Below are 121896 nucleotides of genomic sequence, written 5' to 3' on the forward strand. Positions count from 1 at the left end.
AAATAGGCTCAGACCCCTAAGGGTTAACCTATTCTTATATTTTATTCTCTTATTTAGGCTTTATTTATTCTTTTGTACAGCACTGTTTTTTTTTTTTGTACAGTTCCATGTCTTTTAATCTTGTCTTGTATTTTATTCTTTTACTTTGATTATATTTATTCTTCTGTACAGCACTTTGGTCCACTGCGGTTGCTTTGAAGTGCTTTACAAATAAAGTTGGACTGGATTGGATTGGATTACATTTAACCTAGAATAACCTGCTTAAGGTTCAGGAAATCTTTCCTGCCACATACCATAACCCTGGACAATAAACTCGCCTCTGAGGTCTCTGCTCATAAATCCATTTGGACTTAAATGTCTTTTGCACATTCCCAGTTGGAGTATTTTAACTTGTTTTGCACCTTACAGTTCAGTTTTATTTCAGCACATTAGTTATTATCCAGATTCTACCCAGATCCTTTTATACTTCTAATGTATAGTATACAGTGTGTAGTGTTTATGTTTTATTTATCTTTACTCATGTTTGCTGTAATATTAAATTGTTATTGAATGTGTGCCATGCTGCTGCTATACTGTAATTTCCCAGTTTGGGATAAATTAAGTACATCTCTCTCTCTCTCTCTCTCTCTCTCTATCTATTAAATATACATAGCATGGGTACTGCTTGCTGGGCACCGCAATTATCAATGCCATTTTTTTCCCTACATGAGTCTACAGAGGACAAAAATCAAAGTAGCCACCTGCAGAACAGGGCGGTGTTCTCCATATCTTCATCACCAAAAATTCCATGATGGGTCCACAGAAGTGATACCAATGTCAGTCAGTGACAGGTATCAGCCGTGGTCCATGCACAGATTCCCTGATTCAAATATAACAGCACTGAGATCACTCATCTTATGTGGTCCACACACGGTTATATTTGAAAAAGAGGATCTGTGCGTAGGCCACATAAGATGAGTGATCCAGATGCAGTTCAATTTGAATCAGGGGATCCACGCATATGATACCACCACAGATTTTGAGGTAGGGGTCCATGGTCATTACATGTCATTACACGTAATTCTGTGAGACCAGGTTGATGGGAATGATGACAGAGAAGTTGAGGTGTTCGTCATTTTGGCAGATGGTGGAAATGAAGTATCTGAAAATTGGGCTTTTTGTCCCAAAGTGATAGCTGTTAGGTAAGCGCAACACCGGAACAGAGAAATCGCACTGTCTTTGAATTGATTCAGGTATTTACTGCCCCTAGGGTAGGGGAGTTACATAGTGTACCTTTAAGTTTATGTAACACAAATCAGCCCACAACAAAATAATTAGTGTATGTTTGACACACAAACCCTAGGCCAGGGCCACTTAAATATATTTTCCCATGGGCCAAATTATTGCAATGCTATGGACTGTGGGCCAGACTCTGGATACTTGGATGTACAATTGACACATATTTTTATTAAGAAAATCAAAAGTAGAAAAGAAACAAATAAAAGCATTTGCACACTGTATTCCTAAATACTTTAAAAGTGTTTCAAAAATTATGCGATGGAACAATCCTGCATTTTTTAAAAATACAATTCTAAAAAAATTTTAATAATAAAAATAATACACAGCTGTATGTGCATTTTAATACTTCAAAACTGTGAAAAGGAACATTCTCACTCACTCAATAAAATTTCACTAGCATGTGTTGCTGTATTTCTGAATGATTTGCCCTTTTCTAAATTCACAAATGCTGTCAAAACATATCAATTAAAAACAGAACAACTTTGTGCACATAAATCCAGCATCCCTCTATCACTTCTACAGAGTCATCACACTGGAGTGAAACCCAGTGACATCTGTTCAGGTCCAACTCCAGCTGTCTGAGCACATGCGCAGATAGCACACACACCAAGCTGGACATCAGCAACAGCAGACAGAATCTCTGTCTTATGTTTATGGTCCCGGTCGGAATAATGATTCCAGCCCCTCTACCAATGACAGACAGCAAACCAGCACACAAGTTTGATTGACAGCTAGTTGACTGTTTTATCTCAGGAGGGGGGCAGGAGACTTTTAATTTTGATTGGTTGGAAATTTAGACATGTTCTACCAAGTGACGAATCAACTTTGTGTTGTTATACACTCCTGATCAAAATTTCATGACCAGTTGAAAAATTGCAAGAATTTACATTTTGCACTGTTGAATCTTAAGAAGGTTCTAAGTAGAGTTTCAAAATGTGAAAAGAAGAAATGGGAGTGAGACCAAAAAAATTTGAGTAAGCAATTTATTGAAAACAACAATTAAACTAAAAGAGGCTTTTCATCAGCCGATCAAAAGTGTAAGACCACACCCTTTAAAAGTCAAACTCAAACTCAGTGTTATTCTCTGTCAGGTATTCACACTGTCATGACCTCCTGATGGCAAAGGCAAAAAAGCTTTGTCTCTTTGAACGTGGTCAGATTGTTGAGCTGCATAAGCAAGGCCTCTCATAATGTACCACTAATGTCAGCTGTATTAACACTTTCAGTGCCGTGGGCCGATTAAATCGGCTTTACGAAAACAACCTGTAAAGTGCCACGGGCCGATCAGATCGGCTTAGGAGAACACGCCATATTTGTGTACAAACAAACTATACACCCCCATTTCTTTCTCACATTTCGATGACGTTCTGTCTGTGTCCCCCTTTTGAGACCAAGCAGACGGGAATTTGAGGTCACGCGACCGAATAATATTTTATATCTTTTTAATGTTTCTTATTCTCCGGTGTTTCATCAGAGGGAGCCCTCCATGCCGGGGGGGCGGCTGTGGACTCCGGGGGCTGTGGCGCCTTCTCTCACTGGGTCCGCTCCTTTCTGGTGGGTGGGGGTCCCAGTTGGCCCTCTCCCACTAGTTGGGATGCGGGGCTGTGTTGCTGGTGCCTGGTCGCCGGGGTCGGCGGCTGCATCCTGGTGCGGAAGGCTCCCTGAGACAGCGCCTCCTAAATTGATGTTTTACTTTTACTTGTACATTTTTGTTCTGGTCTACCCGTGCTCAGTCAGTCTTCTTAAGTATGTGTGAGCTTGTGGGTTTGCATGTATATGTGTGTGTGCGTGCGGGTGAGTGGGTGGGTGTGGGTGGGGGGCGGTACTGATTTTTAAACTGATATGTAAAGCACTTTGTGCTACAGTTTTTAATGTATGAAAAGTGCTATATAAATAAAGATTATTATTATTATTATAAATTATGCAAATTACGATCAATAATGAATTGGCTGTGTCCGGTGCGTTTTGGATCTAATCAGCAATCGGTCGGATGTTACCGAGCGGTTTCCTGCAGGATTCTTCAAATATTATAAAAACGACGCGAAATACTGAAAAACGGCCAAATTCTGTGGCACTTTTAAGGCTTATTAGCCCCTTAACTGTCTGGCACTTAAAGAGTTAAAGGCCTGGCAAAGCCTCTCCAAGTGGAGAACCCAGAGTTTGGTGATCTCCCCCTTGAGAACCCATGGACATCATCAAACACTAGGTTCTTCCCCTGGAGTTTGGTGATGTCCATGGGTTCCAGACTTCATTGTAAAGAATTTTTATCCACATATTAAAAATAATCCTCATATCTATAACAGTCTTTCCCAGTCACTTTTGAGCCTCTGGTACCACAGTTGAAATGGTTGTATTTCCTATGACCGTAGTGTTTTTGTTAAACCCTTTGAATTTAAGCTAAAAGTTCACATTTCAATCAGATCTTGATGACCTCGTTTTAAATCCACTGTGGTGGTGTTCAGGGAAGAAAAGGGGAGAAAATGTGTCATTCTCCAAATACTTATGGCCTTGACTATATCTTGGGATGTTTCACAAGCCAATGGCAAAGATTAATTGATGTGCTACAAACACAATGAAGATTTGGGCTTGTCATTTAGAAAGTGATGCATTGCAGTTGTTTGTGTTGTTTTTCTACCTTTTCTCTTATAATTGTGCTCCTATACAAAAAGTTCACAGGTTCAGAAGATGGTAATGGAGTCGAGATTTTCTTTTAAGGTGCTCCCGTTTCCTTCTATCATAGAGAGGTGTATGTTGTAAGAAATACTGCAGATTTTCTCATTTAGGATGAGTCATACCCACACAGATGCTAAGACCTCTGGTTGTACTCGGATTAACCTGTGAGTTTATTTTTGCACTACAGATTTGCTGTCAGCTTTGTCTCCTTATCTCTTTCTGTCTACCTCTTTTTCCTTATGGGAGTTTTGAATCTCCTGTGGGTGTAAGTTGATAGTAGCAGTTTCCCTTTACCTTTTTGCACAATGCTGAGCAATGCTACACAGGTGTGGGTCATGGATGATCCGTTGCACCTGATGGGATGCCCTTGGGTGGAACCAGTGTCTGCAGATGCTGATTTTGGCAGATTTATGATTCAAATGGTAACGGATAGTCTCAAGGAACTGAAGTGTATATTGCTACTATGCAGAGGTTTCAAAGGTATTGTCATGCCTCATTACTTTTCTGTTTACCCTCCCTTGCACATTTCTCTTTTCCCAATACCAATACTTTTGTCTTTGATTCATAAAGTCTTTCATTGTCATTTCCAAAAATGACAATTGGCAACAGATTGCCACCATTCAGTAATCCACTGCCAGAGTGACAGCAATATTTTTAATAAATCATAATGTGGAGGGAATTACATTTCTGAAAGCCTTACATTTTAATTGACTTCCATTATTCAGATGTACAAGAGTTACAGAGATGGAATTCACCCACTCTGGCACATGATAGACCCTATTCGTTTCTTTTCCAGGCTTTGTTTGAGAATGTGGTCCAGCAAAATTGAACAGCTGAGCAGTGGATTGCTAATGAGGATTTGCACTACAGAGGGAATATATTCTGGCACTGGGAGGTTTATGGCTGGAATTAATCCTATAAAAAGTTCCTCTGACTAACCCTTTTATATAGGAACTGTGGTGAGATCTGTCTGGATGGTCCCTCAGTTCTGAAAAGGGAGGGACATTATGCTCAGGCTTAGAGCATGAGTGAACAAAATCAAATAGAAAAAGGAATAAAATTATATTGTCATATGGACCATTACTCACAGACAATTTAACATAATTTAATTCATGTTGCCTGTATTCTTCTTTATCAAGGATTGCTAGTATTGTGCATATTAGAGCCAAGTGGCCTCTGTGTGTGTGTGTGTGTGTGTCTCGGGGCTCACACAAAATCTGGAAAGAGCTGACTGCTGCGGTTTGGCATATTTATGTATTTTTGGTCAAGGAACAGACTAGCGAAACAGGCAAGTTGATAGGACCAATATTTTGGGAGATATTAATAATTTTGGAATACAATAGCCTTGCAATCATGTTGCTATGCCCAGAAGGCTTTGGCGGTGACTGCTGCACAAATGCGGTACAGCATGCATGAATACACAACAGCATAAAAACTACCACATTATATATACACTGACACGCTAGTGCATATATAATGTGGGAAAACCTGTGTGCCTGGTGAGAAAAAACAACAGCTATAAGATTATCTACGTGATTCCTGAAGCAATGAAACATACGCTGTCATAGGAAACAAACAAATACACAAATAAATGTACCAAAGACTAATAAAAGAGGGCTTAGCAAAATAGGACCTCTTTAAGGTGAATTAGCCTCATTTAGTTCATCTCAGCAATCCAAATACACCGACATCTTTGGTGGAACGTCAGAACTCTTTATTCTTATTCTTTACTTTGGTGAGAATTTTAGGTAATTTATCTAGTACACTGAACAAAAATACAGATGCACCATGTAACCCTTGAACTTTTTAATAGCAATAGGTGTTGCACAATATATTAAATCGCACACAGTTTATTCTGTTGATCAATGTGGTACAGATTACTGTCTGTTAGAACATGATAGTGGTGTCTGGCACTCAGGGACATTCATATGGACACGGTGGGGCCCGGTTGAAAGAAATCACAACTCTATATCTCATGTGTCCACCATTGGATTCCTGCAGAACAACACATCGTCTTCTCATCAAGTTGACAATATTTTCAATTGTGGCCTGTGGAATGCTATTTCACTCCTCTTTGACAGCTACATGGAGCTATGGCAGTGTTTCCCAACCTTTTTGAGCCACGGCACATATTTTACATTTGAAAAATCCCAAGGCACACCAACAAACAAAAATGTCACAGAAAGTATATGTATTGAAATATAATGCAAATCTAGTCTCAATTTACTTACTCAGTGGGAAACCTGGGCCTGTTTAGTTGAACACAAAGATGATCACAAATGCTCCTCAACAGCTCTGAGTCTCTCTTTTTTTTCGGGTGGGGGGGGGCAAAGGGTGAGTCTTTTGGAACAAGAAAGCTGAGAGGGGTGCATCGGTTACCCTTCAGACGGACCCCTGGACTGAGGTCTGTTGTATAATAGTGTAGCCCACTTCTCCCGAATACTGCAGAGAGGGGCCCTGGGTTCGTAAGGAAACCAAACTGTCTAATAACAAATGAATCTCTTTAAATAATGTGTCTGTCTCTCTAAATGTAATGATTTTGATTGTCTTGTATTGCTTTGATATTGCCTGGCTAATCCAAATAATAACTGTAATAAAGTTAGAATAATAATAAGCAATCACTATACTCAGTTTTACTCAGGAAAATATGATGAATAAAATATCACAAGACTCTGTTTTACGAAATAATTAATCAATTATTTACTTCAAATAATTCAAATTATTTAAATGTAACAAAACAAGCTTTCTGGAAAAAACAAAACAAAACAATGAAATTAATTTCTTATTTACTGTCCAAAAAAACAAAACAAAAAACAAATCACAAAGCAACCTAATCCACAGTCAATTCTCAAATTAGACCCAATAACTCACTATAAATTTCAGGCAAATATCTTTCAATTTAAATTGAAATTCCCTTCAAGTCCCAAAAATATACACTTTAAGTTTACAGAAATAATACAATATAGCTTCTCTTCCACTCTAGATTTTTGGATTTCAATTACCTTCTCTGCAATAACCTAAGCTAAACACATACACCTAACTCAGTGGGTCCACGCTCACAATCACGCACACATACACACAGCCGGCAAAACCCAAAATAATCCGATGCAGGCCTGATATTGCGAGGCTTGAGAGCGAGGAAATCCACAGTTTTAATCCAAAACCGATCCAAACAGAGAACAGAAAAGCGTTACCTCGAGTGTAGTTGTACTCCACAGAGCAGTAGGTTACCCGGTTCCAGTCACTGAAGAAGCCGGATCCAACAGGCAGACGGACAGGCGGGAAGGCGGTGGAGTCTCTCCCAGGACCACGACAATGTCCGAACGAAGACGAGTCACAAACACACCAGCAGCAGCAGTCACGATGAATCCTCACGGTCCCGTGTTGAAACCACAAAGCACAGCCGATAACAGATGCTGGATTAGCTTCTCTCGGTCAAGTCCATTCGCTTAGCTAGCGAATGCTAACGCACGCTCTGAATTAGCTCAGAGGCTAGGCTAATGTACATGGTCGCAGCTACACAGAAGCTTCGAGCAGAAACATCTCTTGCTACACACCAAACAGTCGTAGTTCCAGTATCCAGGCCAAGAATGTCGAGCAGACTGTCTCTTAGTCACCGAAACTACGGACTTCAAACTTAATCGCAATAGAAACTGCACACTCACTACCATGTGTCTCTGCTGCATCTCGTTCCAATCGTCGTCTCACTGTCAAGTTTTTTCCCCACATTCACTCGCTCTCACTCTCCTTCCTGTCTGAACCTGTCAATCACACCTTAACCAATTAAGGACCAGGATTACACCTTTTCTCAATCAGCACTTCCTCTTTTAACCTGAACTTTTTCACAATAAAACGAAATATTTAACAGTGCGTCTTTGTCTCTTTTTAAGCATTTTAACTTATTTATTACCTTCAAACTCATTCATCAACCCGTTTTAATGGCAATAAAATAATCTTTTTACATTTTTAATAACAGTTTTAACCACATCTAGACATATTTTAACCACTTATTATCTATCATGGAATGTGATTTTAGCAGGGTTACAATAGTATGGGAGGCAAATCTCCCCCTCTCCAGCCTGATACCTGGGGTTCGCGGGTAACTTGTTAAACCGCGCATCACTACTGAAGGGGGCTTTAACAACAGAACACACCACATCAGGGACGATTCACTTTCACTTTTATTTTTCAAAGGGAAACAGTAGACCGTTGTTGTGGAGTGGGTCACTGGTGCGTGTAGTCGTATGTATCTATATCACACTTACAGTACCAATCAGGTGAAATTAGATGATTTTCCACGGCACACCTGATGATTTCTCACGGCACACTTATGTGCCATGGCACTCTGGTTGGGAAACACTGAGCTATGGGATATTATCTGGAACCATTCCTGCATGATTTGTGACATCTGTGGCACGGTGACATCTGAGGAAATGTGACATTTGGAAGTGTCCTTTTATTGTCCCCAGTATAAGGAGTGTCTGAATACTGTTAAGACTGTTTGAGCAGCATCTGGACATGCCACAGCTGTGTTGTGGGTGGAATCACTAGACCACTGAGCAAGTGATCACAGACATGGACACACAATTTTTTTTTTTTATGAGTCAAGAGAATTAACCATGTTTTACAATTATAAGACATCATGAGTTCATTTTGGGCTGCTCTTCTCGAGTTACACAAATACTGTACATGGTGCATTTCTATTTTTGCTCAGTATACATATAACCTTTTTAAGGGAATGGATGAACTTTGAGACTGATGACATGTCTAACATACATTATCATCCACTGGCCTGTTACAGCTGCACAGACAATAATATTTGTTGCTGCTGAACATTTTATGTCTTCACTTCGACATGGACCGAAACGTCCGAGCATGAGGCAGCAGACAAAAAGTTTGATTTTGCAGCTTTTTTTCTTATTCAGAAACATTCTTTGTGAAAATGTCACCTGTTGTAATGTCCAATCATTTCCACCTGGCTGTAAGTGCCTGTGTCTGTCTGGTCTATGTCCAGCTGGTTTAAGAGAAGCTGTGCAGAAAATCCTGTGTGCTGCTTTTACTGTCTGCTTTGCACTGAGGGAGAAAAACCAAACAGGCACCCAGGAGAACTACAGCAGGCTATTTGTTTTCAATTTATTCTCCAGGGAGTTTTTCTTCTACTGCAAGCAAGTGATTGATCCATTTCCAAAGTGCATGACCATGTTTCATAGAGATTGAGTATGGAGTCTGAAATCTTCCTTTTTATTATTTTATGTCATTCAGTAGATAATAATTATACAATCAGTCCTATACCCGATCTTCCTTGAAATGTATATTAGTATGTAAATTCATGTTTTTTTTTCCCATGCTAATCATCTTTAAGAACCAAAAATGCTTGGTTGAATTTTGTTTCTTAATGAGGGTTTTAAATTTTGTGAAAATTCTGGGTAAAAAAACAGAAACTTCTGCTAGATCATTAAAGTATTCTGAGTCAGATTATTCATCTTGATTGATCCAGGATCACCTAAAACCAATTTGTATGCATACTACATCATTATTTTCTTGTCTACAGCACATTTTGCACAACAGCATTTTTTTCCTATTATTTTGCCTGAAAAGCTGTCGATGATATGAAGCTGTTTGCATTCTGACAGTTTTTTTTTCTTCCTTTGCACATGAGTTTATGCATCAACATTTTATGGTAAGAGATGGTTGCTCTGTATTTGCCTGGTGGAAACAAATTTAAATTGCGTACAAAATCTGTTCACATTTCCATTTATTTCTAGTTTCGTCCTCTTTTAGCACCTCAGGGGAGATACTGTATGTGTTGTGAGAATACTTCAGTTATTTCAATTTTTTTTGACACAGAGTTTGAATATAATCTAAATTAGAAAAAAAAAGATGAACGTCCGCTTTCTCATTTCTCTTCGTCTCTCTGTTTTAGGGTCATTTATCATGTGTCCGGATACAATTGAAACCACGCCATCCACATCCAGGTGGATTTCCTCTGCTACAATGACACCATGGGCATCATCCTTGCTATCGTCTCAGTGACTGGGGCGGTGCTGACAGCTGCTACATTTTCTACCTTTCTTTAGTACTTTCCTGGATAATGAAAAATCACATCATGGAGAGGATTACATTGTGCTTTCAATATGGTTCTAATGTTATTGCAGCTCAGCGAGACATTACCATCAAAATTAAATTTAGGGAGTGACATGTGAAATATCTGACAGCGTGCTCTAATTTATGTGTCTCCTCACCTTCTGCTTCAGCTTCATGCTCCTGCTGTCTGTCAGGTGGAGTCATTGTATGCTATGGCTGTCAGGGCCTCGGTCATGTATGCTGAGACACGCACTGTTTAGGATCATCTTAATGCTGTTCATTTTCTGCCTGTTAAGCCACACTCTAATGTTTCTGGTGCAAGGTTATTATCGTTAATGAAAACTAACAAAATGACAAAAACTAGAATTGAAAAAACATTTTCATTAACAGAAATAAATAAAAACTATAATTAAAAGGGAAAAAAATGATAACTAAATGAAACTGTATTGTGGGCTTACAAAACTAACTAAAACGTAGAAAAATTAGGCATAAAATTCCCTTCGTTTTTGTCTTTGTCAATGTCGGATTGATATGAAATCGATTTATTTTCCTCAAGCAATTTTAGCTGCTGGCACCATATAATATTTAATGGTCCATCACTTCTTGTCACTTGTGGTTTAGAGTCGTCTTCTCGTCCCCGCTCTATCTGGAAACATGGAGACTAAAGTTGGGAGAAAGCAGCAGAGTCCTGTCTGGGATTTATTTGAATATGACGGAGAAGAAGAGAAAAGATCCGACAAAACTAAAATTAATACTAAAACTAAACTAAAAACTAAGCATTTAGAAAAAATTTAAAACTAATAAAAACTAGCAAACCTGCTCTAAAAACTAATTAAAACTAACTGAATTAGAGAAAAAAAGTCAAAACTAAATAAAACTAAACTATAATGAAAAATCCAAAACTATTATAACCTTGTTCTGGTGGACTTTATACTATTCAGTCAGTGGATGAGATGATGCATTATGTAGGTTCCATGCAGGAAAGTTTGGGCTTCTCCATGTGTACTGGTAACCAATGGGCAACAGTTATCAATGTGCTGTCTATAATTTTCAACACAGATTAAGAGAGGATCAGTTATTTTATTGTTTCTTCTCTTCAGGATTGTTTTAATTTGTTGTCATAATTCAGTTTGTGCTACTTCTGTGGCAGTTACGATATGATTTTTTCCACTAAATTTAACCTCTCTTAACCATTAAGACCCAGTGCTACATCTGTGTCAGTTCCCAAATGATTTTCTCTCTCCATGTAACATTTCTGAAGTGATTTATCAACATTTATTATAATATTATCCTCTGTATTTTGTATTTTTCAGTGCAAACCTTATATTTTCTTATATTTAATTCACAGGTCATGTCGATGTTCCTGAGTAAATTCAAAGGTTATTATATCAAAAACAGAGAAACCTGAAGAAAAAGTGACTTTTTCAGTCAAATCTGTCATTAACTGAACATAAACCCAGTGTCTCCATCCACTGTCATTGATCCAACTCCATGGGTTTTACTGGTGAATCAATGTTGTGGAAGATGAGGGTGTTTCCACGTTCACTACGGAGCCTCTGAAATGGGTCATATCTGATGACCATGAAAAAATGACAAACCACATTTTACACCAATTATGATTAGTGGATCAGCAGATATTAAACAGTTTAGATCAGCAGATGGTTTTGGTCACCGGTGGATGTTTGGGTCTTTATGGGTTAAGTGATTTATTACCATTTAAGTAACATTTCCCTCTGTGTTTTGCCTTGTTTTAGTAAAAATCATGTATTTTCCTGTATTTAATTCACTGATCATGTAGATGTTCATGAAAGTTCAGATAAAAGTTGAGGGTTATTATATCAGAAACAGAGAAAACTGATGAAAAAGTGACTTTTTCATCAAAGATTGAGCATAAACTTAGTGTCTCCATCTACTGTCAGTGATTCAACTCCATGGGTTTTACTGGTGAATCAGTGTGTTGTAGAAGTTCACTACGGAGCCTCTGAACATCCAAATGGGTCATATCTGATGACCATGAAAAGATGACAAACTGTATTTTACATCAATCATTCACATGGATTGACAGGATTAGGGAATCAGCAGGTATTAAACAGTTTAGATCAGTAGATATGTGTGGTCACTGTTGGATGTTTGGGTCTTTATGGGTTTATTTCCTCCTTTTATCTCTCCCATGGGCAGTTTTTACCACTATTGAGTTACAGCATAAATGTGTTGGGTTCGATCCTAGTTCCCAGATCCCTTTTCAGTGTGGTGGAGTTTGCATGTTTTCCCTGTGTCTTGAGTAGAAGGCTTTTTTTGTTGGCATCTTAACATCAAGTTTTGGGTCTCTGTTTTCCATTTTGCGTTCATGAATCCACCTAAGGCTTAAAAAAACATAAAGAATCCCTTGATTGCTATCGTGACTAAATAACAAAGAAAACAATGATCAACTAACTTAATTAATAATAATGTTTACTGGAACTTTTTCTTACTTATATGAAGATTCATAATGTTTCATAATGCAGGGAAATGCTTTGGTGTGCTATTCACCAAAACCCAATTATAGAATAGAATAGAATAGAATAGAATAGAATAGAATAGAATAGAATAGAATAGAATAGAATGCCTTTATTGTCATTATACATATGTACAACGAAATTGTAAGTGACAACTCTCTGGTGATGCGTAGTGCAAAAGTTTAAAGAAGAAAGGAAGTGTAAATATATATACAGTATAAAAACAGACATGTCACCAACCGAGAAAAAAAAAACAAAAAAAAAAAAAGCAAAAAAACAAACAAAAAAAAACCAAACAAACAAAAAAGACATTCAGGACACATAAAGGACAAAAAGACAGTAAAAGTGAAGAGTAAAAAAACAAACAAACAAAAAAAAACATGTAAAGGTGCATTATGTTATGTTTCATATATATATACACTGTGGCCCATACAGATGGAATACAGTATTTTCATCTCTTGTCCTGAAATGACTGTGACAATGTAATTTATTCTTGATGGATAAAGTATAATAGACTCATTATGTAATCACTGAACCTGGTCTAAGGAGACTGCAATATGTATAAATAGGAATAGAGGAATGTGTCTGAAAACAATATTATTCTAACTTTATGGGCAACAGTGTGTATACATACACACATACATACCCATATATACGCAAACACATATGTGTAAACACACATGAATCTACATCTTCAACATACTCATATGAAAGACTGACTTTATTCTATCCGAATTTACTTTCTATTTACCAGAGCTTTAATTGAGGCACAAAGAAAGAAGTATTTAAATCTATTCAACTATATGTGTAGATAAATCATCTTTTGTTTGTCATTTGCATAGTATCTTTATATTTGCATATGAAGTATGTCTGAACACAAGTGAAATAAACGTGTTGTGACACTATCAGCTCATGTGTAATTCAGTGTGGTCCTGACAGACCATCATAAACATTCACTCATCAGATTGTGGATATGTGGATGTTTGTGTTGCACACTGTGAGGAATGTTCACTTTCACACACATTATTCATTGTGAGAATCTCAGTATTGCTGTCTCATGACCGCATCCTGTCAACACATTTCTTATCTGTCCTCCGGCTTTAAACCTCCTCAAACACGAATCTAGTATCTAATCAGATTAACATACTGACTCACACCCTATCAAAAACACATCATCACTAGAGCAACTTCAATTTCAAGGGATTTTGAGAGCTTCTACTCAATTTTTTTTTTTTTTGCTCTGTATAATGTAGGAAACCACATTGGCCCCAGAAATTGGTGCTATTACTGCAGGAACCATTTCTTTTTCCTGCCATTTTCATGTTGCTCATCTCCTCTCTGACACTGGCTCTTACTACATAACAGCCAAAAAAAAGTTGGGGAAGAAAATTACTTGATGAAAATTGAGGGAAAAGTGCTGTATCAATGAAAGAGAGGTGAAAGGTTTTGCTTTAAACCCCCAAAAGTGACTTGATTTGTCTCATGTACAGCATTATAGTATATATATATATATATATATATATATATATATATATATATATATATATATATATATATATATATATACTGAACAAAAATATAAACGCACCACTTTTATTTCACTTTTATTTTTGCTCCCATTTTTCATGAGCTGAACTCAAAGATCTAAAACTTTTTCTGTGTACACACAAGGTTTATTTCTCTCAAATATTGTTCACAAATCTGTCTAAATTTGTGTTAGTGAACACTTCTTCTTTGCTGAGATAATCCATCCACCTCACAGGTGTGGCAGATCAAGATGCTGATTAGACAGCACGATTTTTGCACAGGTGTGCCTTAGGCTGGCCACAATAAAAAGCCACTCTAAAATGTGCAGTTTTATCACACAGCACAATACCACAGATGTCACAAGTTTTGAGGGAATATGAAATTGGCATGCTGACTTCAGGAATCTCCACCAGAGCTTTTGCCTTTGAATTGAATGTTCATTTCTCTACCATAAGCCATCTCCAAAGCTGTTTCAGAGAATTCATGAAGAAGACTGTGCGAGGAAAATGGTGGTCACACCAAATATTGACTGGTTTTCTGACCCCCCTGGACCACCCAATACAGTAAAAGTGCACATTTTAGAGTGGCCTTTTATTGTGGCCAGCCTAAGTCACACCTGTGCAATAATCCTGCTGTCTAATCAGCATCTTGATATGCCACACCCAGGGCTCAAAATTAACTTTTTGACCTAGGAGCACTGTGCTCCTAACCCTAAAAAGTTAGGAGCACAGGCTAAAATCTAGGCGCACCACTATTATATAAAAAATTTGGAGAACAAGCAAAACTCTTGGCCATACCAAGTAATATTCCTATATGTATTTAAGCAATGTTAACAACCTAGAATAAAGTATTTGAATAGAGTATGAAAGAAAACGCTTACATTGACACAGGTGCAAAACAATTGTCAATGTGTGGTATATACTTTAGTTGGTTCTTGGAGAAGAAAGACGAATCACACCATTATTTGCAACAACCAACTTTTTTATTTCATGGCCTAAAGGCCCTTAGTCACTGTGGTCTACACCACGCCTGAAGTCAGGTCTCCTTGACCTGGTGCCCCTTAGTCACTGTGGTCTGCACTACGACGCCTGAAGTCAGGCCTCCTTGACCTGGTGCCAGAGTGTAGGTACTTCCTGACCGCTGGCAGTGCATCGAAGTCATGCAGTGTTGGACCATCCGCAGAGATGCGCACGCGAGGGGGCGGGGACTAGATTTTCCGCTTCAGTCAGCGGGGCGTGGAGCTTGTTTATTTTCAGCTGACGAGTTACTTCTGCAGCCATTATTCTAGGCGCACGTATTAATTTTCGCTCATTTTAATATTGGCGCACCGTGCGATCGTAATCTCAAAAACAGTCGCACTACCGAAATTGGCGCATGCGACCGTAATTCAGTCGCAGTCACGAGCCCTGCACACCTGTGGGGTGGATGGATTATCTCAGCAAAGGACAAAGGAGAAGTGCTCACTAACACAGATTTAGACAAATTTATGAACAATATTTGAGAGAAATAGGCCTTGTGTGTACACAGAAAAAGTTTTAGATCTTTGAGTTCAGCTCATGAAAAATGGGAGCAAAAACAAAAGTCGTGCATTTATATTTTTGTTCAGTGTATATATACATATATATATATATATATATATATATATATATATATATATATATATATATATATATATATGCATGTATATATTCGTAACGGGCAGCAATCAAATTTTTAAATTGCGATTAATTGTGTGGATTTCTGCGATTAATCGCAATTAATCGCATAGTTGTTGGGGGGGGGGGGTATCAACAGCGTGTATTGCCTTTCAGTGATATTTCAGACTGGAAGTACTCTGGTGATAAAAATAATTGCACATGTCAGTGCTTCCAAACAACTGTGTCCTTCTCAACCCCACCATCTGAAGACATTTAAAATGAAAATGTCCATGGAACAGACCGCTACTTTTACACAAGTTTATGTCCACACCAGTGTATTTACAGTTGTGAGTGATTGACAGGAGTCTTAAGCCCACAAATAAGTACTAATACTAATAAGCCCAATAATATGTGATGTTTAGTTGTTCAAAGCAAGCAAAGGGGCCCTGAAGTGGTCAGAATAAGTTGCACTAGCGTATGTTTTGTCCTTTCGGTGTTACCGTAGTCAGTTTGGACATAAGAACGAACTAACAGACACGTTTCTTTCACTCTGTTTGTATGGCCCCAAAAACATTTGTCTGTGAGTATTTTATGTTCAGTTGTTGTAAGAATGAATAATATAAATTATCTCTGATGTGAACCTTTGTTGCTGGATAAAAAGACGTTGTAAATCTTAAATTAAGATGTAAATGTTAATCGTTAGCGTGTCTATGGATTTTCCCATTCAAGTTAGCATCGAGATAAAATGACGGCTAATACAACATTCACATTGTAAATGAGTAAAGGTTAGTTCAAAGACTGGCGTATTATACCTAAACACAACCAATGAATTTACATAAACTTAGCATGAGCCTGCGTAAAGAATTAGCAACCCAGCTCCGACTGCTAGCATAAACAAATTAGCTTAAACATGTTAATAACACATTGTAATAAACACATCCAAAATAACATCATACACATGTTTCTAATGGCACGTTTGCACATGAAATTATTTAGCAAACAACAGAATGATTGATACATACAGGTGTTGCTTCTGCAGGAGGTACACAAAGTTTGATTCAGCATTACTTGGAAAGTTCGCTCTTTTCTCCTCTCAGCCGGCACGTGCACACAGCACCGGCGTGTGGACCACCAAAATAAAAGCATGAGTTTCAAAATAAGAGTCCATATGTATAAATCAACTAAGACTTGCTTGAAAGGCAGAACAATAATAAAACGGCATTAACGTGAGATAAAAAAAAAATAATAAAAAAAATTGTTGGCGTTATTTAATGAATGCGTTAACGCAGTAATAACGCGTTAACTTGCCCAGTATATATATATATATATATATATATATATATATATATATATATATATATATATATATATATACACACACACACACATACACACACACACACACACACACATATATATATATATATATATATATATATATATATATATAATTGTGATGTTTTGATATTAATGTGCACTTATTAAAACAAAAAACAGAAAGCATCTCACAAAAATACAACAGAGGAAGTGTTCAGATGTCTCATATATTTGGACCTCATCTTTTATATGATGTTATTTAGGCTTTCATTATGTAACATTAACTGAATTGGTGGTGAAAGCTGCAAACACTAAAAAGCTATGGGAAAAAAGTTGCAACTGATTAGTTGACACTGGCTCAATGGGACTTAAAAGGATATTTTCTGTTTCTTTGGAACCTGCCTGTGGGGATAAGATCGAATCAGCGACCTCTGTGAAGCCACTTTTTAGACTCACTTCAGTGTGATGTTACCTGTTTATTCTTTTCATGCTTATATTCTGTTGTTTCATTATTTGACATTGTCTTGTGTGATGCCGTTGTTTATTGATTTTTTTTCTGTCTTTTGCTTTATTGCTTTTGCTTTGAGAAGGGATATTTATTTTTCTCTGTTCTGATTTCATTGCCTTTATTTCATAATGTGACAATTACTTCTATAGCAATTATAGTCTTGATTGTCCTTTTTATTTACTGAATTGTTATTTTTTCTTGCATCTTTAGAATTGTGTGCATTGTGTCCATAATGTGTCCATTATGGATTTTTTTTGTTTGTTTTTTCTACATCTGTAAAAGCACTTCATAAAAACATTTGTTTTTAAATCTACATCAATGAAGTTATTATGTTATATTTTTATTACAACTTTTCATCATACGTCCCAAAGTAGACATTTAACCCTCAAAGAAAATGTTTAATAATTGTTTGTCCACTAATCTTATCAATACATATAAATAATTCAGATAAAATATAGTTTTTCAGCTTTTCAGCAGCATCAAATATGACCCATTTGGATGTTCAGAGGCTTTATAGTGAACAGGGAAGCACCATCCTCTTCTGCAACATTGATTCATCAGTAAAACCCATGGAGTTTGACAAATAGCAGTGATTGTAGATGTCAGTTAACTGTATATTTTGTTGAAAAAGTCACTTTGGCTTCTATTTTTCTGATATAATAATATTTGAATTTACACTGAGATTTGATGGACATCGAGACAGTATATTAGATACAGGAAAATACATGAGTTTCCCTGAAAAACAACGAGGTAATATAATAAATAGTGATAAATCCCTATAGGGAAAAGTTAGATGCAGAAAAAAGCACATAAGGAAGTCGGCAAAATAATGGTTTTAGGTCTTTAGGGGTTAAGTGGAAGCAGCCCCTTTGAAATTACAGGTGTTACTGAATTGGTAGTTGCTGCATGAGTGCTTTCCACTTTACCTCCCTCCTGTTAAAACCTTAACATTTAACCCTTCCTATACATAACATAGTATTTTCTATTACTTCACTGACCTGTCTTTATACTGCTTTAACTCCAAACATTACCTCACACATATGGTCAGCATTAGTACCCTGTGACAGCCAAGTTTAACAAAAGCTCAATGATGACAAGATTAAGTAAATGAGCTGTATGTAAGCAGACGTCATGGCCTTATTACATATTTCCATCCCCTGTTTATCGCTTCTCTCTCATCTCAACCTATGTGCTCATGTCTCCACTTGGCCTGCATTTCTAGAAACTACATTTCTGCAAACTCTTTACTCTCGTTTACTCAACTCTATCTTTGTGTGTGTGTGTGCCTATAATATGATGAACCGCTCATGTTATTGAAGAAACTACTGAGCAGTGTTTTCTCATTCAAACAAATTAATTATTTAACAAACAGTCATCCCGAATGGAGAAGATCTATTCTGGTTTCCTTAATTAAATCAAGCAAAGAGCAATGATGTGAAGGATTACTCTCTGAAATGAGACAGAGACACGCTGTGCTCTATGAAGACGGATCAATCCTTTTTATAGTCACCAAAATTTGTAATGCAGGAGAGAAAAAAGACAAGATAAAAAAAAAGCAATGACAAAGAAGAGTTATTGTTGATAATGAAGGTAAATTGAGCAATAAGGGTGTAATAATAAAATTCTGCTGTCAGTCTGCCCCTCCCACTTGCAACCTTTTCCTCCCGTCAGTCTCTGCTCAACGTCAGACGCCCAATGTCTCTCCATCTACCAATTTGTTCCTCTGCCTCGAGAGAAACAACAGATCAATCAGCTCTAGATAATCAATGTTACCCTGAGAGCAGCTGTGGAAAGCCTGAAAAATGTCTGACGCTTTAGTTTGTTATTGTAGAGAACAGCCAGGCGCAATGTTTATATGTAAAGGCCTCTGGAGTGTGAGGATTTAATTAACCAATGGCAGCTGGGATTTCCATGGAGCATACCTCAGAGACCCGGGGCCTCATCATTCTGTCTCAGGTCATATCAGCATGGACACCGCTGCCAAAACCCATTCAAATCGAGCTGACCTTCCATTGAGAACGTCAAAGCAGTCCCCAAAATGAACATGAAACATTACATCCAAGACCTTTTGACACCATAACCATAATTGATCTTGAAACCTTGAATTAATGGTGGATAATGAAAATAATATGGTAAGTCAGATAGATGATAGTGTTACATAGTGGAATACAAAAACTACATGTTTTGTCTTGTCGGGGAGTGTTTGTTTTTATACCATGGTTGAGAAAAGAAGTTAGAAATTGCAAAAGTCATGAGTCATTTGGGAAAGTTATTTTTAAGAACTAACAAAATATATGTGATAGTATGCAAGATACATTTGTTTACTATTCAGCAAGATTAATGGCACAATGCCACCACCTGGTGGTTAAATGCTGCTGTGTTTTACAGAGGTTGTGAACTTTGTCACTTTTGTGTTTCCCCTTGGAGTAAAAGAGCATGAAATATGCACTGAAAGAAAATAACCTCTTAGAATTTATCAGTGGGTTTGGACATCAAATGTTTCCTTGTGTTCTTTTCTGGTCTGAGTAAAATGATGTAGCACTTTGGAGCAAAGATGCATCCCAGTAATCCATAACTGGAGGCCAGGATGGCAAACACCTCTGTAACTGTGGAGTATTTCCCAGGAGAGCTGATGTAGGCGGGTACAAAGGCCACCCACACAGCACAAAAAATGAGCATACTGAAGGTGATGAGCCTGGCCTCATTGAAGTTGTCAGGGAGTTTTCTCGCCAGGAAGGCCAAGAGGAGGCAGATGCAGGCCAGCAGACCAATGTAGCCCAGGACCAGAGCGAATGCAACGGCTGAACCTTCCTCACATAGGAGGATGACGATGGCGCTCTCACGTGGCATCAGCTGTCGGGGTGTGGGAGGAGCAACAACTAACCACACTGTGCAGATAATCACCTGTGTGCAAAGAAATATATACATTTTATCCATTCATACATTTATTTGCACAATAAACAAGAAAAGCAAGGATAAAAATGCAATAAATTGTGTAGGTGAAACAAGAAATATAAACAGTGAATGTGAAGTGCTTTTAGATTATATATGGATGGCAAAATGTACAATTGGTAAAACTGGTAAAATTTAGTATTCTCTAAAATATCATGGACCATATTTTTGGAATAATCTGCAACCTGACCTTCAATCAACATCTTCTTTATCATTATTTAAAAAGCATCTGAAAAGGACTCTAATTTACAAAAACATGTTATATCATTTGATTTGTATTTCTATTGTTTTTACTTTAGATTATTATTTCAGTCTTATCGTATTTATAATTCTTTTTTTTTTTTTTTTCTCCCGTGTATTGTTTATTTCTGGGTAGGCATTTACATAGGTCTGTTTTGGCTTCAATCCTCTCCTGCACAATGGTGTTGTCTTGCTGTTTATGATGTGTAAATAAATAAAATAAAATAAAAATAAAATAAATCTGACGGAGATGGTAAATGGGAACATACATTTTAACAAAGTAAAACTCAAAGCAAACTAATAAAAAGCACCTGAATTATACACAGTCCTTACATCTACTCTGAAAACCCCAAAATAAAAATGCAATATATGCTCTATTGTTTTTGTAATCAATGTTTCCCAAAGTTTAAATAAAGTTTAAATCCACACCTGAATTAGTGTACAGGAGGCGATGATTGCTTTTTGCTGTGCAGGCCCAAACCATTTCATTACTGTACTGCCTGGAAGTGTAGCTCTGAAAGCCATTAACACCACTATGGTCTTGCCCAGAATACAAGAAATGCAGAGGACGAAGGTGATGCCGAATGCAGTGTGACGCAGCATGCAGGACCACTCAGAGGGCCGACCGATGAAGGTCAGAGAACACAGGAAACACAGGGTCAAAGAGAAGAGCAGCAGGAAACTCAGATCAGAATTATTCGCTCTAACAACGGGGGTGTTCCTGTGCCAAGTAAATATGAAGACCACCACACAGGTACAGAAGGAACCAAAGAGGGAAATAGCCATGAGGGTGATGCCCATGGTGTCACTAAAGGACAGGAACTCCACTTTTTTGGGGATACACACTGTTCTGTCAGCACTGGACCAGAACTCTGGCAGGCAACGCACACATTCTATGGCATCTAAGGACAAAAGATAAAGACTGATGCTGATACAGTGGACAGAAACAGGACATCTGCTCTCAAGACATTAATAGTCACTTTTCCATCGGACGTCTGCGCAAAACTTTACTGATATTTACTAAATGTTGAAAAAACAAGTGCGTAATGCCGGTTTTTCCATTAAATCACAAATGCGATGATTTGTTTATTTATTATTGCGAAAAGACACGAGAAGTCATTCCATAAACATGGTGGCGAATGTAAATATTGTATTGATTTACAGATATATTCCTTATTATTATATATTACCTCTCTATCCCAGTCTGAATTTTAAAATTATTGGGTTTCCTGGTGTGTCCACACATTCCGTGACATGTTTCTTCTTCTTCTTTGTTGTAACGTGCGTCAACATCTGTTTTTTTAATTCACTTGACTGTAGTTGAGAAAAAAGCTCTTTCCGTTGCAGTTTTGCGTGATATACCATTTGCGCTATGCCTGAAAAACCACCTCTTGCAAAAACTTTTAATGGAAAAATGAGACTTTTGGCGAAATTGTCGTTTTTCCATTAGGTAAAATTTTATGCGAAAGTTATATTTGCGCAGTTTGACGGTCAATGGAAAAGCAACTACTGTAAGTATTGTGTCTTTCCTCACCAGTCTGATTGCTAATCTCCCCAGCTGTACAGACCACACAATCATGGCAGCAGATAGGGAAGTTAAGTCTGATTGCTTTCCGGGTGCCTGGTGGACAAATGCTGCTGCAAACCGACAAGGGGACCTGGGCAACAACGGAAACACCCTCTACTCCAGTCACAACACACTCACAGAAGATGGATTACAAAAATATTGCTTTAACTCTGCTGAGATCCCTACCTCGGTCAGGTTTCCGTTCCAAACAATATTTCTGGCCTGAATCTGGAGTTTTTGCTTCCCAGCTGTTGTTATTTCATCAAACTTGCCAATTGTGACAAACTCCACTTCCTCATTTGAGTTGAGCTGCCAGTTAACCAGGTCGTACATGGCTGCTGGGTCCCCATTCTCATCAAACTTGATTTCATCACCAAATGAGTTTAAGTAGTCCACCTGTTTTATGTAATGAAGCAGCTACAGGGAGAATAGAGCATATGGTTATTTGGGGAAATTACTAAAATCATCTACACAGAGGAAAACACATCTGACAGTACCTGCCAATTCTGTATGCTGTCTACATCTGGACATGCCTGCTGAGGAAAGGGCCCGTTCCCTTTCTCACAGTTTCTCATAGCCTTTAGTGCATGAGCAATAGCGTACACCGCCTTATACACATTATACGAAATCCTTAGCTGTGACACATCTGAGTAGATATTCTTCACACTTCCCAGTTCCTCTTCCCCAGAACATGGAGCTTTTCTCTGTTCCTGACCCTCAACCTGCACACCCAGACTGCACTGAAACACTTCTTCCCAGAAAGGTGTCAGGAAGGGGTCTTTATGAGCGTCTGGGTAACTGGGGTGTAGGCGAAGTAGGAAGTTTTGCAGCCCAGGGATGTGTGCTCTCCTTATGGCGAATCCCATAGAACCCTGGAGGATGCGGTGGTACTTTTTAGGGGTGGAGAGGACGGCGGCTGTGCTCCAGGCTTCACTGGCAAGCCACTGTATCCCCATGAGCCCCTCCCTGAGTAAAGAAAAGTGAAAATGGAAAAAAAATATTGACAGGAGATTATAGTATAGTATAGTTAATGTGGATATAAATGGGGGTTGTCAAATTTATTATAGTTCAACGGCCACATTCAGCCCAGTTTGATCTAAAGTGGGTTGGATGAGTACAATAAAAAGCGCAACAACCAAGAAATATCACATATTTCAGGCAAAAAAGGTACAATTTTAACAATATTATGCCTCAGCTTATCATTTACACATTACAACTTACAGATCATACTGGATCTACAAAGGCATAAAAGGGCCTGGCCAAGCGAAAGTGAACATCATGGTCAATTTCTTTTTTCTCCAATACAATGTTTTTGAATACTCAGCATGAAATTTTCTAAAACTGTGTTTGTTTGTTTGTTTATTTATTTGTTTGTTTGTTTCCTGCCATGTAAATAGAATACATTGTAAATTAAGAACCGTAAAGGATGTAAATGGATGTATCCAGCATAAATTCAGAATGTAAATAGCAATGTGTAAATAAATATGTTCAAAATATATGCCTGCATCTAATCTTATATTTCATAATAATCAAATACTATAAAGATTTTGAATGTTATGCATTACAAAAAACAGCATAAAGATATGTATTAAAAATAGTAATGAAACATATGTTGCCAAAGACTGATAATTTTATTAGTATCTTTATAAAATCTTTGATTATTATTATTAAGGTGCATCACACTGAACAAACACCTCACTCTGGATTGGATTCTCACTCCGTTATCAAAAGAAACATGGCGCTGTATGTTTGGATACACAAGGAAACCCAACCATTTTTTAATATGGTACGGAATAGAGGGGTAATAATTTATAATAATGAATATATCTGTAAATCAACACAATATTTACGTTCGTCACCATGTTTATGAAATGACTTCTCGTGTCATCTCGTGATAATAAATAAACAAATCATCGCATTTATGATTTAATGGAAAAACCGACATTATGCACTTCTGTTTTTTCGATATATGTAAATGTCAGTAAAGTTTTGCGCAGATGTCCAATGGAAAAGCCACTAGTGTAATTTTTGCATGACATAAATACTATGCTGATGTGAAAGCTCATAAGTTACAGTTACATGCCTGAGTACACCATCAAATAAAGTTTCTGCATCTTGCTCCACAGCAAACACCAGAATCACTCGTGCTTTGGATGACCTGATCTTGGAAATAATGGTTTTAATTGCTGTTTGTGCACCATTCTTAGGGATGATCTCATGAAGAGCAACACAAGCTCCTAACGTTCTCACCTAGAAGAACAACGGCAGAAGGCAGATTTCAGCGTATGCTCAAATTAACCAAAGGTCAAAACATCCATCTCAGTAGTAATTTTGAGCAATTTCAACGTATAACTCACTTTATCAGCAAAAATGTTTGCACCACCACGGCCATAAGCATCATCTCCTGCAATTACACCCACCCAAGTCCAGCCAAAATGCTTTACAAGTTGAACTAGTGCATCCACCTTGAAATAGATATAAATAAACACTGAGAAGGGATGTTTCACAATCAAACACTTAGTCTGTGTTTGTATTTTTGTATCATGTTATCAGAATAAGACTCTGACCTGGAAAAAGTCACTGGGCATAGTCCTTAAGAATCCAGGAAACTCTTTTTTGTCACTCAGACACGCACAGCTGGAAAAATAACTAACCTGAACGGAAGAAAATGTTAGAATACAATGCCACTTTTCTTGAAGATTAACAAATCAATTATTCAACAGTTGTTTTTGTCTAAGTATTACAGCTCTATCCCTACCCTTACTCAATGCCTTTAGCACAAAGTTAATGGCTGATATTCCCAAACACACACCTGGTTAGTGGCTCACCTGGGGAACATAGAAGACCCCGAGGAAACGAGCCACTACCAGAGACTGAGTCGAACCTCCATCTCCAATCACGACCGGTACAGCCCCGTGACAGATGCCCTCGTCCTGCACGTCTCCTCCAGTCCCTGGATCCCCCTTACTCCCCATTAGCTCCATCGCAGCCTTCAGTGCCTGGTGAGGCGTACTGCATGAATCATAAATCTTATAACCCAGTGTGATATTAGGAAGGAGTTTGCCTTCTCTGTTGATCTCCTCAATGGCAAAGATCATAGTCTGCATCCAGCGAAATGTTCGAAAGTTAAACCTGTAAGAGGAGACAGTGTTTTTTATTCATCATGCAATCATAAATACAAAGGTAGGTAAATGCTACTGCAAGTCTTCACCTTTAAGTCTCAGGTAAATCTTAAGTTTCTGTGGTGATAGTCAACTTGAGTCTCTGCCAAGTCATTCAGGTAAAGGTCATATGAACTTATGATTATCTATCACTATGAAAAGTGAAGCCATTCTGAGTGTCCTGAATGAACAACAATGATGAGAACTGTTTTAATATTATAATATAAATCATTTTTCATTCCCTCTATGTCTCCTATTACATCTTGTATGGTTTTTGGTTCAGTTTGTTTCTTTGTTGTTAACACTCTAGCAGCAAAACTATTGGTTGAATTCATACCAGATTGGGTTTATAGATTGCCAGTGACCCAGAATAGATCTGATTACATTTTGGGAAAAGTAGGTCAAAGTTCAAATTTTTTATGAATTTTTATTTATTTATTTATTTTTTTCATTTACTTATGATGGACCTTGTTTTGAAAAGCTATGTCTTTCAATAAATAAATAAATGAATAAATAACTACATTCGTTAGAAAAAATTATTAGACCATCAAAAGTCATCACAAACAATGGTTATGCAATCAAGTACTAACTCCTGTGTTTGTCATATGACTAAAACAGACAGAAAAGAAAACATGGAATGCCTAAAAGCACTGTTTTTGGCAGTACAATGCCATAGCTATTGATGTAAGAACTGAAGTGATTTTGGTTTTTATCAAGAAATCCATGGAAAATGGATAGATATCAGCTCTGAAATTAAACTTTTATGAGCTATTTTTGTTGCTATCATTATATTTGTCCAAACAAATGTACCTTTAGTTGTACCAGGCATTAAAATGAACAAGAAATTGAAGAAAACAAGTGTGGTGAAATATTTTTTTTCCGCGACTGTACATACATACATACATACATACATACATACATACATACATACATACATACATACATACATGCATACATACATACATACATACATGCATACATACATACATACATACATACATACATACATACATACATACATACATACATACATGCATACAGCACAAGTCTGAGTCAAGCTGAGTCAGATGAACAGTAAGTCTTTGTCAAGTCAGCTTTTTTATCATTGTTAGTCTAGTGAGTCTCAAGTCATAAAAGTGACTTAAGTCTGACTTTAGAAGTGTGACTTAAGTCCCCTGTGATAGTGATAGATGTGACAGTGAAATTTACTATGAATTGCATTATATAAAGACTGTACAGACACATATTTTATGTTTTGTCTACTGACGTTCAAGCCAACAACACAATCCAACAAAATCTATTCTCCATAATGTCCAAACCTTTTCTTACTTGGAATTGTACCACTTTATTTTACAAAATAAAGTTGTAAAACATAAAAGACAGACCTATGAAATCACTATAAAGCAGTTCTTTCTAAATACAACTGAGCATCTATAATTATACAAGACTTAGCTGAAAAGACCAGTCTTACCTGGTGCATTGAGTGGGTGGTGGTGTCAAGGTGAAGGACAGACTGGGTTCAATCACCATGTCATGCAGAGAGAAAAGCCCCCCCAAGGTGATGTCCCCTTTCTTCTCTAACACCGGCAGTGACATAGAACCTGGGATCATTTCACACTGTTCTGCTTCTCCTTGACAGGAAGTGAGCGTAAATACCCCTAACCACAGGAGACTCAAATGTAAAATCTTGGAGCTGACAGACATCTCACAAAACTCATCCATCCTCTTTTTATCATTTATGCTGTATCATGACTAGGTTATAACATTAAAAAGAATGTTTGGATGAAAAATGAGCCAAACAAGCACCTAAATAATATGTCAAAAGTAATCACCAAACACACATTCAACCTTTTCCCTACAGTATGAACTATATAGTAGGATATTTATGCTCCAGTAAGCTCTTAAAAGCTAAAACACTTCACCATGCATCTCAGCAGCTTAACCTATCGATCAATGCACTGAGCTGCAAATCCATCGGTTAGTTTCAGTCTGATGATTCTTCTTTACGTTCAACACAGACATTTGTAGTAGCCTACATATACTCTCCTCCTAATGTCAAATTTTATTTCCCCTGAGTTTCTGGTCGATGGAAACTAGAGCCGCTGTAACAACAATAACAGCGACAGAGAGGTGAACAGTAAATGACCTACATGGAAAAGAACATGAGCAGTGGCGTGTCACAATAACATGCTTGACTGGGCCTAACTAATCCTTTGTCAATGTGAAGTGACACTGGGCTCATGTCACCAGGTGTTACAGAGCTAAACTTACAAACCTTTTAAAACATGCAACAGTATTACCCATCAAATATAGAAAATCAGATACAATATTTCTGCATTATATGAAAATGTTTACAGAAAAATAGGGGGTGTAACTTAAGAGGAGGAGCCAAGATATGAACCACAGTGAAATATGTGGGCCGAATGTGTGATATAGTTTGGAAAAGGAGTTGATAGAATGTATAAACATTGATCTCTTTACAAAATGTACATGGAACTTTTGCTGAAGAGGTAAAGGAAATAGGGTGGATGTTAACTCTAATGACAGTGGTGTATATTAAGGCTGCACATTAACCCATAAGGACTACTTTTACTTTTACTGTGTTACTGTGTTACTTTTGTGACAGTCCCAAAATATTTTTTTCTCTATGTTTATGTTTTCTTAAGTGATTTATCACAATTTATTATGACATAATCCTCTGTATTTTATGTTTTTTCAGTGAACATCAGGTGTTTTCCCGTATTTAATTCTATGATTATGTAGATGTTCATTAAAGATCAGATTAAAGTTGAGGGTTATTATGTCAGAAACAGAGAAAACTGAAGAAAAAAGGACTTTTTCTGCAAAATCTCTCATTAACTGAACATAAAGCAAGTGTGTCCCTCTACCATCATTGATCCAACTCCATGGGTTTTACTGATGAATCAATGCTGTAGAAGATGACAGTGTTTCCACAGTATACTGAACGTCCAAACTGGTCATATCTGATGACCATGAAAAGATGAATAACTGTATTTTACACCAATTATTGACATGATTGGTAGAATTAGTGAAGTTATTAAACATTTTAGATCAGTAGATGGTTTTGGTCACTGGTGACTGCTTGGGTCTTTATGGGTTAAGGTGACATATAATGTAGGATAGATATCTTAGGTAATATGTGGTGGAATACATGTATATATCATATATTTTATATATTATATTTATATGAACTAATATAGTTTGTGGGTTGCATAAAAACATAATTGAGATAGTCATTTATGTATAAATGATAAAGAACGTTGTATGTAATTATCAATTATAGCATATTGTATATTGTATTTATACTGGCTTATACTTTCGTACGTATGTAGTGTTGTAGAATTATACATATACTGGCGTGTTAACCAATGGCGAACCACGGGTCATATTAATACCGATATCTAGGGATTGAAGTTAGTAAATGCGTCATTCCTGTTTTTAACTTCATTTCCTGTCATGCAGCGTGGTACTACACTTCCTGTCAACCGAGCAACATGATCATAAGGCTATTGTATTCCATAATTACTAATATCTCCTAAAATATTGGTCCTATCAACCTCACTCCCACTGAGATATTTAATGTGGAGATTAGACTATTCCTCAACTGAAGGTACCAAATTGGCCACCTGTGCATATACATGTTGTATAAATATAAATGGATAAAGTTTGAGTGTTGGTAATGAGTTGAGTTTGTGATAGGAATGAATATGTCTGTAGTTCAGCCCAAACATGAATACATTACAGATATCATGTAAATGTATGTATTTATTTATTTATTTGTATTGTCCTACATGTTTGAAAAAAGATTCCCTTCCTTCCTTCCTTCCTTCCGTCCTTCCTTCCTTCCTTCCGTCATTCATTCATTCATTCATTCATTCATTCATTCATTCATGTAGTGACAGGGTGTATCAGTGTTGTAATATTTGTCATTTACTGTACATTTAAAGTGAAGAAATGCAACCTGACTTGAATGCTAGACTTAAGAAAAACATACTCTTGCATTAAACACTATGCCATGGGGTTAAACAGGCTTACTTGGTTAAATTAATGAGTCATTAGGGTTTTGTGCATATCATTACTGTGGTCTACCCCCTCAGGCTACAAAACAAAGCACCACAGAGTCTGAAGCTCAGAGATTTTAACACACTGCATGTTTTGCCGCCACGGGTCGGGCAGGTTTCTTATTCGCTTAATATGTCCCTGTGTGACTCTCAGAAGAGGAAGGACAGAGATGCCCAGAGACAGAATTCAAAGTATTGTGATACAGTTGTTTATTTTCCCTGTAACTAAACCTTTAACAAGATCTTATGCTTCAAGAATCTCTCGGGGGAATGGGGTCGGCTTAGCTGTTTCTGAAAACAAACTGATTAGAGGTGAACAAACTGAGATTGCATTTGTATCCATTTTTTTTTCCTCTCATGAGTTTTGAGATAATTGACACCCCTGAGTATCGGATGCTCACTGTCATGTATTAGGACAATGTATAGACTAACAAACAGATGAGAAAAGCTGGCAGGCAAGAAGAAGGCAGAAGAACTAAAAAAAAAAAATAGTAAAGCAACAATATATGAGAAGTGGTATATGTAGGTCTGTAAGGATTTCACAGCTGTTGAAAAAGGAAAGTGTTGAAAAAGGAAAGAATGTTGACAAAAGCACAAAAACAGGAGAAATGTCCAAAATTTGGTGATTATTTATTTATGGCACTTGTCAGTTTATTATTGACTTAGAATTCCTGACTTGTTATAGAATAGAAAATGCCAAACACAAATTTTAATTCTTAATTTCCCATTATGTAATGCCCTGTGTTCCCTGGGAAAGCATTGTGGTGTGGGTTTTCTATTGAAGAACTACAGGAAGCTGTTAAACCTTGATGATGGTACGTGTTACAGATCCTTGGTAATGTCCCCAGAGCCATTAAAACACTACACACATTTTATTAGGTGTGCAGTACCAATAGTGAAATGAATAAATGTATAATGCATTTAAAATGGGCAATTAGTACTTTTTCCTCCCTTAAATTACACTCCAAATGATACTATTACATGATGTTGCTGATCCTGAAAACTGCAATAAAGCAGGCTAAAGCTACAACCTAAACTAAATATAAAAATCAAAATATAGCAGAATTATACTGAACTCCAACTTCAACTTCATGACTTTACTAATACTTTGTACCAGAACAGATCCTCTGTTGATGTTAAAAAAAAAAACAAAAACAAAAAAAAAAACTTCTGGGATTTACTAAAGACTCTAACTGGAAAGGCATTAACTGTGATTTCCTAAGGCTTGCGGCAGTTAATTTTCCACCAGTTGTGCCACTATTCAGCCAAGAAAAAAGTCTTAACCCATTAACTTCTGAGAAAAGAAAGCAGCTGAGATTTTTCACCTCTCCTGTTAATTTATTTGAAATGCCAGACTTATAAACGATCAGACCGTAAAAAGATTTCCCATTTTCCCCCTGCATTGTTTCTGGTTCTGTGGTCTTTCAAGGAAAGAGCACAAAGACTATTTCACTAAATGGCCACAGGCTCTAAAAAGAAAATGAAAATAGAAAGAGGCCAAAAGAAAGATTTGTTGAAAATAAACAATAAAATAAAATTCTGTTTTTGTTTAACTCTGAAAACTCTGAATGAATCTGTGTACCACATTTAGTTTATTACTGTAAGAAGAATAGACACCAGGGAGAAACCTGGGTTCATCAGGTCTTTTTCACGTCCCACCTGAACCTGACAAAGCAGTAATATGTGACTGTGCCACTTAAAGTTTAGTGTCCATTGTCACTTTTTATGTCATGCTACCTATAAGTTAATGTCCTAGCAGCAGCCTTTGACGATGAAGAGTAACACCAGTGACAAAATCTGCGGTAAACAGCGTCCACTAGGGGCTGGTTCAAAAAACAAGTCAGTCCCTGTGGACCCCCATGATAAAATGATCAAATTTACAGCTGATTTTTTGTTTGTTTGTTTGTTTTGCCCAGACAGCCCTGTCTGACAAAGTGTCAGAGGATTTTCTCATTTATTGTCCTTTTTTACAACACTTATGTGAAATTTCGTTCTGTGTAACTTATGAATTCTTGAGTTATGGCCAAAAAATGTGTTTTGTGTGGTCACTGTGGCCTTGAGTTTTGCCCTTTTACCATCAAATTCCAGTTCCTTCTATCCAAGTGGACACTTGAGCCAGATGTAATTAAATGGACATCTGAGAGTACAATGCCTCAGACCACAGCTGTCACTAGGACAGACACATAAACCAGGACAATGACAAGTTTTTATTCAGATTCAATAGCACTGACGTGTCTAGATAATGAGTACCCAGGGGCCACTTGAAAACCCTCAATGCATAGAAAATCTAAGGTTATCGATACAGAAAGATGGAATACATATTTAACACAAATGTGACCTACTGATACACTGCTCATGCTTCATGTCTGTTTCCTGTAGTGTGTTGAAATAGGCTACAATTACAGCAGCAATATTACCATCAATTAATTCTATGACATCATTTGGCAAGACAATTGAGAAATGACCAGGACAGTGACAGATGGCAGGAATGCAATGGAGGGGCACAGATGTTCATGGATGGTGTCCACAAACTCTGCTGGGCAGCAGCCTCCCAAAAATCTGGCCAAAAGGTCATCTGACAGATCTGTGGAGGTAGAATCATGATTCACAATCTGAAAAGCAATTATCTCATGTTTTATAAAATACAAGTCAGTGATAACCAACCTATTTTTTTCCTCTGGTTTCTGGAGGCTTAGTCTATGTGTGTGTCGTTTTATTGTTGTTTTCTCAAAGATTTCAAAGATTCAAAGACTTTTTTTTAAATTGTCAATTCGCTAGATGCACAGGACATGCAGAGAAATGAGCTACTGTTTCTCTCTCACCTTGTTGAATGGCATGCATTTAAGAAAAGAGGTAACAAGTGGTGCCAGGCACAACAAAACCCGCCCCCCACAAGTATTGCAGCTTATTTTGGCATCGATCCCTCTGATGACATCATGTCTATGCCTGTAGTGATGTCAGCATATCCAGTGCCTCTATATATGTGCCAAGTCTGAAGTAAATTGAGACAAAATTGATTTTTATAGACATTTGAAATTTTGCCCATTATAAATAAATAAGAGAAAAAAAAAGATTTTAAAAATTCATAAAAGATTTGAACTTTGACCTATTTTTCTCAAAATGTAACCACATCTATTCTTGGTCATTTGTAATCTATAAACCAAATTTGGTATGAATTCAACTAATAGTTTTGTTGCTAAAGTGTTAACAAACAAAAAAACAAACATAAAAACCAAACCAAAAACAATACCCCTCACCTCCCCTTCAGGGGACAGGATATATATAAAATAAGGATAAGAATGAATAAGTAGTATAAGGAATAAATTATAACGGAATGTTAAGTGTTTCTGAGCAGAACCTTTGCATTTTCGACCCATTTTGCACCAATGTAATTATAGTATTGACAATATTTAGGTAAGAAAAGTAAGCTGAGCCTCGATTTCTTCCATTTTTAAAAAAAATTTAAAGACTTGTTGCTGCCACTTTCATGTCTGTGCTGGATTATGGAGACATTTATATAAATGTGTGATCACAGTCGTCAATTATATGCTATTGATATGGTATATTACAGCACTCTAAAACATGCACTCATCGCTGTGTTTTATACGCTTGAGTTGGATGGACAGATCTTTTTACACACAGACTGAAACACTGGTATTCTTTTATTTATGAATGTATTTAAGGTCTCATATTTAGTGGTCTACATCCGTTGGAATGATTGATAAATATAGTCTGCGGTCTCAGGATGTTATCTGTATGTGCTCTGAAAGTCAGAACAGAAGTGGGAAAAAAAGCACTTACATTTTCTGCTTCCTCTGCCTGGAACAACCTACAGAAGGAGCTAGAAATGGAATTTAAATATAGTCAAAGTCAGTCTAAATGAATGAGAAAAGGATGAATCTGGATGGAGATGTTTTTTAACCTGCTTTAAAGTGCTTTTAAGGAACATTGCTGAATACTTTTAGTACCTTTTAAATTAATGGTGGTGCTCTATATGCATATGCATATTTTTGGTATGGATGTACTGTATGGTAGAAATGTCATTCTGTAACTTCTGCTGCTGGTGTCTTGGCCATTACACTCTGGAAGGCAAAAAAAAAAATAACCTAAATGAGTAATGTTTTCCTGGTTAAATAAATAAATATGCATTTGTCAGCATTTTCTAAATGTACCGCTGTAGTGTTTCCATTAATGGCCTTATTTTTCCTGCTGAAGTTTTATAATGAAACTAAAATGTTTTCCTATAAGTATAACTCTTATCAGTGTAAATGTATTAATTGTTCATGTGGACTGAAAACAGAACATTTTAGTGTGGGCAGATGCTACAGTATCGCTACAAAGGGACTGAAGTCAACTCCCTGGCCCAGTGACCTGTGCTAGATTCATTAATGCTATTAATGCTTAATGTTAGCGCGACACCTACATGCAACACCCTCAGTTAAACACCACAAGTACACTAATAAATGGGGTATTTAAAACAAAGCTTTAATAAAACCACTATTTATTTATTTTTAATGGCACAATGTCTGATCCCTATGAAATAAAATAAGTTAGTGAGTGACGTGAGTGCAGTATAATTAGGATTTTTCCTCTTTTTTTTTTTTTTTTTTATAAAAGGTTTGCTGTCATCCACATCAAAATCCCATTCTCACAGCTCATATGTGACTTTTTTGACAAAAGAAATCTCCTGAACCCACCAGGCACTTTTCTTAATAATTTTAACGTTTTTTTTTTTTTTTTTTTTTTTTTAGTAAAGTGACTATCTCATATGCAACTGAAAAAGTGTCAGAGACCTGTCTTTGAGATGTAGAATTTCAACTAGATCTTTTGTTATCAGGCTTAAATAGGGTTCCCACTCTTTCCCTGATATTATTTTCCAAGACTTTTCCTGGAAATTTTTAGTTGCTACAGCAACAAGTTATCATGTCATTCCCCTGTCCCTTTCATTCTTTGGAAATGTTCTTTTCTACAGTTGTAACTTGTATTTACCCAGATTATTACTATGTTTATTGCTGTGATGTGCAGTCTATGGCTATAAGTTATTTATGAAAAATAATTTTGACAAATGTATCATAGAATAATGCAAACACACCCACAGATTACTGCGTAGCACTTCATTCAAATGACAAACTGGAATTACAATGTTCAACGGGGCAATTCCAAACTGAACTTTCTCCTCTCTCTTACTTTTTCTCCTGCACTTCCTCTAAAAATATTTATATATTAAAAAAAAAAGAAAAAAGGAAAAAAAAGAACACTGAAAAACTATTTCCTTTGTTTCATCTCATTTTAGGCACACAAGGTCACAAAGTAAGAGGAGGATAAATCATTTTCCAGAATAACTTAACTGTTTCCAGGACATTTGACCTTTCTCCACATTTTCCATATGTTTTCCATGACTGGAAAATTGGTCAGTCATTTTCCAGGTTTCCCAGGTCTTCCAGGAACCCTATAAAACCCTAAGCACCACAATGAAGGAAAAAAAACTAAATTAAATATTAAATTATGAAACATCTATAACAAAATAGACATATTTATTTTGTATTATAATAATCTAGGTCTTTAAATTCAATATCAAGTGATAAGATGAAGAGTGTGTGTGTGTCAGGGTGTGTGTGTGTGTGTGGGGGGGGGGGGGTGGCACTTGTTTGTGAACTTGAACATAAAGAAAAAAAAATCAGGAAAATATGTTTTAATCAGTCACAAAAAAACAAAATGCACTGAAGTGTAACACACACATGGGGAGCACTTAAACATGTTTTTGTGTATTTGAGAGAAGGGAGATGGCGTCATGGTGTTATGCTAAACCTGCCAATTTACCTTTTACCCAGGTGGCTGAGGAGGGAACAAGGGGCCATCTGGGCAAGCAAAGACAAGCAAGTGTTTCCGACAAGATTGATGACATGTGGGCCCGAGGCAAAGAAACAGGAACTCACCAGGTGTTGTGTTGGTTAATTAATTTGGATTTTTAATGGAAGGTGATCTCATCTCCTTCAAAACATGTTAATGAGTAAAGACCACAGCTAAATGATTACTGTCATCCCCCGCAAAAGAAACAAAGATTGTTTTTGTGGCGCGCACTAAATATTTTTAACCTTAATTAGATAGGACTTTCAGGTTTTTATTTTTTTATTTTTATGTGCCATAGCTCTTACTGTAGTGACGAATCTAAATCTGTAAAATACCACACACGTTGTATCAGGTCAAAAGGGAAAAAAAAGTAATAGCACATAAATTACATGAAATTTATGTTAAAATATTGGCATTTGATTTTAGGAGGAGTCAGCAGTTCTAATACTGTAGCATAATTTGCTTCTGCCTTATCCCTTTAATTCTTCCAGGTATATTCACTGTGTCCCCTATCTTAATAACACTGAGTTAGTTTTATTCTGTTTACTTATTCTTGGCTCAATAACAGACAGGTGACAAATTTAAAAAAAAAAGCTTGATACGTGTGGCCTCTTTTGAATGACTGGACATACATGGAGTCAGTGAATGTGAATCATATTCTATGGATATCACAGTCATACCTGAACAATACAAGGTCATCAAAACGCCAAACAGGGGGTTATCTTTGGAAGAAGTTACAAACACACATGTAAAATCATCACCTGTTCTGGGGTCATGTGGCTGTGCATCACCTCACAGTGACACTTAATGTTGATTTTTACTTTCCAGTGTTGAAAAGGATATTTTTTTCCTTTATAAGTGTGTTTTGACTGTAAAAAAGGAAGGTGGGCCTGACTGAAGATATTGAGATTGGAACCTAAGTCACTTCCGTGAAATCTACCCCTAATAATCTGAAAAATTGAAAGGATGTGTACCTTGTGTTTTCAGCCCTATAGAGGGGAGGAGGTTTAAGGTCAATATACAGCAGTCAGACACCAGGCGGGAAATATATTTTGGCCTCAATATTTGAAGGATTTTTCATCTTCACATTCAGTCTGTGGTTGTTCTATTTCACCATCTTTCATAGAGGCCAATCAGCCTTGTTCACAACATAACAAATGCCACTTGTCATTTCTGTCAAGAACCACTCAGGCTTATTTGTCTCTTCAGACGTCTATGTTATAATCGTACAGACAGAGGAAAGAAAGAAAGAAAGAAAGAAAGAAAGAAAGAAAGAAAGAACGAAAGAAAGAAAGAAAGAAAGAACGAAAGAAAGAAAGAAAGAAAGAAAGAAAGAAAGAAAGAAAGAAAGAAAGAACTGGATATCACTACTTGCTATTTAGTGTCATTTCTTGCTATTTAGTGTCATTTGTCCCTCTTTTTGTTGTTTTGTTAAATTATTCTTAAATTCTATTAAGTCTTATGCATTACTGATTGTGTTCATGAATAAAACATAAATAAAGGTGACTGTACATTTTCAGCTGTTAGATGTGTGTTTCAGGTACAAATCATTTTTTCTCCTTTTGTTGTATATTTGTAATCTTCTTAATACTTTATTTTGGATTTGGTTACTTATTTTTGTTTAAGCGTTTGTCTCTTTTTATCTCATATCTTTCTTACTGCCTCCTCCCTGAGTATCAGTTGTTAAACTACTCCTGTTGGATCATGAAAGCTTTTGTGCTTTACACACTTTTTCCAGGAGATGGCAACATTGTCTCTGATATGTCAACTGCACTGAACAATCTGTGTGCATTCTGTGTGTATTAAATGCATTTGCTGTTGTTTGCTGACATGCCACCAATTGAAATGTGAGGAAACATCATAATTAGACACACACAACAAATGGTATCTATTATTTTATGCTCTGAGATCCAACAGGACAGATGTAGTATACACCATTCATAATATATTTATGACAAATACATGCTTCTGGTTCTTATAAGGGTGTTGTAGAGGCCCAAGTCTATTCAGTTCAAATATGTGCCTTCATCCAGGCTGTAAAAAATGGTTTCCTGAGTTCAATGTGAAAGAATCACACTGACTGTAGAGTGAGTAAACCTCTGACTGATTCAACACGAAAAAAACTGATCTACTGGTCAGACGTAACCACCCAACATTCACATAGTTGAGAAACTGTACCACACACACAGATCATACTTTCCTCTTTGATCTTATTTTGGGGTGATCATGCTAACTCTTGTGTCAAACTGGACTTTATACTGGATTAGTAAATAGTCATCCAGTACCTGGTATTCATATCCACACCTTTTGTTGAAGGTGATAGGGTAAACGTCCCTATTAAGACCACGTACCATATAAGTCCACTTGTGACTTCTAAGTCAAATTAAAAATAAGCTACTTCACCATTTTTGTGGGTTCATATTTCTTCTAATGAAGCCGCTTGTTACATAAATTGTACTTTTATATATACATTTTTTTAATATTACTTTTAATGGGTACTTAAGGTACCCATTAAGCCCATGCCAGACTTTTGACATATTTTGATAAATTAAACAATCGAAAAAATTAAAAATCCGTATAAATTAATTATTGACACTTCAAATGAGAGATTAGACTATTATTTAAACTGAAATTGGGGTGGTATGTATTAAAAATGTCTGAAAAGTAGATTTGGAGGGCTTAATATGGATGTTTACCCTATATATTACATAATATTTTAAATTATATTAAATGTGGCAGCTCACTTTTTTGTATCTATTACACAGTGAATACAAATACTTAATAGTTTATGTGCAACATTGTAATGACATGATAAAACCTGAATGTTCATTCTTTTTTATTATGATTTTTCTATGTTCAAGAGATAACTTCATGTCCGAAAGTGTTTAGTTTGGGCTTGAGGCCATAGTGTGGACAAAAGCCTCAGGTTCTCCTTCGGAGATTTACAGGGAAAAATGATGCAAGAGCCCTGAAAGGAAGTTTCCAGTGTCGGTTGAAAGGAGAGCTGTGGAGGCAGGAGATACAGTGAACCCTAGAGGGAGTTGTTTTGCTTGTTAGAGGAACTATGTAGAAGAAACACAGGGTGAAAGTCAAGGTCAGGCCTGAGGCACAATAAGACGAGTTCCAAATCCCAAATGTCAATCGTCTGGAGAGCTGTGAAGTGTTTCATAAATGCAACATCATCCATACAAATAGGAAAACAACAATTTATTTTTAATTAAATAGTGCCTAAGAGGTTTATAAGCTGACTAATAAACATCCCTCAGACTGAAAAACAACAATAAAATCAAATTAAATAGCATATGGCTCAGTGCGTTGCTAAATCAGCTGTGATGAATTGTTTATTTTGATAAGTTTTCAGAGGTCTGAGTTTAATGTCCCCATCCAGTTGTAGAAACCCCTAAAATATTGTGACATGGATCAAAATTATAGAATGAATTCATTTGAAGGTAAACGTTCCAAAAAAATCACTGTCATTGTTGAGTACAGTTCATGTATATTTTCAGCTTTTGGCACCAAATAAGAACTGTGTTATTTATTTAAGGACAATGCAAATCAATCAATGACACTGTAAATCAGTGGTTCCCAACCTTTTTTGGTTCATGACCCCATTTTAACATCACAAATTTCTGGCGACCACAGACATTCAAAACGGAGACATTTTTTAGCTAACATTAATCTGTTTTTGATCATGTAATAGTTTGCTATGTTATGTTGCAAATAAACGTTATGTCATTTTAGATGACATTTAGGCTACATAATGTATATAATGCACCTTTTTTGTGTCTGCTTCACAGTTTCTCTTAGAGATGTCTTAACGGGGCCAGGCAGGTGAAAAAATCTTTCCATTCTCTGTTCAGTCTGGTTTTCTGACTGCGACTGTATCCGAGCAGGTTGAAGCGTAGTAACACACATGGTCACATGATGAGGTCAAAATAGATATGCCCTCTCCGATATTATATCCTGCATTTTATTTTCACTGGATTTTTATTAGGAAAAGTGCGTGGTGTTTTAATTATAATGAAATATATATTGAATCATTTAAAATATTTTTTATTAGTATTTTCTTTTTTTTTTTTTTTTTTAGCAATTACTAGAAATTTCAGACGACCCCATTTGAATACCAGGTGACCACGTGGGGTCACGACCCCAAGGTTGAAAAACACTGCTGTAAATGGTGAATGCCTGGGTTCAAACAATTGTTCCTTGGTCAGATGTTAAATTACCCAGTAAAATAACAAAACAAATCAGCAAACTGAATATATTAAAATCCTAGTGGAGTGACAAAGGCATTATGCAAAACAAGACAATGAAAGAAATTCAAACCAAATAGTACTGTAGTTTTTCAAAGGAATCAGCTAAACAGCAGCAGAAATAAAACAGTGAAGAAGAATGTATGTAACACGCTATTTCACACACTATTAAATCTTATTGAAAGAATCAAACAAGCACCATACATAGCTGTGGCACATACTCATAATGCACATATAGCAAAAGTCTTAGGCCAACAGTTGGTTTGTTGGTTTAGTAAATTCACAATGAAAACACATGCACTCTTGTATTAATTCTAGTTTGTATATATGTGAAGTATGTAGAGTAGTCAAAACTAAAGTTTCAGGGAAAAAAACACTTCTATAAACCAAAATGGTATTTAGTGTGACCTCCCTTTGCACTTCACATGTATTTAACCCTTTTATTTCCAACACTATGTCATTTATTCCATAAATTTTCTGATGTTTTATTCCAGGTTTTATTCAACCTGTCAGTGCTCTGTGTTTCAACTTTCTTCACTAATTTTATTTTTTTTGTGCCTGAAGCTAGGTCATTAAACAGATTGTTTCCTGAGTTTGATGAGAAACAGCAGCCCTCAGGGACTGCTAATCCCACTTTGCAAAACTGATCTGCTGGCCAAACACTATCATTCAACAATCATCACCTAAAATAGTAGCTCTCATATCTGATAAATTCTGTGACACATGAAAAGGCTGCGCCGTCCTCTTTGATTTTGCTTTGAGGTGACACTATTAACACTGGGGGTGCACAGGACTTAACATTGGTATTCATCATATACGTTTGCACGTTTTTGTGGTTGAACATGTTGAGAATCTGTATTTTCCATTGTACTGTATGATTGTTATAATTTGTGTAATTCATATAATTGGTATATTTCAAAAATGTTTTTAGAGTGTTCTTTGCATATTGTATATGTTCCAGTATGTAGCACACTAATGTGACCTGTAGCACATGATATCATAGATTTCATTCCATTATTGGGAACAAAAGATAATTTCATCCCTAAAAAGTGTCAGAGTTTGGGCTTAAGGACTCAGTGTGGACAAAGGCCTCAGGATCTCCTTCAGAGATTTACAGGAAAACATGATGCAAGAGCTCGGAGGGGAAGTTTCCAGTGTATGTAGAAAGGAGAGCTGTGGAGGCAGGAGATACAGTGAACTCTAGAGGGAGTTGTTTTTCTCATTAGAGGGAGTCTATGTAGAAGAAACACAAGGTGAAAGTCAAGGTCAGGCCTCAGGCACAAAAAGACGTGTTCCAGCACCCAAACGTCAGTCGTCTGGAGAGCTGTGAAGTGTTTCAAAAACTCACCGTCATCCACACAAACAACAGTTTCTTTTTAATTAAAGAGTGCCTAAGAGGTTTATCAACTGACTCATAAACACTTCTTGGACTGAAAATAACAATAACACCAAATTAAATAGCATACAGTCCAACACCTCGCTAAATCAGCCGTGATGAATTATTTATTTTGATAAGCTGTCAAAAGTCTATCTTTAATTTCTTTATCCATTTGCAGAACCCAAAAAAAACACTGTGCCAGTAATAATTGTAATCAATATGTAACAAAAAGCTAAAATAATACAATCTTTAACTCATGAAATCTGAAAGTTTCAGAAAAATTCTGTAATAATTTAGACATACAGTACCACTGTCAGTGCTATACTCACTTCTAACAAGTACTTATTTATAACCTCAATATTATAAAATACATCAGCGCAAATGACAGAAAGACCAGTGAGTTCAGATTTTTCCTTGAACATTGCATGATGGGAAATGAATAAAAAACAATGGATGAATAACAGGATGAATAACGGATTAATATTTTAAGATATTTTTGTATTTACTAAGAGTTTAAAAAAACATGTATCTGTTGTCTGTTTTATATCTTAAGTTGATTTTAATAAAGATCTTATAGCATATACAACATATGCAACTATTGCCAGCAAAATGTCAAATTTCCCAAGAACCATTAATAAGTTAAGGGAGTGAATGCATGTAAGTAAATGGTTTCATGGGTTGTCAATGCCGACCTATTTTTTTTATTTATTTTTTTCATATTCCATATCAAACAGTGTAAGAGTGTAGAATAATTGTATATTCATGTTTTGTTTTGTTTTTTTTTACAAAATTGGGCCATGCTATGAAATCACATTGGAAATCACATAATGCAATTATAACACTTAAAGAAGTGCATGGACGAACGAATGAAAATAAGACACTACTGACATTCAAAACAGAAAGATGACCAACATATAAAGCATACACTCATCCCAATAAATATTACATAAAACAATGTCCTTTTAGTTCAGAATATATAGTCCTTTGTCTAAGTTTCCATGCCTTCTCCAAAGCACCAAAGTACATCTGTGACATGTTGGTCTCATATGAACCATCTCGGACCCTGAGAACCTCAGGGATTGGTCTTTTGCTGGTGCCCAGAGTCAGGACTAAGCACGGTGAAGCTGCGTTTCAGTTCTATGCAGCTAAACTCTGGAACAGTCTTCCTGATGCCATGAAACATGCCTCTACTCTGACAATGTTTAAGTCCAGGCTGAAAACAGCTCTGTTCAACTGTGCATAGAACAGCTGAAAGGGTTCTATCTGCACTCTTCTCTTTTACTTTGTTATAATTGATTGTTATTTATGTTTTATTGATTATGTTTTAATTGTAATTGTGTGTTTTTAACCTGTCTTTTTTCCATTTTTGTAAAGCACTGGTAATTGCCTTGTGTATGAATTGTGTTATACAAACAAATCTGCTTTGCCTTCTCCAAAAATCTTTCCAAACTATATATTTCATTTTCAGATAAACAACTGTTCAACTACTGTTTGCAGATATTGTGCTTATGCACAAAAATATACAAACAGCACTTGCACACTTTTAAGTGTTATCATTTCATAATGTGACTTCTACTGTGATTCCCTGACATGACCAAAACACAGGTGACGTATGCACTCGTCCCCGATTGGCTCATAGAGGACAGTCAAATCTGTTGTCAGCTGAGATAATAAAATGTTGATTTTAGCATCGCTTTGACCACAGCTGTGGTGGTTCTGCACCATCAGGATTAAGAGTCAGAACATGTCACACATGTTACTGGGGCTGTTTCTTGCAGAGCTCCTGTTGGTACATGGAGCAGTGGAGGACAAAGCTCCTCTCTGTCGGATACTGAGGAGCCCAGAGTACCCTCTGCTGGCTAAAGAAGGAGATGTCACAATTGGGGGAGCCTTTTCCATCCATATGAAAGTCACACAGCCTCCACTGTCCTTTACAGAAAAACCTGCATATCTCACATGTTCCAGGTAATTGTGTCCATTATATGAAAATATATTGTTATATATCAGTGTGAATATGCATTTGTATTTTACTACTCCTGTCTCAGAGTTAACCTCAGGGAGTTTCGATTTGCACAAACTATGATTTTTGCCATTGAGGAAATCAACAAAAGGAACTCTCTTCTTCCTAATGTTTCAATTGGATATCGTATCTATGACAACTGTGGCTCAACATTAACATCCATGCGTGCAGTGATGGGCCTGATGAACGGTGGAGAATGGGCTGTGACAAAGAGCTGCTCTGGTCAATCAGCTGTTCATGCAATTATAGGAGAGTCTGAGTCCTCTTCAACCATTGTTTTGTCACGTACCACTGGACCATTTGAAATACCAGTGGTAAGAGGAGTATTTGTATCAGACAACAACATCATGCATGTTTTCCTTTTTCATTTGCTCTTTTTGTGCATTTTCAGATCAGTCATTCAGCTACTTGTGAGTGTTTAAGTAATAAGAAGGAGCATCCATCTTTCTTTCGAACCATCGCCAGTGACCTTCACCAGAGCCGAGCCCTCGCCCAGCTGGTGAAACACTTCGGCTGGACCTGGGTCGGTGCCGTCAACAGTGACAGTGATTATGGGAACAATGGCATGGCCATCTTTCTTTCTGCAGCACAGGAAGAAGGAGTTTGTGTGGAGTACAGAGAGAAATTTAACAGAGCAGAGCCAGAGAAGGTGATGAGAGTGGTGGAAGTGATCCAGAAAAGCACAGCGAGGGTTATCATTGGTTTCTTGGCCCATGTGGAAATGAATAATCTACTAGAGCAGTTAAATTTGCACAATATCACAGGGCGACAGTTTATTGGAGTGGAGGCCTGGATCACTGCTGACAGCCTTGTGACTCCAAACAGCTTCAGTGTGTTGGGAGGAGCTCTAGGTTTTGCTGTGCCAAAGTCCAATATCAGTGGCTTTGATACATATTTAATCAAGGATTTCTGGGAAACATCATTTAAGTGCAAAGAAAAAGAAACAGCAGAAACAGCTTGTAAAGTTAACCATGATCTTTATGAGCTGAAGGACTATGTTGATGATGTAACAAAGCTGACGTACACCAGTAACATCTATAAGGCCGTTTATGCAGTGGCTCATTCTCTGCACAGTGTATTAAACTGTTCAGACAGTCTGGGTTGTAACAGGACTATGACAATAACACCTAAGGAGGTGAGAACAACTGCATCACTTATTTGTCATGTACTTATTATGATAAATATTATGACATGTTGTTTACAACATGTTTGTTTAGGTTGTGGAGTCTCTTAAGAAGGTCAATTTTACCATAAAGAATGGAGAGCAGGTTTGGTTTGACAGCACTGGATCAGCTGTGGCCCGGTATGAGGTGGTGAACTGGCAACAAGATCCAAATGGCTTAATAGAGTTTAAACCTGTCGGGTACTATGATGCTTTTCTACCTCCTGGACAGAGGTTTGTCCTCAGGACTGAGGAAATTATGTGGCCTGGAGGAAACAAAGAAGTAAGTATAATGAGTGATTCTGAAACATTTTATACAACGTTTTTTCATTTATTACCATAATAATTACTGCATGATTTGTAGTCATCTGATGACATTTAATTATAATCTTTTTTTCTCTGTTCTTAAAAGTTACCTGTGTCAGTCTGCAGTGAAAGCTGTCGTCCAGGGACTCATAAAGTTCTGCAAAAAGGAAAACCTGTCTGTTGTTATGACTGTATACCATGTGCAGAAGGAGAAATCAGCAACACCACAGGTATTATCACAGACCTGAAATGCACCAATGAGCATACAGTGTTTTCTTGTAACACCCTCTGTTTAATATTAAAGTTTTCTATAGTAAAGGATCTCATTCATGCTTTTATTATTTAATTGACTAAATTATAAAAAATAATGACATTTCTTTTGCAGATTCTATTGACTGTTTGAAGTGTCCTGAAGAGTACTGGTCCAATCAAAATAGAGATGCATGTGTAATGAAAAATGTTGAGTTCCTTTCCTTCACTGAGGTTATGAGTAAAATCCTTGTGTTTTTCACTGTGTTTGGTGTGCTCCTCACATTAATTGTGATTGTCCTGTTCTTAAAGAAAAGAGACACTCCCTTAGTAAAGGCAAATAACTCAGAGCTGAGTTTCCTGCTGCTCTTCTCTTTAACCCTGTGTTTCCTGTGTTCTCTGACTTTCATGGGACGTCCATCTCAGTGGTCCTGCATGCTCCGTCACACAGCTTTCGGGATCACCTTCGTCCTCTGCATCTCTTGTGTTCTTGGTAAAACTATAGTGGTGTTAATGGCCTTCAGGGCTACACTTCCAGGCAGTAATGTGATGAAATGGTTTGGGCCTGTTCAACAGAGACTCAGTGTTGTGGCTTTTACTCTCATACAGGTTGTTATTTGCATACTTTGGCTCACAATCAACCCTCCGTTTCCCTTTAAAAACATGAAACACTTTAAAGAAAAGATCATCCTGGAGTGTGCCCTGGGATCCCCTGTAGGGTTCTGGGCTGTGTTAGGGTACATTGGCCTCTTAGCTCTGCTGTGTTTCATATTTGCTTTTCTGGCTCGAAAGCTGCCTGATAATTTTAATGAAGCTAAATTCATCACCTTCAGTATGCTCATATTCTGTGCAGTCTGGATCACCTTCATCCCAGCTTATGTCAGCTCTCCTGGAAAGTTCACAGTAGCTGTGGAGATATTTGCTATTCTGGCTTCAAGTTATGGACTACTTTTTTGTATATTTGCACCAAAATGCTTTATCATTGTGCTCAAACCTGAACTGAATACAAAGAAACATATGATGGATAGAAAATGAGATAATGTGAGCAAAACTATCTATGAGGTAACTTTAGTTTTTGTTTTTCTGAATGTCTAAACAAACCTGCTTATTTAAACATGTATGTTATATTTTATGCTTGCATTGTTATTTGGATGACAAAGTTATTTAGAAAATAAATTCTGCTAACTGCTTTAAAAATGGTTTTGCAAGTCCTTCGTTGTATGTCTTCTGTGTGTGGGTCTGTCACAAGTGTATACTTTATACTGAATTTGGGGTAAGGTGTGTATGGTGTGTATCAAATTAAAAGCACATCTTGTGTTGGTTAACTTTCACTGAGCTAAATTTCTGCCACCTCCCTACCATGCTGCAATATGTTTCAATATGTAAGAACACACTACAGTGACCTGTAGAACATGATATCATAAATTTCAAGACATTATTGGGAGCAAAAGATAATATCATCCCCAAAAAGTGTCAGAGTTTGAGCTTAAGGACACAGTGTGGACAAAGGCCTCAGGTTCTCCTACAGAGATTTACAGGAAAACATGATGCAAGAGCTCGGAGGGGAAGTTTCCAGTGTATGTAGAAAGGAGAGCTGTGGAGGCAGGAGATACAGTGAACTCTAGAGGGAGTTGTTTTTCTCATTAGAGGGAGTCTATGTAGAAGAAACACAAGGTGAAAGTCAAGGTCAGGCCTCAGGCACAAAAAGACGTGTTCCAGCACCCAAACGTCAGTCGTCTGGAGAGCTGTGAAGTGTTTCAAAAACTCACCGTCATCCACACAAACAACAGTTTCTTTTTAATTAAAGAGTGCCTAAGAGGTTTATCAGCTGACTCATAAACACCCCTTTGACTGAAAGATATCAATAACACCAAATTAAATGGCACACAGTTCAACACCTTGCTAAATCAGCCATGAAGAATTATTTATTTTGATAAGCTGTCAGAAGTCTGTCTTTAATTTCTTTATCCATTTGCAGAATCCCAGAAAAACACTGTATCAGTAACAATTGTAATCAATATGTAAGAAAAAGCTAAAATAATACAATCTTTAGCTCAGGAAATCTGAAAGTTTCAGAAGAACTCTAATAATTTAGGTATACAGAACCATGGTCAGTGATATACTCACTTGTAACATGCAGGCCCAGCCCTGTTCATGTGGGGGCCCTAAGCAAGACAAGTTGGGGGCCCCACCACCATACCATACATCCATAAACACAAAATAATTTCACTCTGAATTATGACACTAATTTATGTCAAAAGCTCATCGGCTATACATACCAGTGCATTATATTTTTACACAGTGACAGTAAAACAATAAAGACTGTAATAAATATTGACTGACTTTGGTGCAGGAGGCTGAGGTTTGTATCCTGGTCAGGGTGTTCCCAGTTTCTGATGCACTCACCACCTGTCAGAAAGGCCAGAAGGGGCTGGTGCACTGCTGCTTGTGAAGTGGCAGGAGGTGGGCAAATCTCAGAAGACTTGTCTTAAAAGGGTTAAAATCACTCTAGCTGTCTTCCTCTGGGTTGCCATTAAAGGGGAGTGGGGATGGGTATGTGTGAAAGTGACAAATTCATGGGGCCCAGCATTCATGGGGACCCATACAGCAGTGGAGTTGGCCTGGAGAGTTAGAGGAATAGAAAAGCGTCTTCAGTTTCAGTTTCCCCTGCTCCAACATTCGCGCTAACACCCCTGTTCAAACATAACGTATTTACTGGACTGACAAAAATGCATTTGGCATAGTGTAGTGTTTATTGCATATAAACAGTTGAAAGCACTGACACTGACTCAGGATGTCATGGGCACTGCATTAGAGTGTAGCGGAACACTAAAAAGACATGGGTAAAACACTCTGCTGTGTTACCATGAAGCACTTGTTGTCATTGTGTGTCCATGGAAAAATGTATCTCACATTACCTTGAGGGAGTTGTTTCTATTCTGCTTCAAGTTTTTTCTTCTTACATTTATCGGTGCCCGACGGGTACAGTCTTTTGGACATGGTGAAGCTGTTCACTCCAACAAACTGACTAATCGCTTCATCCTGGGTTGGAAAGTTTTCATTACAATCACTGTTTCAAATCAAATGACATAAGTTTGGAGCCACCTGATGACTGCAGGGCCCTAAGCAGATGCTTAGTTCGCTTATAGGGTGGGCTGGCTTTGATAACACATACTTATTAATAACCTCAATACTATAAAATACATCAGTGCAGATCAGAGAAAGACCAGTGTGTTCTGACTTTTCCTTGAACTTTGCATGATGAGAACTGAATAAAAAACTATGGATGAATAGCAGGATGAATAACGGATTAATATTTTAAGATATTTTTGTATTAGTTAAAAGTGAAAAACAAACAAAAAAACATTTATCTGTTGTGTGTTTTATATCTTAAGTTGATTGTAATGAACATCTAACATATGCATAATTATTGTGTGCAAAATGTAAAAATTTCCCATGAACCGATAATAACTTTGGGGAGTGAATGCATGTAAATAAATGGTTTCATGGGTTGTCACTGCCAAGCTATAGTTTACGTATTCTGTGTTAAACAGTGTAAGAGTGTAGAGTAATTGTGTATTCATGTTTTTAACAAAATGGGCCATGCCATGAAATCACAGTAGAAATCACATTATGCAAGTATAACACTTAAAAATGTGCAAGTGCTGTTTGCAGATGTTGTTGTGTTTGTGCACTAAAATATCTGCAAACAATACTTGTGTAAAGTGTAAAACTGTAAAACAGTAAAGTATTATCATTTCATAATGTAAATTCTACTGTGATTCCCTGACATGACCAAAACACAAATGACGTATGCACTCATCCCTGATTGGCTCGTAGAGGACAGTCAAATCTGTTGTCAGCTGAGATAATAAAATGTTGATTTTAGCATCGCTTTGACCACAGCTGTGGTGGTTCTGCACCATCAGGATTAAGAGTCAGAACATGTCACACATGTTACTGGGGCTGTTTCTTGCAGAGCTCTTGTTGGTACATGGAGCAGTGGAGGATGACGCTCCTCTCTGTCGGATACTGAGGAGCCCAGAGTACCCTCTGCTGGCTAAAGAAGGAGATGTCACAATTGGGGGAGCCTTTTCCATCCACACCAAAATCACACAGCCTCCACTGTCCTTTACAGAAAAACCAGCATATCTCACATGTTCCAGGTAATTGTGTCCATTATATGAAAATACATTGTTGTATTTCAATGTGAATATGTATTTGTATCCCATTCCTCTTATTTCAGTGTCAACCTCAGGATACCTTTGAGACAATTTAGATTTGCACAAACTATGATTTTTGCCATTGAGGAAATCAATAAAAGGGACTCTCTTCTTCCTAATGTTTCAATTGGATATCGTATCTATGACAACTGTGGCTCAACATTAACATCCATGCGTGCAGTGATGGGCCTGATGAACGGTGGAGAATGGGCTGTGACAAAGAGCTGCTCTGGTCAATCAGCTGTTCATGCAATTATAGGAGAGTCTGAGTCCTCTTTATCTATTGTTTTGTCACGTACCACTGGACCATTTGAAATACCAGTGGTAAGAGGAGTATTTGTATCAGACAACAACATCATGCATGTTTTCCTTTTTCATTTGCTCTTTTTGTGTGTTTTCAGATCAGTCATTCAGCTACTTGTGAGTGTTTAAGTAATAAGAAGGAGCATCCATCTTTCTTTCGAACCATCGCCAGTGACCTTCACCAGAGCCGAGCCCTCGCCCAGCTGGTGAAACACTTCGGCTGGACCTGGGTCGGTGCCGTCAACAGTGACAGTGATTATGGGAACAATGGCATGGCCATCTTTCTTTCTGCAGCACAGGAAGAAGGAGTTTGTGTGGAGTACAGAGAGAAATTTAACAGAGCAGAGCCAGAGAAGGTGATGAGAGTGGTGGAAGTGATCCAGAAAAGCACAGCGAGGGTTATCATTGGTTTCTTGGCCCATGTGGAAATGACTAATCTTTTAGAGCAGTTGAGTTTGCATAACATCACAGGGCGACAGTTTATTGGAGTGGAGGCCTGGATCACTGCTGACAGTGTTGTGGCTCCGAACAGCTTCAGTGTGTTGGGAGGAGCTCTAGGTTTTGCTGTGCCAAAGTCCAATATCAGTGGCCTTGATACATATTTAATCAAGGATTTCTGGGAAACAGATTTCAAGTGCAAAGAAAAAGACAAGGGCAGCAGTAGTGAAAGAGCTTGTAAAGTTAACCATGATCTTGATGAGCTGAAAGAGTATGTTGATGATGTAGCAAAGCTGACGTACACCAGTAACATCTATAAGGCCGTTTATGCAGTGGCTCATTCTCTGCACAGTGTATTAAACTGTTCAGACAGTCTGGGTTGTAACAAGACAAAGGCACTTACACCCAAAGAGGTAAGAACAGTTAGGAACCCCGCTGTTAAATTCTCATTTGAATACATATTTTGAAATGTTTTTCATACTTTTTGATTTTTAGATAATGGAGTCTCTCAAAAAGGTCAATTTTACCATAAAGAATGGAGAGCAGGTTTGGTTTGACAGCACTGGATCAGCTGTGGCCCGGTATGAGGTGGTGAACTGGCAACAAGATCCAAATGGCTTAATAGAGTTTAAACCTGTCGGGTACTATGATGCTTTTCTACCTCCTGGACAGAGGTTTGTCCTCAGGACTGAGGAAATTATGTGGCCTGGAGGAAACAAAGAAGCAAGTATAATGACTGACACATTTTATACAAGGGTAACATTTAAAAAGTACATTTATTCTTGCCAGGTTTTCTGTTAGATTTAATGTTAATCCTCTTTGTGCCTCTGTTCCTACAAGTTACCTGTGTCAGTCTGCAGTGAAAGCTGTCGTCCAGGGACTCATAAAGTTCTGCAAAAAGGAAAACCTGTCTGTTGTTATGACTGTATACCATGTGCAGAAGGAGAAATCAGCAACACCACAGGTATTATCACAGACCTGAAATGCACCAGTATGCTTGTAACACCTTTTGTATCATGTTAATGTTTGCTGTAGTAAATTATCTTATTAAAGGTTTTTATATTTAATCAAGTACACATCATAACATAATATCAACATTTCTATTACAGATTCTACTGACTGTGTGAAATGTCCTGAAGAGTACTGGTCCAATCAAAATAGAGATGCATGTGTAATGAAAAATGTTGAGTTCCTTTCCTTCACTGAGGTTATGAGTAAAATCCTTGTGTTTTTCACTGTGTTTGGTGTGCTCCTCACATTAATTGTGGCCACTACGTTCTTAATGAATAAAGACACTCCCTTAGTAAAGGCAAATAACTCAGAGCTGAGTTTCCTGCTGCTCTTCTCTTTAACCCTGTGTTTCCTGTGTTCTCTGACTTTCATGGGACGTCCATCTCAGTGGTCCTGCATGTTCCGTCACACAGCTTTCGGGATCACCTTCGTCCTCTGCATCTCTTGTGTTCTTGGTAAAACTATAGTGGTGTTAATGGCCTTCAGGGCTACACTTCCAGGCAGTAATGTGATGAAATGGTTTGGGCCTGTTCAACAGAGACTCAGTGTTGTGGCTTTTACTCTCATACAGGTTGTTATTTGCATACTTTGGCTCACAATCAACCCTCCGTTTCCCTTTAAAAACATGAAACACTTTAAAGAAAAGATCATCCTGGAGTGTGCCCTGGGATCCCCTGTAGGGTTCTGGGCTGTGTTAGGGTACATTGGCCTCTTAGCTCTGCTGTGTTTCATATTTGCTTTTCTGGCTCGAAAGCTGCCTGATAATTTTAATGAAGCTAAATTCATCACCTTCAGTATGCTCATATTCTGTGCAGTCTGGATCACCTTCATCCCAGCTTATGTCAGCTCTCCTGGAAAGTTCACAGTAGCTGTGGAGATATTTGCTATTCTGGCTTCAAGTTATGGACTACTTTTTTGTATATTTGCACCAAAATGCTTTATCATTTTGCTCAAACCTGAAATGAATACAAAGAAACATATGATGGATAGAAAATGAGATAATGTGAGCAAAACTATCTATGAGGTAACTTTAGTTTTTATTCTTCTGAATGTCTTAACAAACCTGCTTATTTAAACATGTATGTTATATTTTATGCTTGCATTGTTATTTGGATGACAAAGTTATTTGGAAAATAAATTCTGCTAACTGCTTTAAAAATGGTTTTGCAAGTCCTTCGTTGTATTTCTTCTGTGTGTGGGTCTGTCACAAGTGTATACTTTATACTGAATTTGGTGTAAGGTGTGTATGGTAATGTTTTTTTTTTTTTTTTTTTTGGTGTTGAGGTGTACCATAAGTGAAAGCTGGAGGCTGAACAATGCATTACCTGTTCAGCTGTGATTGTTAATGATTGACGACATTGCCAAACTATGACTTCTACCTATCAAATTAAAAGCACATCTTGTGTTGGTTAACTTTCACTGAGCTAAATTTTTGCCACCTCCCTACCATGCTACAATATGTTCCAATATGTAAGAACACACTACAGTGACCTGTAGAACATGATATCATAAATTTCAAGACATTATTGGGAGCAAAAGATAATGTCATCTCTAAAAAGTGTCAGATTTTGGGCTTAAGGACACAGTGTGGACAGAGGCCTCAGGTTCTCCTTCAGAGATTTACAGGAAAACATGATGCAAGAGCTCGGAGGGGAAGTTTCCAGTGTATGTAGAAAGGAAAGCTGTGGAGGCAGGAGATACAGTGAACTCTAGAGGGAGTTGTTTTTCTCATTAGAGGGAGTCTATGTAGAAGAAACACAAGGTGAAAGTCAAGGTCAGGCCTCAGGCACAAAAAGACGTGTTCCAGCACCCAAACGTCAGTCGTCTGGAGAGCTGTGAAGTGTTTCAAAAACTCACCGTCATCCACACAAACAACAGTTTCTTTTTAATTAAAGAGTGCCTAAGAGGTTTATCAGCTGACTCATAAACACCCCTTTGACTGAAAAAAAACAATAACACCAAATTAAATAGCATACAGTCCAACACCTCGCTAAATCAGCCGTGATGAATTATTTATTTTGATCAGCTGTCAAAAGTCTATCTTGAATTTCTTTATCCATTTACAGAACCCCAGAAAAATACTGTGTCAGTAATAACTGTAATCAATATGTAAGAAAAAGCTAAAATAATACAATCTTTAGCTCATGAAACCTAAAAGTTTTGGAAGAACTCTAATAATTTAGATATACAGAACCACTGTCAGTGATATGCTCACTTGTAACAAGCAGGCCCGGCCCTGTTCATGTGGGGGCCCTACGCAAGACAAGTTGGGGGCCCCCCCACCATACCATACATCCATAAACACAAAATAATTTCACTTTGAACCCAGCCCATATAGGCTTGTAAGACACTACTGACATTCAAAACAGGAAGATGACCAACATATAAAGCATACACTCATCCCAATAACAATTACATGGAACAAGGTCCTTTTAGTTCGGGATACAGAATCCTTTGTCTAAGTTTCCATGCCTTCTCCAAAAATCTTGCCAAACTATATATTCCATTTTCAAAAAAACAACTGTTCAGCTACTGTTGTGTTTATGCACTACAATATGCTAACAGCACTTGCTCAATTTAACAAGTGTTATAATTTCATAATGTGACTTCTACTGTGATTCCCTGACATGACCAAAACACAAATGACGTATGCACTCATCCCTGATTGGCTCATAGAGGACAGTCAAATCTGTTGTCAGCTGAGATAATAAAATGTTGATTTTAGCATCGCTTTGACCACAGCTGTGGTGGTTCTGCACCATCAGGATTAAGAGTCAGAACATGTCACACATGTTACTGGGGCTGTTTCTTGCAGAGCTCCTGTTGGTACATGGAGCAGTGGAGGACGAAGCTCCTCTCTGTCGGATACTGAGGAGCCCAGAGTACCCTCTGCTGGCTAAAGAAGGAGATGTCACAATTGGGGGAGCCTTTTCCATCCATATGAAAGTCACACAGCCTCCACTGTCCTTTACAGAAAAACCTGCATATCTCAAATGTTCCAGGTAATTGTGTCCATTATATGAAAATACATTGTTGTATTTCAATGTGAATATGTATTTGTATCCCATTCCTCTTATTTCAGTGTCAACCTCAGGATGGCTTTGAGACAATTTAGGTTTGCACAAACTATGATTTTTGCCATTGAGGAAATCAATAAAAGTGACTTTCCTCTTCCTAATGTTTCAATTGGATATCGTATCTATGACAACTGTGGCTCAACATTAACATCCATGCGTGCAGTGATGGGCCTGATGAACGGTGGAGAATGGGCTGTGACAAAGAGCTGCTCTGGTCAACCAGCTGTTCATGCAATTATAGGAGAGACTGAGTCCTCTTTATCCATTGTTTTGTCACGTACCACTGGACCATTTGAAATACCAGTGGTAAGAGGAGTATTTGTATCAGACAACAACATCATGCATGTTTTCCTTTTTCATTTGCTCTTTTTGTGCATTTTCAGATCAGTCATTCAGCTACTTGTGAGTGTTTAAGTAATAAGAAGGAGCATCCATCTTTCTTTCGAACCATCGCCAGTGACCTTCACCAGAGCCGAGCCCTCGCCCAGCTGGTGAAACACTTCGGCTGGACCTGGGTCGGTGCCGTCAACAGTGACAGTGATTATGGGAACAATGGCATGGCCATCTTTCTTTCTGCAGCACAGGAAGAAGGAGTTTGTGTGGAGTACAGAGAGAAATTTAACAGAGCAGAGCCAGAGAAGGTGATGAGAGTGGTGGAAGTGATCCAGAAAAGCACAGCGAGGGTTATCATTGGTTTCTTGGCCCATGTGGAAATGGACAGTCTACTGGAGCAGTTGAGTTTGCATAACATCACAGGGCGACAGTTTATTGGAGTGGAGGCCTGGATCACTGCTGACAGCCTCTTGACTCCAAACAGCTTCAGTGTGTTGGGAGGAGCTCTAGGTTTTGCTGTGCCAAAGTCCAATATCAGTGGCCTTGATACATATTTAATCAAGGATTTCTGGGAAACAGATTTCAAGTGCAAAGAAAAAGACAAGGGCAGCAGTAGTGAAAGAGCTTGTAAAGTTAACCATGATCTTGATGAGCTGAAAGAGTATGTTGATGATGTAGCAAAGCTGACGTACACCAGTAACATCTATAAGGCCGTTTATGCAGTGGCTCATTCTCTGCACAGTGTATTAAACTGTTCAGACAGTCTGGGTTGTAACAAGACAAAGGCACTTACACCCAAAGAGGTAAGAACAGTTAGGAACCCCGCTGTTAAATTCTCATTTGAATACATATTTTGAAATGTTTTTCATACTTTTTGATTTTTAGATAATGGAGTCTCTCAAAAAGGTCAATTTTACCATAAAGAATGGAGAGCAGGTTTGGTTTGACAGCACTGGATCAGCTGTGGCCCGGTATGAGGTGGTGAACTGGCAACAAGATCCAAATGGCTTAATAGAGTTTAAACCTGTCGGGTACTATGATGCTTTTCTACCTCCTGGACAGAGGTTTGTCCTCAGGACTGAGGAAATTATGTGGCCTGGAGGAAACGAAGAAGCAAGTATAATGACTGACACATTTTATACAAGGGTAACATTTAAAAAGTACATTTATTCTTGCCAGGTTTTCTGTTAGATTTAATGTTAATCCTCTTTGTGCCTCTGTTCCTACAAGTTACCTGTGTCAGTCTGCAGTGAAAGCTGTCGTCCAGGGACTCATAAAGTTCTGCAAAAAGGAAAACCTGTCTGTTGTTATGACTGTATACCATGTGCAGAAGGAGAAATCAGCAACACCACAGGTATTATCACAGACCTGAAATGCACCAGTATGCTTGTATCACCTTTTGTATCATGTTAATGTTCACTGTAGTAAATTATCTTATTAAAGGTTTTTATATTTAACCAAGTACGCATGATAAAATAATATCAACATTTCTATTACAGATTCTACTGACTGTGTGAAATGTCCTGAAGAGTACTGGTCCAATCAAAATAGAGATGCATGTATTGTGAAAAACGTTGAGTTCCTTTCCTTCACTGAAGTTATGAGTAAAATCCTTGTGTTTTTCACTGTGTTTGGTGTGCTCCTCACATTAATTGTGGCCACTACGTTCTTAATGAATAAAGACACTCCCTTAGTAAAGGCAAATAACTCAGAGCTGAGTTTCCTGCTGCTCTTCTCTTTAACCCTGTGTTTCCTGTGTTCTCTGACTTTCATGGGACGTCCATCTCAGTGGTCCTGCATGTTCCGTCACACAGCTTTCGGGATCACCTTCGTCCTCTGCATCTCTTGTGTTCTTGGTAAAACTATAGTGGTGTTAATGGCCTTCAGGGCTACACTTCCAGGCAGTAATGTGATGAAATGGTTTGGGCCTGTTCAACAGAGACTCAGTGTTGTGGCTTTTACTCTCATACAGGTTGTTATTTGCATACTTTGGCTCACAATCAACCCTCCGTTTCCCTTTAAAAACATGGAACACTATAAAGAAAAGATCATCCTGGAGTGTGCCCTGGGATCCCCTGTAGGGTTCTGGGCTGTGTTAGGATACATTGGCCTCTTAGCTCTGCTGTGTTTCATATTTGCTTTTTTGGCTCGAAAGCTGCCTGATAATTTTAATGAAGCTAAATTCATCACCTTCAGTATGCTCATATTCTGTGCAGTCTGGATCACCTTCATCCCAGCTTATGTCAGCTCTCCTGGAAAGTTCACAGTAGCTGTGGAGATATTTGCTATTCTGGCTTCAAGTTACGGACTACTTTTTTGTATATTTGTACCAAAATGCTTTATCATTGTGCTCAAACCTGAACTGAATACTAAGAAACATATGATGGGAAAAACATGATATATTCTAATAAAAATTCTGTGTAAAAATGTTTTTACTTTTTGTTTTTCTTACTATGAATTCAACTGTTTGCAGTGAACACAGACACATACACTATCACCTGTCCCTTATATGTGACACATATCGAAGTTGGTGTTTGGAAGCAGATGAGCAACAAATGAATATAATTTCTAAAAGTTAAATAGCTTTACCCAATTAAAATCCGTACCTTAAAATTCAATATCATGTAATAATTATATTTAAAAGTAGTGTAAGGGAATCGTCCTACATCATAAACCCATATATTATGATTACCCAAAGAAATACATGAATAGAACAAACAAATAATACCTAATTAAATAACAAATAGACAGACAGAAAACTAGCTAGCTAGGTAGCTAGCTAGCTAGAATATTGTAAAACAAGAAAATACTCTTTTCAAAGCCTACCCAAATTACCTTTGCTGAAAGGCTAAACTCTGTTATTTTGTCATTTCCTTCCACTTTTTGGCATTTGCATCCTTCAATATTACTTTAAAACTGGATTAAAATTCACACATGTAAACCCACATAGCTGAGCTTTAAAGTTCACCTTTTTTTCTCTAGCCACAGCAGCACAGCACACATTTCTATACACACATATGTGTATTATACAGTATATGTGTTTACAGCGTCTGAAGTAATGTGTTACAGAAGTAATGCATTACAGTAACAGATTACTTTTTGCTTTAACACAGTATTGTAAGGCATTACTAATCGATTTTCAGTAATACAGTAATATTTTACTCTGTACATGTTCAATAGTGCTTGCGTTACAACACACTTTTCACCCATAATTTAAATGCTGAAAAAAAAAAAAAAAAAAGACTGTGAGACTTTAAGGAATCCAAAATGTGAAAGGACAGTTCTGTTTCCTGTTGGTGTTCATGTGTTGGTGAAGATGGCAGGAGACAGTACATTCACAGCATGGACAGATGTTCATTACTAACCCTAACCCTGCTTCCATGAAGCTAGTTAACATGATCCCTGATCAGGAATGACAAGGTAAGCTAATGTTTCTACAACTAGTTCGATTTCTTTATGGATTGCAGATTTATCTACCAGCTCTCCTGTCTGTTGTATTGGGGGGCGGTGTTGGGTTCTACTGCGCTCACACCATTTATGGGCACATACTAAAAGTCCAGGGTTTTTCTTAGTATTTTTTCTCTTACTGTTACTGGAAATTTATCACGTTAACTTATCAACAAATGTTTCTGTTACATAGAATGCTAAATATACCTTTCAGCTGTCCATATACAGTCATAATATGTTCGATATTGCTTATGTCTATGACTGATTCAGTGTTTATCTTTTGCTTGAAGTTCCCTGTCATCATAGAGTTTGAAGAAAAAGCACAGAGGCATTGTGAAAAATGAATACATTTTGTTGAAAAATCAAATATAAAAATAATGGCTTCATTCACTCAATATTCATCTACAACACTTTGTTACTGTCATTTACATGTACAGTTTGATTTTTAATTATTAGTTAATCATGTTAATTGTCATAATATACATTGTATATACGTCCATGTTATTGACAGTTACAAAATGTTGATCTTTATTGGCATACGAAGCCTTTATTTTTTATGTTTGATTAAAAAAAAAAAAAGTATTTATTTTTAACAATGCCTCTGTGCTTTTTCTTCAAACTCTGTGATGACAGGGAACGTCAAGCAAAAGATGAACATTGAATCAGTCACAGACATAGGCAATATCAAACATACTACATATTAATACAAACATATTATGGCTGTATGTGGACAACTTAAAGGTATATTTGGCGTACAATGCAACAGAAACATTTGGTGAAAAGTTAACATGATAAATCTTCAGTAAAGGTGAGAGGAAAAAATGCACGGCAAAACCTGCAACTCTTAGTATATGCCCCATTTATGATGAGAATCTACATATAACTCAAAAGTAATAGGAGTCATATAATGCATTACAATTCTGAGGGAGTAATATTGTAAGGTATGGAATTACTTTTAAATTACAGTAACAACTAATCTGTAATATTTTACAGTTTGGAAGTAACTTGCACAACATTGTGTGTTAAAGAGTAGGCAGCTATACAAAGGGGTTTCAAAAAGTTCATGGAAAAACGACAAACGGAAAAAATGGTTTAAGTTATGATGTTTATTTTACATTCATACATCATATGTCCATCTAGGTCAGAACACATCTGCAAGTGTTGATACCAGCCTTTAAATCAGTCTGTGTAAAACTGAGGGCCATGTGATTTTAACCCTGTCAAAGCTATGTTCATTTTCCACAAATTTTTGAAGCCCCCTCAAAGTGTTTACTTGTTTTAAAAAAGTGGAAATAACCTTGGAAACTGTCTTGCATATCCCAAACACAGATTTTGTAATATCTGCATTTTGTCATACAAAGACACTATCATTTCTTAAAGCCCTTATTCCCTCTCCCAGTGCATCGTTTCTAATTCATTAATATTAAAAAAAAAGCTAAAAGCAGTTTGAACTGATCTGACAAAAGAACATTTATCATCATCGTCATCATCATCGTCTCTGTTGACATGATCATCATCTGCAGGGATATAAAGCTCTGCCCATTAAATGACACACATGTTTTGGTCAGAGAAAGACAAACTGATTACAGTACCAGTTACATGCATCCTTGTGGGTCTGTTTGTGCTAGATGTGTAACTGTGCACATATTGTGCTTATGTTTGTCATTGCAATGGCAGCTTTTGGAGCAGAGGAAGATGATGCACTCTGCAAGATGCTAGGGATGCCAGAGTTTCCTCTTCTATCTAAGGATGGTGATATTATCATTGGAGGAGCCTTCTCCATTCACAGCCAAATCTCAAAGCCTTCTTTATCCTTCACAGATATTCCAGAACCTCTCACATGCACCAGGTACAGTATTTATCTCCTTTCTTCTTCCTCCTTTCATTTTATGCTCTCTAACTGGAATGCAGTCTTATTAAAGTGTGAGTATTGTTTTGTGTGATTTTCAGAATTAATTTTAGAGAGTTTCGTTTTGCCCACACAATGATGTTTGCCATAGAGGAGATCAACAAAAGCAGTTCTCTGCTGCCTAATATCTCTATTGGGTATAAGATTTTTGACAGCTGTGGTTCGACACTACCTTCGGTGCGTGCAGTGATGGGTCTAATGAATCAACAGGAAAAGACTTTAGGAAAAACATGCTCCAGCCAGTCATCTGTTCATGCCATCGTCGGAGCCTCAGAGTCCTCCTCAACCATTGTAATGCTTCAGACATCAGGGATTTTTCATATACCAGTGGTAAATATGGAATGATTTTGGGGTAACTGCACAAACCTGTATAAAAGTCTTAACAACTAAAGACCCAGGACAGGAATGAGTTATTTTGTCCATGATTGTGGTTATGAGTTTCACAGCTTTATGTAAAAAGTTAATCAATGTGACATGATATTTATGTTTATATTAAATTGTATAATGAGACAATGAGAGTCCAAGAGTTTAAACTAATGATGCAAAAACTCACTCTCTGACATTTCAACTTTCAATATCTCTATTTTTTATTTGCCTCTTTATTTCTGTCTAGATCAGCCACTTTGCAACATGCGCTTGTCTAAGTAATAGAAAGGAGTATTCCTCTTTCTTCAGAACCATTCCCAGTGACTATTATCAGAGTAGAGCTCTTGCAAAAATGGTGAAACATTTCGGCTGGACCTGGGTTGGCACAGTTAGAAGTGACAACGACTACGGTAATAACGGCATGGCCACGTTTATTGCAGCGGCGGGTCAGGAGGGGGTCTGTATCGAGTACTCAGAAGCCATTTCAAGGACCGACTCCAGAGATAAAGTTGCCAAGGTGGTCAGAGTGATCCGGGAAGGCACTGCAAAGGTTTTAGTTGCCTTCCTTGCCCAGAGTGAGATGAATATTCTTCTTGAAGAAGCTGTGAGGCAGAACTTGACTGGGCTGCAGTGGGTGGGAAGTGAGTCCTGGATCACAGCAGGCTACCTAGCAACTAAAACGTACTCCGGCATCTTGACAGGGTCACTGGGCTTCACTATTAAAAAGACAAAAATCCCAGGATTACAAGAATTCCTTTTACAAGTTAGCCCATTTCAGAACCCACAAAACAGTGTGCTTAGAGAGTTCTGGGAGGAAGCGTTTGACTGCAGTTTCCAGCCCAGTTTGAATGTTCCAAAACAATGCTCTGGCTCCGAAAAACTGAAGGACATCGACAACCCTTTCACAGATGTGTCAGAGCTGAGGATATCCAACAATGTGTATAAGGCTGTATATGCTGTGGCTTATGCTATACATAATATGTTAAAATGTGGTGAAATGGTGAATCAGTCTTGCAACCGGAGAGACAAATTAGAGCCAAAACATGTAAGTGTGTATCTTAGTTATGTCACAAATTCAATAACAAACGTCTGGGTTTTTGCAACTGACGTTTTGTACCTTTATTTTCTATATGAAGATTCTGACACACCTGCAAGACGTGAATTTTACTCTTCATTCTGGTGAGAGTGTGTACTTTGATGAGAACGGAGACCCTGCAGCCACATATGAGCTGGTAAATTGGCAGAGAAACAAAAAAGGGGACACTTTGTTTGTGACTGTTGGGAGTTATGATGCTTCACTTCCAAAAGGAAACCCGTTTACAATGAATGGAATAAACATTACATGGGCTGCTGACTCCATAAAGGTATAAAACCTTTCAAAACTATTATCTATGACATACTCAAAGCTTTATATGGAAGCTGAGTTGGCAGGTCTTGTACATACGATGTTAAATGTTGTGTGGAAAGTATTACACTTTAGAAGTAGTAGTGTTTTCACATAAAGCAGAACTTCAGTGGTGTCGCACTATTGAAAAGCTGGTACATCAATCAATGCTGTTTCTATTAAAAGAACAGAAACATATTTCATACTCTTAATGCTCTATTTTATGTAGTTTCCTTACAACATTGAAATTCAGAAAATACAGCAACATAAATAACCTGTGTCTATTTGAGCAAATTATGAGCACGGTGTGAACACTAACTATAATTAAGGTAATATAAAGTAAGATTAGAGGAGTAATAAAGTGTAAATGATGTGATGGATGATGGTGTTGTTTCAGAAGCCTCAGTCTGTCTGCAGTGAAAGCTGTTCACCAGGTTTCCGCCAAGCTGTGATTAAAGGCAAACCCATCTGCTGTTTTTCCTGCATCTCCTGTGCTGCTGGAGAGATCAGCAACTCTAACAGTAAGAAAAAAAAAAAAACCTACTTAATTCCAGTTATACTGTTCAATCATAATATGTTGCAACCCAATCAGTCATTTTCTGCAGTTCAGTAGTTTTTTCAGTCAAATTCCAGCTTATCAGTATGAATTAGTTCCATTTACAAGTGTGTGATTTTAATTTGTTTTATCCTCTGGTTGTGTTTTAGATGCTATTTATCCTATTACTGTATAGTGTTGTTTTTTTTTTAAATCAGTTTTAATATATCTTATATTTATCCTTATTTTACCAATTTTAGTATATCTTGCATTTGTATCAATAACTTTTTACAGCACTTCGGGCACTTTCCGTTGTTTTAAATGTGCTATATAGATAAACTCAACCTTGATATTTTGTATTTATTTATTTTTTATTTAGATTCTGCAGAGTGTACACGGTGTTCATTGGAGTACTGGTCAAATGAGAATCACAGCCAGTGTGTGCCAAAGGTGATCGAGTTTTTATCTTACGAAGAAACCATGGGGGCTGTTCTGGCTACTTTTTCATTATTTGGAGCGAGTTTAACAACGGTGGTGTTCTTTGTCTTTCTGTGGTTTCGTCAAACACCTCTCGTCAAAGCCAGTAATTCAGGGCTGAGCTTCCTGTTGCTGTTCTCCTTGAGTCTGTGTTTCCTGTGCTCTCTGACCTTTATCGGTAGGCCTTCTGTGTGGTCATGCATGCTGCGTCACACAGCGTTTGGCATCACTTTTGCTCTGTGTATGTCTTGTATCTTAGCTAAGACCGTAGCAGTGGTGATCGCCTTTAAAGCTAAGAGGCCTGCACCTAGAGTTCCTCAATGTTCTGCTCCATTTCAGAGAATAAGTGTTTTCACCTGTACATCACTGCAGGTTGTAGTATGTGTGCTTTGGTTAACTCTTGCACCACCAGTCCCATACAAAAATGTGGCTTACTCTGCTGAAAAGATTATTCTAGAGTGTGATTTGGGTTCACCTATAGGCTTCTGGGTTGTGTTGGGATATATAGGACTCCTAGCCGTTCTGTGCTTTATCTTTGCTTTTCTGGCTCGGAAGCTGCCTGATAATTTCAATGAAGCTAAATTTATCACTTTCAGCATGTTGATATTCTGTGCAGTGTGGATCACCTTCATTCCGGCTTATGTCAGCTCTCCAGGGAAGTTCACTGTGGCTGTGGAAATATTTGCTATTTTGGCTTCTAGTTTTGGGTTGCTTTTCTGCATATTTGCTCCAAAATGCTATATTTTAGTATTGAAACCAGAAAGAAATACCAAAAAACATATGATGGGAAGAAATTAATATGAAAGAGCATGTCCTGGCTATAAAATACATTTTAATGAATAGATAAATTGATAAAATAATGTATTAATTAACACTACTGTCCATTATAATAGAGTTCAAATGCACATGTTGAGCACAAAATGTCAAATAAGTCAGTCAATTCCTCAAAATGCTTATTGATTGCATTTAGGGACAAATGTGCAAAGATTCCCTAAGGAGTTTTGCAAAGTTTTTGCATGCAATTTCAGCTCTATACCATCCATGAAACATCATGACTTGCCTCATTTTAACAATTCAATTGAAACAAAAGCATGCATTCATTAATAACTATGTGTTTACAAATGTGTCCTTCAGGATCAATTCTCAGTTTTATATTCAATGTTTAAAAAACTTCTAGCTCTTTGCTGGGACAGTTTAAGTTTGGAGGAATGTGCTGGAGTTACTTTATAATTTAAGCTATTTTTCCATCTTTGTTTAACTTCAAATGAAGTAATAAAATAGGTATTAAATTTGAAATACATTATTTTTCATGCAAAAATACACCTAACATCCCAACAGACTGCTGGTTTCGCGAATACTATAAGCTATTGGCTATGCTCAAGACAACAACAACATACAAAACATGAAAAATGAATCTAATAGGTCAAACATCTGTGAATCACATCAGAAGCACTGTCATTGGTTGAGAGAAGTACAAACATTGCTCCTAAGCCCCTATGGCTTTCTGATAGCGTTCTAACACCCTATAAAATGCCCAGAGTTGGTTGATTTTAAGGCCTTATAGTGAATACTGAAGTGAATAGCTATGCTGCTGATAGCAGACTTGGTGCTTCTTACATGTGTGGCCATCAGAGGGTTACATTCTGTGTGTCAAACATATGGGACAAAGGAAATGTCCCAGTTTTCTAAGGAGGGAGACATCAACATTGGAGGCATTTTCTCCTTCCATCAGAACCCCATCAGTGTCAACCCAGCTTTTCAAGTCAACCCAGGAACAATCCGATGTGAAGGGTAAGATATAGATGAAAAACAAAATTAACTTGATATTGATGTTGATATTGTTTGTGTTTTCTTCTGTGTATCTTTGTGTCTGTTTCAAAGATTTATGGTTTCTGCAATGTTTTCTGTAGCGCTCTGTCTATTTTTACAGACTAGATCCAGGAGAGCTTCAGTATGCATACACTATGATGTTTGCCATTGAGGAGATCAATAATAGCTCAGAACTGCTACCAGATGTAACACTAGGCTACAGGATCTTTGATGCCTGCCCCAGTGTCCCTCTATCCATCAGAGCTTCACTAAATCTGATGAATAGGTATGAGAGGGGGGAAGGTGACTGTGACAAGCTCTCTACCGTGCATGCTGTCATAGGGGAAACCACATCCACCTCTACCATAGGTATTGCACGTACCATGGGACCCTTCCATATACCTGTGGTGAGTGTGGGGGGTTGTGCATACTCTCTGAACACATGCAATGCAGAGTGGATCTATTTTGATGAGTCAGACTAAATGTAATATCTGGATTGACTGAATTGACAGTATGTGTTTTAATGTAAACTGTTCTGTTTTTCTGACTATTTCTGTTTCAGATTAGTCATTCAGCCACTTGTGCATGTCTTAGTAACAGAAGAGATTACCCGTCTTTCTTCAGAACAATACCTAGTGACATTTACCAGAGTAAAGCATTAGCAAAGCTGGTGAAACACTTTGGCTGGAAGTGGGTGGGTGCTATAAGAACTAACAGTGATTATGGAAACGGTGGCATGGCAACATTCCAGGAAGCAGCTGAGAAGGAAGGCATATGTGTTGAATACTCAGTGGCAATTTACAGAACCGACCCCAGGAAGTGGTTCTTAGAGGTGGTAGAAATCATAAAAAAATCCACCTCTAAGGTCATTGTGGCATTTGCTGATGGCACAGATCTTGATATTCTAATCAAGGAACTTCACGCTCAAAACGTGACAGGCTTGCAGTGGTTGGGCAGCGAAGGGTGGATCACTTATCGTTATATTGCCTCTGCGGTAAATTACGCTGTTGTCCAGGGGGCTGTGGGTTTTGCAGCGCTCAATGCTCACATCCCTGGACTGCAGCAGTTTCTGGCAAACAGCAGACCCTCGACAGAGCCTGGAGATCAGGGACTGGTGGAACTGTGGGAGACGGTGTTCGGTTGCACCATGACTCCCCAAGCAGACACTTCAGGTTCAGTCAGTGGATGCACTGGGAAAGAGTCTTTGAGGGACACAAACTCACGCTTCACAGATGTTTCAGATGCCAGTCTGCTGAATAATATTTATAAGGCCACATATGCAATAGCACATGCACTGCATATGCTATTTGTTTGTCAAGATGGAAAGGGACCCTTTGAAAACAACACTTGTGCTCAAAGGGGAGACGTGAAACCGTGGCAGGTAAACAAAACCACAGAACATTTATCTACTTTACGTAACATGTTGGTGATGATCTGAGTGTTTTCTGTATTACTGTTTGCTGCAGGTCTTGCATTACCTCACTCAGGTGAATTTTACCACAAAAATAGGTGAAAATGTGTTCTTTGATGAACTGGGTGATCCTGTCGCACGCTACGCACTTGTGAATTGGCAGATGGATGAAACAGGTTACATACTGTTTAAGACCATTGGTTATTATGATGCCTCCCAGCCTGAGGGGCAGCAGTTTGACATGAATGCGGGTGCAAAAGCAATCTGGGCAGGTGAAAATACAGAGGTAAGTGAATGAAAATGATCTTATAGCAGCCTGTGTTAATAATCTTTTGGTTCTATTTATTGGTTTATGTTTTGTCTCTGTCTGTCTTTGCACTTTTATGTCTTATGGTTATTTATTTTCTGAAGTAACATGAAATTCTGATTTTCAAAGATGTTATAGAGCAGGGGTGTCAAACTCATTTTAGTTCAGGGGCCATTTCCCCCCCAGTATGATCTGCAGTGGGCCTAACCAGTAAAATAATAACATAATAATATATAAATAGTTCCAACTCCAAACATTTCAATGTGTTTTATAGTGAAAACAGTAAAATTGCATTATGGAAACATTTACATGTCCTTTTAAAAATGTGAATAACACAAACAACCATGAAAAAACTGAAAATTATCAAGAAAAATAAGTGCAATTTTAACTATACTTTGCCTCTGCTTATCGTTTGTAAATGTGCATTACAACTTACAGATCACAATGGATCTGCAAAATACACAAAATGTTTTAGTAACTGGCAGAATATTAGTAAAATTGCACTTACTTCTCTTAAGAAATTTCTAGTTTTTCATATTTTTTATGAAAGACTAGTTTGTAAATTTACACAGTTTCATGTAATTTAACTTTTTTTACACTAAAACAGAGGAAAAATTTGGAATTGTCATTATTTGTAGGTTTTTATGGTAGTATTTTACTGATAGGACCCACTTGAGACTGAAGTAGGGCTTTATTTGGCTCCTAAAGTAAAAGGATTGACTGTTAATATCTTCAGTGTAATTTTTGCATTTCACTAATTCATCCCAGGGGCCAGACTGGACCCTTTGGTGGGCCGGATTTGGCCCCCGGGCCGCATGTTTGACACCTTTGTTATAGAGCATAACTTTATGTGCTTAAATGCAAGTCATGATCTTTATAATGTAGTGAATGTCTAAGCACTCATGCACACAAATTTAAACATACATCATGGTAATTAAGTGCATCTAAAAAAATCAGCCTTTCTCTCACTCTGTTCCTGTGTTGCAGGTTCCCAGGTCTGTTTGCAGTGAGAGCTGTCTGCCAGGGACCCGCAGGGCTTTCGTCAAGGGCAAACCTATCTGCTGTTTCGATTGCATCACATGTGCCGATGGAGAGTTCAGCAACAGTACAAGTGAGACTACAGGATTCTTTGCCTTTACTGTTGCAATCCTTGTGTTTTTCTTGGGCAAAATCACTGCCAGCACTTTACTGGTCTACCTGAAGACTTGTGCGTTGTACAGCCTAAACATATTTATGCTTTCAGATGCAGTAAAATGTGACAAATGTCCTCCTGAGTACAAGTCCAATGAAAAACGGACTAACTGTGACTTAAAAGCAATAGAGTTTCTCACCTACAAAGAGCTGATGGGCATATTATTGGTCACCTTTTCTGTCTTCGGGGCCTGCCTGGCAATGACCATAGCCCTGATTTTCTTCCACTACAGACAAACTCCTATTGTAAGAGCAAATAACTCAGAGATGAGTTTCCTGCTGCTCTTCTCTTTAACTCTGTGCTTCCTGTGTTCTCTGACTTTCATTGGACGTCCATCTGAATGGTCCTGCATGCTCCGTCACACAGCTTTCGGCATCACCTTCGTCCTCTGCATCTCTTGTGTTCTTGGTAAAACTATAGTGGTGTTAATGGCCTTCAGGGCTACACTTCCAGGCAGTAATGTGATGAAATGGTTTGGGCCTGTTCAACAGAGACTCAGTGTTGTGGCTTTTACTCTCATACAGGTTGTTATTTGCATACTCTGGCTCACAATCAACCCTCCGTTCCCTTTTAAAAACATGAAACACTATAAAGAAAAGATCATCCTGGAGTGTGCCCTGGGATCCCCTGTAGGGTTCTGGGCTGTGTTAGGATACATTGGCCTCTTAGCTCTGCTGTGTTTTATATTAGCTTTTCTGGCTCGAAAGCTGCCTGATAATTTTAATGAAGCTAAATTCATCACCTTCAGTATGCTCATATTCTGTGCAGTCTGGATCACCTTCATCCCAGCTTATGTCAGCTCTCCTGGAAAGTTCACAGTAGCAGTGGAGATATTTGCTATTCTGGCTTCAAGTTACGGAATGCTGTTTTGTATTTTTCTGCCTAAGTGCTACATCATTTTATTAAAACCTGAGCATAACACGAAGAAACATTTGATGGGCAAAGTATCCCATAAAGGCCTTTAAATAATTTACTTATATGTAGATCTGAGGAAAAACACATGTATGTGTCATGGCTTAGAAAAGTAATTTTGTGAATCAAATAAATAACTATATCAGCACTAGCAAAACCTGCAATGTGGCAACAACTGTATTTGTTGGGGTTTTCAACACTATATATCTGTTATAATTCTACTTAAACTTGTATAATATAGCTGAAATAAAATAAAAAATATTACCTAAAAGCATGTTTTTTTTTTGTGTTGTTTGTCGGCACCAAGGGAAAAATATATGTAACGAGGCTTGCGCTGTCAGGGGCCGACAGCAACTGTATATCCCCAAGTATCCTCAGTCCTCTGCTATAAAATAAACTAAATAAATGACACAATAAACAAAGATACCAGCTTTATTTTGGATGATCAATATGAATCAAATTTGAGCTTTATTGGCCTACTATATCTATTAATAATGTCCAAAAAAAAAAAGATTTTTCAATGGAAGCGCCCCCATTTGGACAAGTGATAATATTCATAGAACACCCAAAATCAATAGGGCTTTACCCCTAGGGGTCACCTATATTGGTGCTAAAGGGGGATAGTTGTCATGTTGCTGAATAATGGCAGAAAAGATATTAGATATTTGTTTTATGATCAATATGAACCAAGTGTGAACCTGATTGGCCTACTATTTCCTTAATAATGTCCGAAAAATATATATATTTTTCAACAGAAGCTCCCTCAACCATTTGGAAAAAACTTATGTAAATTCAAGGTAGTGGCATGAAGAAAGAGAATTGTTACACAATCAATATGAATGCAATTTGAGCTACATCGACCTGATAGTGACAGAATAATGGTCAGATAACCATTTTTTCTCCACAAAACTCCCCTAGTGAATGAAAATGACACCATATCGATGGCCAAAAAACAAAACCTCCTATCTGCAAATTTTTAGATTTTGAGTTTTCACATTAACTGGTAAGAACGAGGACAACTCCACATTTTCAGTCTATCTGTAAGATAATCCTGCCCTTTCTTATGACATGAAGGTCACCTGACAAAAACCTCCTAGACCATACTATAATAAAACTAGATGTTTTTTTTGTTTGTTTCCTGAAAAAAAGTGATTTTTTCAGATAGGAGGTTTTGTATTCTGGCCATTGATATGAACTCTGGATGGTAGCAAGAAAATGGACATTTGTAAGATGGTCAATATGAACCAAATTTAATCTCAATCGGCCTATTATTGCTGGATTTATGTCCAAAAAACGACTTTCAACTTTCACGACAGCACCCCCATTTGGATGACTTATAGTACTTATAGAGAAGCTGAAATTGATGAGGTTCTTCCACTAGGGGTCCCCTATGTTGGTTATTAAGGAATAAGAAATCCAACCAAATCTGTCCTAGTTATCGCGTTCACATGAAGGATATCTGGTGGTAAAACCATTATATCCGAAACTCCATTTCGGGGAAATAAATATAGCAGCACTTAAGCATTAGATCATAGAAAAGCACAAAACGTAAAGTATGAAATTAACTTGGACCAGATTTTTATGTATACATTATACAGTATATATACTGATGTGGAAAATATATTCATTGTAGACTCCGTGGAAGACGTATATCATGTCTATTTTAATAAATTAAAATGAGGCTAAATTTAGATTATAGAAATAATTCAATCCATATATTAGAATAATGTACTTGAAGATTTATGTGTGTGAAACAAAGAAATAGAAATTCTCAGTAACTGTAATCTGATTGTTGTATAATTGACACTAGTCCATAAATACATAAAAAGGCACTAAATACTTATTCCTTTCAGTTCATATTTACAGTACAGAGGATTATTTCTGTACTTTTACTCTGTTTCTGTAATGCTTTCAGCACAGACCCAGAACCCAAATGCAGAACGCAGAGACGGATGTAAAGTTTACAGGGTTTATTGAATACAATTAGGATGATAATGATAATGAACAGGATCTTGAGGACAGCGGGCAAGGAAGTCCTCGTCTGAACCGTCCTCCGGGTTTCGGACGCGAACCCACGGTTCGGCACCGGATTTAATGCCGGATCACCGACTAGGGGAAAGCAGAGGGAGGTCAGGGACGGAAACAGGTCATGCACAGGGAGGCAATCAGACAGGCGACAGGACATAGGGAAAAGGCAAACTCACGTACCGAATAATCAGGCGAAGGCGTCAAAAAACCAGGAAGGCAGATGGAGGCTGACAAAAACCGACAGGGAGCAGGCAAAAGACAGGCAAACAGGATGACAAAAAACAGGTCGAACACGGTAAGGCAAACGGACAAACAGGATCAGAACGCTGGTAAGTAATCTACAAGAGAAAACGAACTGGCGTCTGATCAGGGGAAAAGGCAGGGTATAAATACACAAAAGGGAGGGAAGACAACGAGACACAGGTGGAACAAATTAGGGCGGAGTCAGGAAATCAGGGTAAAGGTGAACACCAAACAGGAAGGGAAGTAAAGACAACAGACAAGACACATGAGGAAAACTTAACAAAATAAAACAGGAAGTGACAGACAAACATAGAAGACAGACAACCCCAGACTAACGTCCGGTAACCGGCTTCACAGTTTTTGTATATTGTGGAGGACTTTCACTTTCTATAAAAACATTTTAGCTTTTTTTACATTGAATAATTATCATGATTGGAAACAGTATAATGGGACAGTTTGTTTTTTTTTTTTTCCCAGATACATTTATTTATTTATGTATTTGTTGATTCATTTATTTATTCATTCATTTATTTATTTTTAATGGGATGTCCTTTGCAGTGGACTGTTTTTTTTTTTTTTTATTTTAATTTTTTTCACTACTGAGGGCAAAAATCCATTGCTGGGTCTCAAGAGGATATCACAATATTTTTCAATATGTAAATTGTATGCTGATATTAACCTGAATATGACAACCGGATGACAATAATTAAGTAAAAAAAATAAAATAAAGTCAATAATAGTTGAGATTGGGAATTGCTAAAACACTTAAATACATTTATGGAACACTTTTTTGTCATCTGCTCTGATGTGGGCGTCCACAGAGATCATGCTATTTTTTATGTCGGCTGTAAAATGTATAAATACCCGTGCAATTTCCAGATTCCCAGATTGGTACATGGGATGCCACACAGTGGTGTAGAAGTCTTATGATGTCCACTTGGAGGTGGTCATCCCAGGGTCAGACACTTCTGCACCTGCTGATGGTAGTGTCATTTTCACAGGCTGATGAACCAGTCTGTAGGCAACGAGGGGATCCTGAAAATCCCCAACTGTACAAGGATGGAGACATTATCTTGGGAGGGATTTTCTCTTTTCACAGTAGCTGGAAAAACAGAGAGGACACCTACATGCACAAACCGCCACCACTGCAGTGTATCAGGTAAATAGTACGATAGATTCTTTATCACACTCCTCAAAAAGAAAACAGTAAATAAAGGAGTAAGAATTTATTTTTGTTGAATTATTTCTAGTAGAATACATGATTCCAATGGTGTTTTCTTATTGTCTTTGTTCAGTCTGAACTTCAGGGACTTCCAGTTTGCCCAGGCTATGCTGTTTGCTATTGAAGAAATTAATAACAGCACAGACCTGCTGCCTGGAATCTCTCTGGGTTATAAAATTTATGATTCATGTAGGTCCATTGCAAGAGGAGTGAGGGTGGCACTGGCCTTGGCTAATGGTAATGAAAAGATATTTGCACCATCTGAGACACCCTGTACTAGACCTGCACAAGTACAGGCCATTATGGGAGAGACATCCTCCTCTCCTTGCATGGCCATATCTACTGTCATAGGACCCTTTCATATACCTATGGTGGGTAGGAATGATTAAAGTGAGCTTTTAAGTGTTATGTGTTGACGCATTTGTATGTGCAGTAGATGTCATTCACCCTTTTATTGTGTAATATGTGACATTATTGCTCCTAGATCAGCCACTTTGCCACCTGTGCTTGTCTTAGTGATAAAGTCAAATACCCATCATTCCTCAGAACAATACCCAGTGACTACTATCAAAGCAGAGCCCTGGCCCAGCTGGTCAAGCACTTTGGCTGGACTTGGGTGGGAGCTGTTAGAACTAATGATGATTATGGAAATAATGGGATGGCTACATTTATAGAAACTGCAGAACAGCTGGGGATCTGTCTGGAGTACTCTGAAGCCTTCTATAGAACAGATCCAGTAGAAAAATTACAAAAAATAATTAATATTATCAAGACCTCTACCTCTAAGGTGATTGTTGCTTTTCTCTCCCACATGGATATGGATGTATTAATCCATCAACTGTCGTATCACAACATGACTGGATACCAGTGGGTGGGAAGTGAGAGCTGGATATTTGATTCTCAGATTGCTGCTATGGACACACATCACATTCTGGATGGAGCTATAGGTCTGTCCATCCCTGAAGCACATGTCAGTGGAATGAAAGAGTTCATTTTAGATGTGAAGCCACTCAATTCATCTGGTAAAAAGTTGTTTACAGAATTCTGGGAGACGTTATTCAGCTGTAAATTTAACCAGAGCAATTTATCAGATGATAATGAGAAAGTATGTACTGGGAATGAAGATCTGAAAGAAATCCACAACAGTTTCACTGATATGTCACTCATGCCACTGTTTAACAATGTCTATAAAGGAGTGTATGCTGTGGCCCATGCACTGCATAATATGTTGGACTGCAATAAAACATGTAATAACAATATAAAGCTAGATTCATCCACTGTGAGTTCCCTAATTAGAACTGGAAAACATTATGCTTTTTTTTTTTTTTTTTTAGAAATTTTACTTTCTTCAGGAAGTTAATTAAAAGGATTTCTATTTTTTTTTTTTTTTTTTTTACAGATATTACAACAAATAAAAAAGATTCGGTTCAAAACTAAGGAAGGAGATGAGGTTTACTTTAATGAGAATGGAGACCCTGCAGCAAAGTATGAAATACTGAACTGGCAGCCCACACAAAATGGTATTGTGGACTTTGTTAAAATTGGCCTTTATGATGCTTCCTTACCTGCAGACAGACAGATGAATTTAGAAAATAAAACTATAATTTGGACACAGAACTCACTGCAGGTAAGCTACACTATGTCCAATATGATGTGTACATTTTGTGAAGCATATTCCAGTTTTCACATTCCCAACCATTGAACAAACTTAAATTGCAACAAAACCTAATGTGAATGTTGTATAATTGTCCCTACTGTGTTCATTCAGGTTCCTGTGTCAGTTTGCAGTGAGAAGTGTCCTCCAGGAACTCGTAAAGTTCTCCAGAAAGGAAAGCCAGTCTGCTGTTACGACTGTATACGATGTGCAGAAGGAGAATTCAGCAATACTACAGGTCAGGAATAATACGTAAATACATCATATGTGTTTATTAAAACCAGACACATTGAACACATTTCAGTAATTTGGTCTGAAACTGACCACAGAATGACAAGTGCCAAGTCATACAATCATATTATATCATTTATGGAGATGTGCCATGGGAAGATTCTCCAACAGACTGAAATGTTTGAAGAGCAGACACACTGTTTGGTATTGAGAGTTTATTATAATACTGTTTATTTTAATTCAAGTGTAGGACAAATTGTAAAAATCATGAAAAACCATCTAACTCAAACCCCATAATCAAACAGTTACATGAAAGAATTAAATAATCAAGAAACACTCATTGTATCTGGAGATAGAGTTAGGATTTTAGTAGTTCCAGACACATAACCTTTTTTCAGTTGCAGTCTTTTGGCAATTCAGCTCTTAATTTATATCTGATATTTATGCTTTGTGATATCTCCCTAATTCATAAAACTGAACAGAAAATAGATAGGTGACAGTCTGACTCAATTACAGATTCTATCACCTGTGAACGATGCCCTCCTGAATTCTGGTCTAATGAGAAAAGAGATGCCTGTGTGAAGAAGGAGACTGAGTTTCTGTCTTATGAGGAAATTATGGGATGTCTGCTCACTGGAGCATCTTTATTTGGAACATGCATGACTTGTCTTGTAGCATGCATTTTCTTCAGATACAGGAAAACTCCTATTGTCAGGGCCAACAACGCTGAGCTGAGTTTCCTGCTGCTCTTCTCTTTAACCCTGTGTTTCCTGTGTTCTCTGACCTTCATCGGACGTCCATCTCAGTGGTCCTGCATGCTCCGTCACACAGCTTTCGGCATCACCTTCGTCCTCTGCATCTCTTGTGTTCTTGGTAAAACTATAGTGGTGTTAATGGCCTTCAGGGCTACACTTCCAGGCAGTAATGTGATGAAATGGTTTGGGCCTGTTCAACAGAGACTCAGTGTTGTGGGATTTACTCTTATACAGGTGTTGATATGTATCCTCTGGTTAACCATCTCTCCTCCATTTGCTTTTAAAAACTTTAAGGATTTCAAAGATAAAATCATCATTGAGTGTGCTCTGGGCTCTGCTATAGGCTTCTGGGCTGTACTCGGGTACATTGGACTTTTAGCTTTGTTATGCTTTTTTCTTGCTTTTCTGGCTCGGAAGCTGCCTGATAACTTCAATGAAGCCAAATTTATAACCTTCAGCATGTTGATATTCTGTGCAGTCTGGATCACTTTTATCCCAGCTTATGTCAGCTCTCCAGGGAAGTTCAGTGTTGCAGTGGAAATATTTGCTATTCTGGCCTCTAGTTTTGGACTTCTCATTTGTATTTTTGCCCCAAAATGCTACATAATCATACTGAAACCAGAGAAGAATACAAAAAAGAGCATGATGGGTAAAGGAGGATCAAAAACAACATGACTCAGATTATTATATTATCATACAATAATTAATTTTATAATTCACTTTTTGTCAGATTTGCTAGTTCCCGATGGTGTGATTTTTGTAGTTAATAAATAGCATCTATTAATCGAATGCACAGAGTGACTAATTTTATTAAACATTTATATCTATGATCTCAGTTCACGCATCACCTTCACTCACTTGCTTGTTGAAATATCAAAACTCACATTACATGTCATTAAAACACACTCCTGGTATTAGGTTGTTTATGTGAAGTTAAATAAATGTAGCCTGTGATAGAATAATGTACCACTGCAGTAGACATACACCTTATGAAGCCATACGTTGACAGACAATTATGGGACATTTGTAAAGAATTATATTGATGTTTTCCTTTTCACAGAGCACAAACAACAACATAAGTATAGAAATCTCATTTAAATATTTAACCAGTGTCAGTCACACAATTGTAAAAAAAAAAAAAAAAAAAAAAAAAAAAAAAAAAGTGGAAATAATGATAAAAAACTGTGTTATTTCCATCCAATGAACAGCCCTGTTTGGTTGAAATGATTTAACATATCAATGATAAAATGCAATTTTATGGGGCATTGTCATGAACATTAACCCATAAAGACCTAAACAGCCACCAATGACTAAAACCATCTACTGATCTAAAATGTTTAATAACTTCTGATCCAATAATACTATCAATGCATGTAAATAATTATCGTAAAATACAGTTTGTCATCTTTTCATGGTCATCAGATATGATCCATTTGGACGTTCAGTGGCTGGAGACACTTGGTTTATGTTCAATGATATGATATATTTTGCTAAAAAAGTCACTTTTTCTTCAGTTTCCTCTGTTTGTGATATAATAACCATCAACTTTAATCTGAGCTTTTATGAGCATCCACATGATTAGTAAATTAAATATAAGAAAATACATGATGTTCATGGGAAAAAACGCAAAATACAAATGATGATGTCACAAAAAATGTTGATAAATCACTTAAGAAAAGTTAAATATCGAGACAAAAATATTTTGGAACTACCACCAAAGAAGCACTTGGTCTTTATGGGTTAAATTTGCCTTCGTCATATAGTATTTAATATATAAATTGCAAAAATGAATGAAATTAGACAATGCACTTTTGAAATCTAAAATGCTAATCAACATCTCATAACATGATACACAAAGGGTATTTGACATTAAACATGGTGATGAGAGCTAAATCTTGTTGTGCACCTCCCTAGTGTTTTTCACCTCACCCTGTGCAGTCCCTGTTATACAATTGGTTTCCATTCTACATTAAAATGTATAAATACCAGTAAAAGCTCCAGGTTCTCAGTAAGGTGCATGTGATGCCACCCAGTGGTTTAGAAATCTTTGATAATATGATGGTTGCACACATGTGGCCAGAGCAGGGTTGGGCACTCCTGCACCTACTACTGGTGGCATCTTTTACACAGGCTGATGAGTCGGTTTGTCTGCAGAGAGGGGATCCTGAACTCCCCCAACTGTCTATGGAGGGAGACATTATGTTAGGAGGAATCTTTTCTTTTCACAGTAGCTGGAAAAACAGACAGAACACCTACATGCACAAACCACTACCACTGCAGTGCATAAGGTAAGTTTCACTATAGATAGATTCTTGAGGGTAAATATGATAATGAACAATAAGAAAATGTTAAAATGACAAATTATTTCTGTATAAATATGTGTATTATTAAATATGTGCACTTTCTTACTATCTGGTTGTAGTTTGAACTTCAGAGAGTTCCAGTTTGCTCAAGCCATGTTATTTGCAATAGAGGAGATTAATAACAGCACAGACCTACTGCCTGGAATAACTCTAGGGTATAAGATGTATGACTCCTGTGGCTCTATTGCTGTAGGAGTGAGGGTGGCACTGGCCTTAACTAATGGTAATGAAGCAGTATTTGCACCCTCTGAGACACCCTGTACTAGACCTGCACAAGTACAGGCCATTATGGGAGAGACGTCCTCCTCTCCTTGTATGGCCATATCTACCGTCATCGGACCCTTTCATATACCTATGGTGGGTAGGAATGATTAAAAGTACATTTAATTTGTTATATGTAGGTGTTATTCTACCTGGTAATATTGTGTACACAGAGTGAATGTTATTCACATATTTATTGCATAATATATGTCATTCTTCTTCCTAGATCAGCCACTTTGCCACCTGTGCTTGTCTTAGTGATAAAGTCAAATACCCATCATTCCTCAGAACAATACCCAGTGACTACTATCAAAGCAGAGCCCTGGCCCAGCTGGTCAAACACTTTGGCTGGACTTGGGTGGGAGCTGTTAGAACCAATGATGATTATGGAAATAATGGGATGGCTACATTTATAGAAGCTGCAGAGCAGCTGGGGATCTGTCTGGAGTATTCTGTAGCCTTATTTAGAACAGATCCACTAGAAAAATTACAAAAAATAATTAATATCATCAAGACTTCCACATCCAAAGTGATTGTTGCTTTTCTCTCCCACATGGATATGGATGTATTAATCCATCAACTGTCGTATCACAACATGACTGGATACCAGTGGGTAGGAAGTGAGAGCTGGATATTTGACTCACAGATTGCAGTTATGGACAAACATCACATTCTGGATGGAGCTATAGGTCTGTCCATCCCTGAAGCACATGTCAGTGGAATGAAAGAGTTCATTTTAGATGTGAAGCCACTCAATTTATCTGGTAAAAAGTTGTTTACAGAATTCTGGGAGACGTTATTCAGCTGTACATTCAAACAGAAAAAAATATTAGATTATAATCAGAAAGCATGTACAGGAGATGAAGATCTGAATGAAGTCCACAACAGTTTCACTGATATGTCACTCATGCCCATCTTTAACAATGTCTATAAAGGAGTGTATGCTGTGGCCCATGCACTGCATAATATACTTGACTGTAATAGAACGTGCAATAACAAGGTGCAATTAGATCCTTTTACGGTGAGTTCATGAATGAAGATGTGAGGTCTATTTCTTATTTTATTTATTTATTTTTTTGCATTTGATTTATTCTTTTTGTTTTAATCGAAGAACCACTAATGGTTTGGAAGTACAGTAACTGAATTGGATTCTATCGTTGCAGATTTTACAACACATAAAACAGATTAAGTTCAAAACTAAGGAAGGAGATGAGGTTTATTTTAATGAGAATGGAGACCCTGCAGCAAAGTATGAAATAATTAACTGGCAGCCCACACAAACTGGTATTGTGGACTTTGTCACAGTTGGTCTATATGATGCCTCTTTACCTGCAGACAGACAACTCAACCTAGAAAATATAACTTTAATTTGGGCACAAAACTCACTGCAGGTAAAGTACTATTTTGTCCCGTTAATGTAATATATATGTATTTTTTTCTATATATTTCACAAGAGTATAGAATTAACTAAATTAAATTGTTATTTATGTCAAAGTAGACATAATTATGTGTTACCTAATATATATCTATTTTCATCCAGGTTCCTCTGTCAGTTTGCAGTGAGAACTGTCCCCCAGGAACTCGTAAGGTTCTGCAGAAAGGAAAACCTGTCTGTTGCTACGACTGTATACGATGTGCAGAGGGAGAATTCAGTAACGTTACAGGTCAGAAATAACACATGATATGGTTATGTTAATATCAGATATATATTTTAAAAGTCATTATCTTAGTCTTAAATGTGTGACTAAGTTAGGTGATTCAACAAATAAAAAATATTTTAATAAAACACACAGTAGTGCAACAGTAAATGTTTCAACAAGGTCAGATCTCACAGTTAAAAAGGGGGATTTGGGATAAAAGGACTCAAAAAGTTCACTAATCTTGTATATGCTGTTTTATGCTATCCCCACCATGATTCAGCCTTTAGAAGTATGCCACATGAGTAAACGAATGGAAAATTTCACCCATATTTGCATCAGTGCACAATAAACTGTACTGCATGTTGCATCAACCATATTTTTGTCAATAGTTACTGACACCAAGTTATATTAAAGTTTTAGTTTTACAGTGTGAAGAGTAAGTTGTCTTCAAGCTCTCAATCATGTATTATCTTGTATTCACATAATGTGGTGTTGGTCTCAAATACTTAGAGGGCGACCAACACAGGACATGTTCATGTGACTGATTCTTTTACAGATTCTATCACCTGTGAACGATGCCCTTCTGAATTCTGGTCTAATGAGAAAAGAGATGCCTGTGTGAAGAAGGAGACTGAGTTTCTGTCTTATGAAGAAATTATGGGATGTCTGCTCACTGCAGCATCTTTATTTGGAACATGCATGACTTGTCTTGTGGCATGCATTTTCTTCAGATACAGGAAAACTCCTATTGTCAGGGCCAACAACGCTGAGCTGAGTTTCCTGCTGCTCTTCTCTTTAACCCTGTGTTTCCTGTGTTCTCTGACCTTCATCGGCCAACCATCTGAATGGTCCTGCATGCTCCGTCACACAGCTTTCGGCATCACCTTCGTCCTCTGCATCTCTTGTGTTCTTGGTAAAACTATAGTGGTGTTAATGGCCTTCAGGGCTACACTTCCAGGCAGTAATGTGATGAAATGGTTTGGGCCTGTTCAACAGAGACTCAGTGTTGTGGGATTTACTCTCATACAGGTGCTGATATGTATCCTCTGGTTAACCATTTCTCCCCCTTTTCCTTTTAAAAACTTTAAGGATTTCAAGGACAAAATCATCATCGAGTGTGCTCTGGGCTCTGCTATAGGCTTCTGGGCTGTACTCGGGTACATTGGACTTTTAGCTTTGTTATGTTTCGTTCTTGCTTTTCTGGCTCGGAAGCTGCCTGATAACTTCAATGAAGCCAAATTTATAACCTTCAGCATGTTGATATTCTGTGCAGTCTGGATCACTTTTATTCCAGCTTATGTCAGCTCTCCAGGGAAGTTCAGTGTTGCAGTGGAAATATTTGCTATTCTGGCCTCTAGTTTTGGACTTCTCATTTGTATTTTTATTCCAAAATGTTATATAATCTTATTAAAACCAGAAAAGAATACAAAAAAGAACATGATGGGGAAGGGGCAACCAAAAACATCATGATGTCTGTGGCATAATACACAGTTCAGGTGCAATTGTTGCTCAGTTACAGTAATGCAATGTACTTAATTATATTGTAAGAACAGGAAAAGAGTTTGACGATAAAGATGTAATTTTTAAGAAACATCCTAGTAATAAAAGATAGAGTTCACTTGGTCTTACCATTAAAATACTGTGTAAACATCAAGGTACAGTATATTAGTGCAATAATTTCCGTTTATTAGCCCATTAATCTGACACTTTTACATAAATTCAGATTATTGCTACTCAGATATATACATGTAATAAGTGAGTAGCTGCAGCCCTGTGATGAACTGGCGACACATCCAGGGTGTACCTCACCTTCGCCCATATGTAGCTGGGATAGACTCCAGCACCACTGCGACCTTCTCGAGCATAAATCGGTTCAGAAGATGAATGAATGAATGAACAAATGAAGTGATTAGCTGCTTATTACATGGGACATTTACAGTTTTAAATGGTGTTAAAGTCTCACAAACTGAAAGAAAACCAGCAGTGATAAAGTGTAATTCATATACAAATGAAACATAATGCCTAAACTACTGACGACACACCAAGCATAATCCAGACAGCATTTGATTCACTTATTTCTACCAGAGCACAAAGAAAAATTTCAGAAATATATGTTCTTCTAAAAGGCATCACCTACTGCTGTGTTAGACGCTTGGCAGTGATAGATAAGTAAGCAAGTAAGTAAGTAAATAAATAAATAAATAAATAAATAGCCATATTTTGTTAATTACAAGTATAGAGCTCAAAGGTTGAGATTGAGCTGTTGGCCCTCAGTTGGATCAATGTTTACTTGCATAAATGAACATTATGATTAAACAAGAAGCTATAAAATTCAAGGAATATATATGTCTGAATTATCTTGACAGTATTTCTATCAACACCAACGTTATAACAATTTTATCCACTAATTTTGTTGGACACAAATTTAAGATGTACTTATTGTAGCCATATATTTTTACTAAACATAGCATATCCCTTACTCCACATTTATTAATAATAATAATAATAATAATAATAATAATAATAATAATAATAATTAAAGCTGCAAGCAGCATTGGGCGGGACCTCGCACTCTGGCCGGGTTCCCCCTCCCATGCTGCCACCTGTTACCGGTCACACCTCCCTCCATCCATTCTTGTAATAGCAGTAATAGTAGTAATATTAATAGCAGTAGTAGTAGATGTAGTTGTAGTATAAATAGCAGTAGTTGTAGTAGTGTCACACACACGGTTGCTATGGACTCTGCAGTGTGTGTGTGTGTGTGTGTGTGTGTGTGTGTGTGTGTGTGAGAATGAGAGAGAGAATCAGTTCTAATCAGTTTTTATATTATCCAGGTTGGATCTGTAATAGTAGTAGTAGTAGTAGTAGTAGTAGTAGTAGTAGTAGTAATAGCAGTAGTCTCACACACATACACACACACAGACACACCTATACACACACACACACACACACACACAGTTGCTATGGACTCTACATGGTTGCTAGGGGAGCATAAACATGGCAGGTGCACCTGATCACCACTAACGACCTGTAGAGGAGACATGAACTCCAAAACCACCTGTCAAACAAACTGACGTCAATCCATATCCGTACGTCCTATCTGAAAAATTCTTGCACATCAGGCTTTTTGAAAGTGTATTGAACGTTTTAATATATAATATGATGAAACAAAGTCAGAACTGAATAAGCAGTGACTGTACGAAGGTGGAGTTAGTCAAACATGTGAGTGAGATAAATTTAACATGGGAGAGAATGAGAGAAAAATCATCAATTGTTGCGCTTGGAGGCCCGTAGATCAAAAACTAAACACTTTAAGATTAAAATGTGAACAGTATTTGAAAGAAAAGAGTTTTTTCCTACATTTTGATGTATAATTTGTTACTGAAACCCACAAATATGAGAGTTATGATGAGTTGTTTGTTGACTTTCTAACAAAAAAAGCCTCTCCACTCTGTTTGAGCAGGAAGATTTCAGCCAATCAGCTGTCAGCATGTGTGTGCACGAGCATGTTCATGTCACATGGCTCCTATAGATGACACATGTGAGTCAATTAAATACAGTTAATAGTGCAGGTCAGTCAGACACCACTTCTCACATAAATTGCTGTTAATCCAAAACCGTATATCGTATCTCAAAATTTTTGCACAGGAGACTTCTGCTGTGTTTTGTGAACATTTCAATATAAAATATGTGGGGGAAAAGTCCAAACTGAATTTTCAGTTTTAGACTTTGCAACTTTCAGGGCTTATAAAAAAAAAAAAAAAAAAAAATTAAGACAGTTATGAAAAAAGTGCAAGATCACTTTTTTGAGAAGGGTTCACTCTATCTTTTGGTGCTATTTAGAAGCCAATACACAAACGGTGTCATACGAGTTAGTTTTAGAAATGTTATCTTGAAAGGCATATTGCGAACTTCCTGTTGGAGTTAGCTCATAGGTGTCAGGGTTTGATTTGATGGGCTTGATGAGACAAAACTTTTGATGTTGGTTTCGTGTGTCTATGACATTCCTACTGGAAGTTTGTATGCGAGCATTTTATTTTGAAAGGCAAATTCTGAACTTCCTGTTGGAGTTAGGTCATGGGTATCAGTGTATGATTTGTTGGGCTTGATGAGACAAAAATTTTGGCGTTTGTTTCATGTTCCTACAACGTTCCTACTGGCCACTAAGGCCATTTTTGTGTATCTAGGGGGTGCTAGAGAGCTTATTTTGGCACCTATGGGGTAAATTTTTACATTTTATAAAATTTTTCACCGGACCTGACATACATGCCAAATTTGGTGAGTTTTTGAGTATGTTTAGGGGGTCAAATTCCAGTTTATTTTGTCTCGGTATACTAATAATAATAAAAACGAACGAAATACAATAGGGCCTTGCTTTCAAGGTTTCAGTTTCGGTCCCTTTCGGCTCGGTCCCTAATAATAATAATAATAATAATAATAATAAACTGTGGAATGACAAAGAGGGTCCCACCTAAGGATCAGAGGTCATGACCTAGCTGATACGAGGTCAGCATTTCTGTTATGTCATATGAGCCAGACCCAGATGTACTTTAAAAGTGATGTTTAATGTTTTATGATTTAATGTTGTACTTTATGAAGTGGTTCTTCAGACTTCTTCCAGTGTGCTTAAACTGTTGTAAACTAACTGCTGTGTTGTAAAGCGCTGTAATAGAATTTTTTTTTTTTTTCCAATTTTTCAAACTTCAGAAATGAATGAAATTAAAATGCAGACTTTCAGAATGTAAAATATAATATAACTGAAAAGATGATAAAGGTTGATTTCTTTCTAATTTTATTTTATATTACATGGTCCTTATTCCAGTTTGGGTACTTCCTACCAACTAATATGTCAGTGAACAAAGACTAAACAAAATGATCTTACTAATGCATGTGTGGCATTAAATGTATAAATAGTACATGCTCCGGCTGCTCAGTAAGGTTCATGTGATGCCTCCCAGTGGTTTAGAGGTCTTAGATAGTATGACGGCTGCACAAATGTGGCCAGTGCAGGGTTGGGCACTTCTGCACCTTCTCCTGGTGGTGTCTTTTTTACAGGCTGATGAGCTAGTTTGCAGACAAAGAGGTGATCCTGAAAACCCTCAACTGTCTAAGGATGGTGACATTGTGTTAGGAGCAATTTTAGCCTTTCACAACAACTGGGAAAACAGACTGGATACGCACAAGACCAAACCACTACCACTACAGTGCACTAGGTAAGTTACATGAAAACATATTAGGCCTAAGATATTATAAAATGAGACATAATTTGTGTTTTACAGCACATATTTTCTGCCACTATATAAACTTTAAAGTATATTAATAAATGTGAGTAGATTCTTTGAAATTAATATGATACAAACTAATAAGTAAATATTAAAATAAGACATTATTTCTGTGTTTAATTAACTATGTGCACTTTCTTACTATGTGGTTATAGTTTGAACTTCAGAGGGTTCCAGTATGCTCAAGCTATGCTGTTTGCTATAAAAGAGATTAATAACAGCACAGACCTACTGCCTGGAATCTCTCTGGGTTATAAAATGTATGATTCCTGTGCCTCCGTGGCCAGAGGAGTGAAGGTGGCACTGGCCTTAACTAATGGTAATGAAGAGGTATTTCTTATGTCTGAGACACCATGTACCAGACCAGCTCAAACACAGGCCATAATAGGAGACGTATACTCCTCTCTTTGCATGGCTATAGCTACTGTCATTGGACCCTTTTATATTCCTATGGTGGGTATGACTGACTCAAATTAAATACTATTCTAACTGCCCTGGTAATATAAACACTTCATATTTTATTATTGATCTTTGCTGTGAAATACATGTCATTCTTCTTCCTAGATCAGCCACTTTGCCACCTGTGCTTGTCTTAGTGATAAAGTCAAATACCCATCATTCCTCAGAACAATACCCAGTGACTACCATCAAAGCAGAGCCCTGGCCCAGCTGGTCAGATACTTTGGCTGGACTTGGGTGGGAGCTGTTAGAAACAATGATGATTATGGAAATAATGGCATGGCCACATTCATAGAAACTGCAGAACAGCTGGGGATCTGTCTGGAGTACTCTGTATCCATGTTTAGAACAGATCCACCAGAAAAAATAAAAAACATTGTTGACATAATCAGCCGTTCCACTTCCAAAGTGATTGTTGCTTTCCTTTCTGCCAAGGAAGTCCATGTACTAATAAGTAAAATGTCTGAGTACAACCTGACTGGATACCAGTGGGTCGGCACTGAGGCCTGGATATTTGATTCTAAAACGGCTGCTATGGACACACATCACATTCTGGATGGAGCTATAGGTCTGTCCATCCCTGAAGCACATGTCAGTGGCATGAAAGAGTTCATGCTGGATGTGAAGCCACTCAATTCTTCTGGAAATGAATTATTTACAGAACTCTGGGAGAAATTATTCAACTGTAAATTCAAACAAAATCATAATCAGAGAGTATGTACTGGAGATGAAGATATATCTGAAGTCCACAACAGTTTCACTGATATGTCACTCATGCCCATCTTCAACAATGTCTATAAAGGAGTGTATGCTGTGGCCCATGCGCTGCATAATATACTTGGCTGTAATAGAACATGTAATAAAAAAATACAGTTAGATCCATTCACGGTGAGTTCAACACTGAAGTCTCCAGTTACAGTCTTGTGAAAAGTTTAAAAAAAAAAAAAAAGAGGTTTTAGAAATCTTTGTTGGCTGTTTGAATGATAATTGTTTATGTTCTAGATTTTGCAACAGATAAAAAAAGTTCGGTTCAAAACTAAGGAAGGAGATGAGGTTTACTTTAATGAGAATGGAGACCCTGCAGCAAAGTATGAAATAATTAACTGGCAGCCCACACAAAATGGTATTGTGGATTTTGCCACAGTTGGGCTTTATGATGCTTCCTTACCTGCAGACAGACAGATGAAACTAAAAAACAAAACTCTAAGTTGGGCAAAAAACTCAGAATTGGTAAGCTGTTATAAACTCAGTTTAATTTCATCTCATTCAAGAAAGTTATTAAAAATAAATTGCAACAACAGCATATAGTATAATTAGGCAAAAAAGAAATACCAAAGGATTTTCTCTAATATAATTGTTTTATTCATCCAGGTTCCTTTGTCAGTTTGCAGTGAGAAGTGTCCCCCAGGAACTCGGAAGGTTCTCCAGAAAGGAAAGCCAGTCTGCTGTTATGACTGTATACGATGTGCAGAAGGAGAATTCAGCAACATTACAGGTCAGGAATAATAAGTACACAACATTTACATTAAACACCAGTTATAATAAACAAATATCAGTAAACAAAAAAACAAAATTGTAAATGTGATGAGTAGTGGCATTTTTGGATAAATCCATATGGTGAAACTTCACGTCTTCAAGGTCTTGGCTGTCTGTTATTTATTGGAAGTATAATGTGATATCTGCCTCAGATATGTATGGAACTCTGCAAAGAGATTTAATGTCAATCAATTTATTCACAGATTCTATCACCTGTGAACGATGCCCTCCTGAATTCTGGTCTAATGAGAAAAGAGATGCCTGTGTGAAGAAGGAGACTGAGTTTCTGTCTTATGAGGAAATTATGGGATGTCTGCTCACTGCAGCATCTTTATTTGGAACATGCATGACTTGTCTTGTGGCATGCATTTTCTTCAGATACAGGAAAACTCCTATTGTCAGGGCCAACAACGCTGAGCTGAGTTTCCTGCTGCTCTTCTCTTTAACCCTGTGTTTCCTCTGTTCTCTGACCTTCATCGGCCAACCATCTGAATGGTCCTGCATGCTCCGTCACACAGCTTTCGGCATCACCTTCGTCCTCTGCATCTCTTGTGTTCTTGGTAAAACTATAGTGGTGTTAATGGCCTTCAGGGCTACACTTCCAGGCAGTAATGTGATGAAATGGTTTGGGCCTGTTCAACAGAGACTCAGTGTTGTGGGATTTACTCTTATACAGGTGTTGATTTGTATCCTTTGGTTAGCCATTTCTCCACCTTTTCCTTTTAAAAATTTCAAGCAATTTAACAACAAAATCATCATTGAGTGTGCTCTGGGCTCTGCTATAGGCTTCTGGGCTGTACTCGGGTACATTGGACTTTTAGCTTTGTTATGTTTCGTTCTTGCTTTTCTGGCTCGGAAGCTGCCTGATAACTTCAATGAAGCCAAATTTATAACCTTCAGCATGTTGATATTCTGTGCAGTCTGGATCACTTTTATCCCAGCTTATGTCAGCTCTCCAGGGAAGTTCAGTGTTGCAGTGGAAATATTTGCTATTCTGGCCTCTAGTTTTGGACTTCTCATTTGTATTTTTGCTCCAAAATGTTACATAATCATACTGAAACCAGAGAAGAATACAAAAAAGAGCATGATGGGTAAGGGCGGCTCAAAATCATTATAATGACTGTTTACAGTAAAACATGATTAATGGTGGCATTTTGTTTCAAATGACATTTTAATACATGTATTTAGCACTGTTTAGCTGGATAATGTTAAATTTAAGGCAATAAGGATCCAAATACAAACAAAAACAATGGGGTATTTGTGTCTTTGTCAATGTCATGTGACAAAGATTTCTATTCTATTCTATTCTATTCTATTCTATTCTATTCTATTCTATTCTATTCTATTCTAAATGGATTGTGTTTGACTGATTTAAAATGTAATATTTAGTTGTATTTGCTAAACACTGATAAAACCTAAACAATTGAAATGTGTTAACTATTAAATGGGCATATGTCACATTGGGTTTCAGTAAATATTTTCATGGTTTTATGGTTTGACTTCTATGTGTCATTCCCTTGTGAATGAGCAGGTCATGTGAGGTTGATATTGACCCTTTGTATCAACAACACAGTTATCACATGACTAGGGGCACAACGCCATGGTGGACAGCAAAAGCGACACAGCAAACAAACAAAAGGAGCGATTGATGATTTTAAACGATGGCTAGCAGCACTGAAAATAATGTTTCGGAGTTGTCCTTTGAAGTGACTCAGCTTACAGTAGAGCACAAAGAACGCTATTTGGAGAAGCTAGTGATAGCAGGGCTAGCTACTGACCTATACCTTCTCCCTCCTGATATGTTTACAGATCTAGAAAAATTCACCAGTCTATCGGAGTTTAATGCACATGATCTGTACCAGTATGTTATAAATGGAGTGTCCCCATACACAGGTGCTGATCTAAAAGCATACAAACGTCTGGGTTAGGAGTGTAAGAAAATATTGGTTGCGCAATATATCATGATATTTTATTTCACAATACTGTATCGATATTAAAAAGTACTGTATCGATATTTTTAGGTATTTTTTGAGACGCAGATATGAGGGAGGTTCATTTTTGTTTTTCTTTTTTGTTTATATTTTGTTTATTATTATTTAACACTGTTTTATTAAATAAAGGTTAGTTGAAGCATCTTAAAAGCACTTTTTACTGTCTGAGAGTGGCAGATTTTAGTTCCTTTGTTGGGATTGCACAAAAATAATGTTCTGATGTTAGTTCTGAACTAATAGAATATGAACATTTGAACAGAATCTTAAACTGTAATGTCTGTAAAACATCATTTAAGTTGTAACAGAGTAATATTTTGTGATGTAGCATCAGATCCTGTTGTGATCAAATTAAAAAAAAAAAAGTATTTTGTGCGTATTTCTAGTGTAATTCAATTCTTCAAGGAAATAATCATTTTTAAAAAAGAAACAAACAAAAAATTGCCTTTTCAACAGTACCGTGATATATCGTATTGTGATCCTAGTGTTGTGATTTGTATCATATCACCAAATTCTTGCCAATACACAGCTCTAGTCTGGATGCTTACCAGTTCTTAGTCTCATTTTAGATTACCGATTAATCATCTTAGATTACCGAGTCGCAGTGCTGCACTCACAGCAGAGGAATCTATTTCATAATGGCAAAGGTAAGATAGAGCTAATGTTAGCTTGCTAGCTGTGTATGTTTTTAACATGTTTCCCCCAGCATGCCATCAAAACTCAAATAGACTGTAAGCAAAAGCAGCTCTAAGTACCTTGTAAAAAAAACATTTGCTGCAGATCCCTTGAGTATTTAGGGGGTTGCCAGTCCTTGCAATTAATAGCAGCTATCCATCTAAGTCTTCTTTCTGCTTCAAACGGTATTCTGTAGAACGCTATATTCCGTTTACAGCATTGCCTGTTGGCTCAGTGCACGGCACAGCAGGATATCACCATCTTCCACCACGAGAGAAGGAAAAAACAAACAAAAACGAAAATGTTCAGATCAAATTTGATATTCGCCGGTTTGCCATCCGGTGTGCCATCATGGCGCTCATTTGCAGCGCTAACGGAACATGACGTAACGGGCAAAGGGTCAATAAGTACCATGCCAAGATTATCTCAGTGGGACCTGTAAGTGGGTGGGATATATTAGGCAGCAAGTTATGGGATGCTGTTTATAAAGTGGCTTATACTAAAAATAACATCAGCATTTTGTCACATTTAGCTTCAAACCATATTAAAAACAAGTGTGAATTTTTTCAGGTCACCTTTTAGGACATTGACAAAATATTTGTCATCTTAGAAATAAATGAAACTAGTGCGTTAACCCATGGGGATCCATGGGTTCTAGATGTGATAGTTTTTATGCAGTTGTGTATTCGTGTATGCTGTACTGCATTTGTCCAGCTGTCAACGCCAAAGTGTTCTGGGTATAGCAACGTGATTGTAAGGCTAGTGTATTCCAAAATTAACAATATCTCCCAAAATATTGGTACTATCAACTTGCCATTTTCGCCAGTCTGTTCCTTGACCAAAAATACATAACTATGCCACAACTGCAGCAGTCAACTCATTACAGATTTTGTGTGAGTTCCCAGACACACACACATGCACACACACACACAAAGAGGCCACTCGGCTTTTATAATATAGATAGTTAAATGTAAATATTAATTGTCACACGTAAACGTTAAATATTATATCTAAATGTTATATGTTAAATCTAAATGTTAAATGTGTTGAAAAATGTTCAAATACTTTATAAAGACTTGGGGTCACATATTGCTGCAAAATATCACCTATCCCTTATTGCAAATTTAATGTAACAGATTATTAATGTTTTAGGAATAATAGGGCACTTCTAGTGCAGTTAACTGAAATAACTGAAAAACAAAAACAAAAACAAAACAAACAGTTGAATCAAATATATTTGTGTGAAAGTATAATTGTAAATGCATAAAGATTACATGCAAGTAGATATGGTCATCAGGTGTTTTTCCTGTTGTAGAACCTCCCTCCTGCTTTTCACATTACCTTGCACATTCAATATTATTTCTTTGCACGCTTCATGTAAGTATATAAATAGGAGTGCAACCTCTAAACTCTCATCATGGTGCCTGTGATGTCAGTCTTAGAGACTATGACGGCTGCACAAATGTGGCCAGAGCAGGGCTGGGCACTTCTGCACCTACTGCTGGTGATGTCTTTTTCACAGGGTGATGAGCTGCTCTGTAGGCATATAGGGGATCCTGAAACCCCCCAGCTGTCTAAGGATGGGGACATTGTGTTAGGAGGAATTTTTTCTTTTCATAGTAGATGGGAAACCAAACAAAACTCCTACTTACACAAGCCACTGCCACTGCAGTGTATCAGGTATGTTGAACTGTGGATTGCTAATTATTTTGACTCTGATGAAAATGAAAAACACATGAAAGTGGCAAATTGTTTCTGTTTGTGTATTTAACTAACAATGCACACATTCTATGAATATTATAATGGAGTTTTGTTGTTTTTTGTACTGGTTTTAGTTTGAACATCAGAGAGTTCCAGTTTGCTCAGGCCATGTTATTTACTATAGAGGAGATTAATAACAGCACAGACCTACTGCCTGGAATAACTCTGGGTTATAGAATGTATGATACCTGTAGTTCTCCTGCCAGAGGAGTGAAAGTGACGCTGGCTTTGGCTAATGGTAATGAAGAGGTATTTGCACCCTCTGAAGCTCCATGTACCAGACCTGCCCAAGTACAGGCCATTATGGGAGAGACATCCTCTTCTCCATGCAGGGCTATAGCTACTGTCACTGGACCTATTTATTTTCCTATGGTGAGTAAGGTTGTATGTAATATTCAATACAGTTGTCAATTTAAAAACACATTTAAATATTACATTTTGCTGATATTATCTGTGTTTCTGAAATGTTCGATGTACAACTAGTGAATATTGTGTTATTAACTTTATAATTCCTGTTCCTAGATCAGCCACTTTGCCACCTGTGCTTGTCTTAGTGATAAAGTCAAATACCCATCATTCCTCAGAACAATACCCAGTGACTACTATCAAAGCAGAGCCCTGGCCCAGCTGGTCAAGCACTTTGGCTGGACTTGGGTGGGAGCTGTAAGAACCAATGATGATTATGGAAATAATGGAATGGCCATCTTTATAGAAGCTGCAGAACAGCTGGGGATCTGTCTGGAGTATTCTATATATATGTTTAGAACAGATCCACCAGAAAAAATACAGAAAGTTGTTAATGTTATTAAGGGTTCCACCTCCAAAGTGATTGTTGCTTTTCTCTCCCACATGGATATGGATGTATTAATCCATCAGCTGTCGTATCACAACATGACTGGATACCAGTGGGTAGGAAGTGAGAGCTGGATCTTTGATTCACAGATTGCAGTTATGGACACTCATCACATTCTGGATGGAGCTATAGGGGTGTCCATCCCTGAAGCACATGTCAGTGGAATGAAAGAGTTCATTTTAGATGTGAAGCCATTTATTTCTTCTGGTAGTAAATTATTTATTGAATTCTGGGAAACATTATTCAGCTGTAAATTTAACCAGAGCAATTTATCAGATGGTAACAAGAAAGAATGTACAGGAGATGAGGATCTGTTTGAAATACAGAACAGTTTCACTGATATGTCACTCATGCCCATCTTTAACAATGTCTATAAAGCAGTGTATGCTGTGGCCCATGCACTGCATAATATACTTGGCTGTAATGAAACATGTGATAACAAAACACCCTTAGATCCATTAACGGTGAGTTCAACACTGACATGATGAATTACAGTTTTGAAAAAAAAAAAAATGTTTTTGAAAAATCCCGATTCACTGTTTCAGTGATTAATATATGTGTTCTAGATTTTACAACACATAAGAAAGATTCGGTTCAAAACTAAGGAAGGAGATGAGGTTTACTTTAATGAGAATGGAGACCCTGCAGCAAAGTATGAAATAATCAACTGGCAGCCCACACAAAATGGTATTGCGGACTTTGTCACAGTTGGTCTTTATGATGCTTCCTTACCTACAGAAAGACAACTGTATATAGAAAAAAATAAAACTATCATTTGGACATGGAACTCACTGCAGGTAACTACTGTGTGGCCATAAATATTTTGTGGACTGTTTTTTTTTTTTTTAATTATGATTAGATTTTTATTTTTTTTTTCAAATGGAAAATAATTAATGTAGTTTTAATTTTCACAATAGCATAATCTATATTAACGTAAAACAAATTTCTATTACATGGTCCCTAATATATTTGCCTCATACACCCAGGTTCCTCTGTCAGTTTGCAGTGAGAAGTGTCCCCCAGGAACTCGTAAGGTTCTGCAGAAAGGAAAACCTGTTTGCTGTTATGACTGTATACAATGTGCAGAAGGAGAATTCAGCAACATTACAGGTCAGGATCTGTAAACGTATGTGAACATATGTAGTCACCAGGATTTTTTTTTTTTTTTTTTTTTACGCCAAATGACAATTTTTAGTTTCATTTGAAAACAATAGGAACCTTTCTTGAATCACTTGATCATCTTGACTGTGTAGAAATGTAATCAGATTTTTGTCTTATATATGTAGAATGGAAAAAGAAAAGCTGACACATATATGCAACAATCTGATTTATTCACAGATTCTGTAATATGTGAACAATGCCCTCCTGAATTCTGGTCTAATGAGAAAAGAGATGCCTGTGTGAAGAAGGAGACTGAGTTTCTGTCTTATGAGGAAATTATGGGATGTCTGCTCACTGCAGCATCTTTATTTGGAACATGCATGACTTGTCTTGTGGCATGCATTTTCTTCAGATACAGGAAAACTCCTATTGTCAGGGCCAACAACGCTGAGCTGAGTTTCCTGCTGCTCTTCTCTTTAACCCTGTGTTTCCTGTGTTCTCTGACCTTCATCGGCCAACCATCTGAATGGTCCTGCATGCTCCGTCACACAGCTTTCGGCATCACCTTCGTCCTCTGCATCTCTTGTGTTCTTGGTAAAACTATAGTGGTGTTAATGGCCTTCAGGGCTACACTTCCAGGCAGTAATGTGATGAAATGGTTTGGGCCTGTTCAACAGAGACTCAGTGTTGTGGGATTTACTCTCATACAGGTGTTGATATGTATCCTCTGGTTAACCATTTCTCCTCCTTATCCTTTTAAAAATTTCAAAGAGTTCAAGGACAAAATCATCATCGAGTGTGCTCTGGGCTCTGCTATAGGCTTCTGGGCTGTACTCGGGTACATTGGACTTTTAGCTTTGTTATGTTTCGTTCTTGCTTTTCTGGCTCGGAAGCTGCCTGATAACTTCAATGAAGCCAAATTTATAACCTTCAGCATGTTGATATTCTGTGCAGTCTGGATCACTTTTATTCCAGCTTATGTCAGCTCTCCAGGGAAGTTCAGTGTTGCAGTGGAAATATTTGCTATTCTGGCCTCTAGTTTTGGACTACTTATTTGTATTTTTGTCCCAAAATGTTACATAATTCTATTAAAACCAGAGAAGAATACAAAAAAGAACATGATGGCCAAAGGAGCACAAAAACCTTAAGACAATAAAATTTTAGTGCCATTTTAACTTTCTGCGGATTACCATGTTTATGTATGTGTTCACAATCACACACCGCACAGCATTATGTATAAATGTATCAGCTTTGTTTGTTTGTTTTCTTAGTAAACTGTTCTCATTTATTGCTTCATGTGATGGATTGGTCTTCATGGTAATCATGTTAGGTAAAAGGTCAAGGTAAAAAAAAAAAAAAATACTCAAATGTCACTTGGTTATTATAGGCACCACGCTGAAAAAAAGACATGTCTTAAACTCATCTGATTTGATTAAAATTTACCATGTATACACTATGAGACAAAAAGGATTTGCTCTTGAAAAGTCGGAAGTCAAGTAAACAGTAAACATTCTCCTGAAATTATTTATTCATATAAGGTTTTGTTCACAAATTTCTTTCTAATTTATGTCATGTATCTTTAGATCATTGTCTTCCAGATAATCTGAAAATAGTAATAAAATGCATGAAAGGAAATTGCTTTGAGCCATTATTTGAAGCCAGTGTCATTGCTGCCTCTGCTGAGGACTGCACTCTCTTATAGCTTTTGAGTCATTATATAATTTAACTGAGGTTCTGAGAGTCAGCAATAACTACATCAGCTCATTTTGAAAGGGTTACAAAAACTGGAGATGTCAGGAATACTGTCAAAGTAAAATAGAGTTTCAGTATGGTTCAAGTATGTGTATTACTGATTATCAGATGGGATTGATAATTGTTGTGGGAATATTATATGTTGCTATATGGACATCCTGGAGGGTGCTTATAGGTCACATCTTCAGGCATTACAAAAATCATTTTTTTCATCTTCAAAACCTGAGATATGAGTTTAAAAACCCTGTAAGGACAAACAGTGGAGTTCAACCACAGCAGCTTTCAGGCAGTCCTCCTGATGTGACCAAAGCTCTGATTCTGTCAAATAGGAAGCCATAAAAGCTGTAGCTCTAGGCCATAGTACTGCATATTCCAGAATCTTTACACCAAATACAATCAAATACCTTCAAGTCCAAAAACCAAACATGGACAGCATTGTTAGACAAACTCCCAGGCAGCATTCACAGGGTTAGGAGTTAGTTCTTGTTCCATGACCAGCACATAAACCAGGTTCAGTTGTTTGTTTGATTAATAACTGAGATAACCAAGATGGTTTAAACAGCTTAAAAACAGTCAACTTTGCCACAAAACTCATTTTTAGCATTCATCAGCACTATCTCTTCATCTATATCACAATACTGGAAGGTCTCAGAGTGTGTGTGTGTGTGTGTAGGTGTGTGTGTGTGTGTGTGTGTGTGTAGGTGTGTGTGTGTGTCTGCACAGTTCTGAGAAATTGAGATGTTTTTAACTGGCCAGTTTGGTACCTACAGTTGAGGAATAGTCCCATCTCCACATTAAATATCGTGGCAAGTTGATAGAACCAGTACTTTGGGAGATATTAGTAATTTTGGAAGAAAATAGTCTTATAGTCACATTGCTCAGTTGACTGGAAGAGCAGTACCACACTGCATGATGGGAAATTAAGTTAAAACTGGAACAACACATTTACTAACTTCAGTCCCTAAATATCAGTATTAATATGACCTGTGGGGAAAGCGCTAGTAAAATATATTGTGGTGCAGCTAAAATTAGTTATGTTTCCACTTGAACTTTGGGATAGTTTTAAAACAGAAAATCCATTTTATTTTATCATTTGACTTTTTTTTACATGTGCAACAAAGATAAAAAAACAAAAAAAAAAAAAACATCTGCACATCCTTTACTTTACTTTCGCCCTATGGTGACAGCTGGAGATAGCCTACACCTACTTTCATAATGATGCACATGCAACACATTTGACCATGCTGCATGTTATTGCTTCCTGTGCTGTCTTAAAATGTATAAATATCAGTACAAGCTCCAGCTTCAGTATCACACATATGATGTCACCCAGTGGATTAGAAGTCTTAGATAGTAAGATGGCTGCACAGATGTGGCCAGAGCAGGGTTGGGCACTCCTTCAGCTGCTGCTGGTGGTGACTTTTTCACAGGCTGAGGGTCCGGTTTGTAGGCTAAGGGGGGATCCTGAAAATCCTCAACTGTCTAACCAAGGGGACGTTATGTTAGGAGGGCTGTTCCCTTTTCACAACAACTGGAAAAACAGACAGAGCTCCTATATACACAAACCATTTCCACTACAGTGCACCAGGTAAGTTCTATTGTAGAAATATATTTGTTAAGTTAATCAAGAGATGTACTTAAAGATGACTATGATGATTTCTGCTTTGTAGAATATTTACTGTATAACACACACTTATTATGCGACATGGAAGATATTGTTGTCAGTTTGAGATTGTTTTTTTTTTCCTCTCTGAGTGTAGTGTGAACTTCAGGGGTTTCCAGTTTGCCCAGGCTATGCTTTTTGCTGTTGAGGAGATTAATAACAGCACAGACTTACTGCCGGGAATCTCTCTGGGTTATGAGATCTATGATACCTGCAGTTCTATTGCCAGAGGAGTAAAAGTGGCACTGGCCTTAAGTAATGGTAATGAAGAAATAATTGTGCCATCTGAAGCTCCATGCACAAAATCAGCTCAAGTACAGGCCATTATGGGAGAGACATCCTCTTCTCCTTGTATGGCAATAGCAACTGTCATTGGACCCTTTCATATACCTATGGTAAGGAGGACTGAGTAAAAAGTGAATTCTAATACTTAATCAGAATCAGAATCTCTTTATTGTCATTGTACAAGTACAACGAAATTGAGGAAGAGCTCTCCAGTTTAGTGCAAAAAAATTACAAGGTGCAACAAATAACAGTAAGAAGGCAAACTTATTTACATTAGAAAAAAAATAAAAAATAAAAGTATTGCAACTAGGAATGTTTGTAAAAAAAAAAAAAAAAAAAAAAAAATAGAGAATTAAGTAGTGCAAATAGCATGAGAGAAGTGCAAATGATATTGGAAATAGTGCAAATGACATGAGAAAATAAATATTGTGGCATAAATAGTGTGAGAAGATAAAATAATATGGAAAACTGTAAGCATTTAACAGATATTGCACATGTTATAGGATATGATGAGATTATTGCAGTGAACATCAGTGTTATTATGTGGTGTCCTATTGATGTTGTGTTGGGTTATTTATGATGGTGATAGCTTTGGGAAAGAAGCTATCCCTCAGTGTGCTTGTTCGAGTTTTATGTTACCTGTAAGATATGGTTTTAATATGGTATTTTTGGTGAATCATATGTCATTCTTCTTCCTAGATCAGCCACTTTGCCACCTGTGCTTGTCTTAGTGATAAAGTCAAATACCCATCATTCCTCAGAACAATACCCAGTGACTACTATCAAAGCAGAGCCCTGGCCCAGCTGGTCAGATACTTTGGCTGGACTTGGGTGGGAGCTCTTAGAACCAATGATGGTTATGGAAATAATGGGATGGCCACATTCATAGAAACTGCAGAGCAGCTGGGGATCTGTCTGGAGTACTCTGTCGCTTTCTACAGAACAGATCCACCAGAAAAAATACAACAAGTAATTAACTTAATCAGACATTCCACTTCCAAGGTGATTGTCACATTTCTTTCTGCCAAAGAAGTCTATATACTTATAAAAGAGTTGGCTCAGCACAATCTGACTGGATACCAGTGGGTCGGTACCGAGGCTTGGATATCTGATTCCAAAACAGCAGTTAAAGACAAACATCACATTCTAGATGGAGCTATAGGTCTGTTCATCCCCAAAGCACATGTCAGTGGAATGAAAGAGTTCATGTTGGATGTGAAGCCACTCAATTCTTCTGGAAATGAATTATTTACTGAATTCTGGGAGGAATTATTCAGCTGTAAATTTAGCCAGAGTGGTTTATCAGATGATAATGAGAAAGAATGTACAGGAGATGAAGATATAACTGAAGTCCACAACAGTTTCACTGATATGTCGCTCATGCCCATCTTTAACAATGTCTATAAAGGAGTGTATGCTGTGGCCCATGCACTGCATAATATACTTGGCTGTAATACAACGTGCAATAACAAAGTGTTGCTTGATCCTTTCACAGTGAGTTCATCACTGACTTATATTTTTGACAATTCAAAACATTTTAATGAAAACTGTGGGGTATTGAAATAATGTCACCCTTTTTTGTATTCCTTTGAATAGAAGAACACCTAATGTGCAACGGAAAATAATATCAATGAATTCTGTCTTTCTAGATTTTACATCAGATCAAAAACATTCGATTCAAAACTAAGGAAGGAGATGAAGTTTACTTCGACGAGAATGGAGACCCGGCAGCAAAGTATGAAATAATCAACTGGCAGCCCACACTAAATGGTATTGTGGACTTTGTCACAGTTGGTCTTTATGATGCCTCTTTACCTGCAGACAGACAGATGAATTTGGAAAATAAAACTATAGTTTGGGCAAAAAACTCACCACAGGTAAACTACTGTTTGGTTCCTTTAGTATTATAATATTATGGATTGTATTATACTTTCCTCCAATGCAAAGGAAAGTATATTACATCTATACACGAGCGTAAATTGTGACATTACCTATTTGTGTAAATGTAGATATCATTACTGTTCATACATAGTTTTGTTTCTTTGTTTTTCTTTTATAAATTCAGGTTCCTTTGTCAGTTTGTAGTGAGAAGTGTCCCCCAGGAACTCGCAAGGTTCTGCAGAAAGGAAAACCTGTCTGCTGCTACGACTGTATACGATGTGCAGAAGGAGAATTTAGCAATGTTACAGGTCAGAAAATACATTATATGAGTATATTAAACAATAATGTAGTATGTACAGAGTATATGTGCTCAGAATTGGAAATTCATACCAGATAAGTATTCGTACGTTATATGATATAATGTAATTATTCTGATTAAAGCTGGTACAGCCTACTGTACAGGTATATGCTATGTATGAGTTATATGTGGAATGTTAGGACTCTCAGACATCTGACATTTTCTTATATTACACAATATTTGTGAAATTGAGTATTTTACCAGTAATTGGTGACATGTGATAATGACTAAAATACTTAAAAAGTAAAATCATTAATTTCAGAGTCTTTCATCAGACTGTTGTATAAAAGTGTTAAACTGTCGACAAACATACACTATGTGGACAAACGTATTAGCACACACTGAATTTAGATATTTTATTTCTACCAGACGGCTGGGTTACAAAATGATATCGACAAATGTTATAATATAATTATATACAGTGATATATTTATAATCAAAATAAATATGTTCTTTCATATTTACAAGTGATAGGAGGATTTTTTTTGTCATGTTTCAAATCAACAAGAATGTAAAATCCTACAAGATGTAGGTGTGATGTGTCCTAATCTTTTGTCCATGTAGTGAATAAAGACTTTAAAGTACAGAGTGTACATGGCAATTTGATTCTTTGCAGATTCTACCACCTGTGAACGATGCCCTCCTGAATTCTGGTCTAATGAGAAAAGAGATGCCTGTGTGAAGAAGGAGACTGAGTTTCTGTCTTATGAGGAAATTATGGGATGCCTGCTCACTGTAACATCTTTATTTGGAACATGCATGACTTGTCTTGTAGCATGCATTTTCTTCAGATACAGGAAAACTCCTATTGTCAGGGCCAACAACACTGAGCTGAGTTTCCTGCTGCTCTTCTCTTTAACCCTGTGTTTCCTGTGTTCTCTGACCTTCATTGGACGTCCATCTCAGTGGTCCTGCATGCTCCGTCACACAGCTTTCGGCATCACCTTCGTCCTCTGCATCTCTTGTGTTCTTGGTAAAACTATAGTGGTGTTAATGGCCTTCAGGGCTACACTTCCAGGCGGTAATGTGATGAAATGGTTTGGGCCTGTTCAACAGAGACTCAGTGTTGTGGGATTTACTCTTATACAGGTGCTGATATGTATCCTCTGGTTAACCATTTCTCCTCCATTTCCCTATAAAAATCTCAAGCAATTTAACAACAAAATCATCATTGAGTGTGCTCTGGGCTCTGCTATAGGCTTCTGGGCTGTACTCGGGTACATTGGACTTTTAGCTTTGTTATGTTTCGTTCTTGCTTTTCTGGCTCGGAAGCTGCCTGATAACTTCAATGAAGCCAAATTTATAACCTTCAGCATGTTGATATTCTGTGCAGTCTGGATCACTTTTATCCCAGCTTATGTCAGCTCTCCAGGGAAGTTCAGTGTTGCAGTGGAAATATTTGCTATTCTGGCCTCTAGTTTTGGACTTCTCATTTGTATTTTTGTCCCAAAATGCTACATAGTCTTATTGAAACCAGAGAAAAATACAAAAAAGAATGTGATGGGTAAGGGGCTACCAAAAACATGACATGTTTTAATTATATTAAGTGGACTTTATAAATTTCCATGAACTTTAATGCAAGGTTTTCCTGTTTGTTAGCTAGTAGTTATTAAACACCCTTAGCGTCTACACCTCTGCCTCTTTCCTTGAAAAAAAAACAAAAAACAAAAGAAAGAAAAAGCTTAAAACGTTAACTCACTTTGTTTTCCTCTGCATTTTACACCTCTTTAGCATTAGCATTAGCAATAAGCAGCAAATAGAAGCAGTGAGCCATTGAAGGCACATGGATGAAACTCCACATCTTCATTAGCACAGTGGTCAGGGGTATGTATATGTTTGTTTTTTGGGTTTTTTTTGTTTTGTTTTTTAAACATTTTTAACAGCAGGGCAAACCATAAAGTAACTCAAGGCTCATGTCTGACTGCTGTTCTTGGTTGTTTTTTGTTTGTAGCTGTTATTATTATTCCTCCTTGGTAGTTCTTCTCGGTTCAGCTGGAGTGGTTTAGCTCTTTTGAAAATGTTTCGTCTCTCATTCAAGAGACTTTTTTCAGTTTGGAAGAAGTGTCTTGGATGAGAGACGAAATTTTTTCAAAAGAGTTAAACCAGTCCAGTTGAACTGAGAAGAACTACCAAGGAGAGTGATGACCTGGGCAAATGAGAACCTACACAGACGTTATTATTATTTGCTCCTCACTGACTTCAAACAGTGCGACTTTAACTGTCATCATCTTCATGATTCCTTTATTGGTCTGAAATAATCATATGAAAGAGGACATGAATTATGTCTTGGCAAAACCCAATATTTGTTAATGTCCATGGGTTCCAGACTTCGACTGGTCTTTGAACAAAGAAGATCCAATGTAAAACTGAAGTCCATCTGCTGCTCTCTCTCACCTAGGTTATGTAAATAGGAAATAAGCATGACACCAAATAGTCCAATAATAATATCACAACTATTTACTTGTAACTTATGAAAGTATTGAATTGGTATGTTATATTTTTTCATCAACCACTTAATAGAGTATATTTCAGACATATATGTCATGTTTTAAATTGTATTAATAGTCTTTAAAATTATTATTTCCTTGTTAACTTAACTTTTTTTATTATTATTATTATTATTATTATTATTATTATTATTATTATTATTATTATTATTTCAGTGCAGGCTACACATATGCGCTATACATTCAAAAAAGGAAAACAAACCTTCACCCAACAGGACTTTACTGGACTTGACAAACACACACAGTGAATAAAAAGCAACAATATTTGACTTAACTTTAATTTATTTGTAATGAGACCTCTGTTGTTTGATGCAGTAGACTCAAATAAACCGTCCTTGTTCAATCCATCAGGCCTAATGAAGTAATGAATTATTACATGTGGACACTAGTGTTCTTTTATGACACTTAACATTAGAATCACCAACAATGCAGAACCTCCAATCAAAACAACTGAATAAATGTGGGTATATAATATGTAAGGCAGTCTATTTACTATGTTTGCATTATGAGTAATGGGGATCAAAATTACCTCATGGCAGATCTAGGTAAAACCACTGTTTTTTTTCTCTCCCTCTTTTATTCCCAAATCCCCTAAATGCATAAAATTGTCTATAGAGCACTTCTAGAAGAAATATAGAGTATTTATTCAAACAGTTAAATGCAATTTAATATGTGAGAAAAGTCATATACAGACTGAGCGAACTGTTGTTTTTAGAGGAATTGTATTGAGACTTTAATTTCCATTAATCCTACAATATTTGTAATGTCTAAATCGCATACATTTTATTAGAGAGGGGATTTGAAAATGTGAAATGTAACTCAACTCAAGCCACTGATACCATTATAGCCAGATAAGTAGCATGATATCAAAGTATGAAAGTAGATCTGGTCAGCAGACTATACTATTTTCTGTTTTTCACCTCACCTTGAAGCTTCGTAGGGATTAGAAAAAAATCTTATGACATTTCATGATGCATAAAAATGTATAAATACTAGTGCATGCTCCACATTCTCAGTAAGATATGCACAATGCCTCCCAGCAGTTCAGAAGTCTTAGATAGTATGATAACCTCACACATGTGGCCAGAACAGGGTTGGGCATTTCTGCATCTGCTGCTAGTGGTGTCTTTTTCACAAGCTGAGGAACTGGTTTGTAGACAGAGAGGGAATCTCGAAAACCCCCAACTATTAAAGGATGGGGACATAATGCTGGGAGGAATTTTGTCTTTTCACAACAACTGGGAAAACAGACATCATACCTACATGCACAAACCGCTGCCACTACAGTGCACCAGGTAAGTCAACGTGTAGAAATGTCTTTGATAAAAGGGAGTTGAACAAAATAGAGTAAAATTAAGGAATATTTTCTGCTTTCTGGAGTATTTATATCATATACTTTAATGTCATTATGTCAACTTTAAAAATGCACTGGTTAAATGGACATTTCTTTTTACTCTTGAGTGTAGTCTGAACTTCAGGAGTTTCCAGTTTGCCCAGGCTATGCTGTTTGCTATAGATGAGATTAATAACAGCACCGACCTACTGCCTGGAATCTCTCTGGGTTATAAGATGTATGACTCCTGTGGCTCCATTTCTGTAGGAGTGAAAGGGGCACTGGCCTTAACTAATGGTAATGAGGAGGTATTTAGACCCTCTGAGATGCCATGTACCAGACCGGCTCAAGTACAGGCCATTTTAGGGGAGTCAAATTCCTCTCCTTGTATGGCTATATCTACTGTGATTGGACCCTTTCATATACCTCTGGTTGGTAGGAGTGATTCAATCTTACATTTTATTATAGTTCCTGACAATAATCTAAGATCTGATCTGTGAATGTGCTCTTTATTTTGTAGTGACACACATGTAATTTACCTGTATTCTTCTTCCTAGATCAGCCACTTTGCCACCTGTGCTTGTCTTAGTGATAAAGTCAAATACCCATCATTCCTCAGAACAATACCCAGTGACTACCATCAAAGCAGAGCCCTGGCCCAGCTGGTCAAGCACTTTGGTTGGACTTGGGTGGGAGCTCTTAGATCCAATGATGATTATGGAAATAATGGAATGGCCACATTCATAGAAACTGCAGAACAGCTGGGGATCTGTCTAGAGTATTCTGTGTCCTTCTATAGAACAGATCCACTAGAAAAAATAAGACAAGTAATCAATGTTATCATGGCTTCTACCTCCAAAGTGATTATCACTTTTCTTGGCCCAAAGGAACTTTATGTACTGATGAGAGAAATGTCTGAGTACAATCTGACTGGATACCAGTGGGTCGGCACTGAGGCCTGGATATTTGATTCTAAAACTGCTGCTGTGAACAAACATCACATTCTGGATGGAGCTATAGGTCTGTCCATCCCTGAAGCACATGTCAGTGGAATGAAAGAGTTCATGTTGGATGTGAAGCCACTCAATTCTTCTGGAAATGAATTATTTACTGAATTCTGGGAGACATTATTCAACTGTAAATTTAACCAGAGCGATTTGTCAGATGGTAATGAGAAAGTATGTACTGGAGATGAAGATATAAATGAAATACAGAACAGTTTCACTGATATGTCACTCATGCCCATCTTTAACAATGTCTATAAAGGAGTGTATGCTGTGGCCCATGCACTGCATAATATACTTAGTTGTAATAGAACATGCAATAACAAAGTGCAGTTAGATCCATATATGGTGAGTTAACCACTGAGGAATGGTAATGTATTTATGACATTAAAAACAAAGCAAAACAGAGAGATATTTTAGTACCATGAATTATTTACCATGATAAGAAAAAAATAATAAAAGCAGTTTAAAAGTTGGTAGTAGGTATGTGTATTGAATATCATATGAATATGTTTTGGATGCTTTTAAAGAAAATGTCTACTGTTAATGTATGCAACAGGAAATTAATTACAGTGAATTATATTTTTTCTAGATTTTACAACACATAAGAAAGATTCAGTTCAAAACTAAGGAAGGAGATGAGGTTTACTTTAATGAGAATGGAGACCCTGCAGCAAAGTATGAAATAATCAACTGGCAGCCCACACAAAATGGTATTGTGGACTTTGTCACAGTCGGTCTTTATGATGCCTCTTTACCTGCAGACAGACAAATGAATATTGAGAATAAAACTATAATTTGGGCACAAAACTCACTGCAGGTAAGTTGTTGTGTGGTTCTTATCATGTTCACAGTGGTGTGATTAAAAAATGTTCATTGTTTGTGTGAGAATAAAACAAATGTTTTGTACATTTTCTTATGTCAAAATGAATACTATTACATACTTCTTAAATATTATTGTACTCTCTATCCAGGTTCCTCTGTCAGTTTGCAGTGAGAACTGTCCCCCAGGAACTCGTAAGGTTCTTCAGAAAGGAAAGCCTGTCTGCTGCTACAACTGTATACAATGTGCAGAAGGAGAATTCAACAACGTTACAGGTGTAGTGAAATTTGCCACTGTGTCAGACTTGTTCAGTCGAGTTTCACTTCATGCTCCGAAACTGTAAATATTTCTATATATCAATATATAGCTTTGTTTTCTCAAGAAGGGGTAAATTTAACTGTTTTACAGTTGTGTAGAATATTAAAAAAAAAATAACATTAAATTAATCTATTATGATATTATTATGAAAAACATCCACATGTAAATCCTACATATGAATCATTACCTATCAAGGTTTAATCACACAAGTATCACTTAAGTGTCACTGAACTTTACCATAATTGAGGTTGAATTATGTCTCTGAGTGGTCTAATATATGCATTATGAAGATGGATGTATCATGTCAGAGTATGTGAAGGTCAGATGTCTTTATGATCTTGATTAATTATGCTGTCTTCTGTGAGCATTTAAAATATAACTATTTGTACTGAAAATATTATTAGGGCAATGCATTTATGTACATATATTTAGTTTGAGCAATATACCTTTATTACATACACTTTTCTCTGTTTTCGTTACAGTGGTTGATCTGTATTGTCATGTGTGTCTCATAATGCACATAAAATGATGCATTACATTTGTAGGTGACAGTCTGACTCATTTGCAGATTCTATCACCTGTGAACGATGCCCTCCTGAATTCTGGTCTAATGAGAAAAGAGATGCCTGTGTGAAGATGGAGGCAGAGTTTCTGTCTTATGGGGAAATTATGGGATGTCTGCTCACTGCAGCATCTTTATTTGGAACATGCATGACTTGTCTTGTGGCATACATTTTCTTCAGATACAGGAAAACTCCTATTGTCAGGGCCAACAACGCTGAGCTGAGTTTCCTGCTGCTCTTCTCTTTAACCCTGTGTTTCCTGTGTTCTCTGACCTTCATTGGCCAACCATCTGAATGGTCCTGCATGCTCCGTCACACAGCTTTCGGCATCACCTTCGTCCTCTGCGTCTCTTGTGTTCTTGGTAAAACTATAGTGGTGTTAATGGCCTTCAGGGCTACACTTCCAGGCAGTAATGTGATGAAATGGTTTGGGCCTGTTCAACAGAGACTCAGTGTTGTGGGATTTACTCTTATACAGGTGTTGATATGTATCCTCTGGTTAACCATCTCTCCCCCTTTTCCTTTTAAAAACTTTAAGGATTTCAAGGACAAAATCATCATTGAGTGTGCTCTGGGCTCTGCTATCGGCTTCTGGGCTGTACTCGGGTACATTGGACTTTTAGCTTTGTTATGTTTCGTTCTTGCTTTTCTGGCTCGGAAGCTGCCTGATAACTTCAATGAAGCCAAATTTATAACCTTCAGCATGTTGATATTCTGTGCAGTCTGGATCACTTTTATCCCAGCTTATGTCAGCTCTCCGGGGAAGTTCAGTGTTGCAGTGGAAATATTTGCTATTCTGGCCTCTAGTTTTGGACTACTTATTTGCATTTTTATTCCAAAATGTTACATAATCTTATTAAAACCAGAGAAAAATACAAAAAAGAGCATAATGGGCAAGGGAGGACCAAGAACAATGTGAGGAGGACAATGGCAAAGTTTCAGTACTGCTAACTGTGTTTGGATTCTACCTGAATTACTGAGAAATTTAATGTAGACAGTTACGTTACTGATAGCATTAGTCCAACCACTATAATAACAATGGCTGTTATGATGGTAGTTGTGGTTGTGTAATTTTACTGCTAGACCACATCCCCTAGATGATGCATCTGTTGCTAAAACTGTCCATTTAACATTTTGCTAGTGTGGAAAAAACATCAAGTGGCCTGGTTTTTAACCTGAGGTGCTGCATCTCTTATTTTTCCTGAACTCAGGACTTTCATACTTGGACTGTATCATCTGGAATGAGTAAAAAGGAACATAACAGAGAATTTGTACTTTGAGACTTTTAGGCAGAAGTTGTATCATGAAAAATTTACTCAACACTGTGGACTGAGACAATTAGGCTTTGGCCAAATCCCAATTCACCCCTTGGCCCTACCCCTTTGTTTTGCACGTCCAAGTGAAGGGGTAGGGTTGTCCCAATCCTCGATGAGTCAAAGGGGAAGGGCTAAGGGGGAGGGCTGTTTGACACTGGAAATGGAGATTTTTCAGGAGCAAACTACAAATGGAGGGGTATGAGAAATCTCCCATAATTCTGTTCAAATCATAAGCACAATAGTGGTAAACACAGCAAAAATGTGCAGCAGTGTGACGAAAGAAACACAAATGTACATATTTTCTTCATAAACTACTTAATCATTTGATCGACTGTTTAATGCCATCTCAATGTGTTATTGACCGTAATTCTTCAAAAACATGCCCAAAGCCCATGAAACAGAGACGGTTACAGCTGCTGACGGCATAGTGAATTATTTTAGAAACAAAGTTGTCGCATCGGTTTATAGCAGCATTAATGACCGACGATGATGTAACAGGTCTAGAAGGGTTGTCTCATTTCATAGGGGAATATTTCAAACCCTACCTCTTGCAACTCTGTTTCAAGGGGTAGGGGTAAGAGGTAGGGTCAAGGGGTGAACTGGGGTTTGGGCCTAAGTCTTTCAAAGTCGTGTATAGTGCAAAGGATTGACCATGCGATACACTGATCCACTGGAGCAATGTGATGCAGACCATGCTGATATTTCTGTTATAGTGGGTAAAGGCCATTGTGCCTGCCCAGCAGCACTTCAGATTTTACAAAAAATGAGGCAAGGGTGGGATACAGTTTATCAAATTGTTTCTAAATAAATCTACATACATGCCCCCCCACAACTTGACTTTTTTTTTTTTTTTGCCAAATTATGATTAAGATTTTGAATCAAGATTCTTTTTTAAGTACTCAGATATTTTACCAAAGTAAATGTTGCATCAGTGTTGTGTTACTGTTCATAATGTTTTTGCTGCAGATGGAATGTTATTATAAGCCCATAATATTTGCAATATTTGACAGATATGAACTGTATGTATATTACAATGTGGAAAATAGATGAAGGAGAGGAAGGAATGAGGAAAAAAAGAGTACACATTAAAAAACACAATCATAGACAAAATACAATGACTCAGTTTTTTTTTATTCATATACGATGTCATATTAAAAGTTAAATTAAGTTACCCATATTAAAATGGAATACTACTTATTTTTGCATCACTGTGCAAAAAGTTCATAATGTCCTTTAAGTGTATTTTTATTCAAGTGGTCTGAGAGGGCACAAGCCTTCTACCCCCAGCTCTGAACTCTAGTTTTCAGGATGTAAAAAATTAAAATTGTGACAAAGTGTTTTCAGGCAGGTAGGCAGGTAGACTACAGTAATTACTGATCATTGCTACTGTATTGGTCATTCTTCTCTTGAAGTGCTTGAAAATGTGGATATGTCTCTCCATGGGACCTTATATAAAGTCATATGCATAATATGTACAGTACAAATACTCCATGGCAGTACTGGCCTCTTAAATTGTTTAGTTAACCTGATGTAGTCTGTTGTGTTAAGATTTAGGGTTTATTTGACTTAAACTCTTCATTTCGGTCAACTTTGCACCAACAAACATTATGGGCATCCTTGTCATTGTAACACAGTGAATTGTACCTCTGAAATAGTTATTGTAATAGATAAGAAATCTGACTTAAAAAAAAAAAAAAAAAAAAAAATCAGTACACCCAATATGTATCAACTCATATATTACTACCAAACAAAGCCTGTCATTTAGGATGAATGTAATGCTTCATTGCATGTAGGTGTTTGGTTGGAGTGTTTAGAGACCTTTCATTGTGGATAAAATATGCTGTAGTTTCCACAGCTGTGTTATGGGGAATTGTAAAGACCTTTTAATTTGTCTTAATCCTGCATTATATGAATTGTGTAAATTGCATTAATATATTAGAATAAAAACTGCATCTCTTAAACTAATACATTAACTCATAACATCATGGTCAGATAACCATTCAATATAATACCTTATTCCAGGTGTAAACATCCATCCTGTCATTCAACTGACCTTGTGGGTTTACAGTAATGACTCAAGTCTGTTGTTTTCAGGTTGCTATAATAACTATAAATATCAGTACGAGTCCCAGATTCTCGGTAAGGTGCATGTGATGCCACCCAGTGGTTTAGAGGTCTTAGACAGTAAGATGGCTGCACAGATGTGGCCAGAGCAGGGTTGGGCATTTCTGCAGCTGCTGCTGGTGGTGTGTTTTTCACAGGCTGATGAGCCTGTTTGCAGGCATAGAGGAGATTCTGAAAACCCACAACTATCAAAGAATGGGGACATTATTCTGGGAGGAATCTTTTCTCTTCACAGTAGTTGGAAAACCAGACAAGAAAGGTACATGCATAAACCACTACCACTTCAGTGCACCAGGTAAGATACACCGTAGAAATGTTTTGATGAGAAACAAGTTAAAAATGATATGTTAAAGTTGAACTTGATTTTAAAAAGAATTTCTTAAACTTCCGAATGTATGATTGACATGGCATTTTTATATGTACATATTTTTTTTTACTTTCAGTTTGAACTTCAGGGACTTCCAGTTTGCTCAGGCCATGTTATTTGCAATAGAGGAGATTAATAACAGCACAGACCTACTGCCTGGAGTCTCCTTAGGCTATAAGATTTATGATTCCTGTGGATCCATTCCTAGAGGAGTGAAGGTGGCACTGGCCTTGGCTAATGGTAATGAAGAGGTGTTTGTGTCCTCTGAGGAACAATGTATTCAACGAGCTCAAGTACAGACCATTATGGGGGAGACATCCTCTTCTCCTTGTATGGCTATAGCGACTGTCATCGGACCTTTTCATCTGCCTCTGGTAAATATCTTACATTGCAGTTATCAGTGCTATTCAGGTCAAATGTTATATTATTCAAACTCTGGTGAATACATATATGTAATTCTTCTTCCTAGATCAGCCACTTTGCCACCTGTGCTTGTCTTAGTGATAAAGTCAAATACCCATCATTCCTCAGAACAATACCCAGTGACTACTATCAAAGCAGAGCCCTGGCCCAGCTGGTCAGATACTTTGGCTGGACTTGGGTGGGAGCTGTTAGAACCAATGATGATTATGGAAATAATGGAATGGCCACATTCATAGAAACTGCAGAGCAGCTGGGGATCTGTCTGGAGTACTCTGTAGCTGTCTTTAGAACTGATCCACCAGAAAAAATAAGACAAATTATAGACATAATCAGGGATTCCACCTCCAAAGTGATTGTTGCTTTTGTCTCCCACATGGATATGGATGTATTAATCCATCAGCTGTCGTATCACAACATGACTGGATACCAGTGGGTAGGAAGTGAAGGGTGGATATTTGATTCCAAAACTGCTGCTATGGACACTCATCATATTCTGGATGGAGCTATAGGTCTGTCCATCCCTGAAGCATATGTCAGTGGAATGAAAGAGTTCATGTTGGATGTAAAGCCACTCAATTCTTCTGGAAATGAATTATTTACAGAATTCTGGGAAGGACTATTCAACTGTAAATTTAACCAGAGCAATTTATCAGTTGGTAATGAGAAAGTATGTACTGGAGATGAAGATATAACTGAAATACACAACAGTTTCACTGATATGTCACTCATGCCCATCTTTAACAATGTCTATAAAGGAGTGTATGCTGTGGCCCATGCACTGCATAATATACTTGGCTGTAATGAAACATGTGACAGCAAAAGACCATTAGATCCATTAAGAGTGAGTTTACCATGGAATTTTTCATGTTTCATGTTTTGACCAAAAATACAATATCAATATATAATGGGAATATGTACAATATGCTTTTAAACCATAAACAAAACAAGATGTGTGTGTGAAAAATGATTATAATTATATTCTGCTTTTCTAGATTTTACAACAAATTAGACAAATTAATTTCAAAACAAAGGAAGGAGATGAGGTTTACTTTAATGAGAATGGAGACCCTGCAGCAAAGTATGAAATAATTAACTGGCAGCCCACACAAAATGGTATTGTGGACTTTGTCACAGTTGGTCTATATGATGCCTCTTTACTTGCAGACAGACAGCTGATTCTAGAAAACAAAACTTTAATTTGGGCACAAAACTCTATGCAGGTAACTACTCTGTACTCCTATCAACGTCATTGTGCTGTGACTCAAACATATTTTTCCTTTTGATTTCATGTCTTAGATAAAAAAATGAAATTAGATTTTTTCCAAGTGAATACTAATCCATATCCTCTGATTGTATTTTTTATTTTGCTTTCATCCAGGTTCCTCTGTCAGTTTGCAGTGAGGAATGTCCCCTAGGAACTCGCAAGGTTCTCCAGAAAGGAAAGCCTGTCTGCTGTTATGACTGTATACGCTGTGCAGAAGGAGAATTCAGCAACATTACAGGTGTAGTTATATTCCCTGCATGGTTTGAATCTTTAATATAAGAACTGTAGTAGATGTCTTATTGAATAAATGCACTGTATAAAGATATCATGTGCAAAACTAAGTGTCAATATAACTACCAAATCACTGCATTACACAAAACATTTACAATGAAAAATTGCTTGTGCTTAACTCTCAAAGTATGGACAGACTCAGAAATGTACATTGTATTCAGTATTTAGTGATTTCTATTACATTAGAAATTACATTAATGACATGCAAAACTGATGTAGGTCACAGATCTAAGAGTGCTGTGGCATTAACAGATTTCCCCTGGTTCCACTAGATACATAATAAAGATTATATTTGATTGTAATTGATTACAGTTGACAATTTTCTTGCAATTGTATGTGACCATATATTATATCTAGTAAATACAATGCGACAGCTGCTTCAAATATGTAGAAATGAAGAAACAGAGAAACTTATATGACAATCTGATTCTTTTACAGATTCTATCACCTGTGAACGATGCCCTTCTGAATTCTGGTCTAATGAGAAAAGAGATGCCTGTGTGAAGAAGGAGACAGAGTTTCTGTCTTATGAGGAAATTATGGGATCCCTGCTCACTGGAGCATCTTTATTTGGAACATGCATGACTTGTCTTGTGGCATGCATTTTCTTCAGATACAGGAAAACTCCTATTGTCAGGGCCAACAACGCTGAGCTGAGTTTCCTGCTGCTCTTCTCTTTAACCCTGTGTTTCCTGTGTTCTCTGACCTTCATTGGCCAACCATCTCAGTGGTCCTGCATGCTCCGCCACACAGCTTTCGGCATCACCTTCGTCCTCTGCATCTCTTGTGTTCTTGGTAAAACTATAGTGGTGTTAATGGCCTTCAGGGCTACACTTCCAGGCAGTAATGTGATGAAATGGTTTGGGCCTGTTCAACAGAGACTCAGTGTTGTGGGATTTACTCTTATACAGGTGTTGATATGTATCCTCTGGTTAACCATTTCTCCTCCATTTGCTTTTAAAAATTTCAAGCAATTTAACAACAAAATCATCATCGAGTGTGCTCTGGGCTCTGCTATAGGCTTCTGGGCTGTACTCGGGTACATTGGACTTTTAGCTTTGTTATGTTTCGTTCTTGCTTTTCTGGCTCGGAAGCTGCCTGATAACTTCAATGAAGCCAAATTTATAACCTTCAGCATGTTGATATTCTGTGCAGTCTGGATCACTTTTATCCCAGCTTATGTCAGCTCTCCAGGGAAGTTCAGTGTTGCAGTGGAAATATTTGCTATTCTGGCCTCTAGTTTTGGACTTCTCATTTGTATTTTTGTCCCAAAATGTTACATAATTTTATTAAAACCAGAGAGGAATACAAAAAAGAACATGATGGGTAAAGGTCCAACAAAAACAACATGAAGGTCATTGACAAAGACAATGTTTTATGCTGTTGTAGTACTACCTTAGGTAATAATCATATTTTTGCTCTGTGATCTCTGTCATCTTCTGCTGTACCACAATGGGATGCAGCACCTGTCCTCACATGAGTAAAAGTATACTTTACATGTACTTTTGAAACCTGTAAATATCTCAGAGTTTGTCAAGGTCTTCCCAGCCTGGAGGCCCATTCATACAACACAGCATCCAGTCCCAAACACTGGGTCACATTTTGGATGCAGAGAAGGGTGTCTGAGTTGCAAAATATATTTGCATTTCAAACAATTTAAACAAGACAGGAAAAAAATATAATGTGATTGTGTTTTGTGTATGTTGTTTTACTAATAAGGAAATAAAACAATGCGGTAACCTTGTACCTGCCTGTCATACATACATAAATGTTTCACATGGCACCATTTGTTTAATAGGATACTTTGATTTTTTCCCCCACTTTTTTAAAAATAAATACATGCGTTTAAATGTACAAGTTGGTGTGTTTAATGTTGCGTTAGCAAATTAATGTTCAGGAATTGGAGTTCTGCACTGTAGCACATGGCACAATTCACTCTATCGATGTGGTAATTTTGGTTGTAGAATTTGATTTAATTATTTATTTAATCAGAACTCCAAATTGATAGTTCATTCTATCAGGCTAAATGGATGGGATATCACTTTACTTTTTCTATTATTTTGTATTAGACTTAACTTATATTGCTTCTGAAAGCTGGAAAGGGAAAGGTGACACTCTTACAATTCCCCAACAATGACAATGAAAAGACAAACTAAAAACTATACCTTAGAATTACAACATGAAAAGCAATGCAAAAAATACAAAACAACCCATCAGGATTTTCCACAGAGATAGGGCACCTATGAGTTTTTTTTTTTGTTTTTGTTTTTGTTTTTGTTTTTAATACACTGACGTGAAATGTTAAATAAAAACCACTGCCAGCTCAAGATTCTCAGTAAGGCACATGTAATGCCTCCCAGTGGTTTAACATTGTTAGTGTGACGGCCACACAGATGTGGCCAGAGCAGGGTTGGGTACTTCTGCAGCTGCTGATGGTGTCTTTGTTGCAAGCTGAGGAGCTGGTATGTACGCAAAGAGGGGATGGTGAAAACCCTAAACTGTCTAAGAATGGGGACATTATTTTGGGAGGAATCTTCTCTTTTCACAGCAACTGGAAAAACAAGAAGGATACTTTCATGCACAAACCATTGGCATTAGAATGCACCAGGTAAGTTTGTCAGTATAGGAAAAAAAAAAATGTCATGACGCTGTGAATGCAAGTTTATTTTGTTGATATAGTTATTATTTCTCTGTAGTTTAAACTTCAGGGGGTTCCAGTTTGCCCAGGCTATGCTATTTGCTATGGAGGAGATTAATAACAGCACAGACCTACTGCCTGGAATAACTCTAGGGTATAAAATGTATGACTCCTGTGGCTCTATTGCTGTAGGAGTGAAGGTGGCACTGGCCTTAACTAATGGTAATGAGGAGATATTTGTTTCCTCTGCTGCACCATGTGCAAGACCAGCTCAAGTACAGGCCATTATGGGAGAGACATCATCCTCTCCTTGGATGGCAATAGCTACTGTCATTGGTCCGTTCTATATACCTATGGTGGGTATGAATGATTAAAGTTAAGTATTTTGTGTTGCAGGTCTTTTAGCTGGTAAGAGCATATATTGTTTTATCGACGCTTCAATTACTGTGCATTCTTCTTCCTAGATCAGCCACTTTGCCACCTGTGCTTGTCTTAGTGATAAAGTCAAATACCCATCATTCCTCAGAACAATACCCAGTGACTACTATCAAAGCAGAGCCCTGGCCCAGCTGGTCAGATACTTTGGCTGGACTTGGGTGGGAGCTCTTAGATCCAATGATGATTATGGAAATAATGGGATGGCCACATTCATAGAAACTGCAGAGCAGCTGGGGATCTGTCTGGAGTACTCTGAAGCCTTATTCAGAACTGATACACCAGAGAATTTAAGACAAATTATTGACATAATCAGGGATTCCACCTCCAAAGTGATTGTTGCTTTTGTCTCCCACATGGATATGGATATATTAATCCATCAGTTGTCATATCACAACATGACTGGATACCAGTGGGTAGGAAGTGAAGGGTGGATATCTGATTCACAAATTGCAGCTATGGACACTCATCACATTCTGGATGGAGCTATAGGTCTGTCCATCCCCAAAGCACATGTCAGTGGAATGAAAGAGTTCATGTTGGATGTGAAGCCACTCAATTCTTCTGGAAATGAATTATTTACAGAATTCTGGGAAGGATTATTCAACTGTAAATTTAAACACAACAATGTATCACTTGATAATCAGAAAGCATGTACTGGAAATGAGAATCTGAATGAAGTCCACAACAGTTTCACTGATATGTCACTCATGCCCATCTTTAACAATGTCTATAAAGGAGTGTATGCTGTGGCCCATGCACTGCATAATATACTTGGCTGTAATGAAACATGTGACAACAGAACATCATTAGATCCATTAATGGTGAGTTCAACACTGACATGTTGAGTTAGATTTTGATTTTTGAAATATAACAAACAATAATTTATGTGAAAATGCTTTGTGTATTGTTGAACCAACACACCTGCAAGATATGTGGTATAGAATTACCCTCATTCTGTGTATTTAGATTTTACAACACATCAGAAATATTCAGTTCACAACTAAGGAAGGAGATGAGGTTTACTTTAATGAGAATGGAGACCCTGCAGCAAAGTATGAAATACTGAACTGGCAGCCCACACAAAATGGTATTGTGGACTTTGTCACAGTTGGTCTTTATGATGCTTCTTTACCTGCAGACAGACAGATGAATGTAGAAAATAACATTATAATTTGGACACAGAACTCACAGCAGGTAAACTATTGTGGACCCTATAATCTCTATTGTGCTGTGAATGCAACATATTTTTAATTTTTATTCCATATGTTAGAAATAATAAATTATTGTACACGTGCATGTGAATGAGAATGTAAATTACTATATTCTGTTATTTCCATGTAGGTTCCTTTGTCAGTTTGCAGTGAGAACTGTCCCCCAGGAACTCACAAGGTTCTGCAGAAAGGAAAACCTGTCTGCTGCTACGACTGTATACGATGTGCAGAAGGAGAATTCAGCAACATTACAGGTCTAGTTTTATTTCCTTCAAGACTTTTGCTCTTTAGACAAAAAACAAAAAAAAAAGACAGTTTTGACATGTAAAGTGATATACCATTTGAATGTATATAAAGCAAAATGTCAGTATCAATGTTTCATGTGCATGAATCAAATGTATTAAACAGTTGTTAATGCTTCATTCTGAAGCAATGCAAACTTCTATGGTGTGTTAAATACTGAGCCATAGATATCAATTATTTTTGGAAATAAATTTTTGAATTGGCACAGGCCATGGTATATGTTTTTACTGGGTCAGGTGTTACAGTTAAAGCTGATGACATAGGAATGAAGGCCTCCCAAAAGTCTAACTTTTTCAAATGTTCCACACACTGTTTTATGTTGTTAATTGCACATCCACATAAGCATCTATATGTGATTCATATCCTGTTTTGTAAAAAAAAAAAAAAAAAAAAAAAAAAAAAAAAAAAAAAAAATCATACTCATACAGAATAATAGTTCAAATCAAACCAAAAAAAGATCATGACAGATCCAGATTGGCAAAGGTTTTTTTTTTTTTAGTTTTATTTTGTTTTCATTTTAGATGGTACAGTTCTATGACAAAGTGTGTCCATCTGACTGTTTGTTAACACAAAAACTGCTCAGCTTTACAGAGTTTTTTTTCTTTTTTTTAATTTAGCAAAAATACTCACTTGGAATCTGTGATGATTTGGTGACAAAAGATCAATATTAAGAATGCTGTAAAATGCTGACCATGACTGAAGAAATCATGCACCAGTTTTTAAGCAACTGTGACACAAATATGTGGCAGGACATTGTGTTGTATGATATTTTATATTTCAAAGGTCAAGGTCACGTTAAACATCAAGAACACATTTTTGGACACAATAGTGGACACATCTGACTGAACATTTCTCATAACAATAAAGCTGTGTTAGAACACTTAACCATATATTCTATCAGATAGTTATGTACTGCGATATCTACATGGTAAACGTGTAGAATTAAACCAAGTAAGAAATGTATGTGACAGTCTGACTCAATTACAGATTCTATCACCTGTGAACGATGCCCTCCTGAATTCTGGTCTAATGAGAAAAGAGATGCCTGTGTGAAGAAAGAGACAGAGTTTCTGTCTTATGAGGAAATTATGGGATGTCTGCTCACTGCAGCATCTTTATTTGGAACATGCATGACTTGTCTTGTGGCATGCATTTTCTTCAGATACAGGAAAACTCCTATTGTCAGGGCCAACAACGCTGAGCTGAGTTTCCTGCTGCTCTTCTCTTTAACCCTGTGTTTCCTCTGTTCTCTGACCTTCATCGGCCAACCATCTGAATGGTCCTGCATGCTCCGTCACACAGCTTTCGGCATCACCTTCGTCCTCTGCATCTCTTGTGTTCTTGGTAAAACTATAGTGGTGTTAATGGCCTTCAGGGCTACACTTCCAGGCAGTAATGTGATGAAATGGTTTGGGCCTGTTCAACAGAGACTCAGTGTTGTGGGATTTACTCTCATACAGGTGCTGATTTGTATCCTCTGGCTAACCATTTCTCCTCCTTTTCCTTTTAGAAATTTCAAGCAATTTAACAACAAAATCATCATTGAGTGTGCTCTGGGCTCTGCTATAGGCTTCTGGGCTGTACTCGCGTACATTGGACTTTTAGCTTTGTTATGTTTCATTCTTGCTTTTCTGGCTCGGAAGCTGCCTGATAACTTCAATGAAGCCAAATTTATAACCTTCAGCATGTTGATATTCTGTGCAGTCTGGATCACTTTTATCCCAGCTTATGTCAGCTCTCCAGGGAAGTTCAGTGTTGCAGTGGAAATATTTGCTATTCTGGCCTCTAGTTTTGGACTGCTTATGTGTATTTTTATTCCAAAATGTTATATAATCTTATTAAAACCAGATAAGAATACAAAAAAGAACATAATGGGGAAGGGGCAACCAAAAACATCATGATGACCATTAGACAACGTATACTTTTAGTCTCATTGTAATTTAATGTGAATTTCACATTTTGTATCAAACACATGTTCCTCATTTGTTTGTACTTTATACTGTATTCTGAACCACAATCTATAAATAAAACTGTACTGGTGTCACTAGTGTATATATACTTTTAACACCTTTAAAATGATAATATTTAATAATGAATTAAATACGCTGGATGTTTTTTCAAAGATTGAGAATCTTTACTGAAGAGACTTTTGGTCCATTCAAAGACCATGGTAGTACCAGACCGGTTGGTTGGTCCATATCATGGTCCAGGTAGAAAAACCCCAGCCTGTCTCTGTACATTTTCTGCTGAAAAACAGTTTTCCTGTCACATTGGTATTTGGTTATGAGTTTATTTATGTGATACAAATTACTTTAAAGGGTAGTTTTAAAAATGTAAAATGTAAATGAATGTAAAAAATAGAAAACGACACAGTCAGATTCAAAATCACAGCTGGATAACCAACACTCAAAGGCTTTTCAGATATTACGTCAACAGACTTTATTCCACTTTTTCTTTTTACCCTACCCTTCTGGGTCTTCCTAGCATGACACATCAGTTTTGCATTTTGTTAATAACACTATGAAATATTATATAAATACCAGTGCCAGATGCCACCCACTGGTTTAGCATCTTTAGACGGTATGACGTCCCCACAGATATGGCCGCAACAGGGTTGGGCACTTCTACATCTGCTGCTGATGGCAACTTTGTCACAGGCTGAGGAGCCAGTTTGCAGACAGAGAGGGGATTCTGAAATCCCTCAACTATACAAGGATGGAGACATTATGCTAGGAGGAATCTTCTCATTTCATAGTAGCTGGAAAAACCGACAGTACACCTACATCCAAAAACCACCACCTCTTCAGTGCACCAGGTAAGTTATACCTCAGGCCTAAGTAGTAAACCTCTATTATATGAGTAAAAAAGAAAGAAACATAATTTTGAAATAAGAAATACTTTGTCATTTCTTAATCATTGATGCCATCACAGAATGTCCCTTATCTATACTGTGCTCTGAGGTTTTTGCAAATTTTTTGTCTGGATTTAGACTGAACTTCAGGGGGTTTCAGTTTGCTCAGGCCATGCTTTTCGCTATCGAGGAGATTAATAACAGCACAGACCTACTGCCTGGAATCAAACTGGGATATAAAATATATAACACCTGTAGCTCTATCGCAAGAGGAGTGAGGATGGCACTTGCTTTGGCTAATGGTAACAAAGAGTCATTTCTACCCTCTGAGACACCATGTACCAGACCAGCTCAAGTACAGGCCATTATGGGAGAGACATCCTCCTCTCCTTGCATGGCTATAGCTACTGTAATGGGACCATTTCATATACCTATGGTGGGTACGATTGGTTAAATTTGTTTGAAAATGTGCATTAGTCATCTTGCTTGCACCAAAGGAGCTCTTTTTGAATGCAATGTTATTGACACTTTTGTGATGAAACACATGCAATTCCTGTTCCTAGATCAGCCACTTTGCCACCTGTGCTTGTCTTAGTGATAAAGTCAAATACCCATCATTCCTCAGAACAATACCCAGTGACTACTATCAAAGCAGAGCCCTGGCCCAACTGGTCAAGCACTTTGGTTGGACTTGGGTGGGAGCTGTTAGAACCAATGATGATTATGGAAATAATGGGATGGCTACATTTATAGAAACTGCAGAGCAGCTGGGGATCTGTCTGGAGTATTCTGAAGCCGTCTTTAGGACTGACCCACCAGAAAAAATAAGACAAGTAATCAATGTTATCATGGCTTCTACCTCCAAGGTGATTGTGGCTTTTCTCTCACACAAGGACATGGATGTGCTAATACATTACCTTTCTAATCACAATCTGACTGGATACCAGTGGGTGGGAAGTGAGAGCTGGATATTTGATTCACAAATTGCAGCTATGGACACACATCACATTCTGGATGGAGCTATAGGTCTGTCCATCCCCAAAGCACATGTCAGCGGAATGAAAGAGTTCATGTTGGATGTGAAGCCACTCAATTCTTCCAGTAATGAATTATTTAAAGAATTCTGGGAAACATTATTCAGCTGTAAATTTAGACAGAACGATTTATCTGACAGTAACCAGAGAAAATGCACTGGAAATGAAGATCTGTACGAGAAACACAACAGTTTCACTGATATGTCACTCATGCCCATCTTTAACAATGTCTATAAAGGAGTGTATGCTGTGGCCCATGCACTGCATAATATACTTGACTGTAAAAGAATGTGCAATAACAAAGTGCATCCAGATCCATTCACTGTGAGTTCATAATAGAAGATTTATTTCAAATCTTCAGTCAGGGTTTGAATGATATCTGCATTTTGGCATGATTTTAAAATTATTTTTTCCTAGATTTTACAACACATAAGAAAGATTCAGTTCAAAACTAAGGAAGGAGATGAGGTTTATTTTAATGAGAATGGAGACCCTGCAGCAAAGTATGAAATAATTAACTGGCAGCCCACACAAAATGATATTGTGGACTTTGTCCCAGTGGGTTTTTATGATGCCTCTTTACCTGCAGACAGACAACTGATTCTTGAAAATAAAACTATACTTTGGACACAGAACTCACTGCAGGTATGTCACTGTGTAGTCACTATAATGTTCAGGTATTGTGCTACTGTATCATCATTATTAGAAGTAGTGTTTAATAATGCAATAGAAAAAACTCTTCCCAAATGTTGGCTAATACATCTGCTTTATTCTTTCAGGTTCCTCTGTCAGTTTGCAGTGAGAAATGTCCCCCAGGAACCCGGAAGGTTCTGCAGAAAGGAAAGCCTGTCTGCTGCTACGACTGTATACGATGTGCAGAAGGAGAATTCAGCAACATTATAGGTCAGGAACAATACATAAATAGGCAAGGCAAGGCCAGGCAGGGCAAGGCAGATTTATCTGTATTGCACAATTCATTTACAATTTACAATTACAATTAAAACATAATCAATAAAACATAAATAATAATCAATTAAAATAAAGTAAAAGAGAAGAGTGCATCATATGAGTATATTAAAAATCATTTGTATTAAACATTTCAATATATAAGTTGACACTAATGGGTAAGTAAATAAACTAATCATGTACAGAAAAAAACAAACAAAAAAATTAATTTTCTTTGAATCAAGTACTATGAAGTCTTGTGATTCAAAGATATTTGATTTTTTTTCCTAATAACATACACATTGGTGAAGCCTATACTTGTTTTTTTTTGTGAGAGAAAGTTCTGAAAATGATGATTTTAGTGGTAGTCAGAAAGTCTGCTATTTTCAGTTTGAAGTAGGTTTGTGTTGCCTTTGTTTGCTGATGACTTTGTAATGTGATATCTGCCTATTGTAGAATGAAAACAGTCAATACATGTATATCCAGGGTTCTCACAGGTTTCTACAAGTTAAATTTAAGACCTTTTTAAGACTACTTAGAACAGAATTGAATGCCCATTTCACGGTCATATTGCTGGAAATGTGTGACTCCTAGAATTTAGGAAAATGTATGTATTTACTCCAATGCCTTGATTCCCATTGTTCAGAGATATTTCTCAATGGGGGGGGCAAATGAACAATATTTGGTTCTGAATTTCAATATAAATTGTCAGGTTGGAATGGGTGGAAATGAGTAGACTCACATTACTTTCTCTGCAGCTTGGAAATTTAACAGACACATTTAAACACAAAACAGTGAACAACTTTAAAGACCTATCATATCAAAGTGAATACCTTTTAAAGACTTTTTAAAGATATTAAATGCAGATTTGTAAATTCAAGACTTTTAAGACTTTTTAAGACCCATGATACCACAATATGATTTCTTTACAGATTCTATCACCTGTGAACAATGCCCTCCTGAATTCTGGTCTAATGAGAAAAGAGATGCCTGTGTGAAGAAAGAGACAGAGTTTCTGTCTTATGAGGAAATTATGGGATCCCTGCTCACTGGAGCATCTTTATTTGGAACATGCATGACTTGTCTTGTGGCATGCATTTTCTTCAGATACAGGAAAACTCCTATTGTCAGGGCCAACAACACTGAGCTGAGTTTCCTGCTGCTCTTCTCTTTAACCCTGTGTTTCCTGTGTTCTCTGACCTTCATCGGCCAACCATCTGAATGGTCCTGCATGCTCCGTCACACAGCTTTCGGCATCACCTTCGTCCTCTGCATCTCTTGTGTTCTTGGTAAAACTATAGTGGTGTTAATGGCCTTCAGGGCTACACTTCCAGGCAGTAATGTGATGAAATGGTTTGGGCCTGTTCAACAGAGACTCAGTGTTGTGGGATTTACTCTCATACAGGTGTTGATTTGTATCCTCTGGTTAACCATTTCTCCTCCTTTTCCTTTTAAAAACTTTAAGGATTTCAAGGACAAAATCATCATCGAGTGTGCTCTGGGCTCTGCTATCGGCTTCTGGGCTGTACTCGGGTACATTGGACTTTTAGCTTTGTTATGTTTCGTTCTTGCTTTTCTGGCTCGGAAGCTGCCTGATAACTTCAATGAAGCCAAATTTATAACCTTCAGCATGTTGATATTCTGTGCAGTCTGGATCACTTTTATCCCAGCTTATGTCAGCTCTCCAGGGAAGTTCAGTGTTGCAGTGGAAATATTTGCTATTCTGGCCTCTAGTTTTGGACTACTTATTTGTATTTTTATCCCAAAATGCTATATAATTTTATTAAAGCCAGAGAAGAATACAAAAAAGAACATGATGAGTAAATGACCATTAAAACATCATGAAGGCCACCGGTAAAGCTTTAGTGTGGAGTTCATATTAATTGCTTTGCCATGTTAAACATATATTTATGCTACTCTTGGGGTTAATGAGTTGACTTACTTAATCTAATGTGTTTTTCTTTGATTTTGATTTCTAATCATTTGCATCCTTCTGACTGAGATTGTACTTTATATTGCAATATAATGCCAATAAACAAATAAATAAAACTAAATAATCAATTCACAAGAGTATTGCCATATTGCCTATGATTGCATAGATATGCAGCCTGACTACTAAATGGCCATATCTGGCTTTAACTAAGAGACTGGGTCTAAACAGCTGCATAACCTTGAGAGAAAAACTTATCAGTACAACAAAAAATGAGTTCAGTTTACTGCTTGAATATACTGAATGACCAGGATTTGAACATCAGTGGACTTTTTCTTCCCTGATGACA

The 121896-nt window shown here is 37.3% G+C and overlaps 12 protein-coding genes across 12 annotated transcripts; 11 read left to right on the forward strand and 1 right to left on the reverse strand.

Moving 5' to 3' along the window:
* Positions 1-19985: 19985 nt before the first annotated feature.
* LOC115431831 (extracellular calcium-sensing receptor-like) lies at positions 19986-27062 on the reverse strand. Its single transcript, XM_030152484.1, has 10 exons — positions 26911-27062; positions 25107-25410; positions 24846-24932; positions 24636-24743; positions 24358-24528; positions 22776-23240; positions 22465-22695; positions 22246-22369; positions 21141-21613; positions 19986-20423 (listed from the first exon to the last, which is right to left on the reverse strand). Exons 1-10 carry the CDS (start codon positions 27048-27050, stop codon positions 19986-19988), a joined length of 2541 nt encoding a protein of 846 aa, XP_030008344.1. The 5' UTR covers positions 27051-27062.
* Positions 27063-42746: 15684 nt separating this feature from the next.
* Positions 42747-45774, forward strand: LOC115431812 (extracellular calcium-sensing receptor-like). Its single transcript, XM_030152463.1, has 6 exons — positions 42747-42967; positions 43048-43336; positions 43414-44157; positions 44240-44467; positions 44597-44720; positions 44876-45774. The coding sequence occupies exons 1-6, from the start codon at positions 42747-42749 to the stop codon at positions 45772-45774; spliced, it is 2505 nt and encodes an 834-aa protein (XP_030008323.1).
* A 2910-nt stretch (positions 45775-48684) lies between these two features.
* On the forward strand, positions 48685-51764 carry LOC115431814 (extracellular calcium-sensing receptor-like). The gene is made up of 6 exons (XM_030152465.1): positions 48685-48905; positions 48998-49286; positions 49364-50116; positions 50199-50426; positions 50544-50667; positions 50813-51764. Exons 1-6 carry the CDS (start codon positions 48685-48687, stop codon positions 51709-51711), a joined length of 2514 nt encoding a protein of 837 aa, XP_030008325.1. The 3' UTR covers positions 51712-51764.
* A 1731-nt stretch (positions 51765-53495) lies between these two features.
* LOC115431813 (extracellular calcium-sensing receptor-like) lies at positions 53496-56522 on the forward strand. Its single transcript, XM_030152464.1, has 6 exons — positions 53496-53716; positions 53797-54097; positions 54175-54927; positions 55010-55237; positions 55355-55478; positions 55624-56522. Exons 1-6 carry the CDS (start codon positions 53496-53498, stop codon positions 56520-56522), a joined length of 2526 nt encoding a protein of 841 aa, XP_030008324.1.
* Positions 56523-59223: 2701 nt separating this feature from the next.
* On the forward strand, positions 59224-63040 carry LOC115431828 (extracellular calcium-sensing receptor-like). Its single transcript, XM_030152480.1, has 6 exons — positions 59224-59420; positions 59522-59810; positions 60094-60891; positions 60983-61210; positions 61628-61751; positions 62145-63040. Exons 1-6 carry the CDS (start codon positions 59227-59229, stop codon positions 63038-63040), a joined length of 2529 nt encoding a protein of 842 aa, XP_030008340.1. The 5' UTR covers positions 59224-59226.
* Positions 63041-64191: 1151 nt separating this feature from the next.
* Positions 64192-67926, forward strand: LOC115431823 (extracellular calcium-sensing receptor-like). Its single transcript, XM_030152475.1, has 5 exons — positions 64192-64458; positions 64614-65432; positions 65518-65748; positions 66757-66880; positions 67013-67926. Exons 1-5 carry the CDS (start codon positions 64207-64209, stop codon positions 67924-67926), a joined length of 2340 nt encoding a protein of 779 aa, XP_030008335.1. The 5' UTR covers positions 64192-64206.
* Positions 67927-71256: 3330 nt separating this feature from the next.
* LOC115431097 (extracellular calcium-sensing receptor-like) lies at positions 71257-74681 on the forward strand. The gene is made up of 6 exons (XM_030151347.1): positions 71257-71303; positions 71440-71737; positions 71851-72645; positions 72766-72993; positions 73135-73258; positions 73768-74681. The coding sequence occupies exons 1-6, from the start codon at positions 71272-71274 to the stop codon at positions 74679-74681; spliced, it is 2391 nt and encodes a 796-aa protein (XP_030007207.1). The 5' UTR covers positions 71257-71271.
* Positions 74682-76247: 1566 nt separating this feature from the next.
* On the forward strand, positions 76248-79740 carry LOC115431827 (extracellular calcium-sensing receptor-like). The gene is made up of 6 exons (XM_030152479.1): positions 76248-76294; positions 76429-76726; positions 76857-77651; positions 77794-78021; positions 78171-78294; positions 78827-79740. The coding sequence occupies exons 1-6, from the start codon at positions 76263-76265 to the stop codon at positions 79738-79740; spliced, it is 2391 nt and encodes a 796-aa protein (XP_030008339.1). The 5' UTR covers positions 76248-76262.
* Positions 79741-82536: 2796 nt separating this feature from the next.
* LOC115431098 (vomeronasal type-2 receptor 1-like) lies at positions 82537-93073 on the forward strand. Its single transcript, XM_030151348.1, has 10 exons — positions 82537-82548; positions 83326-83483; positions 83708-84005; positions 84117-84632; positions 85383-85506; positions 85751-85944; positions 90494-91288; positions 91391-91621; positions 91811-91934; positions 92163-93073. The coding sequence occupies exons 1-10, from the start codon at positions 82537-82539 to the stop codon at positions 93071-93073; spliced, it is 3363 nt and encodes a 1120-aa protein (XP_030007208.1).
* Positions 93074-95471: 2398 nt separating this feature from the next.
* Positions 95472-105893, forward strand: LOC115431099 (extracellular calcium-sensing receptor-like). Its single transcript, XM_030151349.1, has 11 exons — positions 95472-95735; positions 96325-97119; positions 97275-97502; positions 97691-97814; positions 98481-99383; positions 101459-101666; positions 101838-102135; positions 102262-103056; positions 103301-103528; positions 103683-103806; positions 104418-105893. Exons 1-11 carry the CDS (start codon positions 95472-95474, stop codon positions 105329-105331), a joined length of 4881 nt encoding a protein of 1626 aa, XP_030007209.1. The 3' UTR covers positions 105332-105893.
* Positions 105894-107082: 1189 nt separating this feature from the next.
* On the forward strand, positions 107083-111928 carry LOC115431810 (extracellular calcium-sensing receptor-like). Its single transcript, XM_030152461.1, has 6 exons — positions 107083-108147; positions 108296-108593; positions 108689-109483; positions 109635-109862; positions 110021-110144; positions 110636-111928. The coding sequence occupies exons 1-6, from the start codon at positions 107882-107884 to the stop codon at positions 111547-111549; spliced, it is 2625 nt and encodes an 874-aa protein (XP_030008321.1). The 5' UTR covers positions 107083-107881; the 3' UTR covers positions 111550-111928.
* Positions 111929-112577: 649 nt separating this feature from the next.
* Positions 112578-121445, forward strand: LOC115431809 (extracellular calcium-sensing receptor-like). Its single transcript, XM_030152460.1, has 8 exons — positions 112578-112805; positions 114615-114738; positions 117445-117602; positions 117777-118074; positions 118202-118996; positions 119090-119317; positions 119452-119575; positions 120550-121445. Exons 1-8 carry the CDS (start codon positions 112591-112593, stop codon positions 121443-121445), a joined length of 2838 nt encoding a protein of 945 aa, XP_030008320.1. The 5' UTR covers positions 112578-112590.
* The last annotated feature ends 451 nt before the right edge of the window (positions 121446-121896 follow it).

Source organism: Sphaeramia orbicularis, chromosome 13 (assembly GCF_902148855.1).
Source record: "Sphaeramia orbicularis chromosome 13, fSphaOr1.1, whole genome shotgun sequence".
NCBI lineage: Eukaryota > Metazoa > Chordata > Actinopteri > Kurtiformes > Apogonidae > Sphaeramia > Sphaeramia orbicularis.

Coding starts and splice junctions, on each gene's coding strand:
- LOC115431831 (XM_030152484.1), bottom strand. CDS start 27,050: ATGATCCCAGGTTCTATGTCACTGCCGGTGTTAGAGAAGAAAGGGGAC. Junction 24,744..24,845: donor TGCCCAGTGACTTTTTCCAG/GTCAGAGTCTTA, acceptor ATCTATTTCAAG/GTGGATGCACTAGTTCAACT. Junction 20,424..21,140: donor CCTCCTGTACACTAATTCAG/GTGTGGATTTAA, acceptor CTTTGCACACAG/GTGATTATCTGCACAGTGTG.
- LOC115431813 (XM_030152464.1), top strand. CDS start 53,496: ATGTCACACATGTTACTGGGGCTGTTTCTTGCAGAGCTCCTGTTGGTA. Junction 54,098..54,174: donor GACCATTTGAAATACCAGTG/GTAAGAGGAGTA, acceptor GTGCATTTTCAG/ATCAGTCATTCAGCTACTTG. Junction 55,238..55,354: donor GGCCTGGAGGAAACGAAGAA/GCAAGTATAATG, acceptor TGTTCCTACAAG/TTACCTGTGTCAGTCTGCAG.
- LOC115431812 (XM_030152463.1), top strand. CDS start 42,747: ATGTCACACATGTTACTGGGGCTGTTTCTTGCAGAGCTCCTGTTGGTA. Junction 44,158..44,239: donor TGACAATAACACCTAAGGAG/GTGAGAACAACT, acceptor ATGTTTGTTTAG/GTTGTGGAGTCTCTTAAGAA. Junction 44,468..44,596: donor GGCCTGGAGGAAACAAAGAA/GTAAGTATAATG, acceptor TGTTCTTAAAAG/TTACCTGTGTCAGTCTGCAG.
- LOC115431099 (XM_030151349.1), top strand. CDS start 95,472: ATGCTTTTTGCTGTTGAGGAGATTAATAACAGCACAGACTTACTGCCG. Junction 97,503..97,690: donor GGGCAAAAAACTCACCACAG/GTAAACTACTGT, acceptor TTATAAATTCAG/GTTCCTTTGTCAGTTTGTAG. Junction 97,815..98,480: donor AGAATTTAGCAATGTTACAG/GTCAGAAAATAC, acceptor GATTCTTTGCAG/ATTCTACCACCTGTGAACGA.
- LOC115431827 (XM_030152479.1), top strand. CDS start 76,263: ATGCACAAACCACTACCACTGCAGTGCATAAG. Junction 76,295..76,428: donor CTACCACTGCAGTGCATAAG/GTAAGTTTCACT, acceptor ATCTGGTTGTAG/TTTGAACTTCAGAGAGTTCC. Junction 76,727..76,856: donor GACCCTTTCATATACCTATG/GTGGGTAGGAAT, acceptor TCTTCTTCCTAG/ATCAGCCACTTTGCCACCTG.
- LOC115431809 (XM_030152460.1), top strand. CDS start 112,591: ATGTGGCCAGAGCAGGGTTGGGTACTTCTGCAGCTGCTGATGGTGTCT. Junction 112,806..114,614: donor TTGGCATTAGAATGCACCAG/GTAAGTTTGTCA, acceptor ATTTCCATGTAG/GTTCCTTTGTCAGTTTGCAG. Junction 119,318..119,451: donor GGACACAGAACTCACTGCAG/GTATGTCACTGT, acceptor TTATTCTTTCAG/GTTCCTCTGTCAGTTTGCAG.
- LOC115431823 (XM_030152475.1), top strand. CDS start 64,207: ATGATGTTTGCCATTGAGGAGATCAATAATAGCTCAGAACTGCTACCA. Junction 64,459..64,613: donor GACCCTTCCATATACCTGTG/GTGAGTGTGGGG, acceptor TTTCTGTTTCAG/ATTAGTCATTCAGCCACTTG. Junction 66,881..67,012: donor AGAGTTCAGCAACAGTACAA/GTGAGACTACAG, acceptor TTATGCTTTCAG/ATGCAGTAAAATGTGACAAA.
- LOC115431828 (XM_030152480.1), top strand. CDS start 59,227: ATGTTTGTCATTGCAATGGCAGCTTTTGGAGCAGAGGAAGATGATGCA. Junction 59,811..60,093: donor GGATTTTTCATATACCAGTG/GTAAATATGGAA, acceptor ATTTCTGTCTAG/ATCAGCCACTTTGCAACATG. Junction 61,752..62,144: donor AGAGATCAGCAACTCTAACA/GTAAGAAAAAAA, acceptor TTTTTTATTTAG/ATTCTGCAGAGTGTACACGG.
- LOC115431810 (XM_030152461.1), top strand. CDS start 107,882: ATGCCACCCAGTGGTTTAGAGGTCTTAGACAGTAAGATGGCTGCACAG. Junction 109,484..109,634: donor GACCATTAGATCCATTAAGA/GTGAGTTTACCA, acceptor CTGCTTTTCTAG/ATTTTACAACAAATTAGACA. Junction 110,145..110,635: donor AGAATTCAGCAACATTACAG/GTGTAGTTATAT, acceptor ATTCTTTTACAG/ATTCTATCACCTGTGAACGA.
- LOC115431814 (XM_030152465.1), top strand. CDS start 48,685: ATGTCACACATGTTACTGGGGCTGTTTCTTGCAGAGCTCTTGTTGGTA. Junction 50,427..50,543: donor GGCCTGGAGGAAACAAAGAA/GCAAGTATAATG, acceptor TGTTCCTACAAG/TTACCTGTGTCAGTCTGCAG. Junction 50,668..50,812: donor AGAAATCAGCAACACCACAG/GTATTATCACAG, acceptor TTTCTATTACAG/ATTCTACTGACTGTGTGAAA.
- LOC115431097 (XM_030151347.1), top strand. CDS start 71,272: ATGCACAAACCGCCACCACTGCAGTGTATCAG. Junction 71,304..71,439: donor CCACCACTGCAGTGTATCAG/GTAAATAGTACG, acceptor GTCTTTGTTCAG/TCTGAACTTCAGGGACTTCC. Junction 73,259..73,767: donor AGAATTCAGCAATACTACAG/GTCAGGAATAAT, acceptor ACTCAATTACAG/ATTCTATCACCTGTGAACGA.
- LOC115431098 (XM_030151348.1), top strand. Junction 91,289..91,390: donor CACCCTTAGATCCATTAACG/GTGAGTTCAACA, acceptor TATGTGTTCTAG/ATTTTACAACACATAAGAAA. Junction 91,622..91,810: donor GGACATGGAACTCACTGCAG/GTAACTACTGTG, acceptor TCATACACCCAG/GTTCCTCTGTCAGTTTGCAG.